Source organism: Pelmatolapia mariae, linkage group LG22 (assembly GCF_036321145.2).
Source record: "Pelmatolapia mariae isolate MD_Pm_ZW linkage group LG22, Pm_UMD_F_2, whole genome shotgun sequence".
In the NCBI taxonomy this organism is placed as follows: domain Eukaryota; kingdom Metazoa; phylum Chordata; class Actinopteri; order Cichliformes; family Cichlidae; genus Pelmatolapia; species Pelmatolapia mariae.
In genome coordinates, this window is record NC_086245.2 from 28049553 (window position 1) to 28193731 (window position 144179).

Here is a 144179-nt window from a genome sequence, read left to right on the forward strand (position 1 = left end):
CTACAGGACAGGTCATTGTTGTCCCTAATGAGACCCACCACTGTTGTGTGATGCAGCGCTGCAGTCATGTGTCAGCGGCGTGAACATTGCAATCAGGACACAGCTTTGTGATGGAGAGTTAGAGTCGCAAACTGTGAAACCCAATAGATCTTTGACATTTAAATAAATCTTTTTGTCTTGCATTGCTTGTGGCTGGCAGCTGTTTTCTAACAGACACTCCAGGCTTGTAGTTAACCCTCTAATTCATTAACAACCTCGTCAGCTATTTCAAGAAGGAGACTCAAGGTACACGATGCCTAGTTGAAAACATTTCACGCAAGTCGAGTTGCCCGAAATTCACAGAATTGACAGAAAATGTAAGAATTTTGTGATATATATCGTTGTTGGGACGATAAATGTCTTATATCGGGATATGAGATTTTGGTCATATCGCACAGCCCTAATTTAAACCATGCGAAGCGGAGGCTGATTGGCTCATAGAAGGTGGGTTAGAAGATAGTTGGACTAGATTAATGACATTAGTATTGAGACTGACAGCGTGGGAAAGCGATAGACATGAAAACAGAAAAGCAGCCGAACACCCAGGAAAGCAGGCAGATGAGCGATTACAGATCTTCCTTATTGAGTCTACGCCTAACCTCATCAGAGAAACTTAGCAGTCCCTACCTTTAAGTTGAGGTCGAAGTTTAACTTAGGACCTGTTCACTTTGCATTGCTAACGGCTATTTTCTATTGTGTCCCTAAATTTCAGTGATACATGGTGGCTGCTACATTGTTCGTCTTTAGCTAAAGAGCTATTTTAAACAGGTAAAAATTGAATTTACATTTCCCCAAGAAAATGCTATGGACTTGACTGCCATTCCCACTGAACATGATCAAATAAGAGCAGAAAAGAGCTTAAGCATAAATTGTTGATAAAACTAAAAATACAGTGTACAGCTTAAATCCGGTCGCATCTGAATTTTGTGATAAATATTTGTGATAAATGTTTGGTTAAAAGCTTCAGTGTCAACTCATTTTAAATTCTGATCCATCTCAGCTGATCTCTTTGTCACGACAAGCACAGACAAACAAAATTATGTAAGGTATATGGGTATGATGAAAATAAAATTCTCAGGAATGTTTTTCTTCTCTCTTGTATCATTCAATGTGGTGGTAGCTTTCATTTTTAGCTATCATCCAGCTATATCATCCAAACTAGACAGTCATACTTTGGTAGATTTCTTTGTGGAAACCGTCGTGTGGATTCATTTCAATCCACCTGGCCGCTGGTGCTGTGAGCATGATGTGAGCATGATGGAGAACAGAAACTGCTTTAAACTTTCTCTGTTATAACAATAGTGTGACATGGAGCAGAAATGAGTACAGAAATTAGTAAATGATATAAAAAAACTAAAATCGGAAGCCATCATTGTTTGCTCCATCCTAACAGGCCACCATGATGTTCAATTATGTAAATACCCACGCCTGCCTGTGTTCTCGGCATCTTGTTTGCAGTAGGATCACTACAGCTCTGAGATTTTGGATGACCACATTGTGCACGTACGGAAACATAAAAACCTTATTGATCCGAGTAAAGACATGTCTCAGCTCCACAAGCCTGCGCAGTGCATTTAAAACATACTGGACCCTACTGATCAATATGCTCATCCAGGACAAACACCAACATCGATTCCCTTTTTGTCAGAAGATGTGTTCAGAACTAAGGGTCGGATCCCAAAAGGTGTGAATTTGTTGCACTGTTTGTTTTCACAAAAAGCTAATGCGGGGTTAAGGGAGAAGCACTTAAGACTTGCCATAGATGCTTGTTATTTTCACAGTAGCTCCCATTGTGAGAAAAAAAATCCAGTCTGCTCTGTGGTTTGACCTGTAAATGGACTGGTAGTATAAACTCTGGCTTCTCTTGCAAGTACAGCTGTTATCTCTTAGTCTTCCCCTCTCTCCTGAAGAGGAGTTGAGAAGTGTGCTTTACTTTTTTATTAGCAAAAAACATTGCATTAAACACCCACCCCATGTAACATCAATGACGGATGCAACCAGCGCTTGTTCAGTTTAATTCACTTCTACTTATATAGCACCAATGCACAACAACAGTCCACTCAGGACGATTTAAATTGTTAGGTAAAAGTAAAACAATGTCAGACTGTGTTAATGAGGCTGCACAAAAGCTGTAGCTGTCTCGAGACTGTAACTAATGAGCCACACTCAGGACAACAAACCAGTCTTAAAGGTTCCTGGGAAACCGGAGTGAATTACCTCTCAAAAAGTTAATTTCATTTTGGTGCTTTCACTTCTATACATAGTACAATTAGGGGTGTGGATGAACAGGGACATGTAGCACAGATGTGTTCAAAAAAGATCATGTGAATTTCTTGACAACAATTAACAGCTAATTAACTGCTAAATGCTTCTCTTTGTTTCCACTGTGTTTACCAGTGTTTCTACCCCTGTTAAGTCTCCCTCGCCCTTCATGTATTTCATGTCTGTGTGTCTTATATTGTCAAGTTCATGTTATCATGTCTGCGTCTCATTATGTTTCCTGTCTTATTTTGAAGAGGTCTTGTGTTTCTATGGTCAATGTGTTTAGTTTTTCTCTTCCTCTGTGACGTCGTTATGTTCATGTGTGTCAGCTGTTTCCCCATGTGTTCCCACTTCCCTCATTTTCTTCCTGTGTGTATTTAGTCTGTGTGCTTTCAGTATTTCTTTGTCGGATCGTCTGCGTTGTTCCCATGCCATGTCCTGCGTTCAGGTTTTCATATAGCCTCCTCACATTGCCATGTTTAGAGTTTGTTTGTTTTTCTATTTGCCAGGGTTTTTCATAGTTCATGTTCATGTTTCCCTTCTAGTTTACCCAGTTTAGGTTATTGCTTAGTTTGCATTGTTTTCACCCTTTTATTTTGTACTGTTCTGTCTGCCTTAATAAACGGCGCATCATTAGTTAACTTTGAGTGTTAGAATGTCTGCACCTGGGTCCACTCTTCACGCTCCACGCAGTTTGCCTCGGCAGACTGTGACAGTAATGGTGGACAGTATATCATTTTTTTTTTTTTTAAATAAAAGTTATTGCTGCAGTCAGGGGCAGTATAAAAGTGACTTTTTTAGTTTTAGTCCCCTTGTTTTCCACTGAGTTATTGGTTCTGTCGGCTAGCTAGCTAATGTAAGTCAACCAGCCAACCCAGTGACGTCATGTTCTGTACTCGATGGCACTAAACATGCTCTAAAAACTGCAACTTTAAACACTTGTAGACAGCTTCATAGATGGTGTTAAATCTATGACAGTTTTTGAGCGCAGGGCTCCATTGTGAAAGTTAGTCTCTATACATGTAGCATTTCATGTCCACTTTAAGTATCAGTATTTGAATGAGAAACTGATAATGCATCCTATGTAGAGTGATGCTTAGGAGACTGACAATAATGCTACCAGCGATAATAATCCTCTGAAGGTTTATAACGCGGCTTGTAGTGGTGGTTATGCAGAGGGAGGTCTATGCTCACTTTCTTAAATTTCTGCACCATCCATCTATGCATCCATTTTATATCACTTATCCAAATGTAGAAATAGAAAATAGATAGATGGATGAATAGACTCATTGAATTTTAGGTATGCAAACGTTTGTATATATTGTGAAGCAGAACTCAGTACATTATGTGTCCACATGTTTTTTTCTGAAGTCAAAACCACTGAGAAAGAATGTTTGGATCAGCAAACATAAAAGTCTGCCTAAAAGGTAACTTGTGTAAGTAAATTAAAATGTATTCCTATGTTTTTTTTCTTTAATACAACAGAGCTTTGATTTTTTTATTTTAGCAGGCATTAATACCAAACATAAAAAGCAGCTTTTGTGTAAAACAATGGTTGTTTGTAAAAAGTTACGTGGTTAAAAAAAACGCCACATCCTGAGCAGCAGACCCTTTTTCAGGCTGATACACTCTGTCGAGACCCTACTGACCTCAATAGGGTATGGGCTGAGTGTGTTCGTGTGGGTGTTTGCTTCACTCATCTGTTTTTATGTTTCTGACAGGCCTTTGGCCATGATTGCACTAAGAATTTGCTACCAGGTGGCTTTCAGGGAAAGCAAGGGATGCAGTGTTGGAGTGAGGTGTACTCAAAGGTGTGTGTGTGTGTGTGTCTACAGCTAGTATGTGAATATCCATGTAAATGAATACAAGCACTTAGCTGGTGAGTTACAGTAGTCCTTTTGGAGTGACAGTTGGCTGCTTCATCTGCTCGCCTGGGATAAAACGCTGTCCAGTTCACCAGGACAGAAGAATCACACCAGATCACAGCTTTAATCCATCCCCCGTTGTCTTTGATGCTTTTCATTTTTTTGTTTTTATCTTTAAAACAAAAAAAGAAATTTTTGGTTCCTTTTCTTTTATTAATGTTTTTATTGATACTTAATTCTAGGTTAGAGTGAAATTGGACAGGTGGATGAACCCTAGGTTCTGGTGTAACAGTGCAGCATGGAAAACTTGACTTAAGTTAGAAACTAAAGAAATCTAATAACTTCTATTGTGAGCCCCTATCGAAGTGCTGTAAATCAGGAGTTACACTGAGGCACATCTATTCAAGATTCAAAGATTCAAAGCGTTTATTGTCATGTGTGCAAAGAAAATGCATTTCTCTGTACAATGAAATTCTTTCTCTGCTGTTCACACGCAGATGCCGGTTAATATGAACAAACAGATAAAATACAAATCGCAGGAATAAATAAGTGGAGACCAAAAGAAAATTGAAGTGTTAAATAGATTTATGTGCAAAAGAGCTATCAGCTTAATATGCTGGTTTGATATGTGGAAAATCATTATTACTGTTAAAAAAGGCAGCTGTTCAAGAGTTCATCTATGCACTTATTTGGCCAGTTATCCATCCATCCATCCATCCATCCATCCATCTTCTTCCGCTTTATCCGGGGCCGGGTCGCGGGGGCAGCAGCCCAAGCAGAGAAGCCCAGACCTCCCTCTCCCCAGCCACCACCTCCAGCTTATCCGGGGGAACACCAAGGCGTTCCCAGGCCAGCCGAGAGATATAATCTCTCCAGCGTGTCCTCGGTCTGCCCCGGGGCCTCCTCCCAGTGGCACATGCCCGGAACACCTCGTCCAGGGGGCATCCTTGTCAGATGCCCGAACCACGTCAACTGGCTCCTTTCGATGTGGAGGAGCAGCGGCTCTACTCTGAGCCCCTCCCGAATGGCCGAACTCCTCACCCTATCCTATCTCTAAGGGAGAGGCCAGCCACCCTTCGAAGGAGGCCCATTTCCGCTGCTTGTATCCACGATCTCGTTCTTTCGGTCACTACCCACAGCTCGTGACCATAGGTGAGGGTAGGGACGTAGATTGACCGGTAAATTGCGAGCTTTGCTTTTACACTCAGCTCTCCCTTCACCACAACAGACCGGTACAGCGTCCGCATCGCTGCAGCCGCTGCTCCAATCCGTCTGTCAATCTCCCGCTCCCTTCTCCCATCACTTGTGAGCAAGACCCCGAGATACTTAAACTCCTCCACTTGGGGCAGGAACTCGTCCCTGACCCGCAGTGGGCACTCCACCCTTTTCCGGCCAGCCAGTTATCATAAAGAAAAATCTAAATTAACTGTGGTCAACATAGCATAAAAAAATCTAAAGCTCACTGATTGTCATGATCCTGGGTCTTTTGACCCAGCGTTTTAAGTTTATTTTGATATTTATGGTTTATGTTTAAGTTCATTAGGTTATCTAAGTTCATTTGTTTATTAGATTCCCCTTGTGTATCCAACCCCTGTTAAGTCTCCCTTGTCCTTCATGTGTTTCATGTCTGTGTTTCTTATGTTATGTTTGCGCTTCATTATATTTCCCATTTTATTTTGAAAGAGGTCCTGTGTTCCTGTATTTTGTTTTACTCTTCCCCTATGGTGTTATGTTCATGTTGTGTCTACTGTGCCTTTCTGTCCCATGTTTCAGGTCCCTATGTTCTGTCTCCCCAGTCTGTTAGGTTTACATTTCTTGAGTTCAGTCAGTGTGTTTCCTGTTTTACTTTCACAGTCTGTGTCCTACGTTAATGTTTCTAGTTTTGCTTCCCTTGTCTCGTCCTGCCTGATTACTCCCAGCTGTGCTCTCCTCCTGTGGCTCATTCCCCCTCGTTATCCCACAGTGTATTTAAGCCCCATGTTTCTCTTTGTTAGTGTTGTGTCCTCCAACATAGCTGTGTGATTCTCTCTGTGTTTCCATGTATGATTTAGTATTAGTTTTCCCAGTTTAGTTTTATTCTTTGTTTCCCTTCCGCGCCAGCAATAAAGCTGTGTTTTTTGAGTTTACTTTTTGTCTCTGCGAGTTTGCGTTTGGGTCCTACTCTTGCCTGCACACAGCCGTATTGTGACACTGATAGTAAATAAGACAATACACTGAGAACACCTTTCTAGGGAACAGCCATTTGTGTTTGTGGTTTCTCCATACTGCCTCACACAGAGTCTGTAATGTTCAGAGTTCAAACATCAGAGATGTGCTTAGCGACACAGTTTAAAAGTTTGTACCCCTGACTGTGATTTGTGCTCTTGTTTAGAAGCTACGTGAGTGCATCACTGTTCAAATGCATTTCGTGTTTTATTTCAGAAGACACATCAATAAAGTAATGCAGAGAAGTTCACACCGCCTCAGAAGGGCTGATTCTCTCATCATTTTGCCTGTAACTTCACTTCAAGTTTACTTCAAGTCTCTTTAAGCCCTGGAGGTCTACTTTACTCTCTGGATTTAGTGAGTTCTTGGATTTTCTACTTTTTATCTGAGCTGTGTCTAAAATCATCCCCTCGTTCTGTCTTCATTACCTCCATTATAATGGAAGGTTAATAGTAAAGTCACATGTGCAGTACGTTAGGCAATAAGTTACAATTTCCCACCTGGTCACCATCACTGCAAAAACCACTGGCAGAGTCAATATATGTTTTTAATGCTTCTTGAAAACTTTAGTACTTTTAAATAGTGTATGGAGACAAGTGTGACGTGTGCTTGTCCGTGAACAATAAACAAGCAAATCCCACAAGAATTTCTAGCCAGCCATGGAAAATATGTGGGAACACATTAGTTTTCATTTGACAAAAGGGAATAGTTCATCATCATTGTATATGATGCAAATATTTGATAAAAAGAATATTTGAAGACACAGAGTCCACTACAGTGATAAAGAAACTGAAAGCTCTTTTTGCTTGCCAAGAAATCCCTGATATAGTAATTTAATATAATGGGTATCAGTACTTGTCTCAAGAGTTGTGGGATTGTGGGATATCCAGCATAAGGCATCATCATCAGGCTACCCACAGAGCAACAGTAAAACAGAATCTGCTCCAAAGTCAGCGACTGTTGTTTAAAGCTAAAGTTATTGGACAGGATTCTTATCTTGCACTGCTAGATGACTACAACACATCATCACAAGGTTTGGAAACCAGCCCTGCTCAGAGAAAACTCAGCTGCTGTATGTGAGCATTGCTGCACAGAAACCCACGTTTTCTCCAACAAAAAGTTGGGATTGCAGCATAATCTGGAAAACAGCAGCATCTGTGTGCCTAGTACAACGGCTCTGCTAGAGACCTAGATAAGCCAAAATCAGGTGACTCCAATGTTCCCTCTAAGCTGCGCGCGTGCGCAATTGCGCACTGCTGGCACGGTCTCTGCGCACAGAAAATCTGTTGCGCACAAAAAAAAATCTAACCTGAATTGAAATTAAAATAAATACTTTAACAATTCTGTTTTGCAGTGTTAGTCAGTAAGTGACTGGCTGCTCCAGTATGGGATTAGAACGATGCCACCTTATCCCATAGCCAATGATGCGATTCACATTCGTATATACACAGCTAATCGAGCCAACGTCGTTGACAGGCTATGACAGCGTCCTTATGTGCCGACACCGGTGTTTTAGCTAGCAAAGCGGCGTGGCTGATGTGGAGTGAAGCCACGTTAATGACAACGTGGAGATGTGAGCAGGACAGACGGAACAATTGACGGAAAAAAGTGTGGACTTTATACCAGTTTTTAAATTGTGTTGGTAGGCCACGTAAAACCAGAGTTATGATAAAAAATATCTGCAATGTTTGGTTTTCTTCCTGAATACTGTCGTTGTTTATATTTACTGCGGGAAGAAACGGTAAAAACGGTGTTTTATAAGGAAAACGCTCGAAAGCGCTCTCCACCTGTGAGCAAAAACAAAACCAAAACACCCCCCACCCTTTCCCATTGGTCGAAATGTACCATGTCGACCAATCAAAACATGGCATTTGTTGTTTAGGAAGGGGGAAGTTTTAGGAGTGACGGTGGTGTTTTGAGATGTGAGAGATTTACCACGTTTAGTGCAAATCTTGTGTAGTTAGTGTGTAGTGTAGTCAATAGTTTTGTTGTGTGTGTCAGAACAATGAGGCGACTGCTGAATGTTACAGGTGTTACAGGAGTGATACATCTCCTGTTGTCAGGCCTGCAGGTATCAGGCTGTTGTTCTCCTTTATCTCATAGTGGACAGAAATTATTTTTTGGAGTGACACAAATAATTTGTGTGGCATCAGATTTGATGCAGAACAGCTGATTGTTCTGTAAATAGTTTGAAATGTTTATTTAAAAAACGCCTTGGCTGCATTTTCAGGTAAACAGCTGCAAAAAACTTTGTTTGCACAATTCAGTTACTTTTTTTGAAGAAGTAACTATATAATTAATTGCCCAACATTGGTCTTTATATACTGTATTTTGCAGACAGAGTTACAGGACTCTCTCCCAGACCACAGACTCATACTCATAATACAAGTCAGAGCTTTATTTAAAAAAAAAAGAAAGAAAGAAAGAAAGTTGTGTTTTCAAAATTGGAGTTCAAGTTATTTTTACTTCCAATAGTGTTAACATACTACACAGGTCATGAACAAGATTTTTTTTAAATTTTCATTATAAGTGGGCTAAAGCACTTAATTAAAAGTAGTCTAACATAAATGTAAATGCTGTAATTTGATTATTTTAATAAACCATGTAACTTGGATGGATTCGATGCTGGCGTGACCACAGTGCACACGTCTGGTGTTGCTCACAGTGGTCCAAGGGATCGCTCAGGAGGTTTGTGCGTTCGCTCAGACACATGAAAAATTAGAGGGAACATTGGGTGACTCTATGTCTTGATGCAAAGTAAATCCCCAAAAGTTGATTCTGTTCATCTGGACGTAGTGTTTTTGGTCAGAGAAAATTTTCTTCACTCATCACAGTGGCTTCTTCGGTCTCAGCTGACTGCAGGTTTCCCCAACATTTTAAACAGTATATTTGCATAAGGACTGAAACTTGTTATCGGTGGTGCTTTCAGTCCTCATGCAAATATACTGTTTTATAAGGTAACGCTACGTCCATGTGAACAAAATCAACTTTTTGGGGGCAGATTATTGTATGATAGTATATCCACTTGAACCTCAAACACACTGGAGATTAGGAAGAGTACAGAAACCCAAGCATGTGTTTCAGTCACATGACCAACTCACTACCCTGGTGGGCAAGACATTACTCTATCTTTATTGCCAATAGTGGACAGTAGGCACCACAGTATAAAGTGTTGTTTTTTTACCCACCAAGACTACTTGGATCATCTATCTATGGAGGAAAAACAAATATATACAGAAAATCTTGGGGACTTGTGATCCATATTCTCCAGTTTTATTAAATCCCTGAAAGTAACAGCATCTCTCCCAGAGCTCCAGTTTGGTCACATCTACGTGCATCTTTCAGAGAATCGCTCAAAATACACTGCTGCCTGGATAAAAGGTTTTAAAGTACAGAGAGCTACAGGTATTTTCAGTCTTGATGGGTAAATAATTCTGCTGTGTGGGAGATAACGAATGAGAAATTGTTCCTCATTAAAGCAAATTGAGCGCTATATAGCTACCTTAAATGAACTACAACACATAAATCTTACATTTTTTTACATAGATTCCTACAGTTTGGGGTCAGAAAGGTTCTGGTAGTATTAATTTGTCACATTAATGCATGTAATAACATTAAAGCTGACCAAGTATTCTTCCGACGTCAGATAAATCATTCCTACAGCTAAACTGAGTCACCACTGACAGCCTGTGAAGAAGCAGGGATTGGTGTGATTTGGTTTATAAGGCAGATTTAGGAGAGATGCGCTCACATGTTGGTCTCATGTGCCACGCCATTCTGGCAGCTGTAAATAAATGCTTATTAGTGCATCCGACTATCAGCAGCAACTATCTGGCATATTGGTTATTTAAGTTAAACTTTAAGACGTTCAAAGGATGGCTGATTGTCACAGTCTGGCTGAATAGCCGACTGTGTGAAGTATGAATACTAGACCCAAGTGCACACAAAATGGAACGTAACTTGAGTTAACAAAAAGCAAGCCGTTTAATGTGGCTGATGGAGAAATACAAAGTAAGGCAAACAATGAATGTAGTGAAGGCCACTCATTTTTGTAGATGAGAAACACTAAACTATTTGGCTCGAGGGTTTGATGGGATTGTGTGTTGTGTAGATAGATTTTACAGATTATCACATCATCATAAATTTAGTCCTACATTTTTCCAAATTTTTCATTCTAAAACAGTAAACATTAAATGTTTTCCATCCATCCATCTATCTTCTTCCGCTTATCCGGGGCCAGGTCGGGGGGGCAGCAGCCTAAGCTGAGAAACCCAGACCTCTCTTCCCCTAGCCACCTCCTCCAGCTTGTCTAGGAAACGCCAAGACATTCCCAGGCCAGCCGAGAGATATAATCCCTCCAGCATGTCCTGGGTCTGTCCCAGGGCCTCCTCCAAGTGGGACATGCCCAAAACACCTCATCCAGGAGGTGCCCAGGAGGCATCCTTGTCAGATGCTCGAACCACCTCAACTGGCTCCTTTCAATATGGAAGAGTAGCAGCTCTACTCTGAGCCCCTCCCGGATGGACGAACTCCTCACCCTAATCTCAACGGGAGAGGCCAGCCACCCTTCGGAGGAAACCCATTTCTACCGCTTGTATCTGTGATCTCATTCTTTCGGTCACTACCAACAGCTCGTGACCATAGGTGAGGGTAGGGACGTAGATCGATGGTACATGGAGAGCTTCGCTTTTACGCTGAGCTCTCTCTTCACCATGACGGACTGGTACATCATCCGCATCACTGCAGGAGCAGCACCAATCCATCTGTGGATCTTCCGCTCCCTTCTCCCAATTAAATTAAATATATAAATCAAAACATTAAATGTTTTGACTTTAAATATAAAAAAAGCTGGAAAAACTGTGTGTTAAGGTGTATACACGTGTCAAACAGTAGACAGTGCCTTCTTATCAAACAGGAAATGCATTGTGTCATTCATCGCTGTAGAGAGTACATGCGCGTAAAATCAGAAAAGACACAAAAAGTCAGAGGCCCATACTATTACTACTTCTGCCACACACACATACACACGCACACTGAAATTACTGTGTCTAATGTGTTCACATTAAGCCCATTAGAGGAAACATTATCTCTTTGATCAGCAGTGATTATAGAAGCCATATATCGGAGCTGCCATAAAGCTTTTCTGTAAATTTAGAGCGCTTTAGATCATCAGAGGGCAGGGGACTGTTTCCTGCACCACTACAGTAAAACCTTTGGCATTTAACTGGCAAGGCGGTGAATGGGCAAAGAAATTCACTTTCTGTCTGACAAACCAGCTGATAGTGAAAAGCATAGAGTGTAATTATCCTGAGTTATACGCCAGCGTTTTAGCACCAGATGGTATCTCGCTCTTTTTTCTCTCAGTAAAGGAGGTGTTGATTGACTCCATACTACTGCAAGTCATTCTAACCGGTTCCCTTAAGGACTCCACATTTAGATTTTGTAGCTGTAATTGCAGCTGTGGTTTGCAATCAACAGTTCCACACACAGAAGGGACCTGCATCCATTTATTCTGTTTAACCTGATTAATTTGGGATGTTGTAGTGCAGGTACTGTGGGTACAACCCAGAAACCAAAGGAGTTTCTTTCACAACGTCACCTGCTTCTGAGGTGCACAGAGAAGATGATCAAATCTGAACAAGTTAAAGCTGTAACATCTTGCAGTGCACAGAACGACTTTATTGCTTGACCAAGTGTTTTGGCTTGTGGCCTTCATCAGAGTCATCATGAGGCATATGAAAGCATCAATCATATGACTGCACATACACTTCTACCAGTGAAGCACCATTTAGGATGGGCCGGGCATGTAAATGTGTGGTTCAGGGTCATTCATTGTCCCTGGCAATATGGAGTGCTCACTTTGGTGGTAGCTTGCACAGCCTACACTGGAGGTGTGTCTGAGGTGTGTATAGTTTAAGTTTTTCCCCAACCCACACTGAAAAAAGAACATGTTGGATTTATTTAATTCAATAGTGGAAATTGGTTGCACACAAGGGTTTTGCTTTAGCAGAAACTTAAATAACTGAGTTAAATCAACACAACTTATTCATATGCAATATACCTGTGCTTATTGTGTTGGTAAAACATGATCAAAACATGTTTAAATAAAGTAAGTTGAGCTCTTGGAATTTTTTAATCCTTCACAATTTTGTCACTTTATTCCAACACTATTCAGTAATTTTTACCTCAGTACTACTTGGTCACTTAAATACTACATTTTGTCTTCATATTACATAATGTTCAACAAAGTCTAGAGTCTGGTTAACATAACAATTTAATGGCTTTACAACGACTACCATCCTCCTATCTTTATCCAGGTTGCAGGGGGGCTGGGGCATAACCCAGAAGTGATAGGGTAAGAGGCAGGGTACACCCTGGACAGCTCAGTCTATCCCATAGAGACAAACAACCATTTGTACTCACATTCACACTTAGGGGTAATTTAGAATCACCAATTAACCTTAACTCTAATAACTGCATAAATTTTAACTGTGGGAGGAAACCAGAGTACCCAGAGGGGACACCCTGCACACTACCCAGAGTGTGTATTTGAACCCAGGACCTTCTTTCTGTGAAGGAACAGCACTAACCACCATGCCACCAGAGCGATAGCATACACGTGGTGTGTGTGTGTGTAGTTGTCTGCCTCGTATAACTCCAGTGATTTTCCTGCAGCTTGAAATCTTGTGTGATCTTGTGAATTTCGTGAGTCCAGCAACTAACCACTCTTACCAGATTGTTTCATGTTATCTCAACAAAAACAAATTAAGTTGTTGAAATTCATACAGATCCTACATGATTTAATTACGTTCACCATAGAAACATGAAATTATTTTGTTCAAATTACAAGTTTTGTAAATATAACAACCACCCAATTTCATTTTTTCAGTGCAGTCATCAGTGAAACAGTCAGTAGTCTCCAAGTCTGAACACAGTATAGGGATTGTAACTGATAATTTATATCATTCAACACAGAGTTTTAAGAAATGTTCTGATGTGTTCGAAGAAAACTTTGGATTGCACCACTCACCATAAGCCTTACTTACTTACTTTATAGATTTGTCTTCCTGTGACTATGAATTTCCCCAAATCAGGCTGAAGATCCATCATAGCTCACAGACATGCAGTGCTCAGGTCAGAACAAGACCCCAGTATGTTAGAAATAGTTGCTGCAAAATAAAATGCTGCAGCAATTCAATTAAATTTTATTTATACAGCACCAAATCACAACAACAGTCGCCTCAAAGCGCTCTAGATTGTAAGGTAGACCCTACAATAATACATACACAGGAAAAACCCAACAATCATATGACCTCCTATGAGCAAGCACTTTGGCAACAGTTGGAAAGAAAAACTCAGTTTTAACAGGGAGAAACCTCCAGCAGAACCAGGCTCAGGGTGCAGGGCCATCTGCTGCAACCAGTTTGGGTGAAAGAAGGAAGACAGGATAAAAGACATGCTGAGGAAGAGAGCCAGAGATTAATAACAAGTATGATTCAATGCAGAGAGGTCTATTAACACATAATGAGTGAGAAAGGAGACTAATAAGGGAGCTACCAGGAAGGGTAAACTGGCCAAATTTATCTTTACAACCAATCAATCCATTTTTAATTCAATTTCAAATTTCTAATCAATTTTTAAAAAGACACTTCTAATCAGGGGCGATTCCAGAATCAAACATGTAGAGGGGCTCAGCCCTCTACGTAATGTCATCCAAACAGAATCCTTGCAATTAACATTAATAGCAAGTGCTGCTTGCAGATGAAACCTTTTATAATGTTATTAGTTGGATGATCTATTGTAGTGTCTAAGACTAATTCAGAATGTTCGTTTTTAGGTTGGAACATTTCGTTGTCAAAGCTGAGGCAAAGGCTCATTCATGTTGACCACAATTATCCAAAGCAAGTTAAAGAAAAATTGGGAGCAAAGCAAATAAGAGCACAGCATTGTTCCAGTCTTTTAAACATCAAGCAATTAAAGCAGCATTATTCAGTACAGATACTGAATAATCACAATGCCACTCCGTACACCTGGACAAGAAGCAAACGGATAGAAGAGTTGCCTTAACTTTAAAGTTTTCAAGTTCATACTAACACAAATTTTATTGTGAAAACTCAACACAGGGCATCACGTACCTCAGTTTCAACAGTGGAGAATTGCTTTTTTTGATAGTTACAGCAAAGAGTGACAGGAAACAAAGGGGGAAGATAAGTGGCAAAGGACCGCAGTTCGGATTCAGATCCGGGCCAGCCTCTTTCAGCCTAACAGTTGCCTGCTCATCCCAGTGAGCTAAACCGGCACCCGGAAAACTTCAGTGTAGTGACACCCCATCTAGAGTCCTATGAATCCTGTAATATGCTGTCATTCAGGTCACTGAATGATTATAATGTAAGTAGTTATAAGAGGAAGTTGGGGAGAATTCACATTTGATAACAGCGTAACTCTTATTTATATGAAATCATCATCAGTAAATGTTGGAAAAGCAGAAGCTATCTTGGCATTGCAGCTGTCGTGTTGACTTTGACTACATGTCCACCTGTTTCCTTTTGCTCTTTGCCTTTTTGCGCAGTACAAATGTCACAAAACACATAAAACTTTATTCCAAATTCGGACCACAGCTTTATTGCAGCCCAGAGCTTAAGCCTTTTAACCCAATTAAAGCCAATAATTGAAATATGCAGCACTCAGATTTGTAAATGTTGCCTCTTATGGCTAATATGGTTATGGATGCTGAATAAACAGACTGTTACAGGAGGCTGGGGACATGTAATCAGCTAAGGGATGAGGGCTGACTGGTGAAAACTACGCTGCCACAGCACAATTATGAAATCAAATCAACCATAAAAGAAGATTTGGAAAAGGGCCATCTAATAGACCCAGAATGAAACAAAACCATAATTAATAGGAGAAGAATGATGAAATAACACTTCATACTGACTAATTCTGCTGGAATCGTTCATTTAGGGCTCTGTGGAGTTTGGGGATTGTTCACTGGGTCCCTGTTATTTGTCTCTGGCACACAAACTAGGACGCTTACAGTTTTCATGTGGAAAAACCATATGAGACAGAATGTTCTTATTCAAGGCGGAGTCATTTGAAATATTTTAATGCATGACTGGAGGCAGCGTTTGCAAAGTGTTCTGCTTTAAACAGCAGAGAGAAACTTAACATTGTGTGACAGGGTGAAATTTTCCATTACTGTGAGGGTCCAAAGAAATCTTGGTTTGGGTGAATAAAGGGTTAAAGCCAACCCTCCTGACTGTGGTGAAGTCCTATCAGCTGCAATTATCCAGCTTTGGTCTGCCAAGCTTATTGGCACAAAAAGCCTATCTAAGCTTAATATCACATACTGCACCCTGGTATGAAAAACTGATGTTTGACTGTAAAATGGTTCTAAAATATGAAGCTTCTCTTTGAACAGCGGGTCCCTGTTTTTCCAGAAAGCACTCTTGTGCAGCCAAGATGGAAGAAAACACTGTCAGAGTATCAGAACAACCTGTGCCTGAGTGGACAGGCATTGAGTGATAAACCGCTGCATTTTCTATTCCCTTTGGTTTCTCTTCAGGTGCTGTTATTTTGTTACTTTGAGTCTCAGTGCAGGATTTGATGGAAAACCCTGACTAAAAGCCAGAATATTACCTTTGAGTGTAAGTTAGTCAGATCATGCACTCTCCACAATGGTTCTAGATATACAGTCGTGTGCAAAGGTCTTTAGTTACCCCTGATTTATTTACATTGTGTTTCTTTTTAGCTTCTTCTTCTTAAATGTATCTTTTGCTTTTTGTAAAAGCACTATTCTAAAGCTAAGTGAGGTTCACGTTTTTTTACATTTTATAGCTTAAATGGGTCAGTTTTTGGAAGTGGTGACACACACCTTTCAAAATGTTGAAAATAACTATTTGGAAAAGATACCCACTGAATGCCTCATTGTATTATATGGTGCATGTTGAACCTGGTGCCTGATTTGTATGTTTTGCTTCAGATGCAGTTATATGCATGTACAATGATACATATATATATGCAGGACATTGCACTGTTTCATCTTCTATGTAACAAACATGAAGCCAAAAACAGCGTGTGAAAAACTAAGTGTATTTTTACTGCTTCCATAGCCATTAAGAGAGTAAATAGCAACCAGGTGCTACTAATCAATTGCACTTGATTAACTAATCATCAGCAACTGTGAGCACCTCTATAAAAGCAGACGTTTCAACAGACTGCAAATCTAAAGCATTCGGGTGTGTTAACACATTTCCAAGGAAGAAAGACTGATCTTGGACCGATTTCTGCTTCCTATGAGTTGGCGTGTGCTCATCTCCATCTCCAAACAATTTGAAGTCCATCATTCTACAGTGAGAAAGATTATTCTGAAATACAAAATATTCAAGACAGCTGTGAATCTTCCCATGAGTGAGCGTCCCATCAAGGTCAAGCCATGCAATGCTCAGAGAAAAAACTAAGAGCTACATCTCAGAATCTACTGGCCTCAAATAGCATGTTAAATGTTCTGTCTGTGACAGTACGATTTGAGAATGACGAAACAAGTGTGGCTTCTTTGGAAAGGTTACCAGGAGGAAGCCTTTTCTCTCTAAAAACAACACGGCAGCACAGCTTAGGATGGAAAGTTACATCTGAACAACTCACAAGACTTCTGGAATAATGTCCTTTGGACAACATCAGGATTGGTGAAAACCAAACAACATACCAGCTGAAACATCTCAGACATCAAGCATGATGGTGGGAGTATGATGATTTGGGCTTGTTTTACAGCCACAAGACCTGGGCAACTTGCAGTCACTGAACAATGAACTGCACCGTATACCAAAGTAAATGTGAGGCCATCTGTTTGACAGCTAAAGCTTGGCTAAAATTGGCTCATGTAACAGAACAATGATTGATGTAGGCAGCAGCATCGATGTGCTGCAATGACTCAAAGTCTTGACCTTAACCTGACTGAAACGCTGTGGTGAACCTTCCATAAATGAACACCTGCAAACCTCGATGAAGATGTGTCACGTCCCTGTGAGGCTACAGGTATTTGTTATTGTTCTTTCCATCTCTCTCACGCTCTCTCTTCTCCTGGGCGGAGCTCATTGTGGGCTCCCGCTTTTGGCCAACACACCTGAAAGTGGTTACTCACCTTCGGCTCATCATTCTGCTACTGCCGGCCACTGTTTAAGGCAGCGGCTCAGTTCTTCTCATTGCTGGAATGTTGTACTACTCACGTCAGTGTAGCCCTGATTCAACCTTATCTCGTGTTTCCTTGTGCTTTTCCTTGTTTTGATCTCTTGTCTCCTTTTGTACATAGATCCCCCGGTCACGTCCTCAATTCCTTTCCTTCGATTTCCCGAACGTGAGTGAGTTTTCAGAGTGGACTGGAGTGAAGAGGAGTGTATTGCGTGGCCGAAGAGGAGTGAGGAGAGTGGATTGGCGAGCATGTGTGGAACCCTTTCCGCAATACCCCATGGACTTTTGGAGCCCCTGTATATTTTGTATAGTCACTTGGTGTTTGTAAATAAACCCTTTTGCACTTTATTCCAAATCTGCGCTTGTGTCCTGTCCATCAGCCTTGACAAGAAGAGTGGTCCAGAATTCCTTCACAGCCATGTGGCAGACCGATGAAGTCATAGAGAAAACAATTCCTTCAAGTTATTGCTGTTAAAAGTGGTACAATGCTATTAAATCATGGAGAGTATTTAATTTTCACACGCTGTGTCTGTAGGCTTCATTTTAATACCATGACCTAAGACCTAAGAAACAGCTGACTTTTAGTATGTACTTGTAGGCAAAACCTTAGACTTGAAGGAAGGCGCACTGTCTTTTTACCAGTAGTGTAAAATAAAGTCATTTCTGCCATGAACTGATACAAAAGTGACCATTGTGGATTGGTTCAAGATACAGCAGTTGACTTGAGCACCTGACTAATCTGACTTCCTCTGGATGCTTGGATATCCATTTGATGTACCAAAATAAAAATGAGATAACAATGAAGATAGTATAAACTCACTAAAAAAATAAAGACTAAAATCCTGTAAGTGGTATACAGTAGTATCCTGACATTATTACATTTGATCATTTCTGAATCCATGATGTTCCAAGACTTTTCATTTTAGCTACATTAGTTGAATTTCCCCCCGACATAGCTACTACTAATGCAAGTCATGCAGTGCCTTAAATAGAGCAATCAGTAAAGTGGCAGCTGTTTGTGGTGAATGCGTCACACTGTGATTTATTCATATTATGTTCATTTCCCATAGAGAGACAATGTCTTTTGGATCTACCTTTTATCAGACTCAGTCATTTGTGTCACTCTGGTGCGTTTGAGAGCTGACAGGCCAAAAATACGACAGAAGCTCTGACTCTGGAATTTCTTCCTTTCCACAGACTTGTTTTCCCGCTGTTGCCATCACCTCTGTGACTGAGATGCATCCAGGGTTCACGCAATAATCAGAAGACACACTTCTTAAAAAGGCAAAAATCAGCTGTGCATAATTGATGCACAATTGGAAAGTAAAGCAGACATTAAAAAGCAAATACAAACGGCACTCTTTTACTCCCGGGTTGTCACATTCAGTTTCCTCTGTGCACATCAGAGAGAAACAAAGTAGGACAGACGTGATTTGATTTCATGACATCTGCTTCACTAATTACAGCAGTATGTGTCTACAATTAATGCTGTGCTCTTCTCATTGTCATGCAGGGTATTTGTGCTTTTAATTTAGTTTTAAATTTGGTCTTTTTGTCTTTTTGCTCTGGTGATAGAGCTGCGAGTCTATACGATTAGCTACACATACAGTTTCAAGAAAGAGAAAGAAACCCTAAATTAAGACTTCTACACTGATTTTTCATGTTCTGGCGTATATCAAGGTCTAATTACAGTCAAAAATAAAAAGTTTTAAATGTTTAAAATTTAAGATTAGGAGATTCATCAGTATGAAACTAAAGAAGTACAAATGAAGAAATTCAAGACTTCTTTCTTCACCTAATATTGGTTGTCCTGAATATTCAAATGAACACATCAGCATTTAGTCTTGAACAAGATGAAAAAGACCTGCAAAAACTTTCACAACTTTGGACAAAATGTTTGTTCATGCATTTTCTAAAACAAAACTCGGAATAGTTGTTGTTGCTAATGGAAGTTTTACAAGCTACAGTTTAATCATACATATATATATACACACACATATATATATATATATATACACACACACACACACACACACACACACACACACACACACACACATATATATATATATATATATATATATATATATATATATATATATATATATATATTAGGGGTGCAACGATACTCGTATCGATATTGAACCGTTCGATACAGTGCTTTCGGTTCGGTACGCATGTGTATCGAACAATACAAAATTTTTAATTTATTTTATCAACTTTTCTTCTGACGATGCTGTCTGTGTTGAGCGCTCAGTGGATCTGCGTTCGACTACTCCGCCTGGGCTGCACTGTCGAGCGCAGATCCACTGCGCAAGCTAGCAAGACAGAAGCTAAACTTGTTGCAACATGGTAAATTGAACCTCCCCCACCCTCATTCAGATCTGGCCTTTGGAACTATTTTGGTCTTCATGTGAAGTATGACCCTGAAGGTAAGCGCGTCATGGACAAAAGTAAAACAGTATGTCGGATGTGCCACGCAATGCTCAATTACATGGGTGGGAACTACTGCGTTAGCGCAGTTTTCTCGTTAACGTGTTGACGCCGTCCAGCCCCACGCACGGGGCGATCCGCGGTAGCTCGTTAACGGAGATTTGCCGTGTTGTGGCGTTAACGTCATTTCAGATTAACGTAGACAGCACTAGTGGAAAGACAATGAATATGACTGCACATTTACTCCAACATCATCCTAGTGCAAAGACAAGTGGAAGCAGACAAAAACAACAAGCACGCATGCTACAAACTTTACCCGAGTCATTTAGACAGCCGTTAGCACATGATTCTCCTTATGGGGACCTGATATGTTTAATATGCTGCTGAGAATATAGCCCAGAAGAAGCGTATAGTATAGCTTTTATTTTGGAAAGAGCCATTTCTCTGTAATAAACTCTCTTTTCCAAAGATGAGGGATTTCTCGATCAGATATTTATTTTTTTATTACTTTGTCGTTTCAGCAACATTAAATTTAAAAACTGTACTTTTGAGTTAAAATATATATTTATAATTTTAATAAATTACAAATTAAAAAAGCATGAACATTTTTTTTGTATCGAAAAAATATCGAACCGTGACACCAAAGTATCGAACCAAACCGAACCGTGAAGTTTGTGTATCGTTGCACCCCTAATATATATATATATATATATATATATATATATATATATAAAAACACCCATCTCGCCCCTGTGGGCGGTTTATCCTTCAAGCTCGGGTCCTCTACAAGAGGCCTGGGAGCTTGAGGGTCCTGCGCAGTATCTTAGCTGTTCCCAGGACTGCGCTCTTCTGGACAGAGATCTCCGATGTTGTTCCCGAGATCTGCTGGAGCCACTCGCCTAGCTTGGGAGTCACCGTACCTAGTGCTCCGATTACCACGGGGACCACCGTTACCTTCACCCTCCACATCCTCTCGAGCTCTTCTCTGAGCCCTTGGTATTTCTCCAGCTTCTCGTGTTCCTTCTTCCTGATATTGCTGTCATTCGGAACTGCTACATCAATCACTACGGCTGTCTTCTTCTGTTTGTCTACCACCACTATGTCCGGTTGGTTAGCCACCACCATTTTGTCCGTCTGTATCTGGAAGTCCCACAGGATCTTAGCCCGGTCCTTCTCCACCACCCTTGGGGGCGTCTCCCATTTTGACCTCGGAATTTCCAGGCCATACTCGGCACAGATGTTTCTGTATACTGTGCCGGCCACTTGGTTATGGCGCTCCATGTATGCCCTGCCTGCTAGCATCTTGCACCCTGCTGGATTGTTTCAGGGGCATCTTTACACAGCCTGCACCTGGGGTCTTGCCTGGTGTGATAGACCCCAGCCTCTATGGATCTTGTGCTCAGTGCTTGTTCCTGTGCTGCCATGATTAGTGCCTCCGTGCTGTCTTTCAGTCCAGCTTTGTCCAGCCACTGGTAGGATTTCTGAATATCAGCCACCTCCTCTATCTGCCGGTGGTACATACCGTGCAGGGGCCTGTCCTTCCATGATGGTTCCTCGCCTTCCTCCTCTTTCTTGGGTTTCTGCTGCCTGAGGTATTCACTGAGTACGCTGTCAGTTGGGGCCATCTTCGTGATGTATTCGTGGATGTTTCTTGTCTCATCCTGGACTGTGGTGCTGACACTCACCAGTCCCCAGCCTCCTTCCTTCCGCTTAGCGTACAGCCTCAGGGTGCTGGACTTGGGGTGAAACCCTCCATGCATGGTCAGGAGCTTTCTTGTCTTTATGTCAGTGGCTTCTATCTTCTCCTTTGGCCAGCCTATTACCCCAGCAGGGTACCTGATCACAGGCAGGGCGTAGGTGTTGATGGCCCGGATCTTGTTCTTACCGTTCAGCTGACTCCTCAGGACTTGCCTGACCCTCTGCAGGTACTTGGTGGTTGCAGCTTTCCTAGCGGCCTCTTCATGGTTCCCATTCGCCTGCGGGATCCCCAGGTACTTGTAACTGTCCTCTGTGTCTGCAATGTTGCCTTCTGGAAGCTAAATCCCCTCAGTTCTGACTACCTTCCCTCTCTTTGTTACCATCCGACTACACTTCTCCAGTCCGAACGACATTCCAATGTCATTGCTGTATAGCCTGGTAGTGTGGATCAGTGAATCGATGTCTCGTTCACTCTTGGCATACAGCTTGATGTCATCCATGTACAGGAGGTGGCTGACAACTGCTCCATTTCATAGTCTGTATCCGTAGCCAGTCTTGTTAATGATCTCACTGAGGGGGTTCAGGCCTATGCAGAACAGCAGTGGGGACAGAGCATCTCCTTGGTAGATCCCGCACTTGATGGTGACTTGTGCTATGGGCTTGGAGTTGGCCTCTAGTGTTGTACGCCACATCCCCATTGAGTTCCTGATGAAGGCTCTTAGGGTCCTGTTGATCTTGTACAATTCTAGGCATTCCAGTATCCAGCTGTGGGGCATTGAGTCATAGGCCTTCTTGTAATCAATCCAGGCTGTGCACAGGTTGGTCAGTCTGGTCTTGCAGTCTCGGCTGACTGTTCTGTCTACCAGTAGCTGGTGTTTTGCACCTCTGGTATTCTTGCCAATCCCTTTCTGTGCCCCGCTCATGTATTGACCCATGTGCCTGTTCATCTTAGCCGATATGATGCCTGACAGGAGCTTCCATGTAGTACTGAGGCAGGTTATTGGTCGGTAGTTGGATGGGACCGGTCCCTTCTTGGGGTCCTTGGGGATCAGGACCGTCCGACCTTCGGTTAGCCATTCCGGGTGTCTCTCGTTAACTAGCAGCTGGTTCATTTGTGCTGCCAGACGCTCGTGGAGTGCAGTCAGCTTCTTCAGCCAGTAGGCGTGAACCATGTCGGGCCCTGGTGCTGTCCAACTCTTCATACTGGAGACCCTTTCTTGGATGTCTGCCACTGTGATGGTTACTGGACCCTGTTCAGGGAGGTCGCTATGGTCTGCCCTCAGATCCACTAGTCACTGAGCATTGCCGTTATGGGTTGCGTCCTTCTCCCATATGCTCTTCCAGTATTGCTCCGTCTCCAGCCTTGGTGGTGCTGTTCTCTTATTGTTCCCTTGCCACTGAGAGTACACCTTTGCTGGTTCTGTGGAGAACAGCTGGTTTATTCTCCTTCCTTCTATCTCTCTGTTGTACCTTCTCAAGCGGCTGGCCAAGGCTGTGAGTCTTTGCTTGGCAGTTTCCAAGGCCTCAGGTATGGACAGCTTGCTGTATTTCTTATGCACCTTCTTTGTCGCGCCTTTCTGCAACTCCGTTAGTTGGCTAACCTCCCTTCGTGCTACTTTGATCTTGCCCTCTAGCCTCCTTCTCCATGGAGGGTACTGCTCCTTGTGGCTGTTCAACTTGTAGCCAAGCATCTCACTGATCACTGCTGCCGTATTGTAGATCAGCTTGTTAGTGTCGGTAATCGTGGTTGTAGGTATCATCTGTAGTGCTGCATTAACATCATCTAGCAGACCTTCTGAGGGTACTTCACGTAATCTTGGTAACCGGCTACGGGGGATCCAGGTTTCATGCTTGGCCATGATCCGATCTTTCAGGTCAGTTCCTCTCGCACTCAACAATCCTTCTCCTATCAAACTTGGGGCTATGTACCCAATCTCGGGTGGGGGTGATGATATCTCCCCCCTGACCTGGCGTCCTGACTCCTCCTTGCCGTAGCATTTATGTTGTACCTCGTCAATCTCTAGCTGTGAGAGCAGCTTCTTTCGAATGTTGGAACACTGAGCTACTAGTTGTTTCGCTGTCATTGTGGATGTTGGGTATCGAAGAATCCATAGGTCCCTCATCCTATTCATGTAACCCCTTCCGCCAGGGTTACTTGCGTAGTAGCATTCCAACAACGCCCTGTTTTCGTCTCTTGCCCACCGATGCCTTCTTGTTCCAGTAGCCCACTTGTCGTCAGGGTGCCCTGGTTCCTCAACACCTGACGCGGACCTTGTTGATCCGGGCGACGTCCGAGCCGGCATGCCTTCATATTTATCTGTCTGGCTCAAAGGAGGCTTCTACAGCTACGACCTACAAACAATATCTGTTTACCACCAAGTAAGGTAATGTACACACTACAATGAGTAAACACCTACCAGCCGCGATGGAGGCTTCAGAAGGGTAACCCGCAAATGATCTCTGCAACACCAAAGGCAAGTCAGGTGACCTAAAAGGAGATCACAGGTAAGCGATGCAGGAATGCTCAAATGGCCACTATTTATACTAGCGCCCCCTAATGCGCCAGGCTGAAAGTGGGTTAAACTGAGGAATAACATTCATCCTGCCACATATATATATATATATATATATATATATGGGAGACACCCCCAAGGGTGGTGGAGAATGACCGGGCTAAGATCCTGTGGGACTTCCAGATACAGACGGACAAAATGGTGGTGGCTAACCAACCGGACATAGTGGTGGTAGACAAACAGAAGAAGACGGCCGTAGAGATCGATGTAGCAGTTCCGAATGACAGCAACATCAGAAAGAAGGAACACGAGAAGCTGGAGAAATACCAAGGGCTCAGAGAAGAGCTCGAGAGGATGTGGAGGGTGAAGGTAACGGTGGTCCCCGTGGTAATCGGAGCACTAGGTGCGGTGACTCCCAAGCTAGGCGAGTGGCTCCAGCAGATCCCGGGAACAACATCGGAGATCTCTGTCCAGAAGAGCGCAGTCCTGGGAACAGCTAAGATACTGCGCAGGACCCTCAAGCTCCCAGGCCTCTGGTAGAGGACCCGAGCTTGAAGGATAAACCGCCCGCAGGGGCGTGCTGGGTTTTTATATATATATATATATGTATATATATATATATATATATATATATATATATATATATATATATACATATACATATATATATATATATATATACATATATATATATATATATATATATATATATATATATACATATATATATATATATATATATATATATATATGTATGTATATATATATATATATATATATATATATATACATATATATATATATATATATATATATATGTATATACACACACACACACACACACACACACACATATATATATATATATATACTGTATATGTACACATATATACAGTACAAATACATACATATTAAGTAAGACTAGGACTTAATATTTTACGGTTGGAATCGAGGTGAGTTATTTACAGGCTGTGTATTTAATGTATCTACCTGAGGTTTGTAATTGTGTGAAGCTGAGCAGTCAAAGCCGAGCACTTTACATGAGTTATTTTGCATATTATTAAATGTACATAAGGAAAAATGAGAGATCGAGTTCAGCAGAGTTACAGCTTTAGGGAAGCTGTGTTTCAGTAACTGCACTGGTTCTTATAAAGCTCTCCTCTACTGCTTAAGTATTTTCTATCTAACATCCACGCACATTCATAATCCGATGGATGCATCTGAGAGAAACTTGGGCTGAGTATCTTGCAAAGGATATTTGGCATGTGGACTGGAGCAGCCAGGGATCAAACAGATGGTGTCGTAAGCGTCAAACTTTTTTTTAAATGAAGTTTATATGTGTCAGGTGAACCTACACCAATCCTTAGTTAAGCTACTATAGATTTATCCTACTTGGCTATCGGTTGCAGCAGATGGCTGCCTCTTCCTGAGTATAGCCGCTTTCCTGTTAAAACAGAGTTATTCCTTCCCACTGTCACCAACTGCTTGCTTGTGAGGAACCATGTGTTCCTCAGTTTTTAAATGTTTTTTGGGTGAATACATTTGCAACTATTAAAAGACAAATTTGCTTTTATAAAATATTTAAATGGTCTAAAACCTTGAGTGTAGTTGGAAACATTTATAGAAATGTTTGTTGCGGTGCTTGGCTGTAAGCTCTGCTCATATGTTCGATGAAGAAAAATCCATCTGTGTGATGAAGCGCTCTGAAATAAAACATCTCTGGCAGCCATCTACTCACGATCTCCCCCTCCAACTGTCTTCCCTCCTTCATCCCTTCAGCCCCTCTTTTCGTTCACACTTCCACTGCCTTTATCTCTGAGGGTCCGTCGGTGCTTAGCAACATGCTTCACCTCGCGATCACGAAAGTGTTCCTCGCTGGTGCGCACACACTTCATGTGACACTTCTTTTTGCATTGTTGTGTTTGAATTCCCTCAGCTGTCTGCAGACAGTGCATGTCTTTGGTGGATTTTGTATGAATGTAAGTACAAACAGTGTGTTAGTAACAGCTGTTTTTTCCTAATTACTATCTCTGCATATCTGCTATTTCTTGGCTCCCTTAGCCCTTTTATTCATCTTCACCTGCTTTCACTCTCCTTTTTCTGGTGCACACATACATCCACTTTTCCCTCTCTTTCTCCTTGCTTCATCGACATCCCAGATATGGTAGCCATGGAAACGCATTTGAGGTGTGTTATTGAATAGATTTTGTAAAAGCAAATCCATGGATTACTCCCTACCTGATGTAAGCACACACACACTAGAACTTTCTGGTTGCCATCTCTTTTGTTATCGCTACTCATGGTCAGATTTAATCAGTTTTTATAGATGTCTTCATGTCAACTATAAATCAACAATTAAGTGACTTAAGAATCATAGTGAAAGCAATTTAAAGTCAGTTCCTGTCTTCTCTGCTGCTCAGGCCAAGTGCAAAGCTGAGGACACGGCACAAGCGGTCACATCAGAAGCACTTCCAACTTGTCACTGCTGATTGTGAAAAGGTCATCACATATTTCCAGCCAGCGGTTACTGCTCTCTTTAAGTGTTATATTTGGACATACGTGTTGCTTGATATCCAGTGATTCACTAGGATTTTTTATTTTTAATGAAACAGAAAGCGGAGAAAGTGTGTGGGCTTCACAGATTGCACTGTTCCCTCAACATACCTCTGATGATTTGATATAAAATTGTGTAGCTAAGGTGATAAAACAGTTTGTTCATAAAACAAATGATCCATGAAATATTTTATTTGTGAGTTTTTAGTAGATTTTATGTAACAAAATGATGTTATTAACAAATCCTGTGCAGTTTTACAAAATAATTACACTAGTAGGTCTGGTCACTAGACAGCTCTTGACAGCTCTGAAATGTGATTAAAGCATATTGTGGTGTTTTTTTAAATGTATAGTTATACTGGGATTTGGCAGGTGAGTGGACCCAAAGATTAGGCATAGGGGTGCAACACAAGGAAACCAGTTACTTAGAAATAAGTCCAGTAGCTCGTTCTTTGTAAAGAGACTGAAGAACTGATTTCCAGCCCGTAGACACTACAAAGCTAAGATAAAGAGTAAAAGTCAGTGAGTAAATCTAATCAGCATCATCATCTTAAAAATAACCTATCAGTAGATGTAACCATAGTGCATCACTGTAAACTTTGTCACAGTACTGCAAACTAACCAGTTTGAATTGCCCGGTGTTTTCATGCAACCTTTGAATAACTAAAGAAGTCTCTGTACGCTCATAAAAGGAAACAACAGAAAATATAACATGACCTAGAGCTGAGCTCAGTGGTATAAAACAGGCAGCATTCGTTCTAAAGTAAATGAAATTAAATGAAACCAAACAGCTGCAGTATCCTTAATGTCAGTCCTTGCATTAAGATGATCCATTAAAAAAGCATTAAAGTCCATACTGTCAAAAGCTGGGCCTCTGTCTAAGAGAATTCAAAATGTGGTATAATGCATACAGTATAAATTGTTCCTCCTCCATGTTATGTTGTATGCAGTTTATGTCATCGATGTTGAAACAGGAGGATGCGCTTGACAATGTGGAACATTATAGAAGGTGCTTTTTTGAATCAGAAGCAGTTTTTTCTTCATTAATATGATACTTAATGTCAGCTGTTTTCTCATGACAGAATAAGTTACCTTGCTGCCTCGCAGTACAGCTCTCCAACATCTAACAGTTAGCACAGTGAAACCGGTGTTTATACTCATTACACTTTGACTGTTCAATACCTGACTGGCAACCTCTCACATTCTCTTCATTCCTATCCCCAGCTGCTGCTCATCTTGGCAATAGCAGGCTCTGTGAAATGCAGCTTGCGAGTTAATGAATACTCAGTTACTGAGGCCACACAGACTCACAGACTCACATTCTGAAGCAGCAGACTATTGATTTCACCAAGGATGCCACGCATTACAAATCTGATAGAGATTTAAATAAATCAGCTTACTGTCCACTGACTCCCTATTCAGTTTTATGAAGTGGCACTGTGCAATAGTGCTTGCCAAATGTGAAAGATTAAATATTTTTAATGGCTTCTTTTCCTAGTTTGATAGGAAGGAGCTGAGTCAGCCACCAAGAAATAACCATAACACCATATAAAGTCCAACACTGGAAAAAGCTTTCAACTTCTCCCTCCTACCCTGCGTAATGTTACCAAATGTAAAGTCATCCATCTCAGTGAAACTCACAAAAGTACTGAGTGACGAAGTTGCTTGCTTTAAGAAGTGCAGGGAGATGTATGCTGCAAGGACCAAACTACAGAGGCCGGAGGAAGACCGCAAGAATTCAGTGTAGAATCTAAGGTCTGTGGATCTTCCAGTGGTTGAGTACGTGAGACAAAGACGGATGTTGCGTTGTTTAAATGTAATGAGTTGATCCAGAGTGAAAGTTACAGGATAAGGTGGTGCTCCTGAACAAACTGTGTTGGAGTGTTTTAGAGCAGCGGTTCCCAACCCCCGGGCCACAGACCAGTAACGGTCCATGAGTCGTGTGGTACCTGGCCGCGAGAGTTGAGGCTCGGGTGTGAAATTTATGGTTTTCAGGGTTTTACCGTTAACTCGGTTTCCCTGGGTTTTCCGTGTTGTAGTTGTGTGTCTTATTTTGAAAGAAATATTTACGCATTACCATAGCGACCAGAGAGTATTAAGGGGCAGAGAGGAGGATGTTACTCTCAATGTTGTTGGCACATTTCAGGAGGACGCTGCTAATAAAGTTACACAATTACACAGTGAATTCGTGTTTGTTATCATATTTACAAAATACACAGTTTTTGTCTTGGTTGTATCATTTTATTTTGTTGTATTTATCCGCGACACCTTAAAGGTCGCTCCGTGAAAATATTCTCTGACATTAAACCGATCTGTGGCACAAAAAAAGTTGGGGACCACTGTTTTAGAGGGTTGAGTATGGTAGGTATAACGAGAATATCGGTGACGTAGTAGCTCACCCGGCTCACGATCCATCACAGCTCGCAAGTTATCGTAAGAGTGTGAAGTACATAAAGAAAGTTTTCTTGTCATTGGTTGAATTAAAATCCACTGAGTAGTCAAAAAGAGGCTTGCAAGCAGTTGTATCAAATCTGACCAGTAGAACTCTGGGAGGAGTGGAGATTCCATAAAACAACAAATATGACCTTTACCTCGAGCACACTTTGGGTGAGACCCATTAAGTGATGATTATGAGAAAACTTCACAAAAATCTAACAGTTCTCTAGGAGGAGGAGTGATTGTTGTGAACAGGCAGACACCTCACCATTGCATAAACACACTGCTCATTCAGCCCTGTCAGCTAATAGCTGAAAGACAAGAGAGGAGACACAGGGTTGGAAAAGATAGTCACTGAGTCTACAATCTAGCAATGAGAACAGCTTTACAAGAGGTTGCAAGTGATTAGATGGCAGCAGAGTCTGACCCCTAGTGCACCTGAAACCACCTCTGTAATCAAAGGCACAGAGAAAGTGCAGGGAAGAGAGTGCTTAAACGCACTTAGGCATGGAAAAAAAGCACTTGTATGAATGTGTGTGTGAACAGGTGAATGAGGTTTGTAGTAAAGAAGTGCATCAAGTGCTCAAATAGAGTAGACAAATGCAATACAAGTATTATTTGCTGCTTCAAGTTTCAGTATGTTGTGCATTTAGAGATGCTCTCCTCCATACCTTGATGGTAAAGCGTGATTATTTGACTTGCTGTTGCCTTCCTATCAGCTTGAAGCAATCTAGCTATCAACAAGGCATTTTCACCCAAATAACTTCTTTTTCATTCTGTGTAAATAGTGTAGAAGTTTCTAAAATACCCAGACCAGCCAGTCTGGTACCAACCATGGTACATTCAAAGTCACTTAAATCATCTTTCTTTCTCATTCTGATGTTCAGTTTGAAGTTCAGCTGGCAATAAAAATAAATTGTCAAGTTGAAAGACTTCTGGATTGGTTTTGTCATGAGGCGTGTGCAACAGGAGAGGAGGACCCAATGTGCAGACTCCAGGAAGCAAAAAGTACATTCCAAAAACAGTTTCATTGCTGAGACCCAGTCTAACTAAACTGAAAATACAAACAATAACTAAACAGGAGGGAAACACAGCTGGGACAAATCAGGGCTAATGGGACAAGGAAAGCAAAACCAGATACATTAACATGAGACACAGACTTTCAAAGTAAAACAGGAAACATAACACAGAGATGCGGACTTGACACGGGGATACAGCTGACAGGGGAGACGGCAACTATGGAACACAGGCAGAAACCAGAAGACTAAAAATCTAACATAAACCACACAGAGAGCCTAAACTTAGAACAATCATATGACCCATTAGACAAAGAAAGTTAGAATATAATGAAATAAACAAAGTCAAAGAACCAAAAACACAAAACACTGGATTGATGACCCAGGCACCCTAACAGATTTAATTTTTTAGATTCATTCATCTTTACTTCCATAGACTGTATGTAAATCTAAAAGTAGCTGGAAACATTCCAGTAATTCCCAAGGAGGGAAAATCAGTCAAATCTGAATACAGTATGTTAAGTTTCGACACTCTTTATATTTAGAGGGCCCAGTTTCACTATACCGTGAAGAGCACAATGACTCTCCTGGAAATAGCACACAGTGAAAAGAGCTTCCTGTTTTTGCTTTCATTCCTATTTAAAGTATTTGCAGCACTTTTAGAAAAGTCTCTATTTTAAGAACTGAACACAGAATATTTTTTTAAAGCTACAAAGACAATAGAGATATAAAGAAGCGTGTTAGCGGAGATCAAAAACACTTTATGGAGTGGTCTCTCACTGCAGACTCCCTCTGTGTCTGACCGGCATCTCAGCCAAGACAGAGTGACTCACGCATCCTTTCTCTCCATGGGTGCCTGCTCTGCTTTGTAACCAAGCAGAAGGAAAACAACACTTTTAATATCTGTGTCTTTGGTGCAAGTGCTGCTTTCCACTCCATCTGTTTCTATCTTTAATGCTGAGATTTTTTTCCTGTCATTGTCATAGTTTTTTGCGTTGTTACTTGAGTATGATAAAAGCAGTCTGCACCCAGCCAGGTTCCTCCTGCTCAGCCTCTCTGCAGGAGGTCACATCTGACTATAAGGCAGCTTATATTTGAGCTTAAGGGCTGTTAAGCTCTACATTTGGTCACCCCTAGCAGTGAATGGTATCCCTGTTTGAAACAGCAGCCTTCTTCACTCTGATCGTTTCTTTTCCTTACATTTACATCTGCATGATCGTCCTCTCATCACTGCACTGCTGAGCACATCAAATGAAAATATATATCCTGGCAATTTCTCTTTACACTCCACTTGAGTGCCTTCCAGAAGTTACCTATAAGGTACAGGACGTCAGGTCGTTATGGTCATTTTAGTCCACAGCCACGATCTCAGTCAGGCACAGCAGAGCACAGAGCCATCCTCTTTCACTCATCTCCTTCCACGCTGATGGTTATTGTCTGTTTATGGATACAGCTGGCAGCCTTACACATGTGTCATTAAATGTGGATAGACTTTGCAGTGTGTGCCAGCTGGCCATATCTTTTCTATCTGTCCCTACTCTCTCACCGAAAAGGTTGCCAACAACATTGTCTCATAGCTGATTTGGAGCTTATAAAATCCACGTCAATGTCAATCCGTCAGCGTTCACCAGCAGGGCCCTCCCTGTGGAGCTGTTAGCGATATGGTGCCAGGTAGTCCAGTGCTGGATGTTGGCTCTCTGTGGCTTTTATCACTCTGCTAGAAAGATCAAATTCAGCTGGGTATGAACCATATTGGGAATATTAGCACATTTATCATAGATATGTGGATGAAAGTGTGGGTCGTAATGTGATTCTGCTCAGTGTGAAGACTGATAAATTAGATGGAGAAAGGGAGGATTTGTCACAAAAAGATAATAATAAAGGATGCAAAGATTAAAAAACTGACATAAATTAGGATAACTTTTATGTGCGTGGAGCTGTTAAATCAAAGCGAAGTGGTCGCTTCTTTCCATCTTCATCGCTGCCCTGAGTGAAGAGCGGTTGCTGCAGCAGCTCATTAATCATTCCACCATGGTGCGATGCTGCCACTCCATGGTGGACTGAAGGAGTGCATGCCACTGAATGTAAACAGAACCATGTAATCTATATCAGTTTTCACAAACAAATGAAAATAAAGCCGGTACTTCAATTGTAATCTTTATTTATTGTCCATTTACATTTTCTTAATCTTGCAAATCCTCCAATAAAGCAGTTATCAAAGTGCTGTTGGATCTGTTCAAGCTGAAACCGAATGTCACCCTGAAGCCCAGAGTTCCCTGATTAGCTTGTCGTGCTGAAACTTTATCTGCTCACAAGTCAGCAGTTGTTTTAGTTTGCCAAGAGACACATCTGTTTAATTACTGTATGTGTGTTGCCTGTGAGGTTAAACCTGCGGGTTGCTTGTCACTTTTCTGAACCCCGTGGTACTCAGAAGACTGATTAAGCGTAATGATGCGTCTCTAATTATACACTGGTAGCAAGTAGAGTCAAGCGAAGTAGACTGGCATTTTCTAAAGGTCACTGCAGGGATTTTGTCTATAATAGAAAAAATTATATTTTTCTATCAAACATTAGCAAGATTCTCTAACTACAATTTAGAAATGGAGTTGTGATGGTTAAACTTTACACCATTAAACAAAGTCACCTGGGTATACAAGACAGAGAATTCAACCCAAGATTGCTGGCTTATGTCTACCTGTAACGTGTGTGCTCTAGTTGGAATATTAGCAAAAGACCTAGCTTTCAAATCGTAGCTAAAGTCTCTTAGGTTAGCAAACCTGTACAAATATGACACTTGCTCCACTGGTTAACTATGGAGGTAAAACTCAGGTTCATTCAGTTAAGTCAGTGTTTTGTTAGACTAAGACGTCCTTAGGATCACATATTTGTGGGAACATTAGCATGCTAGCACAGTAAACTTTAGCATGCTAGCATGGTAAACTTTAGCATGCTACATATCAGCTAAAACGGATTGAAATTCAATTTAGCTATGCCATGAACTGTGAAAGCCTTAACAAGCTTAGGTTTTAACATGTAATTGCCAAGTTTTACTTTGGTTTTCTGTTTATGGTATTGCATAAAACGTCATGGAAGCTATACAACATAATTGGCTGTAAGTTATACATTCATTGAAACTAAAGGCAACTTCTAGAGCATACAGCCATAGTTTGCTACTAGAAATGTAAATAACATGGTTTCTTCGCTACAGTAATATATTTCTAACACTGTGTGGTCACTATTGGTTAAGTTGCATACTACATACAGTACTTGTGACCTGTCTGATTGCCAGCAGGGGCAACTTGTTGCATATCTCATCCATCTCTCTTTTCCATTGTTCTTTTCTCTCTCAAAATAAAAAATTCCAAAACAAAACCCCACAAATCTTAAAAATAAAGAAAAGAAATCAATCAATATAGCATGCTAATTATGTACCATTTGAACAGCTCTGAGCTGCGAAGCATCATGCAAAGCCAGAGCTCCCACGAGTTTCTCATATCAGTCCACATTACAGTAGTTCTAATATTGTTATAGTTAAAATATTTCCAAATACGAAGGAGTGGAGGGTATTTTGGATAAAAACACATCACAGCGTCAAAGATCCTGTCAGGTGCCACGTGGGGTTAAAACAGTTAGAAACATATTTCACTGAAGTATAAACCAAACCGTCTGTGCCCTCCTGCCTGTGTTCACCCAAGAGAAGTATAATTCCACTCCTAAGGCACCAAATGGCTTTCTATATTTGATTTGGATTTTGGAACACAAGAACAGATGGCATTGAATGCTTCAGTAATATACAACACATTTTGTACAGATGCACCCTAATCTTTTTACATTTGTGTGTAATAGAACTATAAAATGTTTGACAAAACTTTAAATTATTACTTTAATGCTATAGTACATCACCATAATGGTTAACAATATAATATCTCTGCATTGTGCTCACAGTTCATTTATTAACATTCAGTGCACTGTTACATATATATAAACAATTCAGTTGTTCACTTAGGTGTCTTCGCTATGAAGACAAGGAGTAGTAAGAGAAATACTTAGTCAAGCACCAAAGCATGATTTAATGAAACACTCGTTTTTGGACACCTTGGTTGTTGGGTCATCTCAGGTTCCAGACCTGTTGTTGACCTTTATCCAGATTTCTTATCTGACTCCTAAAGTAGTAGCACTAAGCCGAGGCAGTAGATACTGTGGTCAAGCAAACATGTATTTCCATAAGGTTAAAAAATAGAAAAAGTTCATCATCTGACTTTTACTTTAACAACTTTCTGTTTTGCCCTAAGATAATCTCCCCTCCCTCTACCAGGTCTCTAACATCCAAAGTCCTTTTGTCTACTTCCCTGCGCTGGTGTTGTGCTTGGAGTTATGTTTCTGTGCAATGCCATAGGGAACATGTGCAGCGATGGTACCCATCTCTGCCGCTCCCTCTACGTGAAACATCTGATCATCGAAGTAGATGTGTGGCCTTATCTTCTCCAGCATAGGGCCCTTTGGTGCTCCTGCAAGGAACAAGGCCTCATCGATCTCCAGCCCCCAGGCCCGAAGTGTCTTGAGAGCCCGAATCCCAGAACTTGCTGCACTACGAGCTGTGACCAGGTAGGTGCGGATAGGGCAGTCCAGACGCTGGCCTTTAGCGTAAAACTTTTTCTGGAGCTTCCCCAGTGCCTCCAGGAAGCCCTTCAGGGGACCCTGCCAAAGAGGAAGAGCTAGTGAGGATCTGCTATCTGTTTTCTTTTGTATATGTTAAGATTTGACTCATCTTTGACTTGTCACGCATCAGCTTTATGTGTATGTAACACATACAAACCCTGATTGAGCTAGCACCATTTTATTGTAATGTAGCACAGCGTGAGGTATGCACTGCTAATTTCTGAAATTGCTGGTTGTCAAGGAGAATGACATGTCAACTGACAGTCTTTTGAAACAATTTATTATTTCATTTCATTTTGCATAATATATTCATAGAATAATCAGTTACTGAAATGGATTTCATGTGGAGACCATATGCACGCTCATCATTGGGGCTGCTTGGAAAAGATAATGTAATGTTAGGAAGAATATAATGTTTTCAAGGATTGCTACACTCTTTGGAGTCATCTCAGTCTGGGATATTGTGCGTGTAATCTGCAGTTAGTTTTCCTTTTCTTTTTCTTTGAAATTTAGCCTCAGGTATTAACCTTCTAAGCTCCAAGCTAATTGCTAATCTTATTTTAAAGAAAGACAAAACTGAAATTTCAAGGAAGAAAATGTGAAATACTTTTTGTTGTGTGTCACCTGAATTTGTTTTCTTTGTTCTCTGATTGCCTTGAAAGAACAATTTAACAAAAAAAATAATTATATATTCTCATAGGGTTATGGGTTGTGACCAATGACAACTTAGGCCTCCGAGAGTTAGGGTGCAGGATGTACTTTATGTTGTCACCAACACCACGGATGCTGTTAAGAGAAACATATTAAAATACACTCTGCCCCTCAAATCATCTAGTCTTAGCAGATGGCTGCCACTCCTGGTTCTCTGGACAAGGTGTCTTCCTGTTAAAAGAGAGTTTTTCTTTGCCTCTGTCGCTAAAGTGCTAGTTTAAAGGTTTGTTGATGTTTTCTCTCTATTCTTGTAGGGTCTTCACAATAGCACCTTGAGGTCACTGTTGTTGTGATTTGGTGCTCTATAAATTAAACTGAATAGAATAAAAATCAACAAATGCAAAGAAATTCAATTAAAGAATACAAACATGGTCCAGTAGCCTGTCCTCATTTTCCTTCTCATGTTCGAAGAATTTGTCCAGCCCGTGGGCCTTGAAGATGCGTTCTGACTCATCTGAGAAGAGGACAGCATCGCCATCAAATGCCACTCTCAGCTGGGACTCGGATACCTCTGTCATCTTCTCCGGCATGAACATGGTGGCTGCTGCGATGCCTGAACACAAATGCATAAGACAATAAAGGGCTCAGCTATCACTTAGTTGATTACAGCTAAAGGGAAGTTGTGTTTGTACACTTCATTTGTTTTTAACATTACTACATTATGATTAATTCCTTCATTTCAGTTCCCTGCACTTAATTCTTAACTGCACTCTCTGCACTTCTTCTTTAGAGGGAGTCAGGAGTTGCCTTCCCTATCAGTTATTTTGCCCTGCTTCCTTTACTTCACGTTTCAGTTCATGGCTAGTCTGTTTTCCTGTAATTTCATTGCAGCAACTCAAAATGGTACTGAATAGTGTGTATGGCCCCCACAGGCTCATGGGGGATGTTCCTAATAATATGATGGATGGTGTCCTGGAGGATCTCCCCCAAGATCTGGATCAGAGCATCAAAGAGCTCATGGACAATTTGAGATAAACTGGGGGCCAGTCAAGGATATCAATTTCTTAATCTTTCAGGAACCGCCTGCATACTCTCACCACATGAGAGCATGCATTGTCATTTGCACCTTGAGGAACCCAGGACCCAGTGTACCAGTGTAGGGCCTGACAAAGATCCAAGGGTTTCATCCTAATACTAATGGCAGTCAGTCTGCAATTACCTAGCCGGTATACCTGCCATGTATATCTCTCTACAGACCATCACTGAAAGACCAGTGATGTTACAGACAGTATAACGTTCTCCACAGTTTTTCCAGACTCTTTAATGTCTGTCACATGTGCTCAGGGTGAACTTGTTCTCTCTCTGTGAAAAGCACAGAGAGAGGCACAGGTGCCAGCGGTGGATCTGCCAATTCTGATATTCTACGACAAATGCCCATTGGGCTCCACGGTGCCAGGCAATAAGCACAGGGTCCACTGGCTATTAGGCCACCCTCATAAAGTCTGTTTCGGATTGTTTGGTCAGAGACATTCAAACCAGTGTCCTACTGGAGGTCATTTTGTAGCTCTGGCAGCGCTCATCCAGTTCCTTCTTGCACAAAGAAGCAAATAACAGTCTTGCTGGTGGGTTAAGGGCCCTAGAGTAACTGTCTGTCTCCAGGAATCTTCCCCATGCTCTTGAGACTGTGCTGGGAGACACAGCAAGGCATCTTAATTTAGTTGGTGCTACACTCTGATTAAAAAAGTGTTCCTTTAATTTTTTTGAGCAGTGTATTTGCATATTGAGGTGTTGAGAATCAAGTAAACAGAGACATCACTTGTTTAGATAAAATCAGCTTTTAAACGTCACTTCAGTTCACAAATAGATCTTTTGATTTTCTAAGGTGCAAAAAAAGCATCTTTCACTTCATTCAGTGCTCTCTTTCATTTCCTGCCAGAAACAGAACAAATCAGGAAGGTTTTAACTGTCACCTTCATAGCCGCAGTCCTTAAAAACATGCTCTAACACTCAGAGGAAGTATTAACAAATGGATTTACAGCTAATTAAGAGCTTTCAAGTAAAATGTCAGAACCACTTCCTTTGCTTCACTGCTTGTGTGCTCTGTGTTTTTGAGGAGCTGCCTCCCACAGAGGTGCTGCATTACTGGCATAAAGCTCGTAAATGACATGAAGAAAGTCCCTGGAGATGCCTTGACAGCTACAGATGGTTGACAGTTTAAAGGAAACCCTTGATCCCTTTAGGTTATATTGTTCTGTGGCCTTCCCAGTCATCAACGTGGCATGCCCTATGTAGCATGTGTGTGTGCACATGAAGACGGTGACGTTTGCAACGTATGACCAATCACAAGCATGCACAGGTCTCCTGGCAGCAGAGCGGATACTTTACAAACAAAACGAAAATTATAACGTGAGGAAAAATAGAGCGAGGTTAAACACAAAACAGCTCTACACCTTATGAAAACCTGCTGTATTAATGTGTGAATGTGACTGTAGTGCAAAGTGCTTCAAGAGGTCAGAAAGACTGCAAAAGTGGTGCATAAACGCAGTCCATTTACAGACAGCCCATAATTAAGTCTCAGATCAAATTCATGAATTCTTTCAGCTGCAACCCAGCAGGGTTAAAACTATGTGAGAGCAAACAAAGAGCAAATATAAAAACAGAATTCAAACCAGTAAGTGGGTTTATCTGCAAATTTTATATAAGGTCATAAAGTGCATGGCTTAGACCGTCCTGTGTTGGGATTACATTTCTATGTTAAGGCTGATAGAAAAATAAAACTGATTTGCTGCTTGCGGCCAACGGGGAAAAACAAGCTATGAGTAATGTTGCTCCTGAGCTTTTATATTTCTTCTCAGTGCTTGTCGGGAAAGAAAAACGTCTCACTATCTTCCAGAAATGGTGATGCGATTTTCTGGCAAACTGACTGGTCAGTAGGCGCTCATTTTGCACTTGTGGATTTCTTACGTGCTCCAGAGCAGGTTTATTGTGCGACAGAAGTTAAACCATAGCCACTTGAAGCTTTACAGAGCCAGTTAATTTTCCTTAAATGTGTCTCCAAGTGCTCAAGTTTATACACCCAGTGACACAGTGTGTGTCACAAAAACCTCCTCTGTGTTGGCTGCAGTAATAATGCAGCATGAAATTCGCTGCACTGAACGGATTTAAATCGTTGGATGTGGTTGTCACCTCAAGTCCCACAAATTTTCCATCATTGCATTTTAATGGCTCTTATTTCTTTGGCAGAAAATGACCAGTGAGAAGAATATATATGACACCTTTTGGGGGGGGGGGGGGGGGGGGGGGTGTGTGGGGGGGGGGGGGGGGTGAGGGGTGTGGGGCGGGGGGTGAGGGGTCAGGGGGTCAGGGGAGGGGGGTTTTTGCCTGGGGGCATTGCCCCCCACACCCCCTTTGCCGAGCTTAAAAACTGACATCTTGTGCACGTACGAGCACGCGCGCATGCACTCTCATGTACGCGCTTTCAGTCTTCCGAAAAGGGACACTTCCTGTGGTCCCACTGCGCATGCTCTGTCTCCTCCTAGCAGGGTGTTTTTTAATTAAAGGTTCATCAACCGCTGTAGGCATTTCGGGCTTTTCACGGTAAATTTACACAAACAGGAATGACTTTGTCTTTTATTCTATAGAAAGACTTTTGTTGTCAGAAAATCAAGCTGAAACGTCAGTGTGTTTTATAAGCAGATTTTCTACAGTTAGTAGCTAGTTAGTTGGCTGTTTCAGACTTTAAGTTGTTTATCTCAAGAAATGGTGAATAAGGATGTGGAGAGAGACCAAACTTTTATCCCTTTCATTAAATAACTGCATCCCCCCCCAAAAAACCTTTCACCTAAGAACAGCGCCGTTAGTTCGCATTCATTTTCAGTTAAAATTTAAAATAATTAAAACAAAAATAGGCGAGGGCTTTCCCAGACATTCTTTAAAACACAGATGTGCAACGCATTATTTAATTAGTGTTTATCAGCCGATGCGTTTTAGTTTTCAGTGTGAATATATACAAACAGGAGTTACTTTTGCAATAGTGTTTTACACACTCTAACCGAAATGGTAGATTTTGTGTGTTTTTTAACAACTGCACTTTGGGGAGGGGGATAGTTAAGGCGAATTTGAGGTCTGTGCTTTGGGGTGGGGGAAGAGGCATAAAGGTTTATAAAAGCCAGCAAACTCTATCCTTGAGCCTGACACCCGCACGTTAGTTTGTGTATTCGACCGTAAATTTTTAGAGAAAATACGCATTGAATTTTGATGCAATTTTTAAAACATAGATGTGCAATACATTATTTTAATGTCGTTTATCAAACGCTGTGTGCGTTTTGGTTTTCACTGTGAATGATTTACTTTTGTAAATGCAGGATCACATTTTTTTAATGGTGCTTTTGAGACACTGATCTGAAAGATAAATGCTTTCGGTAGAAGTAGCTTTGCTGGATTTTTTTTTTAACTTGGTGAAACATAGTGCGAAACTTGTAATTTAGTATTTTTACAGGTTTTAACTGCGTTGTCTTTCTGTCTTTCTGGAAAATGTTGGCAAACTTGTGACATGAGAGCATGCACCGTACTCTTCAGACCTGTCAGCTTTGCTCGTTTCATAGATCCTCTGTTGATAAAACTGATAAAACTCTAGATGTAAAATTTTAAGGCTACATATTATTTATCTCGCACTAAGTCTGCTTGGCATATGCTATGTATAAAGGCTCTTTCCAAAAAAGTGTAGAGGCGACTTTAGCGTGATTAATTTATTACAATGTCAGTTTTCCCTCCTTTGTCTAGCTGGTGCAAGTTTTTTGTTTATTTGTGAAACTGAGCGCGGTTGTGGACAATTCCGACTGTGCTGTTTGATTTGTGTTTCGTGCTGGATCACTTTCTTTAATTGTTACTTCTCTGCGAGCAGTGAAGAACCAAACTAGTACTTCAAAGTTTAGAATCAGTTTTGCCCCAGTGGCCAGTGCGAAGTTGTGCTGCAGATCCCAGTATGAAAGCTGAGGGTCCAGCCAGCCGGCAGAAAGGCCAGTTGATGCCTCGATGGGCATTGGAACCGGTTTTGCCCGCACAGAGCGTTTCTGACATGCTGGCGTTGCTTATGCATAAGAGAAAAGCAACAATACAGCGTGTTCTCTGCTCCAGGACATCCTTTCACACGGTATGTATGTCTGTCTGTCTGTCAGCGCTAATTATTCAAACCCTGTTTAAAAGGCGACTCATTTGTTGTCCAAAAACATTTCCTCTAAATTTGCAAAGTTACTGATTTAAAAATATATATTTTCGATTTTAGCTGGATGTCACACTCTAGACTCTTGAGCATATTTATATAGCAAAATTCACAATGGTATAACCATGTTAAATAAAAGATGCCCAAGTGTCCACCAATGCACTCTAATGCATGCCATTAATTACCTCTATAGCTGAAAAGAGTCTGTATCTATAATTTGTGGATCTGCTGAATTGTTTTTAATGTGGCACTTTTTTTTCCACGAAATGCAGATGATGAAATCCTCTTTATTTGAGAAAGTGTCCCTAAGCTATTGTTGTTCATACTTACTGAGTTCCCTAACCACTTCTTTGCTATGTCAGCAAACTTTCTGAACAGGAAAGGTATCGTAGATTTAAAGACACATCTTCATTGAAGCAAAGGCAAAAAATTGGAATGAATTTTATGTTCATATTAAAGAGTGAAAATCCAAAATCTGCTGCAATCTTTTGTATTAATGATCTCTCTCTCTCTCTCTCTCTCCCTGTGTGTGTGTGTGTGTGTGTGTGTGTGTGTGTGTGTGTGTGTGTGTGTGTGTGTGTGTGTGTGTGTGTGTGTGTGTGAGTGAGTGAGTGGGTGTGTATAATGCTGCGTGTGTGTGTGTGTGTGTGTGTGTGTGTGTGTACAGGAGAAAGGTGATGCCAGGAGCTTTTTTAATGCATTTCGAATCAACTTTTTTTTTTTTGTTTTACAAGAAGTGTATTTCATACATTGGAACAAATGTAATCTTTTCTATACTTTATAACTATGAAACTCTAAAGATTTTAAGTTCATGCACATTGTGAAACAAGAATCTAAATCTTTCTGTCACAATGATTTCTATAAACGCATGATGTTTATGGGGATAATGTGAAAAATCTTTTGTGGGCTCTAATAATGATCAGTGGTGATTGAAGAGGAAGCTTGAACCCTGGCTCTGGAGATTTTCATGACAAGTGACAGTGCAGACATTTGTTAATCAGAGAACATGTTTTATCATCATAACGACTGTGAATTTAAGCGTCGTTAAAGTGTCACTTCAGCAATGCTGCCAGGAGAAAGAAGTGTTGACTGATGTTTTTTTAATAGAAGACTTAAAACACTAAACTCTAATTTCTGGGGTTTATTTTAAGTTTACAGAATATAACGTCTGGTATGACAATGAGTTTTACTCCTCACTGTCTGTGTTATGTATATCCATTTATCATGTATGCTACTTTGCTCTGTGGACTAAAATGTTTCATTGTATTCATGAAATAAACCAGAATTTCAATGTCCGAATCTTTTTACTGTTTTTCTGCTTTTGTTCACTCCAAGTTTGACGAAACCCACAGCTCACTAACAATGTGGAGCAGTCTCAGTGTATTTAGCTGCTTTTTCCCTAAACACAATCAGTTGACTGGGAGAAATGCCTGTAGTCCTCACTTTGGTCATTGTGAATGTTGAAGGAGATTTGCTCCATAGACACCTTATACTAGTGTTTCCTACACTTAATCCAACACTACTATGTTCTATTTAAACCCAGATTCCTTTTATAGTTTGCAGTGAAATTTGTTAAACCGTTGCTTAATGGGACAGCAGTACAAGTCACTCTTTCCTAACACATTGTAGATAAGTTTATCGCTGGACAACACAGCTAGCAGTCTCACACACTCTTTAGGTTTTTGAAGTTTTGTGTGTAATGGTTTAGTCTATCACACCTTACCCTTTTCTCCCAGTATCACAACAGTATGACTCCCAAAGTACAGAGCAGTAAACAAGCAAGGACTCTGAAGTCAGAACAGAAAGATACAGTTGGAAGATGAATGATTGTGTTTTTATGATGCGTAGTAAACTACCCCGTCTTCTTTTTCTCTGTGTTGTTGTTCTTGTGTGTGTGTATGCTTTTAAAAGTCAAAGTACACATTAGCCACACTTACAAAAAACATTTTGAATTTCATTTAGAACTGAGATTCTACGTTGTAAGCAGAAATCTTATGCTCAGCCAGAAGCGTGTTTCCCCACTTTCACAATGCTGAGGTGTCAAATCCACAACCCCCAACAGATGGTTTGTCACACACTGGGTTCAAACACTCAAAAAGCAACACAACAGCAGGTTCATGAAGGACAAGCCCCCCTTTATTTGCACAGCCTCACACACTATAGATTTTTAAAGTTGTGGTGTACAATGGTATAGCCACAGATGTGACTTCTACTTTTGATAAAGATCACTCCACATGCATATTTCTTAAGAAATGAAGCGTCTTTATTAAGCTCTTATTTATACATGTCTACACAATAATAGACACCGTGTGCTCTGTGACATTATAGTCTTCTACTTCTGCGTCCATTGGTTTGCATTTTCAACTCCCAACCTTTCAGGTTGTTATGAACGGCTTATATTTCTAACATTTTGTGATGTAAAAGTGAATCATGCAGCTTTTTTATTTTCTGTCTGATGGAAGGACTTAAGACACGAGTTATTTAAACAATTCTAAATGACAGTGTGACGGCCATAGTACTTTATGCGGGTGAAATATGTTAAGGATAATGTTTCTCAATGTAACATGGCAAAGAACTTTTGGTTAGGATACAACATTTTGTAAACAGGTACCTCAGAAGCTGTACTGTCAGATCTATGCATGTAAGGTTAAACTTTCCACAGTACTTCCACTTAAGTAAGTAACCAAACACATAAAGTCACCCTCACCAATAATCAACTGTCCCTTGAAAAAGGTAGCACAAACAGACAACTGACTCAGCAATGATAAGTAGAGCTACCCTAGGCCGATACTCAAGCAGAAGAAAATTAAAAGTTGTTTTGGCTCGAAAGATTGAAGAAAAATATGTTTAATAATTCAACAAGACCCTGCACCTTCAACACATGTGCATTCAAATTTTGGAACAGGCTCAACATTGCTGTTGTTCAATAGTTTTTATCCACTTTCAAAAGTCATTTTATGGCTTTAATATTTCCAGCTGATAAGGAGACTTACAGCATTTCAAATGCCCGTCCAAATGCTTTAAACATCCGCTTTGTCTGTAACGACAGCATCAAACTGCAGAGCATTGTTTTTATTCAAATTCAGCATTTTCTGATGAAAATTTAGCTGCTTTTTTTTTTTTCACTGTAACACCCTCTCAGTGCCATTTTTTAGGATGATATTCTTGGAGATTCATTTTTTATATATATACACTTATGCTTTGGGAGTGAGGGTATCTAATACGCACGTTGTCACTGTGTTTTGTACTACCAACTGTGAGGGCTCTGCTTTTACTTTGAGCAGTCTGGTTTTATTTTGTCTCGTGAGTGTGTGTGTTTTTCAAAGGAGATCTTCATCAGTTTCATTTTGTTACCACAAACTTTGTGTAAAGTTCACAACAGAGGTAAAGAGATTTAAACACACCAGTTTAAGGAGGCATGCAGGGTTTTGGACCAGTTGCACAGGAGAGGTGAAGAAGAGAGTGTCAGCGGAGATGTGCAACAGAAGCAGAGGGAACATTTTACAAGATGATAAATGGCAGATTTAGATGATTACGGATTATGTTGACAAGATTAAAAGACACGTCCGTCAGAGTTCAGCAACATTTCAGTTTGATTAAATTAAAGTTGTTGTTTTTTTTTTTGTTTGTTTTTTTTAACTACACAGGGTTTATTTTCTCCTTTGATAGTAATCATATTGAACATGTCAGTGATGGAAACAAAAATATAAGGAAAAATGCTAAAGCGTGTCTAATTAAACTGTTCCTGTGAACCATAAATCATCCTTTAGTATGTTCGGTGTTACAAACTTGAAAAAGCACAGAAAAGATCATCGGACATTAATCTAATCAGTTTTCAGCCTTCATTCATATTGAAATGTTGAAATCTTTCCTGCTAGACCGAAGTGTAGCGTTTGATACCGTTGGCCATTACATTTTATTACATCTATTATTAAATGGAGAGTCCTCTTAACACACTGAAGTCAATTATGAAGCTCCACGGCTTCTGTGCAAAGACTAGTTCTGTTTACATTATACTTGCTTTAGAAGGCATAGCATATATTTTTACTGCTATGTAGATGATACCCGCTTTTATTGGTTAAACTGCTGGTATGTCTTAGATACATAATGAGCTTTAATTTTCTGCTTCTAAATTCAGATAAAACTGAGGTTATTGTAATATGGCATAAAAATCTTAGAAACACTGTGGCTAACAAGATCCTTTCTCTGGGTGGGATCGTCTGTTGTAGGGATTAGACACATTATAAGTAAAATTGAGGCACACAATCCCGTCGCACAACATCAACATTTATTTATATACAAAAATAAAAATGCTTTTTTTACATAAAAGAATTGTAACTTTACAATTCATCACCGATTACGTGGGTACATAGTCCTCATCCTTAACCCATAGTGGTTCGGGTAATTCCTCAGGGCCATATCAGGATACATGGTTGAAAACAGGATACATGTTTTTTTTGTTTGTTTGTTTGTTTTTGAATGTGCTAAAACGTAAGATACATGCTTGAAAAAGCGTACATGCTTTTAAAAGATGTGGCAAAATGCAGATTACATGTTTTAAGAAAGAAAAAAAGGGTAACTGTTTAAAGATACGGTACCATACGTGTTTTTTGGAAAGAATCAGTCTTTCAGAGAAAGCATTAGCGGCCTCCTTTGTAACATTCTGTGACCATCCACAGCTGTCCGATTTTCACCACATCCTCCCCCACTAGATTGTCGTAGGCCTCGGTAATGGCGTCAAAGACTTTCCTCACTGATTTGAGCTCATGCAAGAGAGTCTCCGCGACTGTGCCGACTTTGACATCGTCCGTTTTGATGTTCCGGGCAATCAGCAGGCGTTGAATGGAAGGAATGAAACGAGGGGTGAGGAGTCTTTTTCTGATGCTGTAATAATTTTCAGCGTAAAAGTCCTCCTCCAACACTTGCAGACACTCGTGCTGTCTCTGGCTGGGTTGATCGAACTTACAGCCGTTGCATTCTTCGGTGCGGTACTTGTTGATTACAAGGTTGACTAGATGATACACCGCTGTTTTCACGGTATCGATGAATAAAGAAGGTGCCCAACCGTCAAGCTCGTCGGCTTGCTGCAGTTTCTCCAAGGGGCGAGAGTAACCGGGCGTGTCGGGTACTATTGTGCTCTCGTCCGAAGAACTGGCCAAGGAACTGTCCTCCTCAGCGCGACGCAGGGGTGCAGAGTCCATCTTTCTTTCTGTTTTTGAGCTAAAAAAAAAGGCTTTTGAAGGAATGAGACGGCGGTCTTCTTTTTAAAGTAAAAGAAGGCGGGCGTGGTCTGGAAGTGGGATGTTCTTAGAGGAGCGGGTAGGAGTGGCAGCGATTTTTAAAACCGGAGAGCTGGCCGTCAACTTTAGAAAAGAACGATAATGTCCTTTCTTATCTTTTGGGGTTGAATATCTCCATGAAAAAATGACATCTTGCAGCCCTTCTGCTCAATCAACCATCAATGTGGCAGAACTTGGTACATACTTGGTACTTGGTACTATCAGGGATGCTGTGCAATCTTTACTCTCTGAAGATCCATCCACAAACCCTACATTTGAAGATTGGAGTGAAGACGCACCGTATTCACCAGTGTCAGAGTGGAGCGCACCCCCTTCACCGCCACAAGTGTGGACTATGGACACCGACGATGAGGAAGATTTTTTGTATTTTGGCGACTCTCCCGACATTGATGAGATAGACTGGGCATGGCCGCCCTTCCAAGGCCCTGAGGAATTACCCGAACCACTATGGGTTAAGGATGAGGACTATGTACCCACGTAATCGGTGATGAATTGTAAAGTTACAATTCTTTTATGTAAAAAAAGCATTTTTTATTTTTGTATATAAATAAATGTTGATGTTGTGCGACGGGATTGTGTGCCTCAATTTTACTTATAATGTGTCTAATCCCTACAACAGACGATCCCACCCAGAGAAAGGATCTTGTTAGCCACAGTGTTTCTAAGATTTTTATGCCATATTACAATAACCTCAGTTTTATCTGAATTTAGAAGCAGAAAATTAAAGCTCATTATGTATCTAAGACATACCAGCAGTTTAACCAATAAAAGCGGGTATCATCTACATAGCAGTAAAAATATATGCTATGCCTTCTAAAGCAAGTATAATGTAAACAGAACTAGTCTTTGCACAGAAGCCGTGGAGCTTCATAATTGACTTCAGTGTGTTAAGAGGACTCTCCATTTAATAATAGATGTAATAAAATGTAATGGCCAACGGTATCAAACGCTACACTTCGGTCTAGCAGGAAAGATTTCAACATTTCAATATGAATGAAGGCTGAAAACTGATTAGATTAATGTCCGATGATCTTTTCTGTGCTTTTTCAAGTTTGTAACACCGAACATACTAAAGGATGATTTATGGTTCACAGGAACAGTTTAATTAGACACGCTTTAGCATTTTTCCTTATATTTTTGTTTCCATCACTGACATGTTCAATATGATTACTATCAAAGGAGAAAATAAACCCTGTGTAGTTAAAAAAAACAAACAAAAAAAAAAACAACAACTTTAATTTAATCAAACTGAAATGTTGCTGAACTCTGACGGACGTGTCTTTTAATCTTGTCAACATAATCCGTAATCATCTAAATCTGCCATTTATCATCTTGTAAAATGTTCCCTCTGCTTCTGTTGCACATCTCCGCTGACACTCTCTTCTTCACCTCTCCTGTGCAACTGGTCCAAAACCCTGCATGCCTCCTTAAACTGGTGTGTTTAAATCTCTTTACCTCTGTTGTGAACTTTACACAAAGTTTGTGGTAACAAAATGAAACTGATGAAGATCTCCTTTGAAAAACACACACACTCACGAGACAAAATAAAACCAGACTGCTCAAAGTAAAAGCAGAGCCCTCACAGTTGGTAGTACAAAACACAGTGACAACGTGCGTATTAGATACCCTCACTCCCAAAGCATAAGTGTATATATATAAAAAATGAATCTCCAAGAATATCATCCTAAAAAATGGCACTGAGAGGGTGTTACAGTGAAAAAAAAAAAAGCAGCTAAATTTTCATCAGAAAATGCTGAATTTGAATAAAAACAATGCTCTGCAGTTTGATGCTGTCGTTACAGACAAAGCGGATGTTTAAAGCATTTGGACGGGCATTTGAAATGCTGTAAGTCTCCTTATCAGCTGGAAATATTAAAGCCATAAAATGACTTTTGAAAGTGGATAAAAACTATTGAACAACAGCAATGTTGAGCCTGTTCCAAAATTTGAATGCACATGTGTTGAAGGTGCAGGGTCTTGTTGAATTATTAAACATATTTTTCTTCAATCTTTCGAGCCAAAACAACTTTTAATTTTCTTCTGCTTGAGTATCGGCCTAGGGTAGCTCTACTTATCATTGCTGAGTCAGTTGTCTGTTTGTGCTACCTTTTTCAAGGGACAGTTGATTATTGGTGAGGGTGACTTTATGTGTTTGGTTACTTACTTAAGTGGAAGTACTGTGGAAAGTTTAACCTTACATGCATAGATCTGACAGTACAGCTTCTGAGGTACCTGTTTACAAAATGTTGTATCCTAACCAAAAGTTCTTTGCCATGTTACATTGAGAAACATTATCCTTAACATATTTCACCCGCATAAAGTACTATGGCCGTCACACTGTCATTTAGAATTGTTTAAATAACTCGTGTCTTAAGTCCTTCCATCAGACAGAAAATAAAAAAGCTGCATGATTCACTTTTACATCACAAAATGTTAGAAATATAAGCCGTTCATAACAACCTGAAAGGTTGGGAGTTGAAAATGCAAACCAATGGACGCAGAAGTAGAAGACTATAATGTCACAGAGCACACGGTGTCTATTATTGTGTAGACATGTATAAATAAGAGCTTAATAAAGACGCTTCATTTCTTAAGAAATATGCATGTGGAGTGATCTTTATCAAAAGTAGAAGTCACATCTGTGGCTATACCATTGTACACCACAACTTTAAAAATCTATAGTGTGTGAGGCTGTGCAAATAAAGGGGGGCTTGTCCTTCATGAACCTGCTGTTGTGTTGCTTTTTGAGTGTTTGAACCCAGTGTGTGACAAACCATCTGTTGGGGGTTGTGGATTTGACACCTCAGCATTGTGAAAGTGGGGAAACACGCTTCTGGCTGAGCATAAGATTTCTGCTTACAACGTAGAATCTCAGTTCTAAATGAAATTCAAAATGTTTTTTGTAAGTGTGGCTAATGTGTACTTTGACTTTTAAAAGCATACACACACACAAGAACAACAACACAGAGAAAAAGAAGACGGGGTAGTTTACTACGCATCATAAAAACACAATCATTCATCTTCCAACTGTATCTTTCTGTTCTGACTTCAGAGTCCTTGCTTGTTTACTGCTCTGTACTTTGGGAGTCATACTGTTGTGATACTGGGAGAAAAGGGTAAGGTGTGATAGACTAAACCATTACACACAAAACTTCAAAAACCTAAAGAGTGTGTGAGACTGCTAGCTGTGTTGTCCAGCGATAAACTTATCTACAATGTGTTAGGAAAGAGTGACTTGTACTGCTGTCCCATTAAGCAACGGTTTAACAAATTTCACTGCAAACTATAAAAGGAATCTGGGTTTAAATAGAACATAGTAGTGTTGGATTAAGTGTAGGAAACACTAGTATAAGGTGTCTATGGAGCAAATCTCCTTCAACATTCACAATGACCAAAGTGAGGACTACAGGCATTTCTCCCAGTCAACTGATTGTGTTTAGGGAAAAAGCAGCTAAATACACTGAGACTGCTCCACATTGTTAGTGAGCTGTGGGTTTCGTCAAACTTGGAGTGAACAAAAGCAGAAAAACAGTAAAAAGATTCGGACATTGAAATTCTGGTTTATTTCATGAATACAATGAAACATTTTAGTCCACAGAGCAAAGTAGCATACATGATAAATGGATATACATAACACAGACAGTGAGGAGTAAAACTCATTGTCATACCAGACGTTATATTCTGTAAACTTAAAATAAACCCCAGAAATTAGAGTTTAGTGTTTTAAGTCTTCTATTAAAAAAACATCAGTCAACACTTCTTTCTCCTGGCAGCATTGCTGAAGTGACACTTTAACGACGCTTAAATTCACAGTCGTTATGATGATAAAACATGTTCTCTGATTAACAAATGTCTGCACTGTCACTTGTCATGAAAATCTCCAGAGCCAGGGTTCAAGCTTCCTCTTCAATCACCACTGATCATTATTAGAGCCCACAAAAGATTTTTCACATTATCCCCATAAACATCATGCGTTTATAGAAATCATTGTGACAGAAAGATTTAGATTCTTGTTTCACAATGTGCATGAACTTAAAATCTTTAGAGTTTCATAGTTATAAAGTATAGAAAAGATTACATTTGTTCCAATGTATGAAATACACTTCTTGTAAAACAAAAAAAAAAAAGTTGATTCGAAATGCATTAAAAAAGCTCCTGGCATCACCTTTCTCCTGTACACACACACACACACACACACACACACACACACGCAGCATTATACACACCCACTCACTCACTCACACACACACACACACACACACACACACACACACACACACACACACACACACACACACACACACACACACACACACACACACACAGGGAGAGAGAGAGAGAGAGAGAGATCATTAATACAAAAGATTGCAGCAGATTTTGGATTTTCACTCTTTAATATGAACATAAAATTCATTCCAATTTTTTGCCTTTGCTTCAATGAAGATGTGTCTTTAAATCTACGATACCTTTCCTGTTCAGAAAGTTTGCTGACATAGCAAAGAAGTGGTTAGGGAACTCAGTAAGTATGAACAACAATAGCTTAGGGACACTTTCTCAAATAAAGAGGATTTCATCATCTGCATTTCGTGGAAAAAAAAGTGCCACATTAAAAACAAATCAGCAGATCCACAAATTATAGATACAGACTCTTTTCAGCTATAGAGGTAATTAATGGCATGCATTAGAGTGCATTGGTGGACACTTGGGCATCTTTTATTTAACATGGTTATACCATTGTGAATTTTGCTATATAAATATGCTCAAGAGTCTAGAGTGTGACATCCAGCTAAAATCGAAAATATATATTTTTAAATCAGTAACTTTGCAAATTTAGAGGAAATGTTTTTGGACAACAAATGAGTCGCCTTTTAAACAGGGTTTGAATAATTAGCGCTGACAGACAGACAGACATACATACCGTGTGAAAGGATGTCCTGGAGCAGAGAACACGCTGTATTGTTGCTTTTCTCTTATGCATAAGCAACGCCAGCATGTCAGAAACGCTCTGTGCGGGCAAAACCGGTTCCAATGCCCATCGAGGCATCAACTGGCCTTTCTGCCGGCTGGCTGGACCCTCAGCTTTCATACTGGGATCTGCAGCACAACTTCGCACTGGCCACTGGGGCAAAACTGATTCTAAACTTTGAAGTACTAGTTTGGTTCTTCACTGCTCGCAGAGAAGTAACAATTAAAGAAAGTGATCCAGCACGAAACACAAATCAAACAGCACAGTCGGAATTGTCCACAACCGCGCTCAGTTTCACAAATAAACAAAAAACTTGCACCAGCTAGACAAAGGAGGGAAAACTGACATTGTAATAAATTAATCACGCTAAAGTCGCCTCTACACTTTTTTGGAAAGAGCCTTTATACATAGCATATGCCAAGCAGACTTAGTGCGAGATAAATAATATGTAGCCTTAAAATTTTACATCTAGAGTTTTATCAGTTTTATCAACAGAGGATCTATGAAACGAGCAAAGCTGACAGGTCTGAAGAGTACGGTGCATGCTCTCATGTCACAAGTTTGCCAACATTTTCCAGAAAGACAGAAAGACAACGCAGTTAAAACCTGTAAAAATACTAAATTACAAGTTTCGCACTATGTTTCACCAAGTTAAAAAAAAAATCCAGCAAAGCTACTTCTACCGAAAGCATTTATCTTTCAGATCAGTGTCTCAAAAGCACCATTAAAAAAATGTGATCCTGCATTTACAAAAGTAAATCATTCACAGTGAAAACCAAAACGCACACAGCGTTTGATAAACGACATTAAAATAATGTATTGCACATCTATGTTTTAAAAATTGCATCAAAATTCAATGCGTATTTTCTCTAAAAATTTACGGTCGAATACACAAACTAACGTGCGGGTGTCAGGCTCAAGGATAGAGTTTGCTGGCTTTTATAAACCTTTATGCCTCTTCCCCCACCCCAAAGCACAGACCTCAAATTCGCCTTAACTATCCCCCTCCCCAAAGTGCAGTTGTTAAAAAACACACAAAATCTACCATTTCGGTTAGAGTGTGTAAAACACTATTGCAAAAGTAACTCCTGTTTGTATATATTCACACTGAAAACTAAAACGCATCGGCTGATAAACACTAATTAAATAATGCGTTGCACATCTGTGTTTTAAAGAATGTCTGGGAAAGCCCTCGCCTATTTTTGTTTTAATTATTTTAAATTTTAACTGAAAATGAATGCGAACTAACGGCGCTGTTCTTAGGTGAAAGGTTTTTTGGGGGGGGATGCAGTTATTTAATGAAAGGGATAAAAGTTTGGTCTCTCTCCACATCCTTATTCACCATTTCTTGAGATAAACAACTTAAAGTCTGAAACAGCCAACTAACTAGCTACTAACTGTAGAAAATCTGCTTATAAAACACACTGACGTTTCAGCTTGATTTTCTGACAACAAAAGTCTTTCTATAGAATAAAAGACAAAGTCATTCCTGTTTGTGTAAATTTACCGTGAAAAGCCCGAAATGCCTACAGCGGTTGATGAACCTTTAATTAAAAAACACCCTGCTAGGAGGAGACAGAGCATGCGCAGTGGGACCACAGGAAGTGTCCCTTTTCGGAAGACTGAAAGCGCGTACATGAGAGTGCATGCGCGCGTGCTCGTACGTGCACAAGATGTCAGTTTTTAAGCTCGGCAAAGGGGGTGTGGGGGGCAATGCCCCCAGGCAAAAACCCCCCTCCCCTGACCCCCTGACCCCTCACCCCCCGCCCCACACCCCTCACCCCCCCCCCCCCCACACACCCCCCCCCCCCCCCCCCCCCAAAAGGTGTCATATATATTCTTCTCCAGTGCCTTCAAATTGTGACACAAATTAGCCAACGCTACAACAAATAGGATGTTGGTAACCCCTCACGGTGCCATGGCACCATGGAAACCATCAAATAGAATGCAAAGACTAAAAAAAATCAATATGCTGATTTATGGTAATGTCACAGCAGCGCCACAGAAGATGTCATTGCTACCTCTTATGCAAACAGGATGGAAATATTTCACAATGTACACTCCCAGCACAGTGTGTGTGTGTGTGTGTGTGTGTGTGTGTGGACGGGTATTAACATCTTCATGGGGACCAAAAATTGGTAGTTTACTATACTTGTGGGGACAATCAGCCCTCGTGGGGACCAAAATCCCGGTCCCCACGAGTTTGAAGGCATTTTTGAGACTCAAAATGTGGTTTTAGTGTCAGGGTTACAATTAGGTTATGGTTAGGTTTAGGGTCAGGGTCAGGGTTAGGCATTCATTTTTGATGGTTAGGGTTAGGGTAAGCGGCTAGGGAAAGCATTGTGTCAATGAGATGTCCCCACAAGGATATAAATACACACATGTGTGTGTGTGTGTGTGTGTGTGTGTGTGTGCAGGCTGCTTTGTAGTTTTTTTCTATGTATGACATGGCATATATTTGGGGATTTATGATTTAGGGATTAGATCAGTTTTTTATTGCTATGAATTTCAAATCATACTTGAACCTATATATTTCAAAACATTTCCATCTGTGTCTGAAAAATAGGAAAGACTTTCAAAAACGAGTTTTTGTTATCCAGCTTGGAAAAGGTCAAGTGTGCTGAAACTACATGTAAATAAAATGCATGCAAATAGGCCAAACCAACTAGTGCGCTTACATGACGCGTGCTTTGAAAAGAATTCAAGATCAAGCTTTCTCGGAAGGAGGATTTAATTAAATGTGAGGCACGAAAGCTTTCTGATTCGGTGGCATTCCTTCGGACACATTTCCCTGATCAAAATAAAGCTGAAGTGTGAGGGCCGTGTATGACTTGATGCTACTGGTTTCCCTTTAATTTGTATGCTAAAGTGCCTCTGTGAGACTTTCTAAATGTCTAAAACATATAACTGGATTACTCCATTTAAATTACTCCGATCTCTAGGAGGACACCAGGATACTAGCATGCATAAATATATTTTTCTATTGTGGCAATGCACCCCATATTTGGAGGCAAATACGAGCACGATCACTGCCATCTACTGTTATCAGATCTGAATTCTTTTGTCTTCCACTATAGTCGGATGGTAATTATATGAACATAAACCAAATGCTGTACTAATGTAATCCTCTCAGGTGATTAGTGGTTATTCGGTAACCCATCCTCAGGAGATTCCTCAGATTTTTCGCAGCAATTTTCTATTCCTGTTTTAGTTGTTCCTAGTTTTTCTGGTAAACCAATCATCCCACGCTCTACGACTGGAAAATTAGGTCAATGCTGAGGTGACAAAATCTGCAGTTAATCTAAGGACTACAAGAGGCCCCATTCCAAAAGCCATTTAATCCCCAATAAATCCCATCTTAAAATGCAAAAATTAAAAAGCATGTTGATAGTTCTGTGTATTGGTCTCTGGTCCAATCACTGTTTATTAGACTTCATTTTACTTTCATTCAATTTTAAGTTTTGTGCTGTTTGCACTTTTTAATGGAATTTAGAATATTAATTCCAATATGATCTGCTGTGTGGTCCAGCAAGACGTTTGTGCTTTAATATTTGCAAGAGAATTTTCTTGTCTTTTCTTTGTCCATCACTTACTACCAGTTAGCAGCCATCTTTGTGTGTTGCACTCGTACAGTTTATGGTTTATGTTTAGGTGGTTGGTTAGGCCCTTTGCCCCTCCTGGAGCAAAGGTCAACTGTTTACTAGCACTGCCACCGTTTATGGATGCCGCTTGCTGACCAAGCTGACAAGCTTTAGCTGTCAAGCTGGTTCTCCGTTTCATACAAAACTTCTGAAATACACACACACACACACAAAAAAAAATGGCGGGGAAAAAAAGCTAGCATTAACGCTTCAAAATGAGCAATCCAAAACTAATAAAGTACGACACAATGGCCATCTTTTATATACAGTCAATGAAAGACAGCAGGTTTAGAACTGTGCAAAATACAGAGTCACGAGGTAACGATATACTTCATTAACACTGTGTAAACTCTTTTTTTAAAATGCTAATAAACAGATATTTATTAGCTTGTAAAAGTCCCGTGCTACAGCTTTCAATCATTATTATATAAGAGTCACATAATGCAAAAAAATAATAAAAAATCTGGTGTGAAACGTAGAGAAAGCTGTAAACTTTAGTAACTTCTAAGTATTTTTCAGCTTTGTGGCAGGACTGGCCTTACCTTCAGTCAGCGCCTCCCTAACCTTGTTGGCATCAGCAGACAAGTAGAGGTTGGTTTGCCAGGCCTTCAGGTAGCCAATAGGACTGCTTCCTCCCGTCATACAAAACCTCTCAATGAACAAGTCTGTGGATGAGAGGAAGAAATAGCAACAAGGTTTTTAATTTCAGTACATCATCTGGTGTTAAATGTCAGCATTCAGTACATCATCAGCATTACAGATCCATTACAGTGTTGATACATGTATCTATTTGTATGTTAGCATACCAGAAAACACCGCATGACTTCAAAGAGTTGCTTATATAATCTATATTTGCACTAGAAGCTGGGGCTCTGACTGTCAGGGAGTTCACAAAGGGGTCACTTCGGGGGCCGTGGACGGCAAAAAGGAGCGAAGATGTTCTAAAGACATGGTGAGAGGATAAACTTACAAGTACTTAAAACGTGGAGAGGGTCCAGAGAGGGGGTTAATAGAAGGGTGGGAAGACGGAGGCTGTGCAGATGAGAGGAGGAAGCGAAAAGACTTGGTGGGAAAGTGTCTGTTTACATTTTGGCTGGGGAGGCCTTTTAATTCGCTGCTGTGGACTGATCCACCGAGCAGTGGACAGTCGGTATGTGGAAAATGAGAAGAGACTGATATTAGGTAATTAGATCCACGAGTACAGATCTGCGGATTATATCTGTGTCCTCGGGTAAAATGAGCTGGTATTTATGAGGGAACAGAGGATGGGGGGCTGTTAGAAAGGGCACGGGAGTAAAATAATAGAGTAATATCTGGTGATGGATTGAGTTTGATTAGAGTTGAAGGTCATAATAGAATGAAAAGGTAGGCGACACCTAAGATAGATGGAGATGAAGTAAGAGGAGGAGGTTAGTGTGGGCGGGAGATTTATAAAAAGAGAAATGGGAAGGTTATTCCAATTATTTAAAGCTGCAATCGCCGAGGCATGAATTTATCTTCATCCACAATAAAGGTCCACTGGCCTTTCTTAGCACGGGGCTCCCACAAAGTTTGGGAACTTAAAAGAGGCAAATAAAATATCAGAGTACATTAAAACTACTACTCCATGTAATTTGCTTCTAGTGTTGTAAAATAGTCATTTTAGAGCCTAAACTGCAGCAGCTAATGACATCATAATGACCTTCTGAGACCGTAAAGCTGCATAGCTAACTGTTATTCCAGGCTACGCTGTACTCACTGACCTTTAGTGTAAAAAGTCAGCTGCAAGTGAAAACACACATTTGATTTGCTCTAAAGCAGATAATATGGATACAGTAATTGGACAGCCTGAATGTTAACTGAGTTTGTGTTATACTCTGATTGTGAGTTTCTCTTACTTTTTTTCCCAAGCAGGCTATAATCATACCTAAATGCTTATATGTTGTAACCGCTCCAAAAATAACAAAAGATGGCTTAAAATGTTCTTGAGAACATACGGTACATGCTGCAGCAGGGAAGACCCGAACTCTTTCGTAGCAAGCATTTTTAATTTCTCTTTGCTATTTGGGCTGATTGGGACCTCATGAATGTAAAAACAAAGAATGATGTTTTTACCTGATTTTACTCTACAAGGGCCTGATATCCACATATGAGGACATTCGTTTAAAATTTCGATAGAACAATGGCATTATAATGTCCCCGTAAGTGCATATCAGGTAGTGATGTGTCGGTCGCGAACGAAATGGCTCTTAGAGCCGCCTCTTTGACGTGAACGACGCGAGCCGGCTCCTAATCGCGAGCTGTGTTTTTTTTTTTTTTTTTTTTTCTTTCTCTCACCCGCCCCCTCTCTCTCGCACTGTTTTTTCCGCTTCACTCCGCATGCGAGCCTTATGCTTTACGCTGGGATGAGGGGGGAGGGGCGGTAGTTACACTCAGTAGCACAGGAACAGAGCAGGAGGGAGAGACAGAGAAAGAGAGCCAGGGACAACAACGTCACATTAGAAAGGTATAGTAATCATCCACCATCCACAACTATTTTCAGTTGCAGATGATAAAGGATTCAGAAAGTTTATTCATGCAGGCCCATATGACAGAGAATATGTATGTTCTTTTTGTTTTCATATTTTAATTTATATTTAATTGTGTTGTGGTTTGCAATGTTTTCTGTTGTTGAACTTTAAATTTGTAAAAGGAAAAAGCTGAAAATTTAAATAGTTAAAAGTTTAAATGTGAATAGTTGGTTTTTGTATTATATGATTTATTTATTACATTTTATGTGGAGTGAATAAATAAAAGTATATTTACGGTGGCCCCTAGAGACAAAGCACGTACAAACTTCAAAACACGTACAAACCCTGAACCACATAAAAACTCAAAACACGTACAAAAGACAACAGAAGTGCTCCAGGATGCTAGGCGCAGTGTAGAGCTTTTGCTACCTAGTGGCTACACAAGCCAGCAAGTACCAACGACCGGATTTGGTGTGTGGTAGTAACAGGTAAATGAACATTTTTTTTTTATTATTTGAATATATATGAGTGCTTGTGTATAAATACACAAACAATACACATATGCTTTCAATTGTGTAATTTAAGTGATCTAGGTAGCTCTGTTTTGGAAGTTCAGTTCATGCTAGAAATGTGTTTTGGAGTTTGTACGTGCTTTGGAATTTGTACGTGCTTTTTGGAGTTTGTAAGTGTTTTGTCTCTAGGGGGCATATATTTATATATAAACATATATAAATAAAACCACTTCTTTTTACATTAGTAATTCCTTTTGTGCATAATTTTATATTATTGTTAATAATAAATTAATTAAAGCAACAAAACAACCTGAAGAGCCGGTTCGGAGCCGAAAGAGCCAGCTCTTTTTAGTGAGTCGAGCCGAAAGAGCCGGTTCTCTAAAAAGAGCCAGAAATCCCATCACTAATATCAGGCCCATGTAGAGCAAAATTTAGTATTCTGGTCTAGACAACCCAAAATGTGATGTCCACATATGTGGACGCCAGGTCCTAGGAGGTTAAAGCTGTGCTAAGTCTAAGGCAGGGGTGTCCATCACCAGGCCCGGGTGCCGGAAACGTCCTATGAAGACTTGGACTTTTAATTGTATTTTCTAGGTAAAAACATGTATCCCCCATTAGGTTGGCAAGTGGTTGCTGGAGGTTCCTCGCTCTCAGGTGAAAATTGGGCACAAAACAGGTGGCAGATCAAAAACATTTTTGGATTTGTTATAGTTGCTAGCAGACTGACGCAATTTCCAGTAGTTTGCATGGAAGACAATGAGTTGTCTGCGAACACTCTCAAACTACTCTTCAAGCAGTAGTTAAACTGTAAAAAGTGCAAAGCAACGGTGAACATTCTCCGTTTCTGGTTTGCTTGTAAACCTTTCTTTTTAAATAAATTTTGCTTGGAGACTGCCAGCAACCATCAGCAACCATCTGCCAACCTGAGGTTAAAGGATATCACTGATCCATCTCCAGGCCTGTGGAAATGAGACCTTACAAAAACACAAAACAACGTCCATGTACATGAGCAAATAGATGCTCTTTCTTGAGTTTTCCATTTTTTCACGAGTCCAAGCTGATAAGAAACGTCTGTTTGTTTGTTTTTTAAGATGAATATTAAAAAAAAAGCTTTGATCAAGTTTTGCCTCAATGTATTATAGGCTCAGTAAGTTTATCCCACGTCATTCCAAAGAACTGGGAAAATATGTGAGAAAATATATACCCCACTGCGAATAATTTGCAGAGCGCACTGTCGACTATAATAATGTAATATTAATTTAGGAGTAAATGCTGAGGCAAACCAGGCAGGTGCAGCTCTGTGCTGAATACAGAACATACGGACAAGCAGGCAGACAAAGCGAATATTCTTCAGGCTCAAACAAGCAAAGTTTGATACTTTTGTGCAGTTTGGTGGCTCTGGAACATTTGTATGTATAAACCTTGCCTGTTGCTGTTCTGGTAATCAGTTCAAAATGTGAAGTTCACTTTTAAAGACACAGGAAAGAAACAAAGGCAGATAAATGTAGTGTGACTCATAATCAGGCTCTAGGCAAAACGAGCTGGACTCTAGAAGGAACAGAGGAACTGTGTTGCTTTAAGCCCCCTGAGTAATCTCCTCTCAGTTACTCAAAGAACCAACTGTCCTCTGAAGATTTTCTTAATGGTTTATTTAGCTTTGTAGTCGGACCCTGGTGAGTTTGACCCCCTCCCCTTCCCCTATGCTGTACCGCACCTCATCCTGTGTTTCAGACTGGTGCAGGAGCGTGGGAGTCACTCGAGGGAAAATATGCTTGCCATTGACGTTCTTGTATCTTTTTCCCCTGTCTATTAAGAAAAATGTTTTCATCTATCTTCTTTGCATGATTTATTTGCTTGTTCAAAAGATCTAAAACATGGTAATAAAACAGGAAATCAACATGACTGAAAAGACACTGCAGAGCACCCAGAACAAGCTACTGTGTTATCCAAGGTAGAATTCTGCCCCTATAGAAGTCAGGTGTATGCCTGCACACGTCCATTATTCATAGGTGTATAATGCAGGAATTTAATACTTGATTCTGCCTCGAAAAACAGTTTGGGTGCGCTGATAATCAGAAATAAACACGTCCAGTTCGCACATCCAGTTTCAAGCTAGAATAAATGATCCTCAATCTTTTTAACACGGCTTTGCTACTCAGAGAGACCCACTGCATGAAAGATGCTCATTAAACACTTATCAGTGTTATCAGAGAAGCCATGTTTCCTTTAAGTGTGCAGGAACACTCAGAGGTCAAGTGACTGTTTGAATGCCTCACACAGAGCCACCAGAGAGGATCTAACATGAAGGCATCTGAAGGCCGAGTGTTGCTTTGGTGGCTTCGCTCAGACTTGTTTTTGTTTCGGGCCTCTTGGATTATTCTTACATCCCAAAGGGAAATAAGCTTGAACTCACTCCCGTCATGAAGCCCCGAGGATCTGAAAACATTAGAGCAACTGAACAGGAAGTGGTCTGTGAGAGGGATGTCATCACGGGGTCTGAGAGTTTCCCTGGGAAGGATCCTGTCAGTCAGCTGTTCATACACTCCACTGTTTGTCTCTCAGCTGAGCCTGCGTCAGATTCTGGATGATGTATGGATGCAAATGTGCGTGCTTTTGGGTGCTGGGTTTGGACGTTAGTGGGAAAGCGTGCACTTATTGGAAGAATTAAATTGAGAAACCCCCCCAGAAAAAAGCAGATGCATTTATAGACTTTATTATTTTTTGAAGTTATACAGGGATTACCTGCTTCACTTAGTAAAGTTGTGATTGATCAGCCGCAGCCCTAAACTTATATTCTGGAGGAAAACTAAGTATAATTATTTAGCTTTTTGTCACGTCAGTATTTTTTCTTTTTCTTTTTGTCCCTTGGTTGAACTAAAGATTCTAACTGACACACATCAAATGCTATTTATTTATTATTTTTCTTTTCTAAAAAACATCTTACAGCTTACCTCATCATTGATAATAACTTCACCTCACAGGAATGTTGTTAACCCTGATCATGTTCTAACATTTGCTTCTACCATCCACACCTTTTTACTTTCTCAAAGTACTCTATACAACACACATGCACTGTCTTCTGTGCTTTTAGGTAAACGTTGCTCTATGTGTGCGCACTGCTGAGAAAAGACAGAGGCAGCAAGTACCATTCACACTCCGATGCAACGGAGTATGAATATGATGTTGCCCAATGGTATCTGGCATGCAGACTAGGGGGAGCCAGGGATCGAACCACCAGCCTTCCGCTCAGTAGATGATCTGCTCTACCTCCTGAGCCACTGCCACCCTGTATAAATGCCTTTGCTTATCTAACTGATTAAGAAATTTTAAGGACACATGGTTGTACATTATCCAGATTCCTTGACACACAATCCCCTCGAGGCCCTCAAATGTCAGAATGTAATCCCCTACAATCTTTCTGTCATGCCCACTTGAGGTCTTCAAAATGTGATGCAGCTTTGAAGGTAAATGTCAAAATACTCCAACATCCTCACTCCTTCTTTCCTAATTATAACTCAGTCTTAGGCCTCGGTAACAGTAGAGTAAAAATAGAATTGCAACCTCTGTACAACTGGGACAAGCTGGTGGGTTTAAATGTTACTGTTCTTAAGAAAAATGTTCTTTAACTACTTGTCAGAAAGTAATGCTAAAAGCAAAATAATGGTAAAGTGTCCTTTCAGCCTTAGCATCAATCTGGGGATTCGCTGGCTTTCGTTAGCATTGTTTCTGTGCAGATGTTTGCAAAGAGCCGAAGTTGTGTTAGCAGCATAATGTACTTGTTTCTGATGTGGACACAGTTCCCATTATTTTCCTCCTTCCTCATGCAAACTGAAAACGAAGAAAAAAGGCCTGTTGTTTGATTTTTTTTTTCTTTTCTGCAGATAACTGAAAAACATTTGTAACACAAGTCAAAGCATTACTGTGACTGTAATTACAGATTTTGATTGGTGCAGTAATGTGTTATATTACTCTGTTACTGAAAAAGTTTATGTGATAACAGTAACATGTTGCTTTGGAACGTGTTACTGTTATTGCTAATGAGTCACATAAACATGAGTTACCAAGGTTACCAAAGCATGAAAGTTACCCTACCCTAAATTTAAAAGTATGTCTTATTTTGGGCCTGATATGTGTGTTTGATTGTTGCTACTACGAGTGTTTTATATTTGTATTTATTTGTAATGCGAAGGAGAGATGTCATCAGCATAAATGTGCAATTGGCACGGCTAGATGGCTCAAACCTCTTTATTCAGTCCTTACTGTGAGTATTTGCTCCAAATATTACTGAAGAACAGACAGAAACTGAATATAATGAAGCACTGGAGCGAGGACAAGGATCCAGATGTAAGTGTACACAAGGCCACATCTTGTTTTCCTTTTTTCGTGGGTTTCAGTGATTCAGGCTTTTAGTCACATTTCTACACAGGGATCAGTACCCTGTGAATTCTGCCTCTGTCGTTTCTCAGCAGTGCGCACACAGGGAGCACCATTTATGTTTCTTTGTTTCTAATAGATCTTTGATAATCATAATTGTAACTGACATTGATCAAGAACAAGCCTTTTATTTCTACAAAGAAAAGTCAGTTTTGGTCCAAAATTCAAGGTTTGCAGTTATTACCTATGATATGAACTGAGGTGATTCCAATTCCTGTGTCAGCACTGTCATGGACATAAAGAAAAATGGCTGATAGCTACTTACTGCATACAGCACATCTGAGTACATTACATTTTTTCTCCTGATTATAAACCAAATGAGGTCTTTAAAGACTCTGATTTCAAAGACGTGATGTGGGGGGCGGTGTGCATAGTTCAGATTGGCAACATGGAGAGTGTGATAATAAGCTTGTCAAACTGATAGTGTCTGTGTGGGTGCTTGAAATTTCAGATATATAATTGACCTATCTATGGACTGTTATCCCATGACAGGAAGCTATTTAAACTGAGAATTCTGTCTGCTGCATAGCATCTTTTAATAGTGCCACGTAGGGCGAGTAATTCATTTTCAGTGGCATACACTGACAGTTTTTAGGCTTACTGTGGTGGTTGATGGTGTTGATGAGCCGGATTCCGACGTGGGCATGGTTATATGTTACTAAAACGATGTCGAACAGTTCTTCACTTTCGGGGTACAGCTCTCGCAGACGAGCGTTAACCGCCTCCAGAGCCTGTCAAGACAGAGAAACAGTCAGCTGAGAAAAATCAAGACCAAAAATAAATTAAAGAATTAAAAAATAACATCTGTGTGTGCTTGTGTGACTTTAACCTTGACAAAGGGGAAAGCAGGCCCAGGAGCAAAGGGTTCGTTCTCATGTTCAATTTGGTATCTCAGATATTCCTCCACACCTTTCTGCTCAAACACCTTTTGCTCCCGCTCAGTCCGGAACAGGACCCGAGAGGAAACAGCTACGGTCACTGCGTTCTCTGGCTTCGGCTGCAGAAAACCAAAGTCAAGGTGGACAATGGAAAGATAAAGATGAACAAAAAAGAGAACACCACTGATCAGTAATGATGAGGTTATAAGTGGTTAATGGGAAACACAGAGAGGAATGCGTGCCCGTTATTTAAAGAGTGCGTGCTGTTTTGGTCTATTGTTGTTATCGTCACATCAGTGTGTTAAATGCTATCGAAGTTAACGTCTTTGAATGCCATTACATTACAGGAGTCATTTCGAGTGATAGAGAATGAAGGCTATGTATATTCAGAAACTCAACTATAGGTCTCAGAAAAATTGTTTACAGGTACGGCATCAACTATTTATGAATTAAAACCATTTTCAGAGGCTGAAACGTAATCAGACAATTTCATGACTTTTGAATTAGAGTTGGAAAGTCTTCACTTCAATCACGTTGTGACTGTTTGAGTTTATGGAACTGTCTCTTTATTTTTTTTAAGAATATAGATGAAAGAATGTGCTATCTTGGGTGAATTTTAAAGATGTTTGATATTATAATGTAATTTCATAGAATAAAGTATCTAGTTGGCAAAATCCCTTTATAATAGAAAAAGTACAAACTGCAGTTAAACTAAACACGGTGCACTCATAAAAGCAATTCTAAATTAAGAGTTACTAATAACAAGATGCACAGGGATTATGCGCATATGAAGTTAAACTAATAATTTCAACATTTATAGCAAACAATTTAACATACAGATATAAAAAAGCAAGAATTTGGGCTTAAGAGCACTGAGTATATATAAAAGTGGATGTGTTGGTTTATAATCTCTCCTATTAAAACCTCAGACTTTGGCTGTCACCATCTTGAGCAAGAAGTGGAAATCTGAGAAATCCAGTAGAGTACATACCTACTGTAGTAGCTGTTAGGCAACTTCAAGGGACTGTCTGCTAAATAAGTGGGCAGGTCACATGTGAAACTTTGAAACTCTCAGCTTCAAGCCAAGTGACTGAAATGTGTACCAATGAGAACACAGGATACAGGTGATTCACATATGACATTGCAGTTAATGCATTAGGGTTAACTAGGCTACCAGAGCCTGGTATGTCCACCAATGATCAAATAGCTTTAACGCGAAGCCTGTTGAGCGAATCACTTCCTGTGTGGATGGAGCTTTAGAAAAAGTGCAGGTTTGAAATTCCCTTCTCTTTTGAGACACAGAGAATATGTCCATCTCTCATATACAGTGATTACAGCTTATTGTTAGCTTTCAATATCACCTCAGCCTCATGTGGCTGTAGTAATTATGAAAATATTGCAAAGATCAGATTTAGAATTGTGCAGAAGCAAGTGAAAAGTACAAAACACAAAATAATAAAAATATAAAAGATATATTTACCATGGGACACAAAACAATATTAAGGAGAAGTGGTAAACACACACCTCCTGAATTTTCATCTTACAAGTTCCATCCTGTGTTTACCCTCTAGAATTAAAAGAAACACAATTCGTCCCTGCACTGCCAACACAAAGCAAGCCTGTCCTTGAGAACCTTTGTAGGGCCAAATAATCTAGCTCCAAATAGATTTTTAGACATTTCATTTCGTAAATATGTAAAAAATTTGAAATCCCCCCCCCCCCCCCCCCCCCAAAAAAAAAACATTAATTATGACCAAACCGATATTTGTTTCTACTGTTTGTTGTTTGTTATTTTTCCATATTTCTGTGACTCTTAGTGACATATGTTAATGTAACCATGGTGACAAAGGTCTAAATCATAAATCCTAAAGTGTTTTTTAGCCTCAAACACGTGAAAAAGTCTAACAGGAAAATTTCCCTGCTCATGAGCTCCGTGGATAAACAGGCTTTACATGCAGTGCAAAAAAGACAGTCAAACAGTAAGTGTCTTAGTAGAAGTTGAGGGAAAATGCACAAACGCACCAATTTAATTTGCTTTTGAACTAAAAAGTACGTTCTAGTACTGTTCTTAGATACAAATCCACTCGCCAAGCGGTCAGGGAAACCACATTTCTCCCTAGCAACCTATAGTTACTAGGATGTAACCTGACACCTGACGAGTGTCTAAGCCTGTGTGAGTGGGGCTTCAGTCATCAGTTTCACAGGGACTACGAGTCCCCTCGCAACTAGCCAAGTATTACTGCTTTCACTTTTTATTTTTATTGGAAGTCACCAACTGGAGCCTAATGGTTGAGCCGCAGTAGAGTAAAAACCTCCTTATGACTAGGACAAAATAGACCAATGACATTCAGAATTTGAAGGCTTGCAGATCATTGCTGCTTTTTAAACGTAGGCAGCCTGAGCCAGTCTGCACTGATCAACACAAGTCATTTGCAATGTGTCTCTTTGCAACAGGGAGCTCAACTCCCTTTACATATACCTTTACATATTGTACATATATTTATTACTTTTTAGATTAGCCATTTTTATATTTTGCTTGTTTTACGTTATTGTATTTTGCACAACTCTGTTGCTTGTGAAGCTCGCACACAAGAATTTCACTCACATGTACTGTACCAGTGTACCTGCACATGTGATGTGACAATAAAAGTGATTTGATTTGATTTGATTTGAACTCAACAACTTAACTGGTTTCCAAGCTGTTGTATTCCAATCATAGTCCTATTTAATAACAGTTCCTATCAGTATCTCTATCATGCAGCAACTATGTGACTACTTGTGGAGAGATTCCTGAAATTCTGTTGTATGAGCTTCTGGCTGGTCTGTGAATTTAACTAGTCAGTGTGAATTTCAGTTTAATGTGAATTTCTTGTATGTGGATGGCAATAGATTCCTAATTTTTTGCCAGCTTATCACAGTTAATCACCATATTATCACAAACAGTTTGCACATAATAGCCAGCTCGAGCCCATTTAAACGCAAACTGAGAGCAGAGTCACTACACTTATTGTTGTTTTATCAGCACCTTGATTTACCAAAGTCCAAGACCTAGTTCCTGTCCTCGAAGAAACCTTTTCAAATGTAACAAGACTCCAAGTTCTTTGGTCATAATAATTTTATTTGTGTGGAATCATACTGTTTTATATAAATGGCAAAAATGGCAAACCTTCAGAATACAATGTCAACACTCCCGTCCTGTTTCCTCATCCTTTTCAGATTCTATACATTTAAAAAAGGAAAAACAAAGATTTTATATTTCACTAAATAACAGAGAGGTCCATTTTAACGAGTCAGTGTATGTAGAGCTCTTTGGAGCTTTGTCTGTACGTGTGTTTTGTTTCCATGGTCTCAGATGAACTGCTAGATGGCGCAGTGGTGTCATATTGTGTTCATGTTGCCCAATGTGTGTGTTTACACTCAGGCCTGTGTGTTTAGGGGTTGGCGGGGGGGGGCTGCATTCCTCCTGGGTTAACTGGCAATAAATGCCCACAGTGGGCAGAGGAACTCGTGCCTGTGTAGTGGGAAGAGTGGGGTGAAGGGGCAAAGTGTTTCAGCCAATGCAGAGAACACTAATGTGCCAGTGAAAGTGTGAAAGTGTGTCATGTGACACTGGGTAAATGGAGTGTTGCTTATGGGTTTTTTTAAATTTACTGTTCTGATGCAGTATTGATTAAATCCGATGCTAATTATTTTACTGTATATTTACTGTTGTTTGTACTGTGTTGTGATCTTCAGCTGTCTTCATTGTGTCTAAAATTGTGCTCGTGAGTCAGTATGTTTCCACATGGATGAGTGAGGGGTTGGATTCTGTGTATTGAGATGTTTGCCTGTTCTCATTTCAGCCTTGACGCTTGTGTACTTGTAAATAGGCCACAAGCCGACATGTGCGCCGTGCCATTGTTCCCGCATTTAGCCTCTTTTCCATCACAACCCTGCTGCCTGCTGACCTGTCGCCTACTTACCTGTTAACACACACGTCACCTGGCTAGGCTTAATCCCACATGGGAGTCAGATTAAAGGATAGATTTGATGAAACACTATTTAATTTTGACCGTTTCTATATTTCTGTGTCCACTGAACTGAAAAACATGTTTTACATACATGCACATGCATGCATATCATACAAAAATATCATTGTTTTCTTCTTTTTGTTATTAGTTGTAATGCATTTCTAATCCACATATGTTTCAGTATATGAAACATCAACACTGACTGCAAAGCACAATGAATGTGATGACGGGAATTACACGACTCTAAACCTGACGCCATCTTGAAGGATTTACCTATGGCAGCGTATACAAACACAGGCATACGAGTTCACGAGTTCTGACAATTACTTAGCAAAACTAAGTAAACCAGGAAGAGCAAGAGTGCAAGAGTTAAAATTAAGTTAAAATAAAACTGCATAAAAATAGACAAAATGTGGAGTGTTCCTTTTGCTGACTTAATAAGAGAAGAAAAGTAAAAAAAATCTGCTTTATGTTTTAGTCAGAGTGAAATGTATCGTTGTTAGGAAGCAGAAGGTCTGCATCAATTTGGCAAATGTCTTAAAAAAAATAGTCATTAAGAAGAAAGTTGGCTTACAGTGAGGGAGAGGAGCTGAAATGGCATGTTACACACGGTAAATAAACTGAGGGGCTAAATAAAGATTCTTTTGAACTGTGAATCATGCAACACTACTCTAGTAGATTCCAAGAATATAAAAATGAAGCTGGAAATAAGCAGAACTGTCTGCCTGTAATGGATCAATCCTGCGTAGTCTGCACTTCAAAAGTGCAGCTTTCAGCTTGAATTCAAGGGGTTTAACAAGAGGTTTGCATTAAATAATCCTTCGACGAAAATCTTTTGCACTCTATCTGAAGTGTGGAACCCATGGACATCACCAAATGCTGCATTTCTTCCACTGAGATGCTCTGCCGGGCCTGAATCCACCTTCGATAGCTGCTTGTTTCTACATCTCTCTGGCAAAGTCTAACCTGGCCTTCGTCTTATTGTGTAACCAGTGGTTTGCACCTTAGTGTAAACCCTTTGTATTTCCATTTGTGAAAGTGTTTCTTGACTGTAAACTTTGGTTTTTCAGCCTAATAATGGGGTCCCTCACTTTGGCCTTTTATTTATCATATATATGTATGTATATATGTATGTATGTATATATATATATATATATATATATATACATGTATGTATATATATATATATATATATATATATATATGTATATATATATATATATATATATATATATATATATATAAACAAGGGAAAGATGGCCACAAGACTGCTTGTCAGTCAGTTATCTAGGGTTTTTTGAGCCTCTGAAAGTGAGGGTGAGGGACTATGTGTGGAAATATTTTCTGTTTTTACATAGGTACATAGATTTTGTCAAACTCTTTGAATCAAAGCTGAAAGTCTGCACATTAGGCGCATACTGTTGTATTTAAAAATCTACTGTGGCAGTTTGCAGAGGTAATGCTGCAAAAGAAATTCATGTCTTTGGCCAAATTATAGACCTAACTGTAATTTTACTCCTTAAATAGTATTGCCTATAATATATCTTTTTTTTTATAATGTTCATGTCTCTTTGTTTTGTTGGTTAGCGTTGGATGTAGCACAATCAGATTAGCAGTTGCCAGCTCAAGTTGTTGTCATCTCGAGAAGTTGTAAACACGAGAATCTTTCCCATCAGTACCTCTGATGTAACACGAATGCCCACTGGGAGATGGTTAAAGGCCACAAAGAATAAATATTTAACAAACTACAATATTAGATCATTACTTTTTTTTTTCAAACAAATTCAGTTCCTAATAGTGAGCCACACATGATACTGTTGAAAAAGGCTCGGTTCCAAGGCTGGATGTTTAGTTATTGGCGTAGTTACAAATGTCAGTAGGTTTGTGACTTGCTAAAGCAAAGAAAAAGCTTCATATGTGCCATGAGAGTTGCTTCAGAGCCTGCAGGAGAGGATGTCATCTAAAAACTGCTATTATTTTTTCAAAGTCACCAAAACATTCAGTGTAGTGAAGGGTGGTGATTATGAGACTGTATATTCCTTCATTGGCTCGATCCAGCCAATGGCAGCCAATACAGACGTGAAGAATGGATCGACATGACAGCACACGTGATGATGCGTTAGGTCAGGCCGTTGGTTAGTATAGTGGGAGTATCCGTGATCATGCAGGCACATCAACAGCCATCACAGGAGGTTCAAACGGGGTGAAAGGTGTGGCACTGATGGTCGTTAAGAAGCACTGGACACCAACTTTCAACCGGGACATACTTACGAAGAACACGGCTCCCTCCACCTTCCGGGCTCGTCTCCCTGTCACCTTAGCAGAATGACAGTTTTTATTCATCACGAAGCTTTTTTTCAGCATCACAATATTTCCTTTAAATAATGTCCTTCTATGCCTGACGCATAATTCTACATATTTCTAAAAGCTATGGAGACAAACGAGAAATGTGATTAACGTGCACAAAATCTCAGACAGTTTTGCAGGTGTACCAGACCTTTGGTACACAGTTTACTCTATGAATAACGTGTCACACAGTCTGAGAGTGATCCCAGAGCAAGACTCCAGTGCTTTGCTGTGATTTGATACCAGTAGTGTTAACTGCCTGCCCTCTCTCAGCAGGGCTCCAAACCCAGTCATATGGCTCCTCTGCACTGGGGACTCAGAGTAACTATAATCACTTCCAACCCACTGATGTCTGTGATGGCAGAGGCAAGTGTATAAATAAAGTTGATGGTGATAAAAAAAAGAAAGAAAAAAAAGAAAATCCTCAGTGTGTTTCTGAAGTGCCGCTCAGCTTCCCCCTTTATATTTTAATCCCGTTAGAACTTCCCAGATCATGGATACCCGGACTGGTATCCATGAGTCATGTGTTATTTACATATTACAGCCTGAGAGACATCCCTTCTACCCACGGGGAGCAGGGGTGGGGAGAGAAAAAAGGTGAAAGGGGTTTCCAGGAAGACCAGGAGAGGGGGAAGTGGTGGGAAAATAAAAGCAGTGAGAGTGTGAGCAGAGACTGGCAGGGTGAGGCGATCGGGGGGTGCAGATATTTATAGATAAGGTAAAGGCCAGTGATGATGCAGTCTGTTCCAGCACCGGCAGATATGGTAACACGGCAGAGTGACTGGACACTGCCAGAAACAGCAATGCTAACACAGGGTTTATGAGGTTTGGGCTAAAAATCAGGCCAGTATTATCACCTAACTGAAAATTATGCATCATGAAGTAACGTGCACGGTATTTGGTTAGTGTTTGTGCGTTTTTTATGCCAGACTTTGGGTATGATAGTTGAAAGTTTGACAGTATAATTACTCATTTATGATTTCTTTTGATCTTGTCTAAGATAAACGTGTAAAAGAGGCTTACAGGAAGTCACGGGAGACAGTGACACAGACCAGCCTGGCATCACTGAGTAGGGTATAAATAACACAGACGTCCTTTTATGTGTCGTCACTCTGCATTTTTTGTGAGTTGCGAGTCATTTTACATCATTAATCTCACACAACCTCTCACCACAAGCCTAATTTTAGTCTTTTAACATAGGGGCAGGGGCACAATTTCCAGGGGGGTTATGACCCCCCCAAAAAATCAGACCCAACCAATATAACCCCCCTAATAAAATTATGAATTATTTTGCATAAATAGGCTGTTGATTTTCTTTACTCATTTCAGTTATTACCAGCAAAATAGTTGCATGTTTACTCATCTGGGAATTTACCCAGATTTATTTATTTATTTAGACAGAGATCAATGTCAGCACAAAGCTACACCGATGCGGGTTGTCAAACATATGGATCTGGGACGAGATCTGACAAACCAAAATGTCCAATTTATCTCCATTAATAACTTTGCACAGAGCAAACATTACAAAGGAGGGAATTTTACACTATTTTGTACATGTTGCAAATCCGCAGGAATGGATTACATCCTTAGAATAAAGTCCAAACTGCTAATTTATTCAGTTTTACAGCCTCCTTGCTGACAGACGGCACCAAACTGTGGTTGTTAAGCCCAAGAAGTTGGACTGATTTACTGCAGTAGCGTTTCTTTATACTGAATGTGGAAAACCTATGATGTGTGGTTGAATCTGAACTTAATTGCCAAAAACTATTTCATTGTCAGTTTGCTAGTTTGGATTTTTTTTGTTATTTTGATTTTTTTTAACATGAGCATTTTCAGAATGTGCTTAAACGTCTTTACAGTAAAAGAAACAACAACAAAAAGTTTATTAAGCTGTGTTTTTCTGGTAACTAGTAAGATAAAATTGGACTGTGTGTTTTCCACAAACTAAAATGAGTTTGACCTTGCTTTAGCATTTCATATGATCTATAATACAGAAAAACTAAAGGTATAAAAAGTGTAGAAACTGTGTGATATTGACTTGCACAGTGATACATCTTTGTGTTCATACAATACTGGAGGATTTAAAAATTTTGTGCAGCATTGCTTTAGACCTTCCTGTATTTTAAATAATGACAACAAGTTCAGATAAAACCTGTTCACCACATTTAAACTGTTTTCAAATAGATTAGGGTTGAAAAAAAAAAACCCTCATTACCTGCCTTTGGACATGTTCTGTTTCAGCATAGATATAATGAAAAGGTCTATCAGTGCTATTTGGTTACACTTGTCAGATCATTTAAATTAATTAAAGAATTATTTAATATGACACGGTAACATGACTAAAAGTGCACAACTAAAAAGAAGTAACACCTTCCAAATATGACCCTTTATTTGTCCTCCTATATATGTTCTGCTTAAAGTTCATTTCACTGTGTTTGATTGCTTATTACACCACCTGATGGAAAACAAGATCATAACCAGATGGTGATTTCTTTTTTTCAATTAGAAAGTTCATTCATTGAAATAAACTCAGTGTAATCTATTCGATGCAGTTCCTATGATAAATAATCACATGCAGTTTTCTCTAATGCTGTTATGTAGGTATGTGCTCTTTCAGATGAATGCATTACACCGTAATACGATGCGGTAATATTTAGACTGATAGCTAAGCGCTATCATTGGGACACATGGTGATGCATGTTTACAGTCCGAAAATACACCGATGTGGCCGCGTTAATCTTCGAGTGGCACAGATTACTCGGCTTTTAGACACTTTTAGCTGAGTCCTTTCACGTTAGCTTACATTTCCTGTGAATACATAACTCAGTCTTTAATGTTTTTCTTCCTGCCCTTATTCTTCTAACCGTACGAGCTTACTAAACGCTTTGTTAGTTACGTTACAGTAATACCCTCTCAGAGTCACTCAGATTAGCAGCCTGGTCCGTGATTCCCTGGAAATGATACAGTATGTTCTGTTCAATATCCTGCAACGCTATAAACAGAATCAAAACCTTTGCCAGGGAGTGTGATCTGATCCCGTTTAATTGTAAGCTGAGATCCAAGCTAAACATTTACAAACTGGAGTTTCATCTCGACAGTTTAATATAAGTCCAGGCTGTGGACCTAGCGATCAAGTATAGCTGCAGTCTGGACAAGCAAACTTTGTAATATATTCGAATTGTTCATTAAGAGATTAAAGCATGTGACTGCTGGCTTTCTGTGTGATTTCACTACAGTACATTTGTTTAAATCTATTATATAAAACATCCTCTTGACATCTACCAGGTCATCATCAGCCCATCTATGATTAGGGTGAAAGGTGCGGTTCATCCCTTTTTATAAAAATTTTTTCTGTTAGGAATTCCCAAATGGAAAAGCTTTGAGCAGAACAACCCTAATTACATGTAGGAGATTTATTTTGATAGGTCGTATCTTCTAGTTTCTTAAAATGTGCCTATTTAGCATGTGGCAACTGCAACCCTAATGTTAGACAGGTCGACTGTGACCTTAGATTTATTTGGAAATACATCATTACAAGGCATCGCGTGTTTTGCTGTCATTAAATCTTGTGTAAATGAGCCTGTGCACCCACGTCCAGTGAGTGATCATCATTATCAGCTTGCCTGCCCAGCTGCTAAACTCTGGCAGACACAGAAGATATCAGTTTTTTTCTTCAATTCATTCATGACCGAGGCAAAGGATGAAATAGACTCTGAACTCATAGTCTGTGGACCCCAAAACACACCCAGACTCACAGTTTGCCTGACCGCTCCTGATTCCCAGTCCCCCCTTTTTATAAGGTGTGCTTAAAACCGCACGTGGGCAATGTCAACAGCTGACTCGAGAGAATAAGCTGGGCGTGGGGGGGCAGCAACAGGGTGGAGAGAAGGAAGAGGAGTACAGAGGGTTGTTTGGTTCCATGTGATTGTCTCAACCGGCAAGGCCTTCGCGCTCTTGTGATCTGGAAAGATTACATAATAAAAGTGGGACACATGCAGTTCTGGGTGGAGAGTGAGACTTACTGGCTTCGGCTTGGCAGTGAGGCCCAGGTGGTCTTTGTCAAACTCTCTTTTCCCCTCCCATGATCCTGCGCTGTCGCCGTTGGACGAAGGGGCAACTTTGAGCTCGGCGACCTGTCCGCTCATCACCTGCACAGGCTCCAGACTCATTTTCACCATAGAGGATCCCTCTGTCTGCACTCCCAAAGCTATCCAGACTACTCTACCTTTGGTAAAGACACTGTCCTCCGCTCAGGCGAAAAAAACAAAGAAAAATGTTTAAAAAATGCAATCAAACACGGAATATGTCCCGCCTCAGTCTGTAGCATTTACGGAGACTCTTCTGTCACGTTCATTGGTGATTGGCTTACTAAAGTGGTTTGTTGGTGTTGCACCTGCCCTGAAAGTAGTCCAAGTGTAAAGAACGAAAGTGTTGACTCACTTGTCTGTATCCCTTGTTCCCCCCACCCCTTCAAGAGAATTACTGCTCCTTGCATCCACTTCCACAGGACATGAAATACTCATTCACAACCGTGCTCCTCTGTGACAGCGTACATGCACACACGCGCTGTCACACATACAGTCTGTCCTCGGTAAGTATGTTGCGGGCTGTGCAGCAATCCATCTGCTGCTACCTCTCTGCCTGTCTCTATCCCCTTGCTCCCCTCTCCCTCCCTTTCCCCTTCCTCTCTGTCCCATTCAATCACTCTCTCGGCTCCCTGGTGTCATTCGTTCCCCTCCTGCCGACCAATCACAGCCCCGCTTCCTTATTCAGCGCGGCCCCTCCTCTACACCCCCCTCCCCGCCAACAACACCGTCCCTCGTGTGTTGACGATGCAGTTTGCCCCAGAGGCTCATGGGATGCTCAGGCACACGGTAAGTACACAGCAAAAAATAGCCTTAGTGATGAGCCATTTTATCTAGTGGCAAACCAGCCTGCTTTTTTTTTTTTTTTTAACCACGTGACCTGATTGGTGAAGGCCAGTCAGGTGAAAGACTGGGCAAATCATTAGAGAAAAAAGTGGAATTATCATATTATAACATCAGCTAACTCTGTGTTTTTAGAAACATGTAAATAGATTTTGACTTTTTAAACAATAAATGCTCGACTACTGGCTGCGAGCGAGTATAAGAGGCAGTGAGGGAGGGGGTGTTAAGGGAATGGGGATAGATTAGCCTAAAGGTAGCACATAATGGATGTAACCTTCATTTAAACCAAGGTTGCACACTCAGTAAAATGCAGGCCCATTAGTGGCCGTACTCCTAATAACACAGCCCAGCATCGAGCTCAGTGCTGCTGTGGTTTGTTGCTGTATTTTACACACACACAAAAATTACAAGTTCATAAATGTTTTAGGCTAAATGTAAAAAACAACTAAAGTATTACATGTTTTAACTTGGATTTAGAAAAAGATATTACACTTTTTTCTGAATTCACAAAAGACTAACAAAGAAAGTTCACCAATATTTTTGTCACACAGGGCCAGATTTGTGAAACCCCCAAATATGATAGCTCACAGGTAGTTTCACTGTTTTTTAAACCCGGGTGCTGTCACTTCATTTCAATATCAAGCACAAAAAATAAGACTTGCTTTAAATATAACGGAAATGCATATTCAGCAGGGTCAGAGTCTGAGTTCCCACATCGTAGATGCAATCTTGTCATTGCAGTGTGGTTGCCTTGTGTTAGATTAGGTGGGCAGGGTTTCCGTAGTCACCAATGATGACTTACAGTCGTCCTTCGTTTATCGCGGGAGTTACGCTCTAAAAATAACCCACGATAGGTGAAATCCGCGAAGTAGCCAACTTTATTTTTTACAATTATTATAGATATTTTAAGGCCGTAAAACCCCTCACTACATGCTTTATACACTTTTCTCAGACAGCCATGAACATTTTCACACTTTTCTCTCTTGTTTAAACACTCAAACCTTCGTGAAAATATAGGTCCAGTATTATAGAATGAAACCAAAGATCAAACCCTGTTTTCAGGTCCAGAACATGGGAATAGAGCAGCTGCCAGAGAATTCAACATTAATCAATCAATGGTACAGAAGTAGAGGAAGCAAGAAGAATGAGTTGAGTAAAGATTGACTTATCTGACTGTTTTGTTTCGCTTAATGGGCCTTATCATCCGAAACATACGGTAACTTCTATCTTCCTTTAGCATGTCCAGAAGTCCAACTTTTTGTGCGATGGTTAGCATCTTCCTCTGCCTTTTGGGTGCTACTACAGGCGATGGGGCGGTGCAAATGTTTCAATGACATTGTTGTTTTTGTTGGAGACTTACAACTTACAAACATACAGTACAGCACTTCAGAGTTACACTGCCAGCAATGGAAGAGTCATGTAAATTTGACAAGATGAATGCCTTCTGTGCCGTAAGGAGAGTGATTGACAATGGTCTACAGCCAATCAGAATGCAGAACACGATGCGCTGTGAAAAAGGCAAAAAAAAGCATGCAAATTTGCACAAAAAAATCCGTGAAACAGTGAGGCCATGAAAGGTAAACCACGCTATAGCGAGGGACCACTGTATACCTAAAACGTTTATAGAGATCACAGCTAAAACTGATGTGTTTTCATTTTTTTCTTCTTCTTTCGGCTCAACCTAAAACAATCACAGGTAAAAAGAAGAAGCATCATAATCATCATCATCAGAAAGGACACATCCACATCAAATGTAGCGTGGTAATTCCACAAGGCAATGTGAAAATGATCACAGTCCTCACCTATTGCCTGTGGTGGTGTTGTGTATCTCTTGGTGGGGCTGCCAGTATAACAGCTTCCAGCTTCATCCAGAGGAAAGACAGAGAGTATGGAGGGACACGGAGTATAGGTGATATACAGCAGAGCAGTGCGGTACTCACTACTGTTTCTGACTCCTCATCCTCGCCCTCTCCATTACTTCACCTCTTCAGCCTCCTCATCCACTTCAAGTTCTCAACTTACCAAATGGTCATCTGCTCCTTGTGAACTCATTCTATTGTAGCCTTTCCCTTAGTGTTATTTAACCTTTGCATTAATACATTTCAATCCAAGAAATCGGTGTTGCTTACTCCTTCTTTAACACTGTTTACTAGTCAACATGTAGTGGCCGGTGTTCTAGTGATACCTGGACCAGTGATCACCCTTTAACTGAATAACTGGACATATGGCTGATGGTAGACAGAGGATGGAGGGACAACAGCTGAAGGAGTTTTCTTCACAAAAGTCATAATAGGGTTTTTATAAAGCTGAATACCATGTTATATTAGAGAGCCCTAACAATGAGACAAGTGAGATGAAGGGCTGATGCCAAAGTCTTAAGTTTAATACCTATGAAATTGAATTCATAATCATACGTGTGCGAATATTTCAACATGTTCATGCTCTGTCAAACTATCTAACACTTGCAGATGTTGCAGTTATACTCTGTAATGTGAGCTGGATTTATAATGCAACTTGCTGTGAATAAGTATATTAAAAAAGCGCCAGTGTTGCTCTGTCAGTGGTAGTATTTATGCTGAAAGGATGTAGTAGCTCTATTTTCCTTTCCTCTCCTCATCCATTCCTGTGCTCTCAGGGCCATCCATGCACAGAGAGTTCCTTGGCAGGCCGGTCCATCTAACTCAGGGTTGTCAAACATAAGGCCTTGGGGCGAGAATCGACCCGGGAAGGACTCCAATCCAGTCCACTGGCTTTGGAAAATGTGAAAGCGGACGTAAATTTGGGATTTTTAACTGTATATTCACAGGTTTTACAACTACTGGTAAAAACCTCCCTCATGGCAATTCATGCTACACCAAAGTAATTATGTAAAAGATGAACTGTTAAATGTCAGATGAGTTCTGTTTTTTTAAATCTACATTAGTCTAAGAGAAAAAAAAAGAGAAACAGAACATTTTCTCTGAATTAATAAAAACATAATAATTATAATTACAGGACAGTCTGAGAAAGAGCTGCCAGATCCTTTTCTGTAATTTTACGATGTAAAATGTGTTTAGCATCCCTGAGGTAACTCATTATTGAGAAAAGAATTATTTTTGCATTGAATATCGTTTATCATCGTTCTACCAAAGAAAATATAGAACTTATTCTTATGCCTTTACCTTTATCCTACTCTTGTACCATTTTGCTTTTACATGGAAACAAGACCACAGCTGGGGAATGAAACAAATGACCTTTGCGTGGTCTTTGTGAGGACTTTCTTTTAAAATGTCACTGACATGCTGTTAGGACCTCAAAGCTGACTTGGCTCACAGCTCCATCTGGTGGCTGCTCAGCAAACTGCACCCCCCTTCACCGTGACCTCTATTGCTGCAGTGTGATTCACGGTTTCTCTGCTGCTCACAGCCTGTGTGTGTGCACATTTGGGCTGTTTGGCTTTCCACTGAGCTGAAGCCTGATGCAACAAGGCTCAGAATAGATTTATATCGATCCGTGATGGATGGCTAGGGAATGGGTGATGGAAAAAAAAAAGGGCCAAGTAAGTGCAGTTTAAACCGAGGAGTGAACCAAAAGCAGAGAGCTGATAATATCGCTGTGATGGGTTTCTGGGGCTTCTGTCTTTATATGTTTCCACAAATACAGAGTCCTGTAAAGATACAGGCACTAAAACAAGCGCATAAAATGTGTCGTTTTTGTGTTTCCAGGTCTTACAGAGAGCAATCCGAGGCTCAAATCTCATGAGTCATTTCATCGTGTTCCATTATTTGTCCTCGCCATCCAGCTGAGTGAATAAGAGTCTGCGGATACCGAAGGTGACATTAATTTTTGGAGTCCTAAAATTTCCACGCTTATGCATCAATACGTGTAGTGAAGCGGCGTGTTTTGTGTACTCGTATCCCTGCGCTTTGGCCTGGGCACGGTTACCATGAGAACAGCATGAATGGTGACATCACTGCAGCAGTGTGACATCACTGCTAGATGGTGACTCATGCTTATGTTGTGTGTGAGCATAAGAAAGACAGGGAAGAGAGAGAACGCTGAAATGTGTGAAGATGCAGTCCGAAGGAAACACCAAAACAAGAAGTCACTCTCAACATCCACGTGTTTTATTCTATGTAACAAAAATAATGACATTGTCTTTGTTCTAGGAGTCTAACAATATTGAAAACAAAAGAAAAGCAAAAAGTTATCCAACTGGACAATCAGACATTTATGTGAACATCAAAGAGAAAGGTTGAATTTAATTAGATCACACAAAAGAGCACAAATGAGCCTCCGTCAAAATGAAGCATTTATATTCATGTCACAGAGCTCGGTGTGTACGCGCCTATTACAACCGCAGCAGTCATCACAACGCAATCCTGTCCTTGGCACGGCTAGCTTTCAACGTATATTTGAGTTGGGCATTGCATGACAAAGTAATCACAAAAACAAAAGCCTCTTGTGTCGGCAAATCTCAGGGCTGAAAGTAAAAGTGGCTCCCCAGCTTCGATGTGGGGCTAATTAGAATGGACGGTATCTAATCAGCAGCGGACATCAGCACACTGTGAAGCCACTTTGCGAGCCAATCTGTTCTAATCAAAGCATTTGACCGCATATTGGTCAATAGAAAATTGGATGATTAACCAAGCTGATGACAATAATGTAGCAAGTCAAAACAACAAAGCAATAAGCACCAAAGCAGATAGACCGTGCGGACGGGTAAACAGGAAACAGTTCACAAGGCCATTCCTGTAGTTCCTAACTTCACTGGTTTACTTAAAAACAAGTCCAAAAACATCTTCCAGAGAAGACAGACGATCTAGTTTGAATTATTTTTGTGTATCAGCTTTCAATTTACTCTGACTGCAATTTTCATTTTAAAAAATGGGAAAACTGAGTTGTAAACTGAGATTTGGTTTACTTAAATCTACAGGTTTCAGTTGCACACAGGAGCCTTATAGTTGCAATGACAGGTTTTTTTGATGTTGGTTGCAACATCTCATTATTGCAATACTAACACGTAGTATTATCGCCAATAAAGTTGCCATGGGGAACACTGTAGGAAATACTTATTTACACATACCCAGTGTACAGTTAGCATAAACTTAGAGCTAGTGTAGTGCTAGTATTTGAATGTTTAGATAGCTCAAATACCAGCAGCAACATCCTTTAGCTGGTTAACAACACCAGTCTCTTCTCCAAAGTTCCCTTAAACAACATTATTTACAATCTCTAACCTATGATGACTAATAAAGTTTGCAATTTGGAATGTAAACTCTGTAGGTTAGCTCGTTTCTTGACTAGCAATTAGCAACTAGCTAAAAATCCCCATATTCTGGGAGAGGGACAAGAGCTAAAGTAAAATTCACTTATAGTTTTTCCAGTTTTTCCACATATACTCATTACATATATATATACATATACATATATATATATATATATATATGTATATGTATGTATATATATGTATGTATATATATATATATATGTATGTATATATATATATATATAAATACATATATATATATATATATATATATATATATATGTATATATATATATATATATATATATATATATATATATATATATATAAATACATATATATATATATGCTGAAAACTTTTAAATAAAAAAGCATTTTGTCATAAAAAAGAACGTGATGTCATTTATTTGTTTTAAATATTAAAGTCCACATTGGTGCCTCTTTACAGACTCAAACCAATGACACAAGCCAAGAGAAACATGTTCATTTACTTTCAGATTTCTGCACTTCTTTTGAGAAAAACACAACTTTATCCATGTTTAGCATTTGATCTTCCGGCATGTTCATTACATCATAAACAGAGACTGTACAGTAAGGTGTGGCATTATATTTTCATCCACTGGGTGACACTGTGACACAGGACTATATTTCTTAATCATTCTTCCAACTAACACACCTCTCCTCACACCTTCAGGTTCCCCCTGATCAACAAACTCCACATATGAGTGTAACCTGTAGAACTGCAACTGTAAGTTAACAAAACAACATGTCCCACATTAGAGACAGCACAGTACATACTGAATATATACCAGCGGACCACAAAAGCAAATGTATTATGGGGAATAATACTCAGTGATTTTTACAAAGTTAAACTAGACTGAGGCATCTCTTTTTCCACAAATGATACAAATACAAAACACGTGAGCACTCGCGCAAACGCTGCACATACTAACCTCACTCTTTCACACACACTCTCTCTCTCTGTCTCTCTCTCTCACGCACACACACACACACAGTAGCTGTTTCATCATATGAAATTAGGTCTAAGCTAGTGGTACATTTACATATATTTGTTTATATTCATAAATACGATTACAGTCGTATTATAATGTACATGTAAGTTTATCGTTACAGTATCACACAACGGAGGCTCTTTCTGTAGCTTTAGGGAGGGAAGATGTTGAGAAGGAGGAGGTCATCTGATTGGCTGACAGGACAGGAACACAATATTTTTGAGTAAAAGGTGTGACTGGAAGAATCAAGACACTTCTAAAGGCTTTCAGAGGTGCTAAATTGAAAGATGCTGTCATGCTTTTTTAAAAAAAAAAAGAAGATATTATTCTTTATATTTTAAAATTTAAGACACAAGGGTTTAATGATTGTTTGGATCGTGATGTTGATTAGATTGTAATTTTAGCTATAGCACTTTGTTTGATCCTCTGGTTTCCGACTATTATTTCTTCTTTTTTTTAACTAACAAAAAGGCCACTGTAGTATTTACTTCCTTCAATAAATGCAGCTCGATTTCAAAACTGATGAATCAGCCACTTAAACTGATTCACACTTAAACTGTGACAATAACAGTTTTTAACAGTTTTAATAATTAATTTTTTAATTATTTTCTTATTGAGATTTAAACAAGACTGATACCACTCTCATGTCTGTGCACCACTGCAAACACGAGTTATCTACAGTAATTCCCCTCCTGGCTACCTGCTTTCATTCATATTCACTTCAGCGTTTTGCTCTCTTTCACATTGATTTTAGATCTAAGCTGAGTTCAGAAAAGTTCCTCCCCCCTCCACCTATTATCAAAGCATTTCCTCCCTGACATTTAAAGAGGAAGAAGACAAAAAGGGGGGAGAGGAGGAGAGGGGATGCCCGTTTCAGCTTTTAATGTGAAACAACAGTGAATCATGGAGGCAGCTTTGGCCTTTCTGAGAAATACCGTTTGTGTCATAAGGCCTGCAATTACCGTCCTGATTATCCCGACTCCATGCTGCTACACTCGCTCCTCCTGTGGCTCAAATTGCTGGTCTCAGAAAAGGATGTTTTATATCAAGATGCATGTTTTTTTTTATTTCAGTCAGGACTATTTTAAAAAAAAGATTATTCCCAAAGAGTGATTTATATTTAGCAGTTGGGCTCTTTTCTCAGGATCTCCTATCCTTCCTCGCGCATTAGTGGAGAGGAGCAACAAGACCCTTGGTACAGAACAAAGCACACAACATTGACATGGCACTAGTGCTGGGCTAGAGGTGGGTTGCAAAGCAGCTTGCAGATGTAGCAGCAACAGTAAGCAAGCTAAAGGTACTTTAACAGCCAACAGAACATGCTAGATATTGTAGTTTCTGTCCATTATTAGACAAAACAGTGCTCACAAACCAGACTTAAAAAAATCTAACAGTATTAAAATTAAACTTGTTAATGAAATAACGAATGAAAGAGCAGCTGAATCTTACAGCTGTTTTTCTCAGGGTGCTCTGACCCCATGTTTCCAAACTATTATTTAAATCAAAGCAGAACCAAAAAGGTCCTGGTTAAACAGGTAAGCAAAGATTTGGGATTTTTTTACTTTAAAAAACAAAAAATATCAGAGGAAGTTATTTTCTACAATGATTGTAGCCACTAAGAGTGATAATTACAGAGAAATATGCACCAAAAAAGAGCACATGCATATTTCTGGCAGTAAAAAACCCTTGCCATCAGAGAGCTAATAGAAACCATAAAAATATCTTATATTTCTACACATGGTAGCAAATGGCAGGCTGATGTAACTGTCAGTTGTCAAGACATCATTGCATAAAATAATTATAAAGCAGGCCATGAAGGGAGCACCTGCTCAAAAAAGGTCTGATTATATTATCTGGAAAATAAAATTAAATTTAACTTGATTATTAACCTTTTATGAAAACATAATGTATGTTAACCTTTCTGATTACATATTGATTTTTTAAATCGAATGTGGAAAACCTTTAGACGCAGCCACAAGTCACTGAGCAGTACATCAGTATGCCTCACCATGCTAAGACTCAAATCACCTCCCTGCCTCATATTTAAAGAGTAAAGCTTGTGGACACTGTGCTGTAATGTGATACAACTGCCATATAACTGGCTGTGTGTTTGGCTGTAAAAGGACTAATGATTGCTGCGGCACATTCATGCACAAACACCTGCAGGCAGGGTGGTTTGACCTGGCTTTATGAAGTGTGTTTACTCCGAACAAACATATACTAGAATTCACATGCACACGTAGTGACATCACAAAAGACAAACACAGAGAGTACCTTTCATTTACACAACTCTCTCTCCCTCTAGCAACACATTACATCTTTCTTAATGTTCAACGGGTCCTTGTTGGTCTAATATAAGACAAAAAAGCCCATAGAGTATATCATCTAAACATGGGCTGTTGAGCTGTTGGCAGAGCTTATACTTGGATCTAATTAGATATTAAAGCAACATTTTAATTTTTTCACCCACTTTCTTAACCACTTATCCAACTGAGGTTCGTGGGAGGACTAGAGTTTATTCCAGTTATCTTAGGGCACACCCTGCACATGTTGCTAGACTATTTTGGAGCAAAAACATAGAGACAGACAACCAGTGACACTCACATTTGCACCTACGACCAACACAGAACAACCACTGTCTGTGGGAGGAAGTCGGAGTACCTTAAGAGAAGCCACACAGGATGGCCCCAACAGGAGCGATGTGAAGTGCTAACTACTGCACCACTATTCACCCTGTGCTCATTTAATACCCCTCTAATGTCTCTAGGATAAGCTGGGGCCATGCAACACTTAGCATAGCATAGCAAAAAGACTCAGGGGCAGTGTTGCCAACTTAGCAACTTTGTTGCTATATTTAGCGAGTTTTCAGACCCCCTTGGCGACTTTTTCTCCAAAAAGCGACTAGCGACAAATCTGGCGACTTTTTCTGGTGTTATTGGAGACTTATGACGACTTTTCCACGTGAAAGCACGTATCGCTCTTACTCTCAACAAGCAGCAGGTGCTGCCGTGGGCACCTCGCCTTTGGCGGCAGGTAGTCCTCACGCAGCAGTCCCCCTCAGCTGATGTCAGAGCAGGAGATATTCACCCCTACGCTACAAACTGCAAATGAATCGCGCATGAGCGAAGCCGCTGCTTCCCCCCTGCCCCCTCCCCAGAGCGGCGGTAACTGTACATTTTTCTTAGGAATGATGTTTTGTAGTTCATTGATTTAAGAATCAATGCACTACAATAAATCATTCCAATCATTGCAAACTTAGAATTCGAATGTCCTACAAGTAACACTTGGAAACCAAAGCTAGGTAGCCAGCTAACCACCTATGTGTTAACCATTACTGCAGATTAAGTTATTCATGTTGTGTATTTGTGCTTGGGACCCAGCTAATTAACTGTAGCTTGCTTGCTTGCTTACTAATATTGCCACTAACAAAATAAGACACTTTAGTTTTTTGTTATCCTAATATGGAGTTTGTGTTGTATTCTATTTCGTTCCAAGAGTTGGTCATAAAACTGCAACCAGGCTAGCTGTTTCCCTGGTTATCAGTTTACATGCTATGCCAAGCTAGCATCTCTTGACTCTATAAGAGGGGGTGTTCAAATTCATGGGCTGCATCCTCCTGAGGCCGCATTTGTAGGCCGATTACGTCACAGCGACGTGACGAAGGCTGTCCAAAATCGTAGACTCCTCCGAATGCAGCTGACAAATGCGTCCTCATTTTCCTCGAATTTGAAGGATGGGTCGGGTGTGTCCTTCGTGGCCTACCATATCCCAGAATTCATAGCGCGGCTCAGCCAATTCCAGTTTTCAACAATGGCAGCCGCTACTAAATTTTTAATATTACTCTTATTAGTCTTTCTGGGTCACAAAATAAACTTTTAACATATTTTCAGGCGAGAATGTAGCTGTGTAATCTTCAAATATCTGCTCGGTTTATCAAGATATCACATGTTTGCAAAAGTGCTCCGACGTTTTCGGAGATGTCTGTTATCCACCAGCTCGATAGCTAGCCGGGAGCTCGAGGGTCACTGAAGCCGCCGAGAACGACAAACTCCCGGCACATCATTTTCAGATCACCGCGGTCTTTCGCTACTCAGGTTAAACATAATATATAAGTCACTTAGATAACCTAAAAATGTTATTGTTTGGCTTTTTTCAGTGTTTTATTTGTTCGTGAGTAAATCGGTTTGTCTGAGATTAAAGTTATTAGATTAGATTAGATGTGGTTTTCACACAGCTGAATAAACGTCAAACAGAAAACCGATTAAACAGAAGTGTGAGATGGTCGAGAATTTACACCAGTGTCCTGTTATATTTTAAATAGGAAGGAGCAGACAGCTGAGTTTATTAAACTCCACCGAGACAGCGGTGACGCAAATCTGAAGGCTAGACCGTCCAATTTTACGTTTACTTCCGGCCTACCCGACCTTCTGAGGACCCGGCCCACGTAGACCGCGAAGGCCGGGTCCTCAGGAGGATGCAGCCCATGAATTTGGACAAAACTATAGTGATGTCAATATTATTAGTTAGCTTACATAATTTGGAAATAAGCTACTTTACATTTACATGTTGTAAGTCTTGAAAACAGTGTACATGTTACACAAATAAAAAAGCGGATTAAAAAAAGATGTGATCTTTATACTTCAGTTGTGGTGCTTGTAAGATCGCACACTAGGCACAGAGCCTGACAGCATGAATGTCTGAGTGAGACTATTTCCTATGTAAATCTGTATTTTATTTCTTTGATCTGCACTAAACAGAGCTGGAGGGATTTCCACTTTCCACAGATCGGGCTGAATTTATAAAGACGCTGAGCTGGACTGAAGCAGAAGTGCTTCAGGAGAGCTGCACAGCAGGGCAGCCAGGATAAAAGAATGGCATCAATCAGGGGGTCCGTGTTCCAAACATGGCTTATTTCCAGACATCACTACCTCAGAGAAAGGGAGAAAGAAAGATTCCCTGCCTCTCTCCTTCTCCTCCTCCTCTCTCTAGCAGCATCCCTCCCTTTCTCCTCCTGCTTCACTCTTCTCTCAGCCTCCTTCCTTCTCTAATTTCAGTTCAACTCTATTACCCTCGCTCTGTTTCTCCACCCCTCCCAGTCTACTTCTGCATGTCACACTGCAGCAGTAGGACAATGGAAGGGTCGGATTTGGCCGCCTCTTTAAACTCTTCCAAGGTGATCTCATCGTTCTGGTCCTTGTCCATCTTGGAGAAGATCTTGTCTACACGCTGCTGAGGGGTAAGCCCGTCCTCGTTCATACGCATCATGATCACTGTGCCTACCATCTTGTAGATGGCCTGCAGAGGGCAAAAAAGGGGAAATAATGCTCGATTTTGCCTTAAATACAATTAACAGTTTATTTTTAACACAGACACACCTCGATGATCTCCAGCATCTCCATGCGTGTGATCTTTCCATCTCCATCTAGATCGTACATGTTGAAGGCCCAGTTGAGTTTCTGCTCAAAGCTACCCCTGGAGGTGATGGACAGGGCGCAAATGAACTCTCTGAAGTCGATGGTCCCATCACCATTTTTGTCAAACGTCCGAAACGCATGTTGAGCAAACTTGGAAGCATCACCATATGGGAAAAACTGCAGTTTAAAAATGAGAAAAACAAAAGTTTGCAATGAGACATTTGTGGTATTTTACATCATATGACCGCATTGGCCACTTAAGGTTCAACTGTTGACTGTTGAAGTATATACTATCCTTGATGTATAAACAAATGCAGTACAGCATGGGTGCTGAAGATCATTAATGTTACTTTAGTGTAGAATAGCATTCATGGTAAATGGTCTGTATTTATATAGCGCTTTACTAGTCCCTAAGGACCCCAAAGCGCTTTACATATCCAGTCATTCACCCATTCACACACTGGTGATGGCAAGCAACGTTGTAGCCACAGCCACCCTGGGGCGCACTGACAGAGGCGAGGCTGCCGGACACTGGCGCCACCGGGCCCTCTGACCACCACCAGTAGGCAACGGGTGAAGTGTCTTGCCCAAGGACACAACGACCGAGACTGTCCAAGCCGGGGATCGAACCGGCAATCTTCCGATTACAAGGCGAACTCCCAACTCTTGAGCCACGATCGCCCCACGATCATCTCTCAACCAGTACTGGTACCGGTATATTCCCTTTGGTACCAGTACCAAATGATACCCCTTTTTTTCTATACTGTACTTGCTCTGAAAACAAAGGTGACAGTGTCAGGTGACAAAAGCTTACCCATCATGTAATTTGCCACTGACTGATTTAATCTCACTGTGTACTTGGTAGAACCAGTATGCTCAGTACCCTAAAAAATACCTAAAGGTTTAACCAACCCCACATTCCTTACTTTTGTTTTACATTATTTTAATGTTTAAAATCATGCTTTTTTTTTTTAAAATTTCAATAAATAAATTTGCTGTAAATTTTTGTATTTGTGTATATTTTTGGACACAGACTCATGTTTTTGAGCTTTAGCCAGTGCTGTGCATAAAACATTAAAAGTACTAGCATGTTACTTTTACAGAGTAATGCCAAAGAAATGTGTAACAACTTTCTCCGACAAGTAAATAAGCAACATACTGCATTACCTTTGAGAAAAGTAATAAGTCACATCAAATACATGACTTTTTTTGAGTAACAAGGCCAACATTGTTTTAGCTATATACCGAAACCTATTTAAGTTAAAGGTAGATCATGAATGTGGGCTTAAAAGCACATCTCAATGAGTAAACTCATTCAAAGTCTGTTACATAGACAGATTTGGGCTATGATGATAGTGTAGTACTTTTGTCTGGACGCCACTGCTGTAATCAAATGCACTCTCAGCATAAGTAAAACAGACATCCCTAAAGCTACATAACAAGACAAGTCCATCAGAGAGACAGCAGGGACATTAGGAGTGGGTAAATCTCTAGTGTGGAGTATCCTGGGTGCAATAAAACCACCATGATAAAATAATGTAAAGTGCAAGTGCTGGACATCCACAGAAGACAAACTTTATGGAGAGCCACAGGATCCTTCCAAGTGAAGAAAAGTATATTTTGTTCAGTTCTTGTTTTGTTCAGTCGTGCTCATGTAAGTTAGGAGGTTGATGTGGTACAATCTGTAAGTGCCAATACCAAAGCTAAAATTCAGCCAAATGCAGCAGAATTAATAAGATGTCACCTCACAGTAATGACCCTTTGACAGCGATTCAAACAAACTGGATGAAACCTACGAGTGTTTGAAGGTAAAGGAGTTGAATATTTTGCAGCGGCCAAAAGAGTCACCTAAACTCAACCTGATCTCAGCCATAAATTTAAATTACTGAAGACAAAAGTCACAGAGCCCCAGATATACAGTTAATGCAATACTTCTGTTCAACAGCTCAAACCTGAAGTCTGCACTTAACCCCTCATATACATAAAACTCTTAATATGTTTCACTAAACTGCTAAAATAACAAAAGCTGTCAGTGTATAAATCCATGGACTAAACTGTACATCAAATTGACATACTGAGCAGCAATTACAGCTCTGATTTTAAGCATTAATTGCTTGAAAATTACCTAATTTCTTTTTTTTTTCTTTGGCCACGTACACACAAAGTGCAATTTGCAAATGCAGCATTTACCTTTCCAGCACTGACTAAGAAAAAATATTTTTTAAAGGATGTCGGTAGCTGGCTGTAAGAGACCCATGGAAGACCTGTTAGCAATGACATGCTGCTTATTAAAGGATTTTTTTCCTCCTTCTGCCAGCAGAACTTTGGAGAGATTATCCGTACAAACTGCAGTTGTTTTCTGTGCCCTTTAAAACCGAGTGGGAGTGAATGAGCCTGAGAGGATATGCAAAATTGATTTAAAAATATCTTTTCCCCATCCAACCAATGAAAAATCAGCAGGTCTCTTTGCGGCACTGTGGCATTTTGAAAGCTCCAAATATTTTTGGAGGCAGTTTTAGGCAGCAACAGAGGCATTAATACAGGCTCCTCCTCCTTTCTGTGCACTCAACAATTGATTAGTCAGCCTCAGTAACAAAGGCTTTCTATGTAACAGCACAACAATGCTATGAGTCATCTCAGATGTAACTTTTTTTCTTTATATAACTATGGGAGAGAATGAGGAGGCAATGCTTGAGACGGCTTACTCTCACCTTGACATAGAGCTGCTGAAACTCCTCCAGGTTCAGAATGCCAGAGGGACAGTCTTTAAGGAAGCCCTTGTACCACTGCTTGAGCTCTGCCTCATTGAATTCAGTGTTCTTGGTCAGGTCATCCAGGACCTCTGGAGCCAGCTTGCTGTTGTGTTTCCCCATGATGCCTCACCTCTGTTGAAGAGAAGCAGAGAGAAAGAGAGAGCGGGAGGGTGACCACACAGGTGCTGCAGAAACAACAGCAATAGCAGTGATGCCCCTGAGCACTTGCAACAAGCTCGGTCTCTGAGGATGGATGCAAACGAGGAATTACTTACACACAGCCAAACTCAGAGAAAGCCCTGCTGCCTTCCTGTGGCTTTGCATGTCAACATAAATCATCTTAGTATGGCGCTCTGTCACACAGTAATCGTTTATTTATATTCCTCTTGCTTAAAAAGTTGATCATTATTTTTTAAGACAGTTTGATCCCATTCATCTTAGTGTGTCTTACTATCTAAATATTGATATTATTCCTGTTTGGTTTTATGCTTTGGAACTTCTGCTTTTAGTTTATATCAATGACGTTTAATACTCTGACTTAAGTTTAGATCAGAAGCCCTGTGAAGACAGATTTTGGCTTATCCAGATAACTTTAGGGTTAATCCTAGGTTTTCGGTACTACGAAGGTGGTTCAGCTCTAATCAGGATAATTTGCCATGGTAATTTATGCTGTGAACATAACCTGCTCTAGAGCAGATCTAGATTAGGGATCAACAGGTATGAAATCACTGACTGATGACCAATCAATTCTCCAGAAAATAGCGTCACCATTCCTGGTAGATTCCTCAGACCTTCATGCGTGAACAGTAAGGTCTAAAATTCTTAATATCGTGTTTCCCTCATGAGCATCAGAAATATATAATATAGATTTTTAGATTCATCTTTATTCCTTCTGTTGGCACCAAACAACTTTACAACAATTTTAATGTTATATAAGCCTTAATATCTGATCCTAAAACAGAACACCTACACTATACTTGCTCACCTTACATGAAATTTGTATTATCAGTTAATCACCAGATTAACTGAAGAACTTTCTGTGGCATTTATTTCATCCTTTTTACACCCGTCTTGCATTTTACTTGAATATTTTTATGCTCTTTAGAGATTTTTATCAACATTTGATAACATCTCTGGAGTAGGTGGCACTCAAGGATCATTTTCTGTGGAAAAAGAGTCATATGATCCGTGAAAGGCCCTTTTGTGATTGGTCAGATGCAACCCTTTAATGTGAACGTGAAGGGGAAACTTGTGTTAGCTTAGTGAGCTGATAACCAGCTTTATGCGACTACTTGATCACACGACTCCTGACTCCTGATCACCAGTGTTAGGTTAAGTAAATCTAGATAACAGAAATGTACCCTGAATAAAATCACTGCATAGTATAGGGCACATGTACCGAAGTAATAAGGCAATTCAGTGTTGTACAAGGGGGTAAATCAACAAAAAATGCCCCAAGGCTCTGCTTTGGGACCACTGCAGTTTATTGTTAATTAGTGCTCTCCCAATATTACTATTACAACCCAATTTTGCGGTAAAGCATGTAATACACATGGCGGTCCATAGTGTCCACACTTTGCCTCTCCAAAGTTTTACATGTACCCGCATGCAGAAGTTGCAGTAAGTTGCAGGAAGCTGCAGTAACAGCAGAGGGATTTACAAGTATATGCATTTAAGCACCTAGCTTAACCATTTCTGCTCACTACCAACTTCTTGGCTTTAACCTCCTAAGACCTGAACTCTTCCACGGCATGCATTTTTTATTTCTCTTTAATATTTGGGCATATTGGGACCCAATGAATGTAAAAACAAAGAATGACCAGAGTTTTTTTTGACCTGATTTTTGTTTCTAAGAAAAATGAGAGCCAGTATGAGGATAGTCGTTTAAAATTTCGATAGAACAGTAGCAGTATAATGTCCTCGTAAATGGATATCAGGCCCTTGTAGAGCAAAATTGAATATTTTGGTCTAAATAACCCAAAATGTGATGTCCACATATGTGGACACCACGTCCTAGGAGGTTAAATATATTATCTCCCCCTGATGGTAATCCAAGTTCTTCATGCAGTAATGCAAGTTCTGCATACATGTCTATTACATGTTCTGCAGTGATACTGGGTTGGCTATTATGTTTATATCCTGAATTAAAAAGAAGATTTTATTAAATTTGTAGTCAATCTAACCACTTGCAGCTGTCATTTATTCTAGCCTCAGTTGAGCTGCTGAAATTTAATGCTAACAATAAAGCAACAGAGATTTGCACAATATATGTGTGTACATGTGACTTTAGCACTTAGTTCTAGCACTCTTAGGAAACATGCAGCAGATGGACTCGTTTATATGCCGCTATAAAGAGTTCAAAGAGGTTGCAGACAAAACAAGGACTACCAGCAGCAGTCCAAGTGTGGAGTTAAAATCCGTGGAGAGACTCACTTAAGAGGTAGCTAATTATGTTGCTGTTTAATCTATTTGTCGCAAAGTACTTGGCAATTATAATATTTGCATATGCACTTTATAAACGGTATTAATTAGCATGTGTGGGCCTCTATGGGAATACAAAAGAGCTGTCGGAAAACAAAATAAACCCATCCACAACACAGGAAATGCCTTAAAATTGCTCTCGTCATTGACACATGCTGAATTCAATTATAACCACTCCAAAGGTTAAAGCTATTGAAAACTAAAAATATTCAAAGATGTCCACAGTGCACAGTAAATGTAGACAACTGCAATAAAAGGATAAAGATCAACCTTATTCAGTTTAGTGTTAAGGCTCCTGCTTTTTATTATCTTTTCCTGTTCCTGCTCTTTGACAGCAATAAGAGGATTCATTTTTGCTTTTTGACTTGATAAGATGACAGCTACTCTATTCAAAGCAGGGTAACGCTAAAACAACCTGTCAATTATTGGCGTCCACTGTTGCTTTTTGTCTGTGCTACAGCACTTTTACATGGTCACAGGAATACACTGTGCCTAATCCTTAAAGATTACTTTTTAAACGCATTTCATTCGTTATTCTTATATGTTTTGTTATGTAATCATTTATTTCTGGCACCATGACTGTGTTCTGAGTCAGTAGCAGGACCCTAAGACAAATAAAACAAGTCAATGGCAACAGATTAAATTGATTTAGCTGAGCAGCTAAAGTGGGGGTGGGTTGCAAAGTGCCTTGCAAGGCAGCATGAGCTGCAATCGGGCTAAAGCATGCATTATATATGAATTCCCAATAGAGAAGTGTATTAGCTGAGCCATCAGCTTATGTGAGCTAACATGGGGATCAGCTGATTAGCGACTGAGCTAAGCTTGATTGGCCTCCTAGAACAAATGCTATTCTCCACATGCTACTAAAAAAAGTTAAGTAAAAGTGGACATATAAAATAGAAATTAAGTTGTCGTCACCAACGAGGAGACACATTCAGTAAGTGGAAATTACTGCTAGTGGTCTGTTTTGTTCCAGACATTTCTCTACAGTAGTACTAATGTTAGCAAGAGGCTAGCATCCCTATTTATATTGACTATGTATATAATTTGTAACACCAAATTTATGCAAACGATTAAACTGTATTGTTTGTCTAGCAAAGTTAGATTACTGTGTACAATTACGCAGAAATGTGTAACTAACTGAAGGTGGTTTCTCTGTTAATAAAGTACTGAATTGAAAGTTATAGCAGAGGAAATATATAACAAACATATACACAGTACTAGAGAACTTTCTATTCCCATAATGACTGATATCATTCTGCAGTACCTCCATGATCACCTAATGTGAGCTAAGCCCATGACAGCATCTCCGCTATATTGGCCATAAAATGGCCCATTACTGCCATCACCAAGCACATATTCACACCACAGAGGACCACTGCAGTGCCTTCGTGACGCCATTCCTGACTCATGGCCCTGTCTGACAGTTTTCACACTCTGACACCAGGACACAGCCAATACTGCCACAGCCAAGTGGCCACAAAATCCTCAGAGTGTGAGGTCAGTGTAATGGCTGAAATATCATCCTGTCTTACTTTATAGCAGTGAGTCATACAGGAAGAGGCCGCTGAACCCTAAATCACTGCAAACTGCAGAAATATTTTAGACTCTGCATAGCTGTGACAAGGTGAAAGTGCTGTAGTGCAGAGAAAAAGTAATGAGCGACTTCAATAGATGACAGGTTGTTTTAGCATTACCCCGCTTTGAAAAGGGTGGCTGTCATCTTATCAGGTTAAAAAGCAAAAAGGAATTCTCTTAACAGCTGTCAAAGAGAAAAGGAAGGCTGTAAAAAGGATTCATTATTGTAGCAGCAATTGAAGACACTGAGGTGTTATCACAACCTTTTACTGCTCCTCTCTACATATACTCAGCAATGCAGACATCTTTGACTTTTTTAGTTTAGAGTTGCTTTAACCTTTAGAGTACAACGCCAATTTCACCAAAATTGGGACAGTGTATGAAATGTAAACTCTCATAAACCTGCGTTTCATTTACACAGAATATAGAAAACATACTGAAAAAAGACTTTTAAAGAAAGTATAAGGTCATTTTGACTTTGAATGGAGCAACGTGTCTAAGGGCCACCGTGTAGCATTCTCTCATTTATTAACAGTACATAAACATCTGGGAACCGAGGACAGCAGCTGCTGGACTTTTGGAATTTTGCTCTGTCCTGATTTCTAGCTGCTCCACAGTCCTGGGTCACATTTTAACTTATTTTGCATTTCGCGATTCTCAAATTGTTTTCAATCTGAAACCCCTGGACTGCAGGCAGTTCAGCACCACTGCCTGCAGTCTCAGTGGCTCTTCTACTATAATGCCATGCTGTTGTAAGTGATGCAGTATGCAGTTCAGCATTGTGTTGCTGAACTATACAAGGCCTTCTCTGAAAAAAAGGGTCATCTCAGTGAGAGCATGTTTCTCTAAAACCCCGTGTATACCTATCAGCATTGATGATAGCTTTTCAGAAGTGCAAGCCCACAGATTCCTCCAGATTCTTTGAATCTTTTGATTATAATAAGCACTGTACATGATGATATATTCACAAGAGATACTGAGTCTTCACAATGTTATGCTAACGAGCATTATTCTGAAACTGTTCCATGATTTGTAGATGCAGGTTTCTGCTGATTTTTAGACGTGTTGATGAGCAAATTCTTTTTTCTTGAAACAGCACAATATTTCAGCTTAAACACATTGATATGTCCATTTCCATAATTTTCCATTCAAATGGACACTCTGCACACTCTGGTCATATATCACTGCAGGAGTGCAGTGGTGTTTATTTATCTATAACACAAAACAGGCTGTCTGGTGTTACCATCAGCTTGCCTTGCTGTTACCAAGCTGGCAGTTGGCTGTTACTCTGAGCTCATTTGCATCAGCCAGTAACACTTGAGTAAGCACAACAACTAAGAATAGCAGCGATAAGCAATGCACAACATAAAATGTGAAGACTGTTCACTGACAAAAAACAGCAACAAAAAAACAAATTAGCCAGATTATTTCAGTCCCGTATCTCAAATCGGCAAAACGTTGCAGTAACACTCTGCAGCCAGCATGCTCAGCATGCCCACGTTCTCTATTAAAAGCTAGCTCAAGCTGTCTGTTTTCTTTTATAACATTAAAAATGTTGCAGCTAAAACAAGCATAAAACATGGTGCTGCAACTGAGATACAACTTAACATGAATAATAGGTGGTGCTTGTGCACTGCTCTCACCTGAAACACCTGAAAGTAACGTCTGAGCTGCTCAGTCATAAGTGATCCAGGCTCCTACTGCCATCTAAAACTCAGTACTGCCTCGCCATTACATTCATGTGAGAACAGGTGAGTTTTTCCACCGTGTGCAGTGATGCAAAGCACTTCAAATAACAAAAACAAGTATTAACAATAATAATATTAATTATGTAGGGAGCACTGAGACAGTAATGCAAACCAACTGACAGAGATCTCTGCAACTTATAATAACCTTCAAAATATCCAGGTCAGCACACACACAAACCTTTAATTAGCTTCAGAAAAGTAAGGTATAGTCAGTTTGGTGTTCATTAAATGAATATGCACACTTTTTCTTAACGGTCTGAGTCTAAATGACTCAGTGTTTAATTGAGCAAATGTGTACATCACTGACTAAGGTAGCAAAGACAACAAAAAACAAGTTATGCCACAAGCAATTTATTTTGGATTGTATGCTCCAAGGCGCGCACACACACACACACAATCCACAGAGTTGGAGTGTTGTTTCTCAGCTCCTACTGGGGAAGATGAGCTTTTATCCCTCTGTTAGTGAAGCAAATGTAGCAGATAATAGAGTTTCCAGAGAAAGACGGCAAGAAGCAAAAACTAGTCAGTCGAGCGACGACGCTGGATTCTTATGCCGTCTAGAAGAATCAGAATATATATGGCTCACAACTCACAAAAACAAACAACTTTAGGGTTCACTGTAATCATTTCGAGGTCGGGTTCTCGTGTTCTGAGCTCATCCTACATAAGCAGAGATCTAATGTGGCAGAGATTTGGGTGATGGAAGTTATGGAGAGCTACAGTGTTTCTTTTTCTTGGCTTAGGCTGCCTTTCATTGCAAATAAGTCCGATCTCTGCAGAGCCAATGTGAAAGACTGAGAACACAGATTAACAGGCGTCCATGTCCTTTTTTTGCTTAGGCTGCCTTAGTTAGGCTTATGTGAGGGCTAAGGCTGTGCCATTTGTACTTGAAGAAAGAAAAAGGCGATCATAAGAATGCATGAAATACAGACTCCACACCCCGGACTCACTTCCCACTTAAGTGATTTAAAAAGGCCTGTTGCTGCGGTCAGCTGCTCTATTAACTACAAAATAACTGATCAATCAAAGATCGGTGCCTGGCCCAAAACAACACCTGTGCCCATCAAACACAGAGACAGAAACACTGCCGCAAAAATGGTACCAAATGTGGATTAGGATGACACAGCTGCACACTGAGACAGAAATCGGCATGTTAAACATGAATTACGGTGTTTCCTAGACAACTAGTTTGTGATTGTGGCGGGTAGCAGGGACGGGGGGAGCGTGCATGTGCATATGTGTGCCTGAAAAAAGGTACAACAACATTTCCTTAAATAAATTAATAAAAAATTTATAATTTAAATAACAATAAAGTATTCAGCTGCCTCTCCAGTCAGTTCCTCATCTTGTAACCTGGCCAGCCAAAACTTTCTCAAAATATCATTAGAATATAATTATATTATACTAATTACAATAATAATATGCAGTGTTGTCAGATGTCTCCTGCATCTTTCCAATCCATGCAGTTTCCTTTGTTGTTACTGATCTGAGGTTAACAGACCTACAAAGGCCACATTAGGAAGTTGGAGGTCTGGCAGTTGGAGAATCTTTAGGTTTGGACTTTAATTTTCTGCACTTTGTTTGGGCTTTTTTTTGGTGAGTGGCTCCTAGACATTGTGGCTGTGTCACAAAGGTGATGCACCAAAAAAATATTTTGTGATTTATTTAGTTGCCAGATGATTAATGCACTCCTTAAAAGTCTGCAGGGGAGACACCCACTTGTCAGGAAACCCTTGCCACTTAATCTCCAAGCTGTAACCAGTACCGAACAATGTTTACCTTCACAGTTGCGACTGAGTTCCAATCGACACATTTCAAAACGTGTAACTTTTACTTTGAAGTGGAACAGTCTGGGTTTGTGGTTTGCGTCACCGTTTCACTGCAGTTTGTAGTTTCCGTCCTAGTATGCAGAGAGATGCAGATAAGACAGCATCTTCCATGCAAACTACTGGTTACTGTGGTGACCTGCTAGTAACCAAAGCAATCGCAAGGATGATTTCACCAATTTCACACTAGTGACTGCCAGCAACCTCCAGGAACCACTCGCTAACTTGTAGTGGAATATACTTTTTATCTAGCAACCGCTGGTTACCAGGGAGTCACTTAAAGAAAAAGCATCATCTGCAGACACAAGGTGAACCAAACAACCAAAAAATTTCTACAACGTGCTAAACCCCCATGGAGAATTTCATTAGCATGCAAAGACACTGTTAAATACTCTTTCTAAATTTTCAAGTCAGATCAATCAGTAAATCCTGAATCCAAGATTACCAGTTTCCAGAGGGACATAATAAATCCTTAACAACCTAACAAAGGATCCTATTCAATGATAAATCAGCATCACCTCCTAATGTACTAATATGAGTACGTTTTAATGCCTAAATGCTGCTGTTTCCCTCTAGTGTACAGCCCAGAAAGTCAGCTCTGTAGCTCTTAGCTAAAAGATCAGTTGGTGTGGCAACATGCTGTTGCTTTGCACGATGACGTCTTCGACATTCCATTCACGTCAACACACAGTGCAAACGCACACGCAGACAGACACGCAAACACGTCGGCTTCAACCACAGACCTATTAGGTCTATCACACACTGACAATCTTACCCTTACAGACACTCACACGGTGACACGAAAATGACAGAAGAGAAAAAGGGAGAAGAAAAAAATGAAGAGGCTCCATATAGAAAAGACTGGAGCGGATGACTCAATCTGGATTCACACTTCTCAGAGAGAAGACAACAGACAGAGAGAAGGAGAACCGCGGGGAGAGAAAAGGTGATAAAGATGGGAGGATGGAGAGAGATGTGAGATGTCAGGCAGATAAGAAGAGCTTGTAGAAAATTGTCCCAACAGCCATTCAAGAGAGAAAGACGTGTTTCTTATTGAGTCTGAAGGGGCCTTAATGCATGTTCATTCCAGCTGTCAGACTGATAGTAAACACTAAGTAAATGCATGGGACACTCAGTGTGTGTGTGTGTTTGTCTCCCCAGCATGATGGCATGATCTAGCTGACTGGATAAACTGTTAAACCATGCAAGAGTCCACAGTACCTTTTTCTTTTCCAAATTCACAGCACTTTGGGAGACTGATGTATGACTGAAGCGCTACACTCCAAGCTTCTCAGAGTGAGATCAGATGGCAGTAAGAAACTGTACTCCCAAGAAAACCAACAGGGTTAGCTGTTTGAGGAAGTGCCCTGAAATAAGCTTTTCTTATTTGACAAAGCCTTCCTGTAGCAGTAGTGACAGTGATGGGATTAGTTAGAAGTCAGTTTTAGTGTTTGGGTCAACATTAACCTGAGAGAATTCTTCTTTAATGCATATCAACCAAACTCTTTTTTTTTTTGGGGGGGGGGGGGGGGGGGGATTTCAACCTCGACTGAGAACATTAAGCTCAGCTTCTGTTTAATGACAGTGATTCATCTTTTCTGAAGTATAATCTAGATCAGAATATCAGAATGTGACACAGCAGGCCATCTCTGAAATCCTGAAAGGGCATCCATCCATGTTTGTTATTTTTTAAAATAATTTGCCTGAGTTTGCTTGGCCTTCTGATAGGTTATTCTTATTTTTTGCTAGTGGGTTCTCACCGGGGAGCGATGAGCTACACCAAACTCCAGCAATGACAGAGTACTGGTACATCTCAGTCAGTTTAAAAGGTTTTTGTGTCCATAAAAGGCAGAGCTCATACGAGCAATGTCAGAGTAGGGCTGTGCGATATGACCAAAATCTCATATCCCGATATAAGACATCTATCGCCCGGTAACGATATAAATCACAAAAATTTAACATTTTGGGTAAATTATGTGAATCTCGGGCAGCTCGACTTGCGTGAAGTGTTTCCAGCTGGGCGTCGTGTACCTGGAGTCGTGTGTTTTAACCGATGCATGAAACTATACATTTTTAGACATAAGTTTTAACGGCCGCCGTTTTCTTTGTATTTATTACACGGCGTGCTGCAGGGAAAAGCCTGTTCTAACGTTTGAGTCTAAGGTTTATTTTTTAGCACCTGACGGCTCTTTTTTGCTTTTCATCCATCAATACTCTGCATACTATTTCACATGATTCAGTTTATTTTGAAAAGTCTCAACAGGATCTTGAGCTTTATTGTGAACGGTTTATGTGGAAAATAAACAAGCGGACACACGATGGTTTTACCGTCGTTGTTGCTAACGACGACGCATAAAAACAGGCGCTTGTCCGTCCGTAGTGTGGTTATATTAAATATAAGAGAAAGAGAGAACTTTAGGAAATTATATAGCCACTACAGTGACCATCAAAACGGAAAAAAAATATTGCGGTAAACAGTTTATTTTGTGACACCACGAAACAAACGATAACGTAAAATGAAACGATAGACGTTTTTATATCGTCATCCGATATATATCGTTATATCGAACAGTCCTATGTCAGAGTAGTTGTTTTATGCAACTAAACTGGTGTACACCTCAGATTTACCACTAGTCAAGTTAGAAGTGTCTGCTGTTGCCCCAAACAGGATGGCGCTGTCACGGTTCTGGGTCATTTGTGTGTGTTTTGATAATATTTTGTATTATGGTTTATGTTCAGGTTCATTTATAGTCATAGTTATTCTATTTTGGATTTTCTTACAGTCCCTGTTTAGTTCTTGGATTATTAGGTTCCCCCTTGTGTCTTTGCCCTGTGTCTCTCTGTGTTTATGTGACCGCTTGAGTCCCCCAGCCCGTCATGTCCCCTCTCGTCTGCTGTTCCTCCACTCCTCTCTCAGTCTTGCGTTCTTTCATTTCCTGTTTTATTGTGAAGGTCTTATGTTCCATGTTCAGTAACAGTGTGTTTAGTTTATCATCCCTGGTCTCGTCATGTCTAACTTGTGTCAACTGTGTTCCCCATGTGTTTTCTGTTCCCTCATCATTGTACTGTGTATTTAATCCTCTGCCCCCTCCGTTCAGTGTCGCGTTCTCCCTCACAGTTGTGCGTTTCCCCGTGTTCTTCCCCATGTTTTTGTTATTATTTTCCATTCTCAGCAAATAAAGCTGTGTTTTGAGTTCATGTTCCGCCTATGAGTCTGCGTTTGGGTCGCTTACTGTCTGCTGCACACAGCCGATTCGTGACAGGTGCTGCTATGCAAGTGCAAAATGCCCAGATTTGGTACTCTATCTATCCAATGCTGAAATCAGCTACAGCTGCCTGTACCAGCACACCTCAGTCAAAGCAGACATGCCAATGGAAGAATAATAATAGAAGAATTTTTATTATAATAGAATAATATGAAACATAATTAATTCACCCAATATTAAAACCAATAGCTCATTTTGTCCTGCTCTGTAAACATGCTTTTCAGTGTTGTTTACTTGGGCGTCTCTATGGAGACTGACTAGCTTTGGGAGACAGCCTCCAGTGGTCATTCAAGAAACTGCAGTTTTTTAGTTTTCACGTTAGTGAAACTTTTTCACCCTTCGTGGCTGCCGATTGTTTTCCCAAACAACAGATTTATTTATTCATTTACATTTACATATAAATGTTTTTTTCTAATTCTCTTTTTGATCGCTCTCTTGCTTCACTTAAATAAAGGCAGAGGAACCTTTAGTGCCTGCATTGACCATATCATATGGGGATGCTGTTTATCGTGCCACTGCAATACTTTATTTGAATTCACACAGTTCTTCGATGGAGTCCAAATATTTTTCTTCACAGACGCTCAAGAGACTACACACAAGGAACAAAACAAGGGTGAATACACAGTCATTATGATGAGGCTCATGCGGGCTGGCTTTAACCAAACAGATCCCAGAGGGGACAATGTGTTGGTGTCCCAGCGACTGAAATGATTAGCTGGCAAAAGCTGTAATTGAGTTGGAAAGGAAGCAAAAATGGCAAGCTGGGCTCTCTTACAGTCTTTAGTTTTGTCTGTGTGTGTGTGTACGTGTGTGTGTCTGTGTGTGTGCTCAGTGTTTGCAGTGGCAATAACCTTTGTGAGAGTGGAAAAAGTACGATGGACCGTAGCAGCAATAGAGGAACAATCAATCACATACCAGTCCAATACCAGCCTCCCTATGAACTGCACGGTCCAGTGTGTGTGTGTGTATGTGTGTGTGTGTGTGTGTGTGTGTGTGTGTGTGTGTGTGTGTGTGTGTGTGTGTGTGTGTGTGTGTGTGTGTCTTTTTAAGAGAGAAAGCAAAGGAAGTGAATAAAAGAAGACAGAGATGTCCGATGAGACATGGACTGCCTTCCTATTGATATGTGAATGAGAAACCCCAACCTGAATGGTCTTTATGGCAGCAGACCAAGTCATCAAAAATGAAATTGAACAATATGTCGCCTTGACAACAGCTGCCCAGCTCACTGCCAAGCCACCATCCGGGATGGAGAATGAGGCTTTCGGCCAATCGAAATAGTCCCTCTGCCAACTGGACCTGACGAAATGGCTGACAGATATATGAGCTGGATCTGTGATTTTATTGAAAATCTAAATATGTACCAGAGTCTTCCACATCCCGCATGACGCTGATGTGTTTTGATTAGATATTGCTGAAGTGAAGAGAGGGCCATTACACTGTGGAAAACATCCAAACTGATTCAATTCTCATGCAGTCATATGACAAAATGTTAGAGGAGGGGGAAAAAGGCTAATCGTCCTCTATGTGAAAAGTTGACAAGTTATTTGTGCTTTCTGCTGCCCTTTTTGACATAAGCTTCAGAATAACGACATGGTTGTGTTTAAACTTTTCAAGCATATTAGTCGTCCTTCCAATCAGAGTGGTATCTTTTTTCTTGCAGTAGCCTTTTTGCACTTACCTGTATTGCATTCTCTTTTTTTTTTCTTTATCAGCTCTTCATCCAGAGCATCAGATGATATTTCCTGGTTTTATGGTCCCTCAAAGAGAGAAATGAGACAGATGCGCACTTACTCAGTACACATATGGCTGAACGCAGGTGACTGATTTGTCAGATCTGTTTATAAATGCTGCAAATTCTTCCTGAGAAATTATGTGATCGGTGTGAACGGTTGTATTAAAAATAGGTGAGTCCCAAAAATATTTAACGCAAAAATATTCACACAGGCTTCAGGTGTGAAAGGTCTTCAGTCGTACCACTGGGCAGAAGGAAACGTCCATCTACCCATGAAAAAAAGGCTAGCATGACAGGATGTAAACATTGATAATGCCCACACACAGACAGGATAAAAGTTGGGTGTAGCTTCTGGGACTGAAAAGTGAAGCCCACATATAAGTGCCTTAAAGAGGCATGATATTTAACGAAAGAAACAAACCTCGTAGTTGCAAAAAGACTTCTTGCCCTGCATAAATCTATCAACCAATAAGCACAGAGTTTCACAGTGAGATCTGTCACTTATTTGTTAGATCTGGTTCCAAAAAACCCAGATGGCAGTGGCAAAAATGCTTAGCTCGAAGGTACAGCCATCTTTTATACTGTCCATAAAAGACAGTAGAAAAGCGTGAGATGTAATGTCAGCTAGCTGCATGCTAGCTCTATTCCTTAAAATGAGCTATGAACTAAAACCATGCACCCAACATTTGAGGTATGAACCCAGACCATGATGTTTGAGAGTCATTACATAGCTAAATCTTAGAAGAACTATTAGTAAGCAGGATTTTCCAGAAAAGTTATTAACCCTGGCACCTTCAAGTGGCATCAGAAATGACTATTTCATCTTGCACTTAGTTAATGTAGTGGTATTAATCCCATTTAATGCTAATTCTGAGGCACAGACGAACGGCGGAGGTGTATTGGCCTTGGTACATCTCCGTCTCTGGAGAGAAACTGAGGGAGAGACAGCCCACAACAGCAGGATTGCACAGGTTAATGTCTCTTATATAAGGCACAAAATGACTTCTTACAATTATAAAAGGACATGTTGTTTCCTACAAATATAGTCTCATATTTAATCTCCATATCAGGTTATATCATAGCATGGTACGTGCTGCAGTAAGGACAGATTGCTATAGAAACACAGCTCACCTCAACACTGTTCAAATGCTAATTTAGGACTAGGAAAGCCTGGGGAGAAACACAGGGGACAAAACAGCTGTGTGCATGTACCCTTATGAATCATTTTCTCATCTAACCTTTAACCATCATATCTAAAAGATCAGTATTTTATTTATTGCCACAATTGCTGCACATTTACTGACGTCTGGATGATTCATTTCTGACTGCTGCACTAATTGTTGTCTATTTCTATAATTGTTGTCTTAAGTATTCCAGCAACTATGGGGATAAATATTGTGGTTTGTACTCTCTCTTCTCTCTCTGTCTATATGGAAACTGTTGTTTACTTTTGGGCCACATGTCACCAGTGGCTAATATTTCCCCCTTTGTCTGTCTTTATAACCTGATAGTATGTGATGGTGTTTTTGCCTCAAGTGATGAAATACGTTTGTTCTTTTCATGTTTCGATGGAACCATTTTCTTGCATATTTTGCAACTGGACTTTGTTGGAGGTTCTTGAGGCAGCTCTCTTTTTAGGTACCAAAATTCTCACTGGAAGCTGACATGGGACACTGCCATCTTGTGTTCAAAAAAACAAGCAAGATGAAGAAGATTAAGAATAATATCTCTGAGAAATAACTTGGTTGCCCAAATGTATGTTTAACTACCTACTTTGCTAATACATCACATTAAATTTTAATTCATATTTAACTATTAAAAGCTGTTTGTTTTTTTTTAGTTGTGTGGTCATCAGAGGACAGCTCCTACAAACATGCGATTTTATAAATTATCACTGTAGATTAAACAGAATATAAAGTGTTTAAAATTAGCTCAGCCTGAAACATCTGCATAGACCTTAACCAGATAGAACAAACTAAACTGAATGGCTGTCTACTATTAAAGGTAGACACTTTCTAAGTTTGGATACAAGAAATAATTCATAGTGGATAACTGTATGGAAATCATACTTGGTGAACACATTTCAGCCTGTCACTTTTAGGGGTACACCACTAAATCAGATGGATGTCAGCATCAACTGATATTAGCATTGTTGACTGGTATCAGCAAATATCAACAAATACATTTTCTGATATGTCGGACTTTTGCTGAATGTGTTTACATTTGGTTAACTGTTTCAAAACAGTGTGATGAATAACTTGTAATACTCAAGATGTATCTGTTTTCTTGATTTAGCAAAAGATATTTTAAAAAAAAACCCTCATAAATAAATTATATAAAATATTGGCATTACTGTACCCAGTGGCCAAATTATTGTTTAAAAGATTGTCACTAACTCAGAATATCACAATATATACCTCCTTAGTCATTTTGCTCATTGATAGGTTCATATAAAAATATTCCAACATTTAAAAAGGTAGAAAAGAAAATCAGACATTCCCCTATGAGTCTTCCTTCTCTCACCCCCAACCAGTCAACCAGCAGATGGCCCCCGCCCCTCCCTGAGCCTGGTTCTGCTGGAGGTTTCTTCCTGTTAAAAGGGAGTTTTTCCTTCCCACTGTCGCCAAAGTGCTTGCTCATAGGGGGTCATATGATTGTTGGGTTTTACTCTGTATGTATTATTGTAGAGTCTACCTTACAATATAAAGCGCCTTAAGGCGACTGTTGTTGTGAGTTGGCGATATATAAATAAAATTTAATTTAATTCTTTCAGTTGTGAAATAGTTAGACAGATTTGGAGGAATAAGGGGACTAGTGCAACTGCATTGGTCGTTAGCAGATTGCCATGATCACCTGGAGCTTGCACGGCAGATACTGACAGATCTGCAAACACTTGCCAATTACTCTCGAAGCTGTTGAAAAAGTAAGACCAAAAAAAGAGAATATTAATTTCAATTTTATCTTACAATTGAACCAAAATATTTCAAAAGGCACAAGAAAATGGTCCCTACTTCCAGTTTGTATCGCATTATTCACAGTCTTACTGTTGCTTAGAGAGCAGTTGGCAAGTTGCTGCTGACAAGTCGGCATCTGAACAATCTGTTGATGATCAAAGCGATCACAAGAATATTTTCAGTGCACTGCATATTTTTTTGTGATTAATTTCATCCAACAGCAACCAACTGGCAACCACTGAGGGAATTCACATTGTTCACTAGCAACCACTGGTTGACAGGCAGTCACCAACCAGTCTCTAGGCCTGTGTGACCCAAAAGACAGTTTATAGTGGTAATTAATTACAAATTAACATAACTAATAACTCACAGATGAAAAAGGGAAAAAACCTTCACATGCAAGACTCGTGATTCCACCACCAATGTGGTGGATTGAAGTGGGGATCATTGATTTCCTGTACACAGAAATTAATCAGCACCTATGAGACCAAGTGCACAAAAAATGTTTTTAGGGACATGAAAATAAGGGTAGAAAGTTTGTGTCCAGATAAGAGACGATCACATGGCTGACAGACAGAGGAGTCAGACACTTTAACAACTAAGGACAATTTTAGTATCAAGGCTCACATAAACTGCTTATTTTAAAGTGTGGGAGGGAGCCTCTAACAGCGGTGTCCATTAGTAACTGTGGGTGTTCATTAGTTATTCATCAATAATACCTAACTCCTTCACTCAACATTCCTTTGTTTTCCCTCAGCCAATGTCAGCCATTCAGAAGCAGACAGGAGCTAGGACTGTACCCCCCACTCCCTTGCCACAGTAATTTTTTTCTACTGCAACATCTGCCTCCCTGGCTAATAAAGCATGAGACAGGAATGGACGAATCAATCAGTCAAGAGACGCGCATGCAGCAGCTCATGCCAGCCGCCCTCACAAACACAAAGCACACACTGAGCCAGTGATGCATGAGACAGATGCACAGTACACCTGGCCACAGGCTTACAACAAAATGGAAGTGATACAAGGGGAGAGAATAAAAAAGAGGGAGAAGTGTGGGGGGAGGTGGGGGGGGGTCAGTGCATCTTTTATCCACAGATGTAGGACATGAAAAAAAAGCGAAAGAGGACACAGGAAAAACAAACAACACATTCAAATGAACAGTCACATACAGGAAATTGTAGTGTAACATGTTCCTGCAAGCTGATATTATTGTACTACACAGAAAGTGGATCAATAGGTCATTCTTTCCGGGGAAGAGCATGTAACGATAATAATGTGTTTTCCTATCCAGTGATCTGTCACTCAGTCAGCTGTTATGTGTAACTGTAGCTTCTTTCCACCCACTGTTGGAAATAACAGTGGTGCTTCGGCTGTGTTTAACAATGCTGCAAAGATTAGGTGATCAACTTACCAAATGTTTAGGGAACAGCCTGCTGCTCCTATTATGTGATGAGTACAAGGACATCAAAATAAATGTCCCTGCTATGGATTGCTCTGAAGCGAAGTAACAAACATGGCAGTTTTGCAATCAGCCACAGTACTGTAGCTGATACCGTTTTCACCTTGTGAATTATCTGTCTTTCCACAAGTCATCCTGGCAACATGTGGCCCTGGAGACACCTACTGGACTTTTTTAAGTACTTTGGGCGATGTAAACATAACAATCATGTAAGATGCAGTCACGAAACATTACAAGTGTGTAGTTAAGATCAAAATTAAAGCCATGTTCGAAGATGGTAGACAGATAAAAATACAACTTCAGGATACCCCTAATGCTTTGAACCGGATGCAGGAGCCAGTCAGATGTTTTGTAAGGTGGTCTTTGCCGTGTCTCACCAGATTAGGATCTGGGGTTATTGGCGTAGGGATGCACCCAGCTAATATTTTGATCAGATATCATTCTGATGCTCATTCAAAGCTAGCTATTGTAGCCGTGAGCTGATTTATGGAACTGTGCCATTCAATTGAACATACTGTTTGATGCTTACTTAGACATCCATTAGTAGTACACCGATTCCCAGAAGAACCAATAAGGACGGATCTTCTTCTACAGGACGGAAGAAGCCAACGGCAAAAGCTCCAACAATTTCTTCAATACATAGCAAATTATTGAATATCCTATCATAACTAGCGACCGTCGAATGTCAACTTGTAGCAACAACTGGCATAATGGTGGTTAATAGCCACTAAGCTAAGTCATACATTTCTAAACTATGAGTGAGCGAACTGAAGTGTAACGAATGATACTGCAACCAAACTGCTAATCTGAACAAAAGTACCGAGCCACCTACACATTACACCAACAGGAGCTGCACAGCCATAGAAACCCATGCCACGAGGCTTTCAGCATACAGTGTTTATGCTAATGTTAGTCCCATGTCGCTCATTGGAGTGGACTTCTAAATACAGTGGGAGAACAAACCTCCAGGTCACACTGAAATCATCTGGACCAGGGGTTAAAAATTTAAATGTATGAATTTATTTTAGTTCTCTGTATTTAAAAGGAGACAAATATGAGGAAAAAAAGTAAATCAGTAAATATTAAAACGGAATAGTTGAGAAAATAAGGAAATTATTGTGAAATGCCAGAGCTTCACAGCATTATTCAAGATATTTTTAACTGTTATATTTTGTGTTTTCCTTTACATACTTAAAGACAATTTAACCATAAATTGATACCCACTGAGCAAAAACTTGTGTGACAGAAGCTGCAGAACATGACTTTACATCTAAATGTTGAGAAATGTTCAAAACATGAAGGATAAAAAGCCTCTTTACAGCTAAAAATGGTTGAAAAGTGAAAGAACACACTTTCACCTCAACACCTCTAAAAGCCATAGGTTTGGACTGGCCAAAGGCCTGTATTAATAAGTTCACCATGCTACACACAATGAGACCGAAATATAATTTAAAACTTTAAAACCTTTTTTTAAATATTAAAAATACAGAATAGTTACAGAATGGCTCCCAATCTATTACAAATCTATTACAAATTGTAATTTAAAACTGGTCCTTGTTATCGGCAGTTAGCCTAAGTCAGGGTATGTGTATCCTAGTGAAACTGGAAAAGGATGAATCATTGCAACCTTAACTTTCACTTATGAAATTGTGTCCTTTCTTTTTTCAGAAATATTTCCACAGTCCTGAAAAACAAATTTAGAAGTAACGGGACATTTTTTTAGAGACCATGACAGCATCCATGCACATCTGGGTCTTGGTGGCTAACAGCAGAGATTCTCCAACGGTCATTTTCCCAGCCAATTTGAAGTTCTGTTTTTCGTGACCTGCTGATATCGATTTTCTATAACTAAAAGCAAATACAAGCAAATTATGTTTAATGCAGCATTTTAATTTTCAAAATAAAAAGTGATTAATCTTTACAACTTCTTCCAAACTCCAGCGACTTATAGGATCTTTTCTCACTACTCTGTTCTGCTAATGTGCATTGCTGTACACCCACCTTTACCCAAAACATCCTACCTTACCAAACAAAAGCCCGCAGCATTTATATAACAAAACAAAAGTCAGCTACTTACATTATTTTTCAGTGTGTTTATAACTTTACCACATCGCCCCTTTTCTACTTGTCTCCATGATTTTCCTCACACCTGTTGATCCCACACTGCTGGCTCATGTTTGAATCTGTGCTTCAGATAGCTTTAGCTTTAGCAACTTTGCCTTTGTTGGCTTATTAAAATGTCCATGTTCGCCAGGGCGATGGTGACTTAAGTTTTGTATTAGGTTTGTGGTTATGAACAGTTTACTTTGGAAAACTTTATAACTGCAGTTACAATAAAACTTTTACACTAACATTATGTTGGCATTTGGCTGTGAGTGTTAGCACAACTATTTACCTGGGCAGCTGTGCGTATGTTGCACATGAATGAAACAAAATGGCTCATAATGGGACACAGATGAGCCTGACTGGCTAGTCACCAGTCCTGGTCAAACACGCTGGAAACTGGCCGATCCCAGCCCCTGGCCAGTCAATCGGTGCATTAAAAAAAATTAAATCTTAAACTTAAAAACAAAACAGAGCAGTGAAAATGCACCGTTTGGGTCTGAGACCTGTTGTGCACTAAGGACCTGCTGCTCCTCAGTTAAAGGCCAGCAGCCAAAGGACTGCAAAGCCAAAATGATTTGTCACTGCCACAACCATACCGTCACATATGTGCTTGTGCCTTGTTATTTTTATGTAATAATGCATTTTTTAAAATTATCTCAAACACCATACATTATGTGCAGACTTATCATAGAAATAGAAATACAGATACGGTGCAATACTTTGATGCATGTGATTTGACTGTTTGAAGCCCAGGAGGCCACCAGTGATGTGAACAAACACTCACACACACACACACTCATTTAAAGCTGGTCTTATTGATTGTCCTGGTATCATCCAGAGGACTGAATTATGTAGATAAAACTAAACCACCAGCTCAGCCTGCTTTGATCACCCATCTCTGCCTCACTCTGCACTCTCACAGGTCAGCAACAAATGACTCATGGATACAGTTTTCTCTCGCAAACACACAAACACTGACTCCTGATATACAGCACTTGTTACATTTAGCGCAACCATCCACTCAGGGGGCAGTCAGAGCCTCCATGTATTCGCTAAAAACAGCAGGATATGCAACTACCTTTTGCATGCTTATATCAAGCCATTAACAGAACATAGTCAGAGTCCAGTTTCAGTCTTGAAACACGGAGGGAGCTTTATTTTGTTCAGCCACTTATTGCTCCTAAAGCATGAAGGGCATCCTAGTTCTGACTTCCCAAAGCTGCATTTTCAGGTAAAGGCAGAAGAAAACAGCGTATTCTTTAAAAATGACTCACCAAATGTAACAAACGCCAGGGTGATAATGACTGCTGTCGTCACCAGAGTGCCTCTTTTGTTTTGAACAGGGAAACGTGGACCCAAGTTCAATTGCCTCTACAGCCCCAAGTGTCCTTGAGCAAAACACTTGAAGATCTATTTGCTCAACAAAGACAGTCCAGTCTACCTAAAACACCGACTTTGATTCATTTGCAGTGACAAATTATCACAGCGATAGAAACAGGGGAGAGAGTTAAGTTCATCCTTTCTGGATAACAGCCAACAGCAAAATAGTGTCCATTACTTCTTGTTTTAATCTCTTTTTTAGAAATTAAAGGCAGATTTGACACATTTTCACTACCACCTGTGCACGTTAATATGACGATGAAAACAGAGTATTTACAAATATGCCAAATAAATGTCCTCCACTTACCCTGTAACGTGTGGAAGAAGATTAAGCTCCTTTCAGCCAGAAAACAAAAGCCTCTCTTTTTCTTTCCAGCTATTCTCGCGGCGGTGTTTTGCTCCAAAACAGTTGTCCCCTTATGTAAAATAACCTTCGCGTTAACTCACCTCTCTCTCTAGAAGCAGATGAATGAACCGCTGCGTCTCCCTTGCCAACACATTTGCATAAAGCCCGCCTCTCCGACCCGGAGATTGGCTACGTATCCGTTTAAAGGTGGACCCCTTTCAAGCGATTCGACGGAGCCGCACGTCAATAAAACAAAGAGCGCACAACAAGCGCACGCGCCTGTGCCCTCGCGTCCTGTCTCTGTAGCACCGCGTGCGCAACAGAGAGAGCGAGAGACAGAGAGAGAGAGAGAGCCCAATAGTAAAAAAACTGTAAAGAACAACATATCTCCAGCGAAAACAGAAATACACACGACACATGTTCGTTGTCCTGTGTAATTTTCTGGTACTTCTCGCTCAAATTCGCCATATTTTATTTTATTTTATTATTTGTAAACTGAGTCCTTTAGCTCCTATAACATGGTGGATATTTACTTATCAGAACAGACATGAAACCTGCTCACAAAGAATTAGACACCAGACAAAATATCAACACTACAGAACTCTTAACTGTAACACTCATGACAGGCACCTTGAATGAGATCAATCACTGTCACCGTGGGAATTGTTTCGTTGTTAAAGAACCGTTACATGTGGTTTTCAGGACTTCCATGTGGCTGGTGATTGATGGTGGTGACAATGGTGTAATGGTCAAAAGTTATTTGTACACTTCTCATCCTTATTTGTTGCAATCTTGGCTCAGCCAAGAGGAAACATAGCCTATACCATGTCAGAATAGACTGTATAAAAGTCAGATGTGGTTTGTGGGACTGTGAAGTGAAGATAACATGGAATTGTCTTAACCTGCTTTCTTTTTAATGACCAGCAGGGGGCAACACTTTTGTTTGCAGAAAGATATGAACAGAAATCTATAAGAAAATAGCTTTTGGCTCACTTGCTCTGTGATCCAAGTAAACATGATTTATAGACCCAATCATTATTTTAAAGCCATAATGAACATAATATAAAGTTTATTTTGTAAACTGTGATCATTAATACAGAATATTATGAAGGGTGGGCTCATTGATTTACAGCTGTAGTTACAGTCCAGTTGAGCATGTCACGTCTTTAAATTCAGGCTCATCACACCCAGTTTCAAAACACCAAGATGGTGACTGCAAAAACAATCAGCTCAAAGTTTCCTACCAGAGGTTCAGTATCCAATAATTAAGGTCACAGTGGCTAGGCCTATTACATATGTAGTTTACGGTTGTCAGCTATGATGGAAATGCTAGCGCTAACTAGCAAGCTAGCAGTGTCAGATTTTATCTTTTTAATTGAGGTTAAAATGTGTTGCAGTATTGCACAGTGTATATACTAGTGCTGTCAGCGTTAATCTCATTAAAATGACGTTAACGTCATAACCACATTAACACGGCAAATCTCCGTTAGCAGGTTAGCGTGGATTGCCCCGTGCCCGCTAACCGCGCTAACGTGTTGACGCCATGCAGGCCCACGCAGGGTTATTGGCATTAACGTCATTTTAACGAGAATAACGCTGACAGCACTAGTATATTCATTTTACATTTTATTAATACATTTTTAGTTTATATATTGTAATATATGGAACTATACTAACAATTATTCTTGGCTAAATTCCTGCAAAGCATAAATGGCAACACACTGCACTGCCCATTTAGAACACCTCCAAATGGAACATTAGCTCATCTATGAGCAGCTCCTGTGGAATCCAGTTGGTGACGGCAGCTCTTCATCATTTTTATTCAACCTATATACAAGACAAGTCATGGGTCATGGGTGAGAGTCTTTAAGCTTCTTATTGTTATTGCAACCCTGTCACTGTACACTAATGCCTCATATCTTGTCCCAGATAGTTACATAATAGTTAACACATGTATTGATTTCTATCATGCCAATACTCTAATGCAGTGTTGTTGTTACTAAGAGAATCCAGACCGAGTGTTTGATTAGAAATCAATGTCAGTGAGCAAAACAGAACTTGTTTTAACAGGTAACCTTTTTATTATTTTCCTAATACATGAAAATACATTTAATATTGTAGGTGAAAAAACGAATTCTAACAGATAAAATGTCACAGCGTGATTAGCCAAGGTCAGCCACAGCCTCTCATTTGAGAATGACATAACCTTCAGCACAAGGTTAACCTCCAATATCTCTGCAGGAGCACTGCAACACACACTTCTTCTTTTCTGTGGCATGAGTGTTGTGTGTCCTTCACTACAAGGTAAGTTCTGAAAAACTTTGAAAAAGAACAGGACAAAACAACGTGTTTAGACTTAATTATGGAGCTAGTTTGTGAAATGTTGAACTCCTGGAAAATCTAATTGCATTGCATTGATACCGCTGCATTAATCGTATTAATGCAATCATATAATTGTATAAGTGTTATGCTAAATTGTGCTCACCCATGGCTGTTCAGGTTTCTCATGTGACATTGAGCAGAAAGAAAGATCTTTTTATCTCTTTCTTGCAGATTTAAATAGAAGATGATGCTGGATTTCAGTGTTAAATTATAATACCATAATATATAAAAAAAATAGGAGCCTAAAGCTTACAGTAGATTATGCTCTGAATGTTAGAGGTAATGTTGGTAAGCATTGTGTGCATGATTAATTATTATGCTTAATTAATAATTAACAGTCATCTGACAACCAGAAAAAAACATGTAGCACCCAACCAGCTGCCAAGTGGTTCCGGGAGGCCAAAATCAGAAAATTGCAAACACTTTGCTAACTGCGAGCTGAGCGGTAGTAAAACTTCAAAAAGTGTGGCACAAACAGGAAATAGAGAACGTTTCACCTTCAGACCAGTCTTCAGGCCTATGTGACTGGAGATTTTGCAGTTGATTTCACAGTCATTAACCTCCAGCAACCACTCCTCCCCAACACAATATACATTTCATTTCCTTGCAAATACGGTCACTGAGTGTTCTCTAGGTCTGTGTGGCTGCGACCTTATTAACTTGACCTACAGCATCACATGTCCAAAATTCCTGTCAAGTTAATGGTGGTTAATAGTCACATGGTTAACGGTCACATGACTGCAAAACCTGAATAGTCATACACTGCATTAAAAAAAAACAAACAACAACAACAACAGCCCTTTTGGGTTTTTTGGACTGTGTGGTATTTTGAGGGGGGTCATTGTTTTGTTTTTTGTAGCCAAAAGTGACTATATTTTAGGTAGACATAATCCTTGATTAGCTTTTACAAGTAAAGTATATAATCCCATGAAAAATGTTCCAGAAGGCACTAGCACCACACAGTCGAGGAGTCCAAATCAGTCACTACAGCCAAGTCCTTAACTTTACCCCCTTATTACCATTACCCAAGTACATCAGTTTGTTTGTTTTTTAAATCACCAACAATACAGTTTTGATGGTACAGTACAAGGCCATGATTTATACAAAGTTGTCTTTTATAGTATAAAACATGGCTTTAGAGCTTCCAGATTATAAAATAAAGCCAAATGCATGAGTGCCTTAAACCTGCATTCTGTCTGAAGGCCAACCAAAGGTAACAGCTGCAGTTACAAAAACAGTTCTGGTGGAAAACAGCTTTCTAACTTGACTTGTCAGAACTTGTTGAGTTTATGGGCTCAGTCACCAATTTTGAATCATATTGAATTAAACCGTAAGTTTGTTTTGTAAACCTCGGTCATACCACATTTCAAAGTGGAGGATTATCTCGTGCTTATTGGGTGTGAACTCGTCAGTCACCCGACTTTAACCATTTAGTGTGCGGTTTAAAAGCCTACAGCAGAAACGTTCATCCCAAGGCTTGAAAACGAGATGTTACAAAAAGACTTTTGCCCTTGGTCATTTTTAGGAACCTGATCCAGGATCTGCAGTTGTTACACTCCTGCATTCACAACAGCACTAAGGCTAACCTCAAAGATAGGAAGTGTAAGTACCAAAGTCCACATTGGCTTGCCTGAAACACCAACCAATCAGCTTCATTGTGTTCAGAGACCAGGCTTCATAATCAAGTACCATTAAACTTAACTTGTTGGCACTTGGCTGTAGCTTTATTGTTAATGTACCAGCAGGAGAGTGATATTCCTTTTTTCAGCTCTCAGCAAGAAGGCACACATTCCCCAAAATGTCCCCCAGCACTGACCTCAACGCTAAGTCTCAGGTCCTTCAATCATTTTTCACTAAGTATTTTAACAAAATCCCATCCCTATTTTTCCAATTCGTCTTTCTGTCTTCCTCTTTCTTCTCCTCCCTGTAATTCAAGTATGTATTATTGAAACCACATTAATTGATATGAAATGAATCTCTTGCCCTCTAATTGAAATATGCTTAATTGAAAATGGCATGAATTTAGTATGAACCTCCCTCCCTCCCCTCTTACCTCTATGAATATTCATGAGTGAATACGTCCATCAGCAACAGAGAGTTGCCATGGGAGACAACCCATCCAGTCTGTCCTCAGCCTCTCATCCCTCTCTGCTCCCTTTCATCTCTCCTGTCCTCTGTCACCACTGATCTCCTCACTTTGGCACCGTTCAGTGTTTGCTCAATTCCTTCTTTCCCCGTTTATTCTGTTGACACTTCAGAAATAAAGTCATTTAAATATGACAAAATTTGATCTTTATATATATATATATATATCTTTATATACATATATATACATATATATATATATATATATATGTATATATATATATATATATATATATATATATATAAAGATATATGTATGTATATATATATATATATATATATATATATATATATATATATATATATATAAAGATATATATATATATATATATATATATATATATATATATATATATATATATATATATATAAGATATATATATATATATATATTTAGAGAGAAAGAGAGAGCAGTGTGCTATTATAATAATAATAATCAAAGACCTGAAAGATATATTACATGTAAATAACCGTAGGTAGCTGTGATACAGGCCACTCCCCAATTCAGCAAGAACTGATACATTCAAAATCATGCTAACTGATGGGCAAGTTTGAGGTTGTGTGTGTGTGAGGTGCAGAAATGTCCTGTAAACTGTCTAATTGACCTTTCCACACTCCACGAAGGACGCCCCCCACCCCATGCACCTCCTGCCTGCCATTCCCTCCCTTCTCCTTTTCCCTGCTGTTGTCTTCTGTCATTCAATCACTCATTGTTTTGTGAGGAGAATCACAACTGGAGGTCTTGTACTTTAGAAATTATTTTCCATCCGTCTTTTTCAGCTTAGGCATTATCCCTATCCCAGCTGTCATAGAGCAAGATGGAGGGTACAGCAGGTCACCAATGTGTTGCAGGGATAACACATAGAAACAGATAACCGTTCACAATTAGGGCCAATTTAGAATCACAAATTAAGCTAACCCTATGCATGTCTTTAGACTGTGGGAAGAAGTCAGAGTAGCTGAAGAACATGCAAGCTCCTCACAGAAAGGGGCCAGTCTGGATTCAAACCCAGAACCTCCCTGCTGTGAGGTGACACGACTAACCACCACAACACTGTGCTGCCCTACACTAAATTATATTTGAAGTCTTTATAGTTTATTAAAGCTTCTGAAGCGCTCATCAAATGATGAGTGACTGAAGATGTTTGTTGCTGAAAAACAAAAGCACATCCAGCCATCTTTGCATCTTTTTTTAGGGTTAAGTATTAAGTCAGGGCTTAGAATATGAGTTTGTGGCAGTTAAACTTGGGGTGTTCATGTCAATCTGTGTCCTCACAAAGATAAAACTAATATTTTGGTTACTATCTATCCCCTACACATGGAGGGTAGTTGTAAGACTGCACACCTTTGGAGCAGGAGACACAAGTTCAATTCCTGCCTGGCAGCAGTATCCAGTAAGGATCCTGGCTAGACCCCCATGCTAAAACCAAGCCCTGAGATGGTGCGGCCACGTCTGCAGCCTCGGACACAAGCGTTTCACTGCATGTTGTTCTCTGTATGATTGTGTATGTGACGAATAAAGACAGCAGTCTTTCTTTTCTATTCAAAAATGTAAAAAAGCTATAGAAAGCATGTCTTTGTAATAAAGTGTGGCTCACTTATATACTTTAATTAGTCTTTTATTAATACTTTTATTCAGAGAGGTTTGGTAAACACATGGAGTGATTTGATCAAGCAGTAAGAACTTTTTAAATTTCTTGAAACTAACCCAAACACATAGATTCGTCCCAAGTACCAAAAATTACACTCTTCCAAATACACACATGAGGTTAGCTCCAAAAGCAACGTTTTTAGTTTAATAGCTAATTTAAGTTAATGGACCAGATTCTTTAAAGCACACAGACTGAAACTTTATTGAGGCTTAAAATTCACAGTGTGACAGCTTCGATGGACAAACTGATACCAACAGACGTGTCAATAGCTGGCTGGTGTCTGCCACTTCCAAGTGCTGTGCAGTGTTTGTCCCGGCAGGCTATCTAAGAAGTCAGAGCTCCAGTTTTGTTAAATAAAATTCGATCATTTTGTTTGAAAGTCATTTATTGCTAAATTAGTGCCTGTGTCTGTGAGATGCTCCTATAGAGTTGACGAATGCAACGTGCTTACTAAGTTTGTGAGCATTAGCTAATAGTTTAGCACCCCAGCCTCTCATCCATGGGGGCTCAAAAAGAAACTGTCACGATGGCTCCTTCCATGACAGAGATCAGTGCTCAGGCTGATCTGTGTGATCGAACTGACTCAGAAATCATATCATGCTAACAGCTTGTTGCTGTCTGTCTGTTGTTACATAATAAATTCACTGGAGCTTTTCCTCCCTGGGTCTCAAAGTCCAGAGAGAATAACGACTAATTTCAATGTCAACTTGCGTCGTCACTGGGGACAGGCCCTGTTGAGGCTATTCCTGCACACTTTCACTTGAATGATGCGTCGCAGCTTTTTACCATATGGAGAGAATCCATGTCAGTTGGCACAGTCACATTTCAGTCTCAAATACTTGTAAGAGATGTCGCGTCGTAGGACACTGATCTATTCAAGTCTACACTTAACCACTGAGTAACATATGACAAAATAGTGATTGTAGATGACATTATAACTTTGGTTCTTCTGTATAAGATCCATATTTCTTATTCATCCTCTCTCACTGCCTTTCCTTCTTTCCTCCTTCTTCTTTTTAGTCCCCTTCTTACAAACTCTCAAGGGTGACAATGAGGGTGTGCGAGAGGGAGATGATGAGTGTCTAGGAGACATAGCAGCTAATTACCAGCACTGATGATTAAACACAGCCTTGAACACTTGGTGTGTGCGAGCGTGTGTGTGTGTGTTTCAGTTTTTTATGGACTGACGGGGCAAAGTCATTGTACTTCACACAGCGCTCGACAACTTTTACTGTCACTTTTTCATGATTCAAACCTACCGCTGTGTCTGCAACAGGCTCCACTGAGACGAGAGAAATCAGATTTCTCTCGTCTCCTCTTTAGACGACCCTCGGTTTTTTGCTCCTTGTTCTCCTCTCTCCTTTTTTGTTTTTGCTTCTCCTCTCCCGCCTGTGGCGATGTAAAGAGATTACTGAAAATGTCTTGAGATGGCCTCTCCATCGCAGGTCAACTTCTGCCATTTCATTTGGCTCTTTAGACAGAAACTGTCTGCTGCAGGCAAAATGGCTTCAGACCAATAAAAACGCACTCTGTGTGCAGAAATGCACAACATCTACAGAAAAGGGGGTATGTAAATAGAACATTATTATTATTACTGCTTATTTTTATTTATTTATTTATTTTAGTTCAGCCTTAACATTCCAGATAGTCAGGAAGCGTGTCGGAGTTTTTTAAAATGAGCTGACTGAGAGGAAAGCTAGAGTTAGATAATGAGACAAATCGTCTCATCGTGGAAGTATATTCATTCAGCCCACAGTGAAACCTCAACGTCTGATCTGCTAATCCAACATATTCCACTGATGTGCTAAAACTACTGGCTGCATATAAAAGATGGCCATAGTTTCCAGGTATAATAAGCAAAGCTAACGTCTATGTGCTTCTGTAATCTGACTGTCCTGATCAGTTTATGGTCTCAATAAAATCTCACAAAGACTGTATAAATGGTGGACATAGCCACCATGACATCACCCACTGATTTGGCACACCACATTACCAAGTCTCAATTTTAGGGTTTTGGCCATCACCATGTTTGCATTTTTAGGGGGTGGTGCTAAGTTTTAAGCTAACACTAACAAGCTTGACTAGGATTGTATAAAGCTGGAATTGCTACTGCCTCTTTTGCAGGTTACAATCACAGAGTGTATATAAAACACGGACAAAGCCACCATGATGGCACTAACTGGTATGCAAAGTACCTAAAGCATCAAGCAAAGTGTTTCTGGCATCACCGTGTTTTTGTTTTGAAACCAGATGAGACAAGCAGTGGGTTAATGTCACAGAGAGGGACGCTGCACGGTCATAGGCTAGTGGCTCAATCACTTAATAAGGCATACCCTGATTTAGTTGTGTTTAAACTCTAATGGGGGCCATAGTGTCATAAAACAATCATGTATATCCAACAAGACTTGAAATTTTGGCAAAAAGGTTAAAAATCATCAGGAAGGTGTTTACTAATTGCTCAGTGAGACTACTGTAAAGACTGGATGCCAACCTTCTTCTGACGAGGAAAAATCAGTGATTGCGTTACATTTTTTGCTGTTGGAGACTGATTTCAAGTAGTTGCAGCAGCCAGTTGGTGACCCAGAGGTTGAGCAATTAATTGCCTTCCAAATTTATGCAGACAGGTTGAGAACATGCTGCAATCAGTCTGTGCCGAAGAGCACAACTCATCTGTGATGTGTCTCTTTACAACAGGGGCTTGACTGAACCGGCTGCCAGCTGCTTGCATTCAGGTTATATTCCTATATGAAGCAAGGTTGCCAGGTAACTATGTTACATATACTGCAGTCCTGCAGCAATGACATCGCTGTTTGTGGAGGAAATTCTGAATTTTTGTTTCAAATCTGAATACAAGAAGTTAAAGTAATTTCTGTGTATATAGACAGCAACAGATTTGTGATGTTATCACAGTAAACTGACATATTATCTCAAACAGATTGCATTTAATTGTCAACTTGGCCTCATTCAATCACAGACTGACTCCATCTTGTTGCTGTTTTTGCCATTTTATTGCCATCTTGATGCATCAAAGTTGCTGTGAAGATGGCAGCTGGCTGTGAGCGGTTGCAGACTGGGTCCCAACCCTCGAAATAACCGTTTCAGAGGCAACAAGATTGCAAATTCACTGCAACAGTTTGCAACCACTGTTTTCCCTGAAGTAGGAGACAAGGCTGCCAAGGACATCTTTTGTGTCCCCTGTTGGCAAAGTTATTGCCTGCATGAAAATTAAATGTATCCATGAGTGTATTATAGTAAGATTCCTTAAAAATATGTACTAGCACTGGTTTTAAAGTCCACATTCAGTTCTTTCACTGAAACTTTCTTCTCGGCTCTCTTTTTTAACAGAAAGCTAACGACTCTCACCTCTCAAGACCTCTCTCTGTTGTTAATGACTCTGTCTTTAAGCCGACCAATGGATGTACCACCTTGGGCACTCAATCGTTAATCATGAGGGGACAAAAAGGGAGCAGACAGAGAGAGATGAATGAGGGGAGAACGCGTGGGCATGGGGGTGGGTGGGTGATTATCCCGGATTGGACAATGACTCCACTCCAGTGACTTAACATGGAAAGAGGAAAAAGGCATGATCAGAGAAAAGAAGAAGGAAGAGAGAAAGAAGGTAGTCTGACAGATCCTTAATTAGCTGTGGGATGGAGCAGGGGAGGAAAAAAAGAGGAGGGAAGGAGGGAGGAAGTAGCGTTATCACTGATCAGACATGACATTAAAACTACATGCTTAATATTGCGTAGCTAGGTAAGGTGCAGGTTTGCATTATGCCACCTGAAAAGCTCTGACTTGTGGGGGCATGGACTCTACAAGACCTCTGACTGTGTTGTTTGCTTACAGTAGCTTCGTAATGTGAAACTCGGGGGAATCTGGAGGTCAAGTGAGTCACAAGCCGTTAGTCATTGAGCACATGCTTTCTGAATCTCAAAATGATAAATAATAAATTACAAAATAACCTGAAGGTGATCACTGTCCCCATAACCTCTTCAGAAAAGTGTTTAGTGAGCTCACTTTACAAAGAATGCAGGTTTAAAGCATTTCTGCATTGGCTTCACCACATCCTATACACTGTCCATGGTTGTATGTGGAAAAAGTTACTAACAGGCAGCTAGCATGAAAATGGTAAATAGAGTGGTACTTAAAAGGAGCATTCATGCACTCCCAGACAGTATTACAGCACTTTATTCTATGCCTTTTAGTACTACTTCAAGCCGATGCACTGGGGACTTTATCTGGTCTTTAAGTCTGATGTCATTAGCCGTTTCTGGGCCCAAACTCCGCTGCAGGTCCCTAAGTCAAATGATCACCGCGGCATCACTGAGAGTTAAAAACTGTCTAAATTCTTTCATCTGTAATAAAATGATCAGCGTTGCTGCTCTACCAGGTGTAACAATTAAGTTTAACATCCAGGCATCCACGAAAACAGAATTTATGAAATTTAACAGAGTCAGAAGTTAGCTCGCTAGTTTCCATCTAAATATTATATACCGTGTTCTGACTGAGGGATTTCCAAAACAAATTAAGACGTACAGCTCTGCTATCACTTCCGACATAAATGTAGACAGGAAACTAAACAGCAGTGACGTTTGTAGGGTTACTGAAGTTTGGCTAGCTGGTATATAATGATGTGCTACGTGATCGCTAGCAACACAGCTATATTAGCATAATTAAAACAGTGAATCTGGAGGATGAGCGCTAACCTTTTTCCAATCAATAAAAGTTAACGTGAGGGTTCCCGAAGGTAAGGAACAAATGCAATCGCATGGCAGGATGCTGTAAACGGACCAAACGTCAGTCAGGAGAACAACTGAGATAATCCATCCACAATACCAGGTTAGTCATTAATATACTGCTGCATGGGCTGGGCTGTAGTTACATCGTAATGTTTTAAAAACTGAGCTTTAAAATGATTAGCGGTAATAAAAACTGAGAGAGGCCGACATTGATCACTGACTGTTTTTAGGGGCATGTTGAGATTAAATAGAACAAGATACAAAGCATTAAAACATGTTAAAAACACAACAGCCTCATTAAACGCAGAGTAGTTTGGGCCCGGAAGCAGGATTCATCACGTCATCACTTAAAGACCAGATAGGTTTCAGTATCTTGCCCAAGGATTCTTCAGCATAGAGACTTTCCCAGACTGGCTTTGGTAATTGTTTGTCACTATGACGATAAAACTAGCAAACGTCACCGTCCCAAACGTCAGGCACTGAGGCAACTCCTACGTAACGTATTTACAGTTTAGACTTAGCAGGTAAACTTTTATCCTGTTGCTTCAACCACTTGTAGCAGATGGCTGTCCCTCCCTGTGCCTGGTTCTCCCAGAAGCTTCTTCCTATTAAAATGGAGTTTTTCCTTCCCACTGTCACCAAGTGCTTTCTTAAATTACCATTATTGGGATTTTCTCTGTAGTACTGTAGGGTCTCTACCTTACAACATAAAGCACCTTGTTGTGACTACTGTTGTGATTTGGCACTATATAAATAAAACATAATTGAACTGCTTGAGTAGAGGAGATGAGCCACTGAGAAGTCTGAGGAAAAACACTAACCAGGCCATCCTTAACTCCTGACTCTTTTTTTCTTCTGATAGCAGATTTGTGTAATGAGTAATATACGCTATGGTGACTTTGACATATGGACTGGTTCAGATTTACAGTACAGATTTCAAACAGCACTTCACAGTGACTGACATACTATAGGGCATTACAAATTTTCTAAGTTGACTGTTTGAACACAGCCAAAGCAACATCCACATGAATGCCAGGGTCCAGGTTTCCCATCAGTTAGTCCACTGGGGACAAGGCTGGGATTGGGGCCATCTTCACTGGCAATCACACTGTTGTGAATTATCTGTTTCTAGCGCTTGTTAACGTTATTTACAATTACACTCATGAACTATCTGTAAAAGACGGGCGTAGCTTCCCGGCCCAAGAATTAAACCCAATGCAGGCGCCCTTAAACCTGCATATTTTTACGGCTGACATTAACATGGCTGACACTTCTCTGTTGAGTTTATGGGCTCAAGTCATTAGTTTCAGGTCTGTTTGAACACCACATGAAGATAAATTTTTACTTTATTATAAGAGTCATAAATGAGGATTGACCAGGTTGTGTTCATTGGCTAATAACTCATTCACTAATGAGCATGCAGTGTTCCTCACACATAAAAAATACTTTTCTTTTTCCTACTATATCAAATGTATATTCTTTTTTTCTGTCATAACCTGTGTTCTTACCTGTTTTTATACGTCAATTTCAAATCTCCTGAATGTATTTATTTTTCCCATATGTTCAACTTAGAACACACTCAGCCTGTTTTTCAAATTGCTTTTCAAGTGTCTGCACTCTCAATTTCCCTCAATTCTCCATCTAGTCAGCTTTGATCGCCACACCTTTCTCCGACTCTTTTGTCGTTTCGTTTTTCCATCTTCTCTCCACATGTTCCCATCTTATTTCCAATCGCTTCATCCCTCTCTATCTCTTTGTGTCAGTGAGACATGGGTGTGTCCAGGGATTGGCAGCTGGCAACCGACCCCATCTCTGTCACCATGGAAACTGGGTCAATTTCTCGGTAGCCATGGCATTGAAGCAGCAGTGTGTGTTCTCCTGCAACAGGTACGTGTGTGTGTGTGTGTGTGTGTGTGTGTGTGTGTGTGTGTGTGTGTGTGTGTGTGTGTGTGATTCAGTGACATGACTGTGCAAGTTGGGGGGATTCTGGAAATAGACAGACCCAGGAGATGAAAAGCACACATGTGAACAGGTGTGTGTACACATGCACATGTGTATGTGTTCCTTGATTTTTTTCATGTGTAAGTCTAGCATCAGTAATTCTGATTAATTAATCAGACATTAGCAACTTAAAAAATTAGCAAAACATTACATATCATCCTGTTCTGACAATGCTCTTGTCCTGTAGTTTAGTTTAATTTTGATAATAAGGTACCTCGATTAAGCTGATAACTACCTTTATTGTTGACCATGTCCATCCTTTAATAGCTATGGTGTACCATCTTCTGATGATTGTTTCCAGCAGGATAATGGTCACATCACGAAGCTCAAACCACCTTAAACTGGTTTCCTGTGAGGTCACTGCAGTCAAACGTTCTCCACAGGCACCAGATCTCAGTTCATGACCAAAATATCTGATGAATTTTTCAAGCTCACTGTGAAAACTGTGCCATGAAGAATGAAGGCAGTTGTGTAGTTGTACCTAACAAAGTGTCCAGTGAGTGTATACACGAGAATTACCCAATTTACTCAATGGCTTTAGAACCTCATTAAATACTTTCCCAATGGTTAATGATCTTAAATACTAGTTCCAAGCTCATTTGATACAGTTTGATGTTTCTATTTTAAATTATATCTTAATTATTATTTAGAGTAAAATAGATAAATACTTAGTGTGGGATCAAACGGTGAGGGTGTGCACCAATAAAAAAGCAAATACTTGATCGCACCCTGAACTTCCTGTCTTTTAAGCATTGATTCTGTTATTGCAATAACAATCAAAAAGCACAAGTACATTGTAACAGCTATTTCATAAGCGCTTCTCCACAGTCCAGAGAACAATCTGGTTCATGAACCAATCTTGTTCATCTACAACGCTGTTTTATCCATTAGTGCTGATGATGATAATTCCCCAGCAATCCAAATCTTTTTAATGGTTCTTTGATGCAAATGAAGAGAACAGAGTCATACTTGAGAAGCATTTTTTGTATCTCTGTGCCCAAATTTCATTAGTGTGATGAGTACCACCCACCGAAACACTGCAGCAGGCCGAGCACACCTCCATTGCAGGAGTAATCCCCGGTGACGGCAGCATCTTCCGAAAAGACAGAGTACACCTCCACACATCCAAACAGCTTAGAAAAGACTTGAAGAACACAACAGGGAGCCAAAGGCACTGACCCAACCTCCAAACTCCCCAAATCCCAATCCAATCAAGCTTTCGCAAGATGCGCTGAGATTAGCTCGCTCCACTGAGGCCCCATCCCAAAACCTACAACATCCTAGTGCCAGACACAACAGGACCCACATCTGTGTCGCAACAGGTAAGAGCACAAGGGCGACCTACGCAGTATTAGCAAGCTGGTTGTAATGTTGAGGTCAATCACGTGGCTAAATGTCAAACATGCAGACTACTGGGGCACGCTACAATTTACTGATGTTCCCTGGATGCCTCACAAGCTGGCTATTTGTAAATTACTATTGAAATGAGCTGCACTGTTGGACTGAAAGAGCAGCAGGTGATAGGGAAACACCACTGCTACCGCTAACGTTGCAGTCCAACAATGGTAACTCACACTGTCACCAGTTCTCTGCTTTTCATACTTGCCTCAGAGTGGTAAATGTACAAAATAGACCTCTGACTCTTACCTTTTGATAAGGTAAACTTTAACATCCAAACAGAGAGATGTACTTTTTGATAGAAATAGACGATTAACACCTACAATGATTGTATTTGTAAACCATGTTAGACTGCTTCTTTAGAACCATTAATGGCCCTTCTTGTATCAAAAGCTAGAAATATTAAAAACTGCTTTTTTTTTCAGTTCCTGAATTAATTTTGCGGCACCATTAGCTCAACTAGCTAGCTTGTTAGCTAACCTTGCAGCAGAAAAAAACCCACAGTTCTCTGCTGACAAACTTAAATCTCTAGCACGCATTATTACTTTAAAGAGCTTTAGTGCTTTATGTTTGATACCAGAGCCTCCTATTCATTCAAATTTATTGAAATTTCTGAAATTGCAGCCTTTGCAGAGGTGACAGAAACCAAAGCATGTAAAAGGACTGCACTGACGTGTGTTTAAAAGAGGCTGAGGATTCTTCAGTGTTGTGCGGGACATAAAAACTGACGGCATTGTGTGTTTGATTTACATGATTCATGTAATACTGTAGATACATGTTTGTTATTAGCCATTTATGATTAGCTTGTCACTTCAGTAGTACGTTACTCTCCTTTGTGTTTTGATAGTTCGGGCGTTTTTTGTGAGTTTGTGCTGTGTTATTTGTTTGTTTGTTTGTTTGTTTGTTTGTTTGTGGGTGGGTGGTTTTTCTATTTCCAATGTGTTTTGTGTGTATTCACTGATTTTTTTCTTTTTCTTGGTTGTTCTTAAGTTGCAGTGTGTTTGAACTCTCAGTGCCACTGTGGAAAAAGCCCACATTTTAGTTTAGTTTCATCATTCAAGTCAACATTTCAACACAACATTTTAATTCACAGTATGAGTAAGTTAAAATAATACATCTGTTCTTTTTTTTTTCTTAGGAGTCAGCTGCTTTTGCCCATTACACTAATGCTAATGCTAATCAATGCTAACTGGGTAGTTAAGAATTTGACAGGACACGTTCCTTTAACAGCATCATTGACAATACAAATAACTGAGCATTAGCAGTGTAATTAAACCATGGCAGAAACTCCACTGTGTGTATAAGAAGCAGCAAGTTGTGGTGGCTAAAGGTGACTGCTATCAGGAGGCTACGGCTAGAATCAAAATGTTGGATGCCTTAAAGGGGATCAGGATGCAGGAAGGTATTTTATTACAAGAGAATCATGTGATTTAAAAATCCTCAATTAAACTGTATCTATTATTTCAAACACTTCTACGGGAAAAAAATGTGGAAACGTGCAAGAAGATCATTTTAATTTCCTATCCAGCATATAGAAGTTTTCTCCCCTTCTGTGCTGAAGCCCTTTCCTCTCTCTGCTGCTCTTTACGCCATCCACTGCCCCTTCTTTGTTCCAGCCATGAGTTGACTTTTGTGCCAGAACAAAGTTGGAAGTCTGTTTCTATTCCTGTGGATAGAAATGTATTACGGCAGACAGAGGGTGATGTATGTTACAAAGACCCTAAAATAACTGCCGGGGTAAATTTAGCTCACTGCTGGCACAGTAGAACAGAACATACATGGGCCAACATATGTGACTGTGAGTTAGGCTCCTAAATGAGCTGCGACTCTGAAATTACAATGACAAAGATAACAGGTGGTCATTTGCGGTTTGTTTGCATGTGCGTGTGCAGAGAATGAGGGCGAATGTGGCCGAGCCAGTGGCGAAGGTGACAGGGATTTTCACTTCAAAGGCAGGCAAGAGCACAGCACAGATTAAAGCACGGCAGGAATCAAAGAGCCTCAGGCGACCGGCAACACACAGGTGTCTTCCGTATGCATGTGTCGTAAAAGAGGGACCCGTCCTATCGTAGAACAACCTCTCTTGGTTCATGCACTCTTTATTTTCCTGTGAAATTTAAGACTTTCAGGAGAGGAGAGCAGAGGTGATCCTCTGCGGATGTTCACAGAAGGTGAAGCAACATTCAAGCACCCTTTATGACACTTCCATTTTCCACAACTGCAAGGGAGATTTTGGTCATCTGAGGGATTACGGCTGTTGGTTGAGTACCGTCCATTTTGTGGTGATCTGACAGACAGCAGTGCCACTACGCCACAGGGGCGCTCAGTCCTCTCATGTTATCCAAGTGGTATCAGTACAGACTAAAACAGTATAACACGAAGAACAAGGTGTCGGAACTGAAGCTGCCCACGTGCAATCCTGGCACTGACATGTGAAGTATGAAGTAGTGCTTTTTGCACAAAAAGTAAAAAGAATATCCTGCTGCTCAACATTTTTTAACATTATACTAATGCATTTACACAGAGCAGATGGCAAGGTAAAAATAAATTAGAAATTTGTTCAGGTTCTGCCAACTTGTTGGATTTTGGGAAGTTTAACAAGCTTAAACTTCCCAAAATCAGGGCTGACCATAATATTTTGGGGTTTTCTTAATATGACCAATTATAATATAACCATTGTGGTAATTAATTGATCAATATCTTTTAATTAAGGGGACAAATTAATACCACAACAACTGTCAAAGGAGACATTTCCACTTGATTCTATAAAGTGACAAAACAATCAGAAACAAACAAAACACAAAGGGATGTTAATATTGATATATGTCACGTTTATACTGTTAGCTTACAGACACGCAGCTGTATACTTCTTACAGAGGGAAATGATTTATTCCATTTAGATTCATGCTGCATGGTCACTGCACAATAAACTAAACCTGCCAAGTTCCTGTTACAATAACCCAAACAGGCGCATTTTTCTATCGTTGTGTCTGCAGCACTGCTGTGATGAGGTCAGAGTGGAAATTACAACACTTCTGTATCTAATTTCAACTCAACAAACAGCTCAGTGCAAGTTATCAAGTACCTAATGCTAAAACACGTACTGTCTGTATGTTAGATAAAAGTGCAAGAAGACCAGATGAATATAAACACACCTACTATTTATTGTGTGCTGTCTTACTGTGGAGATACTGTAAAAAAACAAAAACATGCAATTTCTATAGTAAATGGTGAAAAAACAGGAACTTTTCTCCCTTTTAACTGTTTCTCTCTTATATAATTACTTTGGTGTAGTATGAGAGGCCATGGGGGAGATCTTAATCAACTGTAAAATCCATGAAAATACAAACTCCACAATTTAAGCCCTCCTCCACATTTTAAAAGCGTCCAGTTTGCCGGATTGGAGTCCTTGCCAGGCCAATTCTAGCCCCCGAGCCTTATGTTTGACACCCCTGCTCTAAAGGGGCTGCTTTTCCCATCAGGTCAGAGTGAGCACTACTGCTACTTAACCCTTTCATGCATAGTGGTCACTACAGTGGACAGCTATTCAAAGGCTGTTTTCTTGTATTTGTGTCAGCGTTGATGGTATACTTGCACATAAACACAACACACAGTGTAAATTATTTATTCATTTGTCAAATTCATAAGTCAAAAAGTATGTTGTCCACCTAAGTGGACATGTAAAAAACTCTCTGAAAAGTACATGTTTAAAAAAATGAAGTTCAAAAATCTTTTTCATGCCTAAAGATGAATAAAAATACTTAAGAAAAAATCCTGATTGAGGTTGTCATAATTCATGCATGAAAGGGTTAAGGGCAACATCAGGAAGACGGAGCTGAAAAAGGTGACTGGGTTCGTAGTGATGGAGAGATAAACAGCTGGATCGTAGCTTCTGCTCCACTGCATGAGGAAACCACAGGAAGGAAAACCTCAGGCACACGTGGGCGTTTGTCATAGATGGAAAGACGTTAAGAGAAAAGAGAGGAAACCACTTTGGATTATTGACATTTACCTTGTTTCTCACATATTAAGTGAAGTGTGCAAAAGTGGCATTACGGAGAGGGAGAAATAGGGCGAGCAATTGTACACACACTCTCTGAAGTGCCTTACCCTAGCCTGAGCCAGAGTGCTAACCATGTACAGCCATTAAAGCCCCCCTCCCCTGCCGCCCACCCGCCCAGCGTGGGCCACAGGGCTGAACCTCTCAGCCTCCAATCGCTGCCGGTCACCGCTCTCCACACACCCACTCACCACTCCACCGCTGAGGAGAAAAGTGTGTGAACTCCATTTACTGCCCCAACTGCTAAAGTAGTATCATGCAATGCTCAAAGTGTCTCATGCTCACACTGTGCCGGGAGCAGAATCCATCAGCGTGACACCCTCCCCTCTCCCCTGCCTTTGGCTGTTTTCCAAGTACACATAGCCATGCACATGGGTAAACACACACGCACACAAATACACTTACATAGGCTGGCAAATGTCTGCTTTAGCACAGGCAGCCATAGCAACACGGTCAGCAGCGTTCTTGCTCTTTGGCTTCGGTGAGCATCACAACGAGGCCTGGCGGCATTCGAGGCGCACTCACGCACAGGCACACATGTACCCACCTCTTCACACACACACACACACACACACACAGACACACACACAGACACTGCACATGCAGCCAGTGTTGTTTGATTTCTGTGTAATATTTCTGCTGGTCTCAAAGGGGATTTGGTGTCTGTCTCAAGAGGAGGAGAGAAAAGTCATGCAAAAAAAGGGATTTATACCACTGCCATCTACAGGTGAAAAACTGCAAATGCAGTTTTGTGGTTTGCTGTTTTTTGGATTCGCATGGAAAAACAGAAAGGCAAAGCTTACTCTATGTCTGTTATGCTTACCTTTTGATCATGCATGATTAAAATGTCTAAATGTACTGTTGTGCCATTGGGCTGAACAGCTGAGAACTATCATGGAAAACTACAAAAGCACAAACACCACAATACTGTTTAAGAAAGCACATCTGATCAGAGTTTTAGTCTGTTTCCATCCTCTTCATCAGAAGGTTCACATCACTGTATGAATTATCTCAAATATCAGCAGGAAAACTAATGCATTAAAAAAATAATGTGAACACTTAAACATAAACTTTAGTCAACTCTGGTTCCAAAACTGTGGGTATTAATCTGTTCTTCCCTCATCAGGGAAGTTTTCCACCAGATGTTGGAAACTGGCACAAGCGTTAGTGAAGTCCAGCACTGATGGTCAGAGTAACACCTGGCACGCTGTCTGTGTTCCAGTTCGTGCTAAAAAAGCTTCCAAAACAAATCATGAAAACTGTTTGTTTTTGCTCTGTGTGCAGGATCATGGCGAAACGGCAAAAGGAACAAAACAGCAAAGTCCAATAACATCATCACATGATGCTGCCAGAAGATTTCTGAGTCTGTCTAACAATTGATGTGTTTCAAATTTCATTACTATGCAGGCACATGCTGCTGGACACTTTCAGCACCACGGTCAGCAACAAGCAAATGCACTGCAATGAGCACATGTGACCACTAGAGGGGAGTGCGAGTTCATTTTAGGAGCATTTAGACTTTTTAATCCCACACTTGGGATACAGCAGCACAAGGGACACAAGAAACTGGGCCCAGTCCCATTCACAAACTGACAACCTCTGAGACTGTGCCAATGTCAAACCATCAAGTGCATGAGAGCACTGTGACTGATATTAAGCATGGAGTGGCAGTGGAGACCTTACCAAAAAACCAAAAACAAAACGTGTGTAGCAATGTGCAAGTGAAAGCTGCACGAAAAAGTCTTAGTCTGTCCATTTTTTATCCTAGTTTAAATTTTAAACATCCAATATGGAAACTTCGTCTTTTCGGGGGAGGGGGGACTTTTTATTTAGTACTTTTTTTGGTAATAAACAACTAAATAAGCAACATATCAACATTCTCTGACATAAGACCATTTAAGAGAAAAACAAAAACAAAAAACAAAAACAAAACAAAAAAACAGACCAAGATTGATACAATAACATCTCGTAGGGGAGATTTATAGCTTTTCATTACAATGTTCCTGAGTTCTTGTTCATTCACCCAAGTATCTGGTCACACAGTTCCATCTCTGGTAGAAGATATCCATCTTCAGTTGCAAGCTTGCTGTCATTCGTTCCATTGTGTGAACTCTTTTCAGTCTCTGTTTCCGTTGTGTTATGGATGGTGAGCTTGTTTGTTTCCATTTCACAGTTATCATTTTCTTAGCTATCAGTAAGAGTATTTGCAGAATATATTTTTCATCTATGGTATACATCTCTCTAGGTATAACTCCCAAGAGAAATATGGTTGGGTTTAGTGGAATATTTACTTGTAGGTTTTTCTCTTTTTCTTCTTTGATTCTTATCCAGAAACCTTGAATTATTGGACAGTCCCAAAAGATATGTGAATAGTCTCCTATTTCCCCACATTTTCTCCACCATAGTTCTGCATTAAGTTCCTTACAATATGAGGAGATTACAAGAGGTGTATTTAAAAAATCTAATTTTAAATTTTAAATAAATTTCTCTTCCCATACATTATCAGTGATAATATTTAGTTCTAGTTCCCATTTCTCTTTAATATGGTCTGTATTTTGGCATGTCTCATTTGTAAGCCTTTTGTAAATATGAGAAACATGTTTCTTAGTTGGGAGATGTTTTTCTATAATATTAATAAAGTATTCTTCTATGCTGTTAGGAAATTTATTGATCAAGTCTATTTCTTTATGGTTTAGGATATAATGTCTTATCTATATAAATCTTTAGGAGGAAGTTGGAATTGTTCTTGGAGCTGGTGAAATGATTTGAGCTCTGTTCCATTAAATAATTGATTTATTGTGTGAAGACCTGCATTGGTCCATCTACTAAAGCCACTGTCCCACACAGAAGGCAAGAATTCTATATTGTCTCTCACTGGCATGGCTCCACCCCTCAGATTATGTCTTATCCAGTGTTGTGGAAGTTTTTCCACTTAAATAAAGCCTGCAGACGAGCGGTGAGCGGTAGCTAACATTCTTTAATCCAGACACACAAAGACAACGGACAACCAAGCTTGATGGAGAGCCTGCATGTCCGCGGGACAGACGGTCAGCAGAGTTCCCCCTGAGCCTAGCATGGCTCTCAGTTTAAATACCTTCTTCAGGAACAAAAGGCAGTACACAGCTGTTTCACACCTTAAGGTTCACACTCCCTTGCTACCTCCCAGAGTCCTTGAAGAGACAAAAGACTCTTCCTGTGGAGTGGTCTGCTCCCCCCCCCCAACTTCCCTCTTACAGTATGGGTGTCAGACATGGCATTATACAATAAAATAATGTGATTAGTACATAAGTGAAAGAAATTCCATTACAATTCCACCCTTTGATTCTTAAATCAAGAATCACATTAAAACCAGAATTTCTTTCCTGACATTCTGTATATCACATCAACATTATTGTTCACTTAAAGGAGTTTCACACTGTGTATCCTCACTTCACTGTTCTCCCACCACCCTTTGTTCATCTTTAATCCTCCCCACAATCTAAGCTCTCACATGCCAATGGCAACAACAATGATACGGAGGAAAGGTCTTCTCCAGAGTGTCAAAGTGCTTTGCATGGCAAAGTGAAACTGCATTAGGTGGTCATTCGGTCATGGCTCCTGGTGTCTGTGCCATTTACAGAGTTATAATTCCAACGCTGATCTCCCTCTGCGCTGTCACTTTTGGAGCTTGGCACGCTCTCTCCATCCTTCGATTTCTGTTCCAACGCGGCTGTAGATTTAAGGCAGAGCATGTCGTACACCTTAGTTGTCTTCCTCAACGTCAACGGCGAAACTCTTTCATTTTATTTTAAGATTTTGCTGTTCAAAATCTCCTCGTGACAATCGTTTGGAAGCCCAGTGGTGCAGCCCACTGTCGTTTGTCTGCTGTCTTGCAGATGGTCCCTGCTTCTTACTGGTCCTGTTGAAGTCTTCTTTTCTGGTCATGGTCTGTATCTGCGTCAATCCTTCCATATCCCTCATGTCACGGTCGCTGCAATTTGAAAATGAAAGCTTCCACGGAAAACCCTTTTTTGCCCTATGTCAGCTTAGCACAATTAGACATGCACAATGAAGTTGTGCATTGTCTCTTAAAAATTCCCAGGGCCTCTCCCCTGGAGTAGTTTCACTCCAGGCCCTGTCGTACGAAAACATTAGCCAGTGGTGTGTCCTGCTGTAAATCATGTGATTAGATCATAGGATTAGCCCTCTGCTGTGGAAAAAGTGATGTAGGTGTTAGCGCAGCGCATCTGTATGCACACTTTCTCACAGTGACCTCTGCACTGTAAACAATACAAGGTCATGAATAACACACCGCTGATAAATTCACAAAGACACAGGAAGTGGCAATTAAAGGTTAAGTCTGCATGCCCCAAAGGTCATGCAGCCTGTTGCTGTTATCTTTCTGCTCCTGTAAAAAGAAACATACATACATACATCCACCCTTTTGTCAGGTCAAGGTGGAGGTGCAATCTTGCATACTGGTGTCAAGTCAGTCAAAGCTTTTGTCAGTCCAGTCAGTCCCCATTTTTTATTTGCTGACAGTAGAACCTCTCGTGACGCAATAAGTTTTTACTGCCTGCAATGACGTCATTTCAAAAAAAGAAAAAAGAATTTAGACTGGATTACCTGGCGGAATCCTTTTTGGTAGGGACTTGTTTTCTGATTGTCCCAAATAAGTGGCTTTCTCCCGAGCCCATTTAAATTTTTGGAGAAACTCACTTGCGATTGTTCAACATGTTGTGTAGTGCTTTCGATCCCGATATTGCAGGCCTGCTTGAAAAGAGAAAATTGCCAAACAAAAATCTCAGTGCACTGTTAAAAATCAAAAAATATGAAGGCCTCATTTTAGAAGTTGTCTAAGCATACTCTCTTAGAATGATAGATCAAAACAACTAATTGGTAGGTTAAAAGTGGTACCAAAAGAAAATGCAAAGAAAATGCATCAGCCAAGTAAATCCCCAAAACTTTCATCCACCAGTCACACACCTCACACAACAATATTCTATTAGATAATGAGTTTTGTTTTCTCCCATGTACCCAGATGTGTGTTATGATAAGACCTCCCCCACACATCAGAAACAAGAAACTCAATAATCTATTAGTCCCCACTCATCTGACCCCCCTGCATCATTCTGTTCACCCCTGCAATGATTCAATCATCCTTCCCCAAAATAATACTAGTTCACTAGTCTATGTATCACTTCTTAACCCACTAAGTGAACCGGACAAGATGATGGTAACAGCAATGCATGCTTAAAATGCTATTTGGTCTTCATGAGCTTCATTGCATGTGTGCATGTGTTAGTAGGATTAATGCATTTTTCTGTTTGTGTAATTTTTGTGCACCTCTCCTCTTTGCGGTGCTCCAGACACTTTTCAATTCTCCACGCAAGGCAGTCGTTTTTTCTTCCCAGTTTCCTAAACCCAAATTTCATTCCCACAACAGCCATGTTCTCCCTGCTCCTTCCACTGTGGTCTCATCTCATCTCTCCCCCTTGCAGCAGTCCAGTGAGAGTCAGTTGTCTTTCAGCTTTGTGTTTTCCACTGTCTCATCTTGCCATTTTGCTCCAAAGGTGGCAAATGTCCAACTCAGACAGTCTTTTCAAAAGTCCATTCACACACAGTGAAGTTGCAGCTCGTTGGAAATGCACATCCATCCATCCAGTCATGATGATGCCATTTTTCTCCTTGCTGTCGCTGTCTTGCACAGCTGTTGCTGCTGCTGCTGCTGGACCTTTTCTTCACTGCTCAGGGTGCTGCTGTGAGCTCTTGAGATCCATCTCGTTGTTCTGGGACTGCATTTCTTGTCTTCAGGGAGAGATTCTTGGAGCTTGTGTTCTCAGGGTGACAAAGACATGGAAGTTAAGCTGTAAAACAATTCAGCCAGAACTTGGCTTGAGTGTTTCTAATGGTGTTGACCTATAATTTTTCCCGACTGCTGAACGTGGAAAATTGATCCGGGTCTGCTCTTCACCTGCAAGTGACACACTGAGACATTTTGATCATTCTTATCACTGCTTAAACAAACAGGTCTCCCCTCTCTGGTTCTGAAGTCCCCTTTCTTAAAAACCCAGAGCGATTGTAGTTGTTCTACATTGAAAATCACCAAACCCTCTTCCTATTTTTATTGCTTATTTTCGTCAACAAGTCTGCTAAAAAGAAATTTTTGTGTGTTCACCCTAGGGGAGCTGGTGGCCTGCAGTACCACCTTCTCCCGCTAGTTAGAAACAACTTTTACACACATTTCTACACTCCTCTCTCTTTTCTTTTTTTTTGTCCTTGTTTTGTTCCCCATTTTCAACATTTTGAACCCCATTTTTCTCTGTTTTTTTTTTTTTTTTTTTTTTTTTTTTACACACACACACACAACAACAGCGGTGAGCGGTAGCTAACATTCTTTAATCCAGACACACAAAGACAACGGACAACCAAGCTTGATGGAGAGCCTGCATGTCCGCGGGACAGACGGTCAGCAGAGTTCCCCCTGAGCCTAGCATGGCTCTCAGTTTAAATACCTTCTTCAGGAACAAAAGGCAGTACACAGCTGTTTCACACCTTAAGGTTCACACTCCCTTGCTACCTCCCAGAGTCCTTGAAGAGACAAAAGACTCTTCCTGTGGAGTGGTCTGCTCCCCCCCCAACTTCCCTCTTACAGTATGGGTGTCAGACATGGCATTATACAATAAAATAATGTGATTAGTACATAAGTGAAAGAAATTCCATTACACCAGTCATTCTCTATTTTTAGGGTTTTAATCAATTTTGCATTAATGAAGGGTAATGTTAATAAGGATACGTTCTTAGCTGTGCTTTGTTCTATCTGAACTAATCCAGTTTCCTGGTCATTTCTAATCGTCTTTAAAATAAATAGTTTAATCTCCCCAAGGGGGCAGTGTTTTACCAGAAAAGTGATCCACCTGTTTGGGTATAAACTAAAGAAATGCACAGTACCTCCTAAATGTGTGTGGTCTCCACATCCTTACCCTCTAAGCTCAAGCTAATTTTAATACTCACAGTCAGTGGATTCAATAATGTGATTAAAATGATCACAAAAGCTTTTCCTTTTCTTCCTTGGCAGGATCAGGATGCTGGTAAGATTTCTATCAATTTGTTGTTCACAGCATACAACTGAAAACCACATTCAGTAATTAGAGGGCACTTTTTTAAGAATGAGTCAGATCCGGAGCAGATTTAAAGGGTTTTTCTCTTTTCCCATCCACCTCTCCACACAGGTTTATGGAATTTGGATTGGTAGCAGTCGACATGTCTCTGTGGCAGTTTTGACCTTAAATTCACTGGTCCCTCCTTGGTGGCAGCCCTGTCTGCTGGACCAATCAAAGTTCTCCAAGACCCAATATTTGGAGTCTTCTTTGCTAATATTTACGAGCAGCTACTCTCCAAATACAACACACCACAGCTCGCATTTTTCCCTGCATTTCCTGCTAACTTGTTGCCTTTATAGTCCACATACTGCAAAGCAATGTAGAAAGTGTTAGCGCTACACATTCAGTTAAAGCCCCTCCTCCTCACAGGGCTGTCCGGCCCTTGTTCACTACTACAGGTTTAGTTCATTTTATTTTCCTAGTTTTCCTCAATACACTGGATGCTGTACGTGAAACAAAGTTACACTGACAAAGAGAACATGTAGAAAAATTTAATGAGGGTGGACACGCTGATGTTACACATTAAGTGATATTAAGGTCCAAAAAACTGCATAGATATTAAACAGCATCATCTCCCAGAAATGTTACATTTCAACTGATAATTACACCTTTTTTTTTTTATGCATAGATGCAAGTCTGTTTCCAAGGTGAGTGCCTTTCAGGATTTAGACTCGATATTATGTCACAATATTTCAACAAAAATTGGAAATAAATACTTGCAGTAAATAAATGAAAAACATTTTCCTTATTTCTCCAATGAGCTACTGTCACGGATGACACACGTCTTGATTTGAAGTGTGAATGTACTGAACCGCATGAGGCAATGTAAGCACTGTAGCATCCTGGGTAATGTTTCCCTGGTCATTTTAAGTATAGAGTAAATATTTAACACTTTAGTTTAACAATAACTAAAATATCTTCACCTTGTAACTCGCCAGAAGCTGGACTATAGTCCCCCAATAAAACAAAAATATTTTCTAGCTCAGGTTGAGCTATTTAACCAGCTTAACCACTTCTTGCGCAAGAGCACGTGTGTTGTGGACAAGCAGGACTGAATGCACTGCTGACTATTCACTGATATTTGTGTCACACTGTGATAAAGCAGTCAGAATGTTCAACTCACAGCCATCAGAGCAGACCAAACCTGCCCAATTCTGATAAGTGCCACAGATACCTAACAGCCATCCTACTAAAAGGTGGGAACCTGCCCAGGTGGATCACTGTTGCAGTTCAGTGCTGTGCACCATGTTCCTCTGCCTCGATGTTCAGCTGCTTTGTGAGAGAGGATCTTTTCAGTCAGGTGGACATACTGCAACCATGCTGGACTGCAGATCTGCTGCAACATTCAGAGCTACTTTTGCCAGAACTGCAGCAGGTAAACAGCTGGTTCATGTGCCGCTAAGCAAAAGTCAAAGACTGTAGAGCAGAACGCAGACTGCTGTCAGCAGGTGCTGTCCATGAAGGTGGCCCTCTTCATGCACACGATGAGACACTTGTTGAAGAGCAGCTGGTTTATTGCTCACTGAGTACTTTCTCATAAAGTACTCACCAAAGTAAAACATTTACAGACGAGAAACTTATAAATCTAACTATTAACTGATTTTGTTTTTTTTTTCCTATTTGGGTGTTCAGCCACATGTGTGAGTGCATGTAACCCCAAACTGATGCTACAAATAGAATCAAAATCTCTGGAAACCAGTGAACCAGCACAAAAATTAAAAATTCCAACATAAACATTGTGCACCAACACATTACAAACACTACAAGTGTGTAATTTGTGCATTTGTCATATGGAGAACCTGCAATTAGCATTAAGACATCAAAACTTTGAGAACTCCTGGTCTCCACATCAGTAAAACTCAAGGATCCAGAATTCACATCCACAGACGTTACACTAAGGTGAAGGTTGTTAGAAATTAAGGGCAGTGATGTGCCAGTTAAAGTAAAGACAACCACCAAAACAAGCAAACAATGGTGTTTTAAGACGTTAATGAAGCCTTTATAAATGCACCATGCTATTGCTTTATTAGACTTCCCTGTAGATGCATTTCTGCATAACAGCTTAGCCATCAACCCAGCCTTGAATAAGACAGGCTTGCTTGTAACTGGCCAAGGTTCAGAGAGGTATTTCATTAATTACATGTTTCCAGCCAACACAGACTGTCCTGAGGAGAAGCACACAGCTGAAATAAGACTTCTGTGAATGCTTCCAGTCACAATGAGAGGGGTCAGCTTTGTCATACTGGAGTACGAGGCAGAACTGTTGTAACTGATTGCCCAGATTGTACAGGTGTACCTAATGAAGTGGTAAGAGGCTGTATTTTATGAGTTGGAAAAGTGGAAAATAAAACTGTCTGACTGGAGGACATTGTTTCCAATAAATCTCCGAGGTTACCCTGATTGGATATGATCTGAACAGCACATCATAGCAGCTGGAAAAATAAGGACATGTTAACATGAGATTCACTACTTCAGGTGGGACTTCACCATCTGAAGTCCCGCTTCAAGACCAATGAAGTGTGAGGTCACAACAGGAAACAGCTCATTGGACAGATGAGGTGTCAGCCTGGCGTCACTTTGAAGATGCCTGCGCCTCCATACCAGCCTGTGTCATGAGCTCAGTGACGTTCCTCTCAAGGTCGTTGATGCGGGTTCCCATCTGATCAAGTGTGAGCATTAAGAAACAAACAAGTCTGCATTCATGAGAAGCTAAATACATCTACAATATGTTCATTTTTTCCCAGCCGTTTGACTAACACCACCTCTGAGACAAGGAGCAGAGGTCAGAGGACACATTTGTCAAAACTGCCAGTTATGAACAAAAACACTGATAACGCAACAGCAGCAGTGATGATGACGCTGGCACAGAGTCTGTTTACACACCGCAAAGAGGCGGAGCTCTTACTGACACTGTGAGCTCAGGTACAGTGAAAGAAAACTTGCTTCTAGTGCCTAAAACAGCAGCGCTGTTCCTGTGATCACCATTAAAACCTTTACTGGGAAAAAGCAAGCATCAGTCTTTCATCAAAGCACCTGACCAGCAAACTCCAACATGAATAAGAGCAAACTTTGTAGCTTCCCCATCCTCGCTGATTGTTTGGCACACAGAAAAATCTGCAGTAAGGCTCCAGAAGTTGTGTTAAAACCTGCAGATGGACTGTTCACTTTATTCATTCATTATACAGCTCGCTAAAGCAAACAGGGGTGAGTCTAAAGGGGGGCATGGGGTGTACTAGACCAGCGGTCCCCAACCTTTTTTGCGCCACGGACCGGTTTATGCCCGACAATATTTTCACGGACCGGCCTTTAAGGTGTCGCGGATAAATACAACAAAATAAAACTAGTACCGGTACCGAAAAAAAGAAGATTGATTCATAACACACGTGAAAAGACCCAGGAAAACCGAGTTAACGATAAAAACGATAACAAAATAACGCTGAAAACCGATAAAAACCCTGAAAACCATACATTTCACACCTGAGCCTCAACTCTCGCGGCCCGGTACCAAACAACTCACGGACCGGTACCGGTCCGAGGCCCGGGGGTTGGGGACCGCTGTACTAGACTATATTTATTCAAGGCTTTTGTAACATTTTTCTGATTGAAAACAAAATTATATAAAATATTGTGTTAACTAAAACTATGTTAATATTTAAAAATATAAAAATAAAAGCTTTTTTCGCAAGCTAATAAAACATACGTGAGCCATTAAACTGTGAGCCACTGACCTGAGGGTTGTTAGGTTGGACACAGAATTATAAACAATATTACATAATGTCTACACCATCATTGGCTCCTATTAACATCAGAAAGTCTTCCAAGAAGTAAAGGTACATTTTTATGCTGTTGTTTAAATATTTGAGATTAATATACATTTATAGGATTTAAGAAAATATTTTCTTTTAAAAATTAAATTTCAACATGGCAGATAAATACAATTAAAGGGCTTGGTTGGGTTTTGTTGACAGATGTTGTATGCAGTTAAACTTTAAAACACTGCAATTTCTAAAATGGAAACCACTGAGCATTTTATTGTGACAGACCCATGTTTTCTCTTTTGTCTTATTAATTAGCAATTATAAATATTCAAAAGTATTTCTTATCCAATTGCACGATCTGATAACCTTGTGTCGGTGTTGTTCCCACATCATCATAATGAAAGTTGTTCCAAGTTCAACATTGCAAGTGAGCAATCACATTGTTGTGACGTCATACTTTAGCGACTTTGGAAAAAAAACGCCTTAAAAAAAAAAAAAGAAAAAAAAAAAAAAAGAATCTACTTAACGTGCGAGAAACCGCCTCAGTCCGCCAATCCAGCAATTTGAATTCGTTGCATTTCAGGATACTGTTCTTTAATAAATGGTAAGCATTATACATATTGTCCTTGCAACATTGGAATTTCATAAATGAATGAATCGCTTGGCTTGCAAAAGTATGACGTCACAACAATGTGATTGCTCACTTGCAATGTTGAACCTGGAACAACATTTATTATGATGATGTGGGAACAACACCGATACAAGGATATCAGATCATCCTATCAAATTAGTCAATTAACCGATGGAACAATTGACAGATTACTCCGTTACTAAAATAATCGATAGCTGCACCTCTGTTAGCTTTTAATAACTATTTGATCCCCTGCTGTAAATTTGTAAGTTTGTTCACTTACAACTAAATGAACAATCTTTTATTTTTATGAAAGAATATCAACCAAAAATCCAGGAAAAACACATTAAATAAACGTTAGAAATGATTTGCATTAGGGCTGCCACGATTAGTCGACTAGTCACGATTACGTCGACTATCAAAATCGTCGACGACTGATTTAATAGTCGACGCGTCGTTTGAAGCTTTGTAAGATCACAAAAGACGCAGGAATAAGTAGTAGGATTTAAGAGTGTAATAACGGACTGAAACAGAAGATGGCAGCACTGCATGTACAAGGATGCCAGCTGCCGTTAAACCCCGAAGAAGAAGAAGTAGCTCTGTCCCAGAATTCATAGCGCAGGGCAGCTCAGTTTCCAACAATGGCGGCAGCTAGTTAGTTTTAATATTACTCTTATTATTCTTTCTGGGTCACAAAATAAACGTTTAACATATTTTCAGGCGAGAATGTAGCTGTGTAAACCTCAAATATCTGCTCAGTTTATCAAGACACCACATATTTTCAAAAGCACTCTGACGTTTTCGGAGACGTCTGTTAACCACTAGCTCGATAGCTAGCCGGGGGAAAGGCTCACTAGAGCCCGTGAGAACACCGGACTCCCGGCAAATCGTTTTCAAACCCACCGCCGTCTTTCGCTACTCAGGTTAAACATACATAAGTCACTTAGATAACTTAAAAATGTTATTGTTTGGCTTTTTTTTAGTATTTTATTTGTTCCTGTGTAAATCGGTTTGCCTGAGATTAAAGTTATAGTTTTTACACAGCTGAATAAACGTCAAGCAGACAACTGGTTATCAGAAGTGTGAGATGCTCGAGAATATACTCCGGTGTCCCGTTATATTTTAGATAGCAAGGAGTTTATTAAACTTCACCGAAACAATCTGCAAATTTCATTAAAATTTAATAAACTATCATCTTGTCTTTATTTTTAGTTAGCACAAACTTTAAACACTTAAAGCTGTAAGCTAATGATCGTTATATAAGAGCAGATGCATGCTGGTGCAATAAGCTGTACGTTTTACGTCCAATGGATGCATGATCTGATTAGTCAAATAATCGGTGACTAGTCGACTATCAAAATAATCGTTTGTGGGCAGGTCTACAATCTTGTCCCCGATGTCCTTTGACAGGACAGCTCTGGTCTTGCCCATGGTGGCGGAGAGGTTAGAATGGAGGACATGATTTTGTGTGCTTTATACACTGGAATAGTTGAGACCAGGAGTATCTGTAACTGACTGACTGACTGAGGTGTGCACCACATGGGCAGACAGCCAATCTGTGGGAGTCAGAATTCTGGTATACTAATTTCACCCAGTGACACTCAAATCAGTGTAAATTCATTTATAACCATTCATTTCTTCGTGAGTGAGCAAACTTACAAAGGATCAAATAATGATTTCTCCAACCATATATCAAAATCACCCCTCGTCACTGACACATTTTCGAGTAGACAAAGCTCAATTTCTGAGTATATCCCCGTCTTTCATCACACATTTCACTGTTGACTCTTTTACAGGAAGAAATCTCGTTACTGGGTGCCAATGTGCCTTAAACAGATAATTATTATATAAACATATACAGTAGCAGAAGTCACAGACACAGAGGATAGTCAGAATATCACATTTGCAGAGGTTTGTCTCATTTGATTTTCTTCTGCACTTTTAAGTGATTGTTGTATGAAAACCAAAAATGACGTGATTTTTAAAGAAGACTTATTTTACCTTCAGTAGCAGTGGCGCTAAACTTGTACAACAGTTGAACAGTTCAAGAGTCTCGGTAGCGGTCGGTCGCCCTCTAGTGGCCACGTGTTCATTGACAGGAGTCAAAGTGAAAGTCTCATTAGTGAGCTCATTGCTCTCAGGTGTGTCTTAGCAAGCAGAACTTTGAGTTGACTGACTGCGTGGATAAAACGCGCCTGAAATAGGAGAAAACACGGCTGGAAAAAAGGATATGTTTGGACTCCAGCTGTTCAGAGATGCTCTGGAATCTTTGCTCAAGTCGCTGCATGGTTGCCTCCATCTAAACGGACGAGAGAAGGAAACTCGTTCTTACACAGATGTTTGCCTGCCCGGGTTGTGCTTTTTACAAGACACGTAGGTCACATGAAACAAACTCACCGCCTCGGTCATGTCTTCAGCTGCTTTGCACTCTGTTTTAGACATGGTGTCTCCAGACACACACACAACCCGCTCGGCTGCACTCAGACAAGCCGCACACACGCCTGACTCGGACTGTTTTGCCGCACCGGCCTGTGACACCCAGGTTAAAAAATCCCAAATGAGTTTCCTTTCTGTGACGCTGACGGTGACTCCCTTAACTTTGCGGTATGCCGAGTTGACACAAACTTCCGCTTATGGCGCTCGTCCCTTCAAAATAAAAGCGTCGCAGGGAGACTAAAGATCACTCTGAAGACTAAATGGAAAACAAGGGAGCTTCATTCAGAGACTTCAGGCTGTGTAGAAGAATAAAAGACGTCATCACCAAATACTGACTTTCAAGGTTGTTAGAAACTCAAAAACTCCATGTATGTACTCCATGAATTTCCATGTGTATTTGCACGTTTACATAAATGACTGCATCTATTTCCCATTTAATATAAATGCAAATGTAAATTTCTATATGAAGAAATAAGGGGCAGTTCAAGACTCCTTCACAGTGCTGCATTAAATATGCTGACAAATTGTCTGCATAAACTTTGGATCCAGTACCAGGATCTGTGGCTCTCCATTGCAATTTCTGTTTAAACCCACCCAAATCTATTTCCCCCACCACATTTATTAAGATAATGTCCCACATTTTGATTGTTTCTAGTTTAAAGCCTGAGCTGCAGGTCACGTTTACCCAGTGGATGTGAAGTAACAGGGAGGTCTTTTTCTCACACTTAGTGGTAAACTTGGGAAACCTTCAAGTCACCAGATTTTTTTTCAGCTACAGATGATTTTATTTCAATATGATTTTTTTTTCTAGAAGATTTTTTATTTTTTAAATTTGGCACAAGGGTGAAAGGCTATGGCCTAAATGTACACGGTATATGTAAGTTGCATAATTGGCTCTTAATTGCAAGGTTTGACTCTTAAATCTTTGTGCCAATCTGTGATATTACCAAGGTGTAAATGCCAACAGCTTTAACATGAGGGCAGGATCATTTAGTCTTTTTGATTCGGATATAATTCACTCATCAGTGTCAACTGGTGACCATTCTGGATAAAATAGACATAGAATAGGAACACGTCTAACACCAGAGATTTCTAAGAATGGGTGGATTCATCCTTAAAGTCGTCCAGAAGAGCCAGCGTGGGTTTAAGACGACTGAAAGATTAAGAGGGGTGAGAGGTTGAGGTTGTTTCTCTCTGAGACAGGCTGGTGATCTGCCCAAGGTGTACCCCACCTCTCACACCCTATCTCACCCTAAGCCAGCTGGGATATACCCAACCCAACCCTGAATTTAATAAGTGGGAAAAATGGATAGATTGGAATTTATGCTAATAAAGTCCACTTAATTTAATTGTTAATAATGAGGTAGATCACATTCATGGGGATAATATTGATACAATGACCATGAAGACAAACTGTGAGTTTGAATTTAAGCAGCAAATCTGTAAAAGTAAAACTCTTCACGCAAGTAAACACATTAGAAAACACACCACGCCACATGTGTGAGCTGGAAACTCTGTTGAATTCAGTCTTGTGCTGTGGCAGGATGTCTACAGTATAAATGTCCACAAGGCATTTCATCCAGGTAAAGGCGCAAAGCAACCCCCCCCCCCCCCCCCCCTTTAAAAAAAACGAAAACCCACTTGTTTTCCCCAATTTCCGCCTTTTAATTTGAAGGCGAATATTGTCACATTTCCGTTGTTGTAACAGCTGCCTTTCTCATCCTTAACTGTGACAGTGGCGGAGATTTGTATGCGTGCAGCACATGGGACAAACATTTTTTTAACTCTTTGTAAACTGGTTTATCCTGCCAGTCAGGTCGCTGTGGGTTTAGTTACTGCGCCCCCAGAATGACGCTTTGGTTTTTATGTAATACATTATCCTGCTCACTGTGAGAGATGAGAGAAAACAGCTGTCTGCCATGAGGGTTACATAACTTTTATTAAGCCTTTATAAATCTTTCTTTATTTCGGGGATTGTCTCATTCACTCCTGCTGAATATAATACATTTATACTGTATAACATCATTACAAAGGCTTGTTAAAATGGACTGCAGTGATTAAGGGATGGACTGTACAAAGGAAGAAGTCAGCTAACATAAACCAGGTTACATGAAATATTGAAGAAGATGTTGCTCTACAGTCAGTGCAGAAAACAGGCAGAACCAGATGTGTCACTTTGTTTTAGGCCTCTACAGTTGCAGTTGACTAAAATATTCATTGTCTGCAGCAGGGCCGGATTAACCTGCTTAGTGTTCTCGGGGCAAAGACTGTGGGTGGGGGTGGGGGGCT

At 40.1% G+C, this 144179-nt stretch overlaps 2 protein-coding genes across 3 annotated transcripts; both read right to left on the minus strand.

Annotated features, from left to right (window-relative positions):
* Positions 1–32607: 32607 nt before the first annotated feature.
* On the minus strand, positions 32608–73962 carry nt5c1aa (5'-nucleotidase, cytosolic IAa). Of its 2 annotated transcripts, XM_065471262.1 has the most exons (7): positions 73337–73962; positions 69240–69284; positions 62910–63077; positions 62682–62811; positions 55188–55310; positions 35946–36130; positions 32608–34905 (listed from the first exon to the last, which is right to left on the minus strand). In XM_065471262.1, the coding sequence occupies exons 1-7, from the start codon at positions 73490–73492 to the stop codon at positions 34549–34551; spliced, it is 1164 nt and encodes a 387-aa protein (XP_065327334.1). In that variant the 5' UTR covers positions 73493–73962; the 3' UTR covers positions 32608–34548. The 2 variants fall into 2 exon arrangements, with proteins under 2 accessions (XP_065327334.1, XP_065327335.1); XM_065471263.1 differs by lacking the exon at positions 69240–69284.
* A 5880-nt stretch (positions 73963–79842) lies between these two features.
* On the minus strand, positions 79843–109661 carry LOC135933228 (hippocalcin-like protein 4). Its single transcript, XM_065471264.1, has 4 exons — positions 109508–109661; positions 88629–88802; positions 85879–86094; positions 79843–85798 (listed from the first exon to the last, which is right to left on the minus strand). Exons 2-4 carry the CDS (start codon positions 88788–88790, stop codon positions 85601–85603), a joined length of 576 nt encoding a protein of 191 aa, XP_065327336.1. The 5' UTR covers positions 88791–88802; positions 109508–109661; the 3' UTR covers positions 79843–85600.
* Positions 109662–144179: the final 34518 nt, after the last annotated feature.

Bases quoted from the DNA above. Each gene is read 5' to 3' on its own strand.
- LOC135933228 (XM_065471264.1), bottom strand. From the start codon at position 88,790: ATGGGGAAACACAACAGCAAGCTGGCTCCAGAGGTCCTGGATGACCTG. The intron at 86,095-88,628 runs GTGAGAGTAAGC...TTTAAACTGCAG, and splicing joins TTCAGCAGCTCTATGTCAAG to TTTTTCCCATATGGTGATGC. The intron at 85,799-85,878 runs GTGTGTCTGTGT...TGCCCTCTGCAG, and splicing joins AGATGCTGGAGATCATCGAG to GCCATCTACAAGATGGTAGG.
- nt5c1aa (XM_065471262.1), bottom strand. From the start codon at position 73,492: ATGGTGAAAATGAGTCTGGAGCCTGTGCAGGTGATGAGCGGACAGGTC. The intron at 62,812-62,909 runs GTTAAAGTCACA...CTGTCTTGACAG, and splicing joins CTGCTTTCCCCTTTGTCAAG to GCTCTGGAGGCGGTTAACGC. The intron at 34,906-35,945 runs GTTTGTATTCTT...CCTCTTTGGCAG, and splicing joins AGGACAGGCTACTGGACCAT to GGTCCCCTGAAGGGCTTCCT.